Genomic DNA, 129,414 nt, shown 5'->3' with positions numbered 1-129,414 from the left:
CCAGTATATCGAGAAAAAGAACTGTGCCTACCCCCTTCCTCAGAAATACTTAAACCTCGTGGTACACTCTTGCATAATTCCTTATTCATCATTTCATGTTTTTTTATGGAAAGGGGTCTGCTCATAAGTCCGACGCTTCACAGGTCCGACGCCTCCATGATAAGTCCGACATTTCGGACTTATGAGGCGTCGGACTTAAGGGGGATACATTCCGCCTCATTATGTGCGACGCCGCATAAGTCCGATGCCTCATAGCTCCGACGCCTCATAAGTCCGAAACAGCCGTTTACCCATTGTCGGACTATTAGGCGTCGTACCTATGAGGCAGAATTTATGCCCGTAAGTCCGACGCCACATAAGTCCGAGATGTCGGACTTATGAGGCGTCGGCCGGACCTATCAGGCGTCGGACTTCTGATACGACCCCCTTGGAAACCACTCCCGGGGTTGTGAACAACCAACTAAATATCGCGAGCTGGGGAACGGGATCAAGTGTCCCACAGTACAGACAATTCAGCATTTTGGCGGTCCACCGATCGAGTGGTTTCTGCAAAACTACCGTCATCCTCACTCAACCTCAGTGAACGCGGTTTGAGGGGATTTTCTGGCCGGTAAGGTTTTTTTGCAGCCACTCTCATTATATACGTTTGCTTCGGCGTAAACCTCACCAAATATCATGCCATATCGGTGTCTCTGTACCGCTACCGGGCCGACTCGAATGTTGGGCCAACGTGAAACATTCGGAAACTTGCAAAAGGAATCATTTGTAAACCTTCAAATACTGCAAAAGACACGAGACTAAATTGGAACAAATTGGAACAGTGTGAACCTCGTAAATGGCGGTTTCTGTGCCAGTCACGCGCTGCATCGTTATGTATTATTTGCCCTCCAGAAAAATCAGTATTCAGGCGGTCTTTGGTAGTACGGCACACGGTGGTGTGTGTCTCGGTGTGTCCCGTTGGAAATGAACCGTCGACGACTCCACATGCACCGCAAGATCAGCCCCTCAGTGAACACGGTTTGAGGAGATTTTGTAGGCCATGCGGTGCTGTCCCCTCACATTAGAAAACTACACGGCTGCCTCGGAGTGCGCCTCACCAAATGTCAGGTCATATCGGCGTTTCGCTGTTCCGCGCTAATAGTCCTTTCAGTGTGCAGTGCACAAGACATGCGCCTACCGACTATGACAGAAACCGCGTATTGAGCAAATTGCCAAATAGCCTAGCGTACATCAAACACATACATCTTGAACGTTGTAAAAAGACGTTTTTGTAGTCGAGATCAAAATGATCAGGCATGCAATTATTTTATCATGTAATTAAATTTTACGCTGGAGACACTTTCTCCGAAAATGATAAAGTTAAATGGAAACTCTGGTATTGTTAAATCTGTATAATTCGATACAATTTTAAAAGCTATATCTAGAGGAATTTCCTCGTTTTTTCCCTGCTGTTTGTAACGCTTGTTTTCAGTAGGGTGAGGGGTTCTAGGTTCGTTGCAGTGGCACTGATTCTAATTTAATCCGACATGTCCCAGAGCAGTATGTTTTACTTTAACATTATTCCTTTTTACAGGATAACGTAGACCTATACGTTAGATTGATGACATGATTTGGGGTTTTGTTTTTGTTGTAGCCGTTTGTTTTTTAATGTTATGGTTTTACGAAACTGCCTTTGATTGTCTTAGATCTAGTCTCAAGATCAGACATCGCATTTCTTCTAGTTACCTTCTTAGTAATCTGGTTTGGGAACTTTCCTTTTTCGAGTGCTCGCCGGCTCAATGTCATAGTGACCACTTGGTGTGAATACTAATGATTAGGGAAAATAGGACAAACTTTAGCTCGGTGTTCCGATCGTGTTGTCATTAACCGGAGGTACCTATTTGACATTCGAGGAGCCTGCTACAGACGGGAGTTTCGAAGCAGTCCCCGTCGTGTCAATAGACAGCTCGGAGGGGTGAACACGGATGCTACGAGACGTAGACAGCGACGTTCCTCTCGTGGACGCCCCGGTACCCTCGCGGGTCACCTCGATGTCACCCACGAAGCGCACCGCGTACAGCTTGGGCAGGAAAGCCATGAAGATGGTACCGTAAGCGTTGAGCAGGACCACCACGCAGAGGGTGACGACCCGCTGGCTGGTCGTGGTAGCCGTGGCGTAGACGGGCAGGGCTGCCACACTGAAGACCAGGGTGGAGTAGACGTTGGCCGCGATGAACTTGGACTCGTTGTAGTTGCTGGGGACCTTGCGGGCACGAAGAGCGTAGAAGCAGCAGACAAGCACCAGGACCAGGTTGTAGAGGAGGCTAGCTATGGCTTCGTAGCCGAAGAGGCAGTACAGTTCGATGTGGTTTTGGGCGGGGACCTGGAACAGCAGCTCGGGCTTGGTGGAGTTGAGGGCGATGGAAATGATGGAAATCAGAACCTGATTTGGAAGATCAAAACCAAATAATCATTGAATTTTCGAGTCCTCACGATGGAGCTTTTAAGTTTTCCCGCAGTGTTACACTTTACATAGGAGATATAATCAATTACGCAAACACACGCAAAGAGATAACATTCAGCGCTGTGCAGTAAATTCAATTGTGGCCTTCACACTCTTCAATAAAACTGTTGTCATACTTGACTAGATCACAGTCAAACTAGACCTGGCTTTTGGCATTAGCTGGTTGCCAGTTAAAACAAAATCTTGGCTGGATGTATGGTGAGTGTGATAGTCGAGCGCCAAAACGGTAAAGGTGTGCTTCTAGTCCCCGTGGTCAGATTCCTGGTATTTCTCAAGAACCAGACAACATAGTCAGTAATAATTTGCAATAATTTTGAAAGGATTATATGTAAATGCATATTGAGCATGTTCTACAACAACGGATAATATCCAAAACTTTCCATTGAGAGATTGTGATTTAAAGATAATGTTACACAAACAGCAAAGGACCATTATTTTGATCGGCAATGGCGAAATTGACGAAAACACATGTAGAATGCCTACCTGTATGAAGATCAGAATGGATGCGATAGTGACTTGAGTACGAGGACTGGTCCAAGATGGCCGCTTGGTGGACTTCTTACTGGCCTTGAAGATGCGGAAGATGCGATTCACTTTGAGTAAAGTCGCTGAGAACATGACGGTGTAGCAGAGGGAGATCATGGTTACCATGCAGTGGCAGGCTACCTCCGAGGGCCGGGCCAGAGTCACCACGGTCGTTGCAAAGGCCAGGAACAGACCCCCGATTTGGATGGCGCTTAGCTCCCGGCTGGTGGCCTTGATTAGCGGATGGCTCCGGTAGTAGTACATACCGGCGGCGACCAGCGATGACAGGGCCACACCGGTGCCCGACAGCACCAAGACAGCGACTGCCGGGGGACTGCCCCAAGAGATGGCCTTTGGGGTGATAGGGTCACATTGGGTGCGGTCCTGATTGGGCCAGTGCGTCCTCTCGCACGTGACACAATCGCCATTCTCAGTGATGGCATTGATGGGACACTGCCGACAACCCCAGCAGCACTTTTGCTCTAAAGGAACCTCGATGTACCCCGGTTGACAGAGCTCCCTGCAAGTAGAACGTGGTGGGACCTTTGTATGTCCCGCCCAGATCACAGCATCGTCATCGACCGAGAGACGCCCCTCAGATTTCAGCGAGTCCCAAACACCAACCTGGACTGTGTGTATCACTCCTCCCGTTGTCATCTGTACGTTCTTCAGAGTGTAACGGCCGGCCGGTTCGCCGTTGTTCTCGAACCGAAACGGGCCGTCAGCCCCCAGGAATTCCACATGGAGCAAGTAGGGTAGAAATCGTTCGCCAGCAGAGACGATTTCCGAGGTGCAGGTCAAATTCCCATGGCAGACGCTTGTCAGTACCTCGTGCAACGCGTGAGCGAAGATGTTTACCGCGTTCATCACGAAGATCTCGTCGTTGTTAGTCGCAGGCGGGCAAGCGCTGAGACGGGAGCAGTTGCGTCCCGCCAACCACTCCATCTGAAACTCCTGAAACCATCTACTCACAGGCTGGTCGGATTCATCATCACCGATTGACAAGAAATACTGTTCGAATCCGTCTATGTCGCGATAGTGGAGCGGCACAAAAATCCCTCCCAGCGTGTTCTCCGAGAGGCTGATCTTTTTCAGTCTGTAAACCGACTCGAAGGCGGCACTGCCGATGAACGTCAGATTGGACCCGGGAACCTGGTTGTGGAATTCGTCCAGGATTGTGTAGGGTGCGCCCGAAGCTGCAAAGACGACCACCACGGTGGCGGACCTGTAGGTCTTCAGTTTCTGAACCACCTCTTCGATCTCCGCGTCTGACGGTGCGTGACTGATCGGCGACGAAAATGCCAGACAGATGCCGGCTTTCTCGGCGAGCTTCTGCACCTCCTGCGCCCCGCGGATCCCGTAGCTGTCAAGCGAATAGATCAGGGCGACGTAGTCCCAGCCGAATCGCAACAGGATGTCGATGACAGCTAGTGCGTTCAGCATGTCCGGGGGAGTGGAACGCAGAAAGTATGGGAACCTGTTCTTGTCTGAAAGCTCGTCGCTCGTGGCCAGGTAGGAGATAACGGGCATCTGGAACAGACTGCCAGTCATACCGGCCAAGATGCTGTTGGAGCTCGACACCGGCCCGATGGCACCCAGGAAAGTGCTGTTCTCGTATCTGATGCCTGGCCTGAAATCTCCGGGGACGTCCAGGTCCATGAGCCTACCGTTACTGCCCAACAGTGACAGGATCGTGTAGAGCGTCATGGACTCTGAGTAGCAATCATCTCGGATCTCGAATCCTAGGGTGACGTTGGGCAGCAAGTCCGGTCGCCTGTTGATGCTCTCCACCGCAAAGACCATGGTTTGGGACAGCTCCACAGCCCAGGCAGACAGCGCCGAGTCGCACGGGGCATGGCCTGAGTAGTGAAACGGGAACAGGCCAGCGATGAAGAAATCTCCGGGCCGGGCAAAACTGAGGCGCACGTCAGGCGGAATAGCGCCGAGCACTAGACCGGTGGTAAAGACCAGCGTGAAGACCCCGAGTCTCCAATCAAAAATCATTTTCACTGATGAAACTCTGCCCAAAATGCAGACACTCGTTGTCGTGCACCTTAGGCACTCAATCAGGTAAGTCTCACGTGCGCAATGTACGTGCAACCTAGGGTTAAGTGGTGAATAACTGCGTGCGATTTCTTTTATACAAGTCGTGAGCGTCGTGAAGACGTTACCCGTAGTTCAACAGAAGTGGCACCGGCACGTGCTCTGGTGTATAACAGAGTATCTTTCACCTGCCTTTCCGCTCGTACCTTTCACCTTTCCCAGAGGCAATAATGACGGCTACCGAACTCTTGCACAAAGTAGTGAGCAGGAAACGCATGGCATTGTGGCTGGCTTAATGTCACGATCTGCTCACGTGACTTTCCGTGCGCCTGCTGGAGAGTGTCCTTTGTGAAACACAGAAGATATCCAATGAGAGCTCGGGAAAAATTACTTGCCACCACATGTAAACTTGGTAGAGCAGTGTGTACGAGAGAATCCTCGGTTGTCTTATGATGGTAAAATACCACGCGAGAAAAAGATGTAATTCACTTTAACATGTTATCGAGGTTCACATCATCAAATGCCAAGGTTTCACTTTCTTCTTCAACAACACAGACCTTCTAAGGTGCTTATTTCCAACAAGAACTGGAATCTCATCATTTTCGTGTGCAGTCAATCTTCCGACGAAGCATGGCCGCGTACTTTACCCCGATTCTTATACAAGAGTGTTTTTTTTCGGCATGTTTGTGTTATGTAGTGCTTTTTGTTTTACTTTATTCTGTTTTGTCAAAAATCACTTTCTAATAAAGAAATGAACAGGTGAACGCAACAGCATAGAACTGAGGCCAGAAATTTACCCTGAAGTTACGTATAGGTTTTTAAATACTATTTTTAATGTAAGATATCATTCTCTTATGGGGTTTTAATTCTTCAAGACGAAGATATTGTTTTATCAAAAAAAACCACGCTTCGCAAATTAATCTGTTACATGCCAAACATGTCAATATAAAGATCGCTATTTTGTTTCATCAAACACAGCAATGAAACATGCAAAGGTAGGTCTTAACAATATTCAAACAATAAATAATAAATCATAATAAATAAAGGCCTGTAGAATGCCCCATTTCAGATTAAGTTACTGTGAGAGCTTCCCATTTAGAGACGTTTAGAGACCTTCCAAATAAGCATGAACTGGATAATTCTAGAGCGGTGCAATAAATTCCAACTTTGATACGGAAAACATTCAGTAAAATATTAATGTGTAACATGTTGAAGGCAACACCCCAGTCAAGTAAAAACTTAACAGAGAAAAAATCTTGTCTATAAATAGGGGCATAATTGGGGTTCAATTTTTGAGGGGCACTTAGGAGCCCTCATTTTCTGGAGGGGCACTCAATGTGTTTTAAACAAAAACACTAGCTTATGTTTTCTTTCCTGAAATTCTGAACGGATGGAGTGGGGGGGGGGGGGGGCATGGTGTTGTGGGCGTGCTCCATGTTCCATTGGTTGCATATCCATGCCAATTATCGTTACTGGTATTTACGTTAAGGAGACTGTGCACGGGATACACATACTGAACACAATTTATACAAATATATTGGGCTTGCAATTCTCTTGCAACGGCATACCATAAATCGCTTTAAAAATAAATTGCAAATTATTCATGAGATAAATTTTGCGTCAGGGTCATGTAAATTCAATAATCGGTCTTGCCCTTCACCGACGTATAATACTCAGTGTGTTACCCCGGAGTGAAAATGAGAAAAAAAAATCACTCGGGTGGGATTCGAAGCCACGACCTCCTGCTTTCTAATGCAGACGTCTTCCCACTCGACCACTAGGCTTGCCGGGATCCGCTGGCTGGTTCGAAACTGTTGTAGCAGCGGGTACCGCAATGAAACTATTCATAAGATGGAATTTTGCGTCCGGGTGATGTAAATTCAATATTACTCTCTAAATTCCAAGGAGTGAAAATTCACTCCATTCGAGTGAAGATTCACTCCCACAGTCGGAAACTGGGGACTAGACGTTTTAGAGTGAAATTTCTTCAATCGTAAAGATCGAGTTTTCACTCGAGCTTCGACTGAAGTGGTTCTTTTTTTCAGACTAGTTTAATCGAAAATGAGAGTGATTTTCACTCTAAAACGTCTAGTCCCTAATTTCACTCTTTGGAATTTACAGAGTATAGGTCTTGCCCTTCACCGACGTATAGGCCTAAACACTGTTTACTCGGTGTGTTACCCCCGAATGAAAGTGAGAAAAACATCACTCAGGTGGTACTCGAACCCACGACCTCCTGCTTTCTAGTGCTGACGTCCTGCATGCACCCGACCACCGAGCCTGCCGGGGTCGGCTGGCTCGATCAGTGTGTTGCTAGAGGTCAACACACTGAGTGTACAGTGTATACGTCGGGGAAGGGTAGTACCTAATTTTGAAATTGCAAACTACTGACAGGCATGTCATAATTCCCTATCACCATATCAAGGCTGGACTTTTGAACAACAGGGACTGCTAAGGAAAATGTCCACGTTGTTGGGAACTGACAGTGCTCACAACCATTATGCAGATGAATATTTGTATATTGGTAATAAAAGGTAAGATAATATCCAAACTTTCAACCAGCATCCAGGATCAAGAATAACACATTTCTTACTGGAACATAACATGAGCTTAGGTACGTTCAGAACAATCTGAAAGTTGAGTGAATTCGGTAAGAAATAACAGCGGAGGATGCTGACGCCTAGAGATTACATGTAGACGAGTAGTTAGCCTTGACCGAATATTGGTAATCGTCAGTAATGGTAATCTTTGGCGAGAGAAAATCATTCAAGTGAGGGAAGAGGAAGTCGACTGGGCTTGTTTTTGGTATAAAAGGTAGAAAAGAGATGTGCTTGCCATAAAAATTATTTTGATCATGACCATTTTTGTGCAAAAATATAAGACGGGCGCAATTCATCACAAATGGATCAGTGTTTTTATGGAGCCTGAAAGAACGTGAGTTCTTTCTTTCGTTCTCTGCATTTGGTCTTTGAACCAATTAACCAAAGCAAAGACATTAAACGGTAAAGGTTCCGGTCATAAGAGAGACATGACTATATCAAGAAAGTCACGACGAGTTCTTTGCAACGTCAAGTGCAATGCTCAAAAGTCTATTATGTAGTTATAGTACCCCGACCCTCTACCCGAATCGCCAATGAGAAAAAAAAAAATCGGCATCTTTTATTTTTTTCAAAGGAGGTTGCTGGGTTGTTGAATTCTAACATTTTTGTTTGGGGGAGGGGGAGGCTTTGCAGTAAACGCACAAAAAGATCAAAGACCTGAAGGAATTAAGCAAGATTTGCAACAATTATCGGGAAGGGAACTTTAAGGAACTTATTATTTTTTCCCATTATGTAAATAATTAACTGATTAGTCTGGCGGCCGGGCAATATCAGGATTCGACCTTAACTTTTTTTTTACTAGCCAGCCGGGCTACTGAAACAGAGTCTTAACTAGCCTTTAGTCAAGTCCCATGCGGGTATACCCGGACCATCCAGACACGTAACGCACCCCGGATGCTGGCACGTAAAAAGACTAGCAAGAGCGGCGAAGCCGCGAGGGCCTTTACTATCTCGTGGAACTAATCACTTATTCATTTATTCACGTAATATAAATCAAGCAATATAAACCAATCATCTAACGGTGGTTTGCGGTTACCATCAACAGCATGGCGCGCGTGCTGTCTGGCGCCAGACGACGGCTGATTTACGTTAGTAATTCTGCATTTTCATTGGTCAATTCACAACGGGTAATGCATTATGCATGTCTACCAAATCGGTAGACAAATGTAAAGAAAAACATAAGCGTTCTCCACGAGAAGGTAAAGGCCCTCGCGGCTTCGCCGCTCGTGCTAGTCTTTTCACGTGTCAGCATCCGGGGTGCGTCACGTGTCCGGGTAAGCGCGTGGGACTTGACTATAAAGGCTAAGTCTTAACTAGCCCGCGGGCATTTTCACCAGCCCGCATGTTGTTCTTTAATTTATGGAGTGTCTCTTATTAAACAACAATGTGCACACAAGTCATGTAAAACGTGTATCCTGAGGCAATCTTGTCAGTGTTTTTAATAAACAGATCTAATAATTTAACCCTAAACAGTTAATAAAATTAGACACAAATTGATACAGGTTTGCTTTCTGAATTTAATGATTTATTTCTTCCTGTACTTTCATCTTTGCTGTAGCCCAATATTTTTTTTGACTCGCCAGCCGGGCTACTTAAGAAATAGTTTGACTAGCCGGCCGCTGTTTTGACGGGCTACCGCTCAAGTCGAACCCTGCGGGTATCTATCCCATCCACCCCGCCCCTCCCCATTAGATCCGCCTTATCAATTATCAAGTGGGAAGATCTGAGAGCAAACTTATTTGAAACTGTTGGGAAACCAGGCCAATTTATTCATGGTCGAGGGATGTTGCATCGGAAGCATGATATGTCAAGTATGAAAAGGCCAAGTCTTTGTTGATGCTGTTCAATGTTACTCATGCATGATCGCGAAATGGCAGTCTGGGGGATTTGCGTACAATTCACTTAAGTGTTTCGAGGGATACGGCATCATCAACTCATTTTATCTTTAGTAAAGGAAGGGGATTATTGTAAGAAGGTGATTTAGTTTTCTAAGCTGACTTTAGGCACTCAAAATGGCTTTTCTCCTTTTTTTCAGAGTCTAAAATTAGTTTCTGAAAAGGTCGGAGATGACATTTTCTCTTGTAAAACAAAAAGGCCACACAAAACAGAGAAAATGAAAACGTTTGTTTCAAACACCCGAATTCTAGTGAGGTAAAACGTAGTACATTGGTTGCCAACAATATTGATGCCGGATATTAAATTATTTGTGCATCAACAACACTGTATTTTCCCAAGCCCAGATACTCTACAAAGCGTCTCCAATCATGTCAAGAATATTCCCCGGAAAATTGCCAGGATAGACAAACAATCGTATCCTTGCTCGCCACCTATTTGTTTTCTTTCCGGAATAACAAAATAGAATGCTCTCATCCGAATTAAATCAGGTAGTTGCCGAGTACATCTCTGCCGGAACCAATGTGAGATTTTTTTTTTTTTATCAGATTTGAGCCTGTGATTGCGGAGGAAACATGCGGTGTTTTTAAACGAACATCCTTGGGAATGAACATCCGTTTTGTACCTAATACTGTATTCACTTTCTTGAATTCTATAATGTGATGGTAGTTTGTATGTACGCGTTTTTGCATGCGCTCTCCCCGTTTCAACAAATTCAATATTTTCCTGATGACCTTTCAGTTTATATTTTATTTTGACGAAGAGATCTACGTATTTTTTTTCATTTTGAGCGTTTGACAGGGAGGGTCTGTTATCTCAGGCTGCGTTTGCGCCTCTTAAAACGGACAAAAAAAAACCTGAATTATTATTGAATCGCAAATAATTCAAAGTCTGTTATAGAATGACAGACTGACCTTCCGTAGATTGAATGTCTCCCACTGTGAACAACTTTTGAATATAATAAAATCGGGGTGAAAAATATCACGGGAAGAGTGGCTTAATGGATGACATCGGTATTTTGTTCCTTGTTTGTTTGTTCGCTTGGGGGGGGGGGGGCAGTTGAGGTGCGGTGGGGAAGTTTTAAATGAATTTTTTAAATAACAAGAGGAAGTATGCTAGTACGCAGGCATACATGTCCTTCATGTTAGCATCTTATATTTTGTAATAAAGAAAATCGTTGAATTATAATAATTGACCTCATATAGACATCAGTTACCACCACAACGGAGCAGATATTCACTTATACTGTCATCCAGTCACGGCACCTATCATCCACAACATGAACTTAGTTCACCTCCCCTCAAATCTATTAAGAGTCGGCGTGCAAAAATAGCCTAGCGGCCATTGCCCCTGTATGGTACAACCTATCCGGTGTCAATTCTTGTTTGAAATTACACGTTTTTGTGTTGATGATAATCTACTTACATTTTCTACATGAGAACCACTTTAACCACCATACAAATAGACAAAAACAAAAACACAAATCTCCCAGGAGAACGAGATTCCTGGAAGGCTTCACCTTTTCTCTCTTGTATTGTTTGACGCGTAGGTGACTGACATTGAACTCTGCTACTTTAAGGATTATACTTTCAAGGTCACAATGTCCAGTTGTTTTGACCAGTTTAAATGCAAATTGGTAACTCTGCGGAACTACATGTCAGTATAGTAGCCTATCGATGGTTCTATCTTAATAACTTGGATTGAAACAGCGGGCATCAAAGAGATAATCTTTTTTTGATGGAGATTAAAAAAAACCTCGTGTCGTTTGTAAGACCCCATAATGCTGAAGGCGAACCGTCAAAAGAAGCTGAAGTAGTTTTGATTGATGTCCAAACAAAACACATAAAAAGTGAGGGCGACCTCAAGAGTTTAATTGCCCCTCGCACTGTTTGCTTGCGTGCGTTTCAGTCACAACTTTTGTATAATAGACAATAGTATTTTAAACAATTATTCCTGGATACTCCACATGATTATTTGTAGGTTTCTCGGACGAAGAAAATATTTGATTAGACAGGAATTGAACAAACAGTGGGGCTGTATTCAAAAGATTATAATCCAAGCGTCGTGACTTTCCTATTTTTTTGTAATAAAAGCACCTTATTGGTGCCACTGGGTCATAGTGGACGCGTAGTGCAGGTGAAGAGGCCAATCTGGAGGTGGACCGTGCATTTGGGATCCTCACCAAATGTGGGAGGCGGCTGGTTTTTGGATTTCTTGTCTTCGGTACTCTGTGAGTCAAATTCAGACGGCTGTCACCCCTCACCCTATTCCTTTTTTTTTTTTATCAATTAATAACTTATCAAATTCGCTGAAGACATCTTGTAAATACAACTTTTCACAAGAGCCATTAAAATCTACAAAAACATGTAAAGGGTCTTTTGTCGAGGTCACGAAATTCGTTACTGGCAGTGACATAATGATAATGTAAATGAATGTAGAAATATGTAGAAGACTGCTTTCGCCAGTATCTAAAATTCAATTGTTCTTTACAACCCCTCGAATAGTGGTGGTCCATTTGTCGATAAACACCATACATAAGCTGTCTCTGGCACATTTTTTCAGGGCCACAGACTGACTACTGCTCTACAAGTTTCGAAAATACGTCAACAAAATGAAGATATACTACGCGCACCTTAATACACTCTTCCGTGATTAACCCTCCGGGCTAGGTATTTGTATACGCCCCAGACTATATAGCATTGTCCTAACTGTACGACAACAGACTGTGACTAATAACAAAGATAATTTGATTTGATTTGATTTGATTTGGTTTGATTTGGTTTGGTTTGGTTTGGTTTGGTTTGGTTTGGTTTGGTTTGGTTTGGTTTGGTTTGGTTTGGTTTGGTTTAATTTGGTTTGGTTTGGTTTGCTTTGCATGGTTTGGTTTGGTTTGGTTTGGTTTGGTTTGGTTTGGTTTGGTTTGGTTTGGTTTGGTTTGGTTTGGTTTGGTTTGGTTTGGTTTGGTTTGCATAGTTTGGTTTGGTTTGTTTTGGTTTGGTTTGCATGGTTTGGTTTGGTTTGGTTTGGTTTGGTTTGGTTTGGTTTGGTTTGGTTTGGTTTGGTTTGGTTTGGTTTGGTTTGCATAGTTTGGTTTGGTTTGTTTTGGTTTGGTTTGCATGGTTTGGTTTGGTTTGGTTTGGTTTGGTTTGGTTTGGTTTGGTTTGGTTTGGTTTGGTTTGGGTTGGGTTGGGTTGGGTTGGGTTGGGATGGGTTGGGTTGGGTTGGGTTGGGATGGGTTGGGTTGGGTTGGGACTGGCCCATAACTATAGTTGGGACTATCCATACTTCAGTTGGTATTACCCCTCCTTTAGTTGGGCCATTGAGTTTTATGGTTACACCATCAACCCTTCAAACGTAACTCTTAAACTGGCTCCTTTCTTCCTTTATTTTGTTTCAGTTTGGTACACACAGAAATGAATTGTTATGAATATGGCTACGGAGATTAGAATCATCCGGTATTACTTTTTTTTTTCTTAGAAGATGATTCCATTTGAATGTTACCTTTAATTTTACAAACCCGCCTATAGAAATGAAAAATATAAACCAAAAGCCATTCACAATGGCGTACACTCTAAAAACCAATGTAAAATCTACTGGGAACAGCCGTAAGATTTCGTTAGTAATGCTTCCTGTTTGAGACGCAGGCTCTCCATCTCCACCGCGCCAAGGATAGCTTTCCCGTCAAGAATAATTGAACTCCGCTGTATGATCCGCTTATCTACCAGAGGACAGTCACTGTGACTGGCGGCCTCACGCCGAGGCGCTTCGTTCCAGCTCCCAGGGGTACATCCGCCGCAATTTTAACCCGCACGAAGGTGGTCGTCAGGAAGATTGACTTCTCAAGAGCGACCCGAATTGTTTTCAGTTTTGATTGGAAACGCCAGCAGCAAATTATCGCCGCTTCGTTTCGTAAGACGTTGTTTTGTTTCGGTCGAGGCATATCTCTGGTTGGACACATCTTTGTTGTTTCTCGTGCACACCGTTATTGTCGGCAATATCGGAACGAGGGAAATTCGCCCAGGGCCGAATCACCAAATTGCAAAACATAACAAGAAAATTGTTTTAAAAATGGGGGAAAACTTTGAGAGGTCGGCATGATAAAGAATCGTAATTTTTTTTCGGGTCGACAGTTTTTTTTTAAGTTAAAACGCAAAACAATTAAGTGGCCTGATAATATTTCAGCCTTAGTAAGGCCTTCTTGAGAGGCAAATGACAGAGGAACAAGAAACAAACATGTAGGGGACAAACAAGCATGCAGGGTTGGAAGGAGAAACACAAAGGAGTGTGGGGGGGGGTATACCGGTGTATGGTTTAGTGCGACATGGAAACGCTGAAACGCAAAGATAAAACAGCACGCACAAGTCGGGAAGGAGGTACAAGCATTACATTCACTGTGTGGACTTCCGAACAAAAATGTCCACATAAACCAGTTTTCAGATACGTTGTGTGGACTTGCCCACGTCCACACAAGGTTCCCCCCTCTCTAGAAAACAGAGGCATTTTGGAGTTAGGTTTATCCGTCTCAAAATTATCAGCGCGCATTCCCCTTATACGGTCTTAAAATGTACTTGCGGTATTTCCATTCACACGTACTTTTGAGTCAAAAAGTCGACACAAGTCAAAAATTATACATTTCCATAAGGGAGGTACGGGGGGGGGGGGGGTAAGGGGGTATTGACCCCCCCCCCCAAAATATTTTTTAAGACTGCCCTTTTCCATTCAAATGCCCCTTTTCCCCAGCGTTTACCCCCCCCCCCCAATATTTTGCAAAGAGTACCCCTTGTTTAAGAAGTGCCCTTTTTTTGTTTGAACAAGGCGTTTGTTTGAGGCGTACGTTACACTGAGGGACCGGGACTAAACCTCTGCAGCGGAAATTACCACAAAGGGCCCTCAGTAATTTGAAAAGCTAAGGAACACACCCCCTAAAAAATAGGATTTGGATTCTTATGCTTTTAAGAAGATATCGAGGGAATATGCACTTCGGTTTCACGGCCGCGCACACCGGTTGTTTTGTTTTGTTTTTCCTCATACACCCGGGGGTTTGCATTAATTACCTTTAATAATGCCTCAGCAGCATGGATTTCTCGACCTTTTTTTTCTAAAGCTTCCTTAGATTTTAATTCAGGGGCAGGGCTGAGTAGAGGGCTCTTTGCCAGATAATAAAGATGAAGATATCATTTCTCAAGTCAAATTAAGTGTGTGTTTTATGAGCAATTAAAAACAATTCAATTTTAAAAAATGTGGAAAGCTAAACAAAAAATAAATAATAAAAACAGAACTAGCATGACAACGTTAAATAATATAAACAAGTTCAAAATAATATAAACAATCTAAAATTACTTGCGTCACCAACGATAGACACAACACATGAACAATTTCAAAGACCCTTATAATTTAAAATATCAGTAACAAAACGGAAAGGGCGTTTAAGAAAATATGTTTGTCCTAGCTGGGGGTATCGATTTTGCTTGCTAGATCGTAGACGGTGATACTAAAGTGCTAAATAACGTCTTCATACTCATATTATCTACAAAGAGTCGGAAATACACTTTATTCGAGTAGTGAAAATACACTCCCATCCATTGAAACTATTGGGACCAGATGCTTAAAGATATAGTCCATCATTTGTAATTCGTGCATTTTGTTCGTTTGAAGCAATAAAAGAGTTCAAAATCTAATGAAGGATACTGAACAACTAACCTGATGAAGTTTCAGCTCAGTTTCAGCTGTATATTCCGAGAAAAACAGCATTCTATGATCTCAATTTCAAATCAAAAGTTGCTGAATCATGTTTTGAATTGTTTTGAATTGCAGCTATACGCGATGTCGCGCACTGATCCGACGAATTATAGCAACCGCGCGCGCCTGTGCATCGTGCCAATGCTTGCGCGCGCTTCGCCGAATAACAAAACGAACTACTAATTTAAATTTTCCTACGGTGCGTCTTAAGACGCACCGTTGGAAAGGCCTTCTTTCGTTGATTACTTCAAAATGACAGCTTGCCAGAAAGATTAATTTCACAGGGAGTTTAGTCCACTTACTATCTTTCAACCAAGTATGTTTTTCAACAATAATACGCCAGTTACTCTTTCGGATGGCTGCAAATGATGGACTATAGCTCTAAGAATGAAATTCGTTCCGTTGACTATAGATTGAGAATTTAGTTTTAACTGGATTGAATTTTTTTTTTATTTTTTTTTAGAGTATTTCAATATACCAAGTATATAGAGTGATTTTCACTCTATAGGTCGTCTAGCCCCTACACAGTTTCACTCTTTGTAATTTAGTGAGCTCTCGTGCAGGATAAGGGTTCATCTGACCCCCTCTAGTGACGCCCTATTTTGGAAGGATCCAATACGAGGTGATTATTAATCGACCAATGCATTAACCTATCTAAGGCATGGTGATACAGGAAAGAGGAAACCTTACAATTCATTTTACGATTTTCAGAGAAAAAAAAGGTCAAAAGGATACGGCACTAATCAAGGATTCATTGCAGCAAGGACATATTGCACGAAGGATACGGCACTTTTATACTGTATATCCTTGGGGCGCCGTAAGTTGCCTCAAATTTCGAGGCGTACCGTTTTTTTGAGTGATGCGTGTGTTAGAAACTAGTTTAGAAATTGATTAAAAAAATGCTTTTCAGATGATTGCAGTCAGGGACTAATTACATTATTGGGATGTTAGTGGGTACACTGCCCTTCACAAAGTTCTTTCATTTTCCCCCCTTCTGATCGTAAACATCTTCGTTCGCGTCATTGAACTTACCGTGGACCTGATTAACAGATGAGGAATCAACTGAGCTATCACGAACCTTTCCGACTTGCAACGAACACGTGTTCGCAAATCTTCGGATGAAGTTTCGGTTGCCTGTCATTCAATTTAAAATGCTGTACAATAAACCATTTCAACTGTGGCTAAAGTTGCCAATTAAAACGGATCTGTGAAATAAATGTCAGGGCTGTTTATAATTTCATGTTGATTATAATACGCTGTAGAAGTGGTTACGTCATACACCGCCTAGGTCACGCCTTGTCCGGTGTGATATGGCCAAACACACACATCATAACGTTGCGATAGGCAAGGTGCCCACTTTTTCAACAGTTTTCGGGGTCCACTCATAAGTCCGACGCCTCATAAGTTCGAAATTTCGGACTTAATATGAGGCGTCGGACTTATGATTATAAATTCCGCCTCGTAGGTCCGACGCTGCATAAGTCCGACGCCGCATAAGTCCGACGCCTAATAGCTCCAACGCCTCGTAAGTCCGAAACAGCATTTGTCCATTGTCGAACTTATGAGGCGTCGGACCTATGAGGCGGAATTTATGCCTCATAAGTCCGACGCCTCATAAGTCCGAAATTTAGGACTCACGAGGCGTCGGACCTAAGGCGTCAAACTTACGATACGGCCCCAGCTTTTCATCGGTTAAAAAAAAAATGCACCCGTAACGTTCTGAGTGATAACTACAGTCAGCCACAAAGCACTTTCCCATTTCCCAGTATATTTTGCCTGAGACATTTAAACCAGAAAATGTTCAGATCTCCGTACAAATCCTACGGGTCAAAATGGCGGACGCGACATTGTTTGGATCGATCACTATATTAGTTAAATATTCATTGTTTTCATCAATCAGACAAATTTCGTTTATATTCCTGACTGAAATAGAAAAATGACTCTCTTGGAGCATGATGTAATAGGTCACCAACAGTGTGTTTATTTTACATGTACTGTATTACTGGAGATGCAAAGACCAAACAAAATATACCCCAATATCTGCATAACTTTACAAGATCTGAGTACACGTATAATAATATATAATATAGTTGATAAATGGAACGGTTATTTAAACAGAGAGGTTAACCAATTTCCAAATGAAGCAGTTGTGTTTCTAATTGTCAGGTAAACTCATGTACTTTTTGTCAAAGGTCTTTTGGTAAACTAATTGGAATCGGCTAATTATTACTGTGACATGAACTACAAGTTCACAGTGCCAATTGGCGTCAGTCCACTGCCTGCCATAATACAGGTTAACATTTCTGAGTGTCAGGTACAGTTTACATTATAATTTTATGATTAAATAATAAAATCGTGATTCAGGAACCGATCTTAATAAACTGCTACATATGCTATGTGCTTGTCGATCAATACTTCAATATCTAGCTTAACGTTGAGTGATTTTTGGTATCAGAAAATAGTAGTAAATGCATATCAGTTTGACTCTCGTGGTATTTGGCAGGCAGTATACCAATACAGCTTAGTTTGAGGGGAAGTAGTGGGAATTACTGGTCCCGAGGTGTAGGTCAGCTTGACTACCCCCCCCCCGCCCCCCGCCCCCCCCCCACCATCACACCTGAACATGGATAATTTTTCTGAGAAAGCGGTCCAATTTTTTTCCTTCGTTCGTTACATTTGCCTGAGCAAAATTTGCTCAGGCAAATGTAACGAACGAAGGAAAAAAATTGGACCGCTTTCTCAATTCACGTCATTTAATGACGTGAATTGAAAATTTACAAAACCGATAATTTTTGCAGATTTTCCTACATTACGCATTTCAACGAAAAAGCATTTATGAATGGGAATAAAAGAGTGATGACTCTAGCTTAACGTCCGTTTAAACCTTGCAGAGTCGTGGCCGTGATGACTTGCAGGTCACAGGTCACGCAAAATCCATCCAATCAGAGCGTACATTCATCAGCCCATCCCAGCGTCCTGTTTGCATGGCGGGGGTACGAGCGAACGATAACGTTTGAAAAAGGACCGGTGTGTTTGCTGCCACCAACGTTTCAAAAGTCTCCCATTGGGAGTCTTTCAAATCTAGGCAGCTGGAGTAGTACCAAAAGTATCATTATTTTCTGTATAGACAGATATGCCTACAACTGTCCTCTCAAAAGGAGGGTCGACCTGTAGGCTACATAGACAATAAAGAATCTTACAAAGGGTATTGAAGTGACGACAATGACTGTCGATGCCGTCCGTTTTTCCTTGTAGATTTCAAGCCCGAAGATATGGTTCGCGTATGCAGGTATAACTATACTAGCCATAATTCCAAAACCCTTTGACCTTAAGTCATGAAATTTCCTGGGTATGTTTAGGAAGAGTTGCTCTATGCATGTACTGAGTTTCAAAATTTTTCATCACTCGATGGCCGAGATCTTAGGGGGGGGGGCAGAATCTGCCCCCCCCCCCCCCGGCTGAGAGATGGTAAAAATAACCCGGCCCCTTTAGGGTTAATATATGCTTCGTTGGTGTTTCAAATTTAATTGCTTTCTAAGGGAATAAATCACCAATCCGGGTCACTTTCTTTTTGACTCACCCAGTACTGATGTCCAACTATATTGTTAGCCATGCTAAATGTCACTGAACCAATACGCCCTTTTTGCTGCCTGGTCGTCAATAGTTGGCTGGATAGAGGATCACTCGTGCGTACCCGTGACCATGCAAGCGATCAATTTTGGTTAGGCCTAACTATTAGTGTACGCCGTGTTTAGTTGTCAGTGATGCGTTCTGATTATGAAGTAGAAGGGTACCACTCAAACACAACGAGATCCAAAGTGGTCTTGTCGGATAAGATACCATCGCCATGTTTCGAAATACACCGCCGTGGATAGTGGTAAGACAACATTTTTCTTTCATGCACTGTTAATGTTCGAGATAAAGGTGGTTATGGTCGTACTCAAACGGGAAAAGTCCCGATCGTGTGGAAAAGGTGACGCTATTGAAAAGTTCGAGCACAACTGGTGATATGCGCGATCTGATATTTAAGATCAATGACAGCAATTTGAATTAATTTGAGACGGAATATTTGTAACAGAATTTAATTTAATTAATAAGTAGTTTCCAACTCAACTTGTCATAGCAGCCTGTTTTGAATCGGCATTGATCGGTTTTGCGCGGAATCAAATGCTAGTAACGAGCATCTAGTGAAGTGGCGGGGGATAGTTGAAAGTTGAAAAGGGGACTGTGGAATTTTCCCCTTTAAGGCTAATATAGTTTTCATACATTGGGTCGGTGAGGGAATTTGTGGGTTACAAATTAAGGAGAAACGGTAAATTGCGGTCGATATTTAGCCAAGCCTTACCAGACCAATGATCTGTACGCAGCAGTATCATTGGGAGCCAGCAGTAACTTGGGAGTAACCTGCGATTTCCCAAGACGGGGGAAAAGAAATGTTCTCATCGTTTAATGCCGCGGAAACCAGAGTCATACGCCAGCCTGATGAGTTTTATTGGCTCCAAACAAATTTTTAATTTATTTACTCATCTGTTAGGTCAAGTGGCGTATATTTTTCAAAGCTAGAGTGGCATGAACCATTTTTAAATATTTAGTATGGGCAATACATTCTATACAGCAGGCACTAATTTTATATTGCCCTCAATATAAAACTATCATGATTGTATCTCGCCGTTGACTGATTTATCAAAAGTACTGTTGTACTTTGTTCATAATCACAAAAACCATACTGACGGTAACTCCTACATCAACGGCATTTTGAATTAATTTTTGTGCAAAACAGAATACTTAAAAATATATCTTTATGTGCAAAGACATGCCAACATTTGTATAAAATAGCGGCCGTTTTAAAACAAAAGGGCCACTGTAGAAATGTTGCCTTAATTTATCAAATGTATACCGTTGTACTTTGTTCATGTACATGAACACCAAAAACTATACCGAAACATCAAAATGGCCACCATATTCGAATATTCGGTTTGAAAAAAAGGCATTTAGTCTATAGTTTTGTTGAGTACCGTCCCCGGATGACAAACACATTGGTTCTAATGACGAGGCTAATTATTATTATCTTCGTTGTGATTACACAGCGCAACCCAGGTGCGGATATCGTCTACGAGTTCAATGGCCCCAAAGGCCTGCCAGGAACCCGCAGGTTCCATCACTGGCCTCGTTTTGGAGTGGAGGAAGATGTCATCGACATGCCATTGCATGATTGGGGTCACATAGGGCCGCCGAGAAGAGACGCCATGCACTACAAGAGGCGTGGCTTATCGCCGGAGGAGAGAGTCAAGCGCGTCATCTTGTGTTTCATACTTGCTGTCGTCGTGGTGGTGCTATTGGTTGGAGGGGTGTTATTTCCGGTCATTTTCTTGAGTTGTAAGTGCATGGGTATTAAGTAAATATACGTATATAAAATTATATTTAAAATACTGCCTGAAATTGACCGAATTTTCAATCGGTTACATAATCCGTGAATGAAAACTTGGGATCATTCCATAACAAGAGCGTTCAAGTCAAAATGTACTGTACTCTCGAAACATGTTTTAACATTTTGTTAGTAAAACAACAGTTTATCAAAATTTTAACCAACAATGTGAACATTTCTCCAGTTTGACCAAAGTTGGGTACATTTTACCCAACGTTGGGTTAAAAATCGGTTATTTTTTTTACCAAATTGTTTAACCAACTGTTGTGTGGTTTACCTGGTAACCAACGGTTGGTAAAACTTAGTCATTTTACCCAACGTTGATTAAATATAACCAAATTTAACCAACGTTGGGTAATGTGTACAACTTACTTGTTTAAAAAGTTTAACCAAAAATTAACCAACCAAATTTGTATACATGTCTTGAGAGCGTAAATGAACCGGTTTTGAAGATTTCAACGGAAATAATGGAGATGTATTTTCATAGTTTTCTCAAATATCTAGCACTGAGCTAAAATTTCAACGGGATGGTTTCTTTAATAACCAGCCTCAGATTCATGGTATTTTTGTTCCTTGAATCGAAAAAAAAAATACATCTTCACCTTTGAACTGTGCATTGTTGTGCTGGTGGCATGCTGCAGCACCAAAACTTGGTGTTCTCTGCGTAATGTATGCATGATAGACTTTCATCCGCTAGATATCTCAGGATGACTTATTTTAAACATAAAGGTAACTCATTTGTTTAAATAAACTTGAAGGAATTTGTTAATGGTTGAGACTGAAGAGACTGTAAGATCGTATTGTATCAGAAGCACGTTTTGAAAATTCGAATTATTACGCTGAACACTCTTTTTTTCCTTTTTCTTATTTACATTTTTCCATCCGTCTCACAGCTCAGCCGACTGCACGTGAAAGAGCAGGTAAGCATTTCTATGTTTGAAAGTGTACGCAAGATATTACCATTTTCCCTTTCACTGAATACAATATGTTCATGTATTGGTTTTCAAATTGGCGTATTTTACCTCGGGGCCTGCTCTGCAGCTGACACACAGAGCAGATACATATACATATATGATGAAAATAAGTTCAAGCAGTGCTCACCGGGAATTTTGTAGCTGAATTTTCGGCCTTACTATAGACCTTTATCAGAGCTGGACTGGCGGTTTGACTCCATCGGACTCCTGCTCCGATGAAGGCCTAGTAGGGCCGAAAATTCAGCTACAAAATTCCCGATGGGCACTGCTTGAACTTATTTTCATCATATATACTTATCTACAGTGCTACGCACTTCTGCTTCATGTTGTACGATACATACATAAACAAAGCGCAAAACAACTTCCAATTTGTCTTGTCTGAAGTGAACTCACAGAAACAAAACAAAAACTTTTAATATGTTTATCTTCTTTTTCTCCCCTCAGCAATGACGCCCGAAATCGGTAAGTAATTTCAAGTTTCACATATAGGCAGGGGTGTCAATCGCTTCTCAAAAGTGGGGGAGGGGGGGGGGGGGACATACCTTGATCAGAAATAATGCGAGCGCGAAGTGCTAAGCCCTTACAGCGTGGGGTTAAAAAATTCGGATTCTAGATGCTCATGTGGTGTGGTCTGAGGCAATTTCTGACCACTTTAAGCAATATTTTGTATGCGAAAGATAATGTTTAAACGTCTTTTTCGAGGTTGAAGTCATTGAATAAGCTATTATATTTTCAGCTAAAGGCGTGGGGTTCGGGGCCCGCTTAAGGCCCCCCAAAAAATGATTCTAGATGCTCTGTGGTGCGCTCTGAGGCAATTTCTGACCACTTTAACCAATATTTTCCCAGCAAAAGATAATAATTAAAAAAAATCATTTTCGAGGTTGAAGTCATTGAATAAGCTATTATATTCTAAGCTAAAGGCGTGGGGTTCGGGGCCTAAGGGCTCCAAAAAATTTTGGATCCTAAATGCTCTGTGGTGCGATCTGAGGCAATTTCTGACCACTTTAAACATAATTTTCTTAGCAAAAGATACATTGTAGTACAAAATAGGGCCCTGTAAATGAGGCACGATTTCAAAAATCCGGGGGGGGGGGGGACATTTGATATTGTGTCCCCCACCCTTCAAAAAGTGTGTGTGTGTGGGGGGGGGGGGATTGACGCCCATGCATATAGGCCCTAAATATTGTTCAATATGGAGTTGAATTGTGTGCAAGCTGCCCTTTACGCCTACTCAACTGTTGTCATAACTTGTAGGCCGACCCTTTGATAAAAGTTCGTGCTGGCGTTCCAGCTCTCACTATTATTCCAAATCCTTTCAATTTTTCCCCCGGAAGACTGAGCCCGGTGGCACAAAAGTCAAGTTGACCCGGCCAACACGGCCTCTGCATCTATCTTTTTCGACATACCTGTGGCCGTTACGCCTTTATTCAAAAATAAAAAACGAAACTGTTTGAGCCTGAATCAGTCCTTTGCATGAGCGCTTCTGGAATTTCGAAAAGGTATAGGCCTTGAGGAAGCAGTGAAGCGGCATGCTGGGTCAGTGTCAGGAACCGCACAGATCTACGTTGTAGTATTTAGTCTACTTCACCAAACGTAGGCATGTACAATGGGCGTAAATCCCCGCGTTAGCGTGACACGTAACGCAATAAAAAATTCTAATTCTGGTCGTCGGATTTCAACTATATATCCCTCACACATTTTGACAAGAGGATGGGCACGCAGCTTGTGAAATATTGTCCAATTACATGATGTACAAAGGAACGCGGAACGCGCAAAATCTGAGACAAACAAAACTGAACGTACAAAATTCCACAGGGTTGTCTAAGGGGCGTGGCTATCTCGCAAACGGCGACAGGTCAAGTGAATCAATTCCCCCCCGTACATTTTTGTAGTGAAACACAAAGAAATGCCGATTTATGGTTATGTTGAAGTGTCCGATAATCTAAATGTATTACAAAATTAAGAAAATCTGAGAACAAGCACCCTCCCCAGCTTTTCGAATGTCCACGGCCGAGTAATTTTAAGATTTTTGGTCATCCCCCAATTCGCCACTCGCTGACACGGAGTTACGCCACTTTGCGTGTACGGTATGTAGGAAATTCCGGAAGAGAAGTCGAGCATGATGTGGCCAATTTCTGCACAAAAACGGTGGTTAACGTATTGGAAGCGGACAACGACTGTATTATAGGGATAGTAATTAAAGTGTCTGTTTTTTTCCATAGAGCTATATTAAAGAGGTTGTGGAATGCTCGAGGACATTTCCGTCATTCTTCTTGTAAATGTAGCCTAAGGTGTGATGAAATAAAAAGACTATTGTTTCTGTAATTAAATGAGTACAAAAGGTACTTTTGAGAGCTGTTTTTCAAGTCCTGTCATGCCTGTTTCGACCCGAACGTGCAATTTGTGTAAAAGTCGTCGTTGCGGGCAGCAAACAAAACACAGTAAATCGTGACGTAATAAACAGGACTCCCGATGCAGAGAAGCATAAAACGAGTCCTGTTTATTACGTCACGATTTACTGTGTTTTGTTTGCTGCCCGCAACGACGACTTTTACACAAATTGCACGTTCGGGTCGAAACAGGACCTGAAAAATAGCTCTCAAAAGTACCCTTTGTACTCATTTCATGACGGAAACAATAGTCGTTTTTATTTCGTCACACCTTAGGCTACATATACCCAAAAAATGACGGAAATGTTTTTGAGCATTCCACAACCTCTTTAAATTACACATTTCATCATCGTTTTATCAAGAGCAATCAGAGTATTATAAGATCATGAGATCCAGAATATGATCGTAGCTTTTTTGTTATCACAGAGTTTGTCGGCGGGATCGTGACCTTTGACCTCGACTACAATCCCGCTTACAATGACCCAACTTCGGTGGAGTACCAGGACTTGGTTCAAAATTTCATCGCGGAGGTAGGCCTACCCAGTGGCGTATAGCAAGGTCAATTTTATTTGGTGGGGGTTGAGAGAGGGGCAGTTTTGCCATTAACCGGTCACCCGGCCTCCGTAAAATCAAAAAGCGGGAAGGGTGGGGGGGGGGGGGGGGTACTGGACACGATCTTCATATGGGGCACTCTTCAAAATTTGCAAAAAAAGGGGACTCGTCAAAAAAGGGGCTCACATTACAATTTTTTTTTTTGGGGGGGGGGGGGTTTAAAACACCTTAAACACCCCCCCCCCTTTCTGGCTACGCCACTGATACCCCCTGATGACTCATCTTTGTATACATACAAGGCATTTGATTATATGCAAAAGTGTAGGCTTACGTACGTTTCCTGTCGGGTTAATGAAAAAGAAAATGATCGTTTCAGATGCCAACTGTCGGAAACGATTTTTTTTCTCAGACGAGTTGATACAATTATATCAACTTATAGCGCCTTAAATCAAGAGAGGGCGCCGTAACTTTTGTACTGGTAACCTAAAGCGGGATCGAATGTTTTCCACTAATTTTTTTTAAATTAGGATGAATTTGTGAATGGAAAGTAATGGATAACAAAGACATAGTTTATCTTGGATAAACAAGGAGCAACCTTGTTTATAAGTGGAATTGACGTTATTTGTCTTCCCCGGTTTGTTTTTCGCAAGATGGATAACCTTCTCAGGAATGATGCGGCTTATCAGGAAACCGTCGTACACGAAGTAACGTAAGTTGCAACTCAGATCATTCAGGATTCAGTCTAGCTATGTCTTTAAAACACCAATTTCACATACAATAAGTCTCAACGTCCTTGAGGCCATTTTTAAGCTGAGCAAGATGATCCAGAAGAGCCTATTTTATGAGACAACATTTTGCGCAAAACTGCCATGTCTTGATCTTCTCTTCAATACTGATAAATAGTTTCCATTCTCTATTGTCTCGGAAGCCCACTCTTGTAAAAGATAGTTCCTCGAAAACGTACAATATACATAATGTGAAGGGGAAAGATCTTTGTTCCTAGACAAGACACTTAATCACAAGATGCTTCTCTCCAACGTGGATTACCTGTGATGGCAAAGAGGATGATAGAAAAATCAGTATCTTGTTGTTTACCCCCCCCCCAAAAAAAAAAAATCCAAGAAGGATGGGGTGATCTTAAAAAACGTTACATGAAAACATTACTAATGTAATTTTTAAAGGGAGGGCAGTGTCGGGATCCGTTTTGAATGTATATACACGCAAGGAACGAACGCCGACATACCCTTCAAAGAGACCTTCCGAGAAAAGCTGGAGGAACAGGCGCAGACCGGCAACCTCGGCCAATTTGTGTTTGTGCCGGCCACGCTCGTCATCTTTGATGGTAAGTCTTGCAACGGCAAACCTTTCTCCTTGATCGGAGTGAGGATTGTTTTGTTCTTCCAGCAGGGGCGTAAATCCCGGGAGGATGGGGGGGGGGGGTTATATCCCCCACACTTTTGACCAGGGGGATGTGCTATTGAATCGTCCCCCCACCCACAGTTTTGTAAAAAAAAAAAAACGGATTATAATGTATTTTTCTAACGTCCAAACAACTAAACAGTATTCAGTAGCACTGGAAAGTGGAGAAACAAAGTACAAAAGCTTTAAAAAGGTAAGCGTGAGTATATATGATATAAATCTTACCCTGAAGAGCGCCCATTGTGTAATGTGGTGTCCAGCCATTTTAGTATTTTGGTCATCCCCCGTCCCCCGCTCGCCGGCACAGATTTACGCCTCTGCCTTCCAGTCGATAAGTCAAGCCTCCGAGTCTTTGCAAACAGCGTTGCAGGTTAGATAAAAACTCCTTTAGATAGAAGTGTGCTCCTCCTTTGAGGGCTTACCCAGAAATGGAAGTAGAAACGAGACAAAGGCAAGCTTGGAAACTGAGCTGGTCGACGAGGAGCGCTCAACATTCTTTTCAGTTATTTCAGACACAGACGGGGCATCCAATAGGTGTATCCAATGTAATGTTATGTTTTTGTTCTGTTCCTTTAATACTGGCATGTCCATCTGGAATAAATATGCGCCTTTTTGTGGTTTAAATTATGTCCCTGTTTCAGTGTGTAATCTGTACTGTTTCAACGGAGGAACGGTGAACAGAGCGATCGACGTGTGTGCTTGCACCTGTCCCGTCGGCTTCCTACCACCATCATGCCAAGGTAGGTAATTCCAGGATTCGACGAGCATGTTTTAGCCACGAGGGCAAATCACGATGCGCTGTTGATCTAGCAATTTCTGTAACGAAGAAAAACAACCATCTCAGTATTTTAAGTACTATTGGGTTGCCCCTGGTAACGGTATACCTTGCTAATTTTCTTTTCTATTTAAGCCCCAACCACCATTGCGATACCGACACAGTCCGTCACTACCACAGGTATGGCGTTGACAAGTGCAATGTCTGCGGGAATTATTACCACAACCAGTTCGGTGAATCCCACGGTAGCTGCTCTGCCAGGTACCACCTCAAAGCAAATGACGTCCGTGTTGCCAGTAACCACGGTAACACCGACGACCGAGTTGCCAACAACCACAGTGACACCGACGACCGAGTTACCAACAACCACGGTAAAACCCACGACCGAGTTGCCGACAACCACGCCGGTAAAACCCACGACCGAGTTGCCGACAACCACGGTAAAACCCACGACTGAGGTGCCAACTACTACGGAATCATCGACAACCACGGAAATTCCAACGACTACGGAATCACAGACAACTACGGAATTTCCCACGACGACTGAGTTGTCAACAACGACGGAAATTCCAACGACTACGGAATTACCGACAACAACGGAAATTCCCACGACGACTGAGCTGTCAACAACCACGGAAATTCTGACTACGGAATTACCGACAACGGAAATTCCCACGACGACTGAGTTGTCAACAACGACGGAAATTCCAACGACTACGGAATCACCTGCTCCGGCTCCACCTCTGCCTCCGCCTCCGCCTGCCTCTTAAGGAAAACATCATGACCCGCCGGATTAAAGCGCCAAATTTGGTACACTTTACTGTAAGGTCCCAAGAAGTCATTCTAGAGGGGGGTGCCCGATTTTGGCGGCTTGGGTCAAGGTCAGACCAAGGTCAAAGCTAGGTCACATGGTGTATAATACGGTATGTAGTTGTAGTAAATTTCGACAAAAGTCTGAAATTTTTAATTCTGAATAGCATAAAAGGATGCCTGACAATTATAAGACCTCACATTTTAGAAAAAGTTCCATCAAAAACCTTTGCCTAACAAAATAGGGGAGCTTATTCCATTTCCAAAAATGATGACTCAGCACTTTTTAGAAAGTTTGCTTTCTTTTATGTTAAAGTTATAGAAAAGGGAACTTTGTTCTTTTTTCGCATCACTACTCCGGCACATGGATGCTAGCAAGCATAATTATACGTGGTTTATTAATTATCTTAATTACAACGTTAGTTTGATTTCAATTATGATTTTATAGCTGATTATGTCTGTATAAGTATGTATTGTATATATATATAACACTTTTTAATTCACAAGGCATGAAAGTGAATGGTCAGTTTCTGGTAGTCCATTATGTTTTCTCTTCTGAAAATCTATTGGTCGTTCCAGTTACCATGTTTATTCCTTGGGTGTCATTGTTTCACGGTGGCACGGTAGGCCTATACGTAAATCTACATTTATATACAGTGTACATGTATATGGAGGATGCGAATATACCTGTCATGACATATGTCAAAGTTTTTTCATTTGCATAATTATTAGCACCCTATTGTGCTCATTGATTGATTTTGCCTATGCTGAAATGTTGTCCTACACCTTGTGTGTGATTAATTCACAATTCACAAAGCAAAAGATTTACAAGAACGTTTTTCATTCAATGAAAGCTCAAGTGTACTTTGGACCAAACTTGAAAATCGCGAGTCGCTAAAACCTAAATGCCTATAAATGTGCATACCTTATCATGCCAAATAGTATGTTTCTCAATGATGAAAACGATAAAATAGAGCTAGTTTGAAAATTTGGTCAAGAGGTATTCAAACGTGTGTACCAAATTTGGTGCTTTAATCCGGCGGGTCACGATCTTGCCGAAAATTAGCTCTAAGCCACCGGACTCTGACCTCCCATAGACAATGATATAGATCCTGATCCCGCCATGGATTAAATACATGTAATTTGATGACCTTAAACAGAGTGGTTCAAAACAGTGTACACTTTTCCAGAGGCAGATTTCTCAAACTTGGAGAGACATTTTGCAATTGTTATAACAAGATATTCCTATTATAACACACTGAGTATACAGTGTTTAAAACGTCGGTGAAGGGCAAAACCTAATTTGAAGATATTCCTAATCTACAAGATTTTGGTTGTATCGTGAAAACGGCGTTGAAAATAAAGCCGAATAAGGCCAGATCCAGGGGGGGATACCCCCAAGAAAAAAACACGATTTAGGCTGGATTTTCAGTGCCGTTACACCATGCACTATGAAAATGCGCCCGTTTTAGTCCCGTGACGTGTATGTTTGTATTATTAGAGGTTTTTTTCTAACCTCAGATTCATCAGAAATAGTCAAAATCTTTTGGTCTGGGAACCTGACTACGCAAACCTATGGGCCAAGTACAAGTTGCAACTTATTTCATTTAACTCCTCTTCTTTTTATATCAGGAATTTAGTGCATTCACACATTTCACACATTGTTGCACTGGTAATTTAATATTATCGTTTTCTTTTTTTTTAAAATTCTTTAAAGCCTATACAATGAGGAAAGTTTGGGGGAAATCCCTTTTAAAGACCAGTTTTGTAACTCATGAATATTAATATCACGATATTGACCAATCACAATCAAGATGTCGAGGTCACGCCTCCAAACACTGACCAATCACAACTGTTTCACCGTGCCTGATGACTGGAATCCTGACATAAATTCAAAGATTATTCCCTATTTCGATGAAAAGTTTAAAAAAGTGAATTTTATTTACAAATTATAGTTCTTAAATTCTATGCATTTATAGGTGAATCGGTGATCATTTAATCTTGGAAAAATAAGGAAGAAAAAAAAAACATTTTAGAGCTTGACTGGTTCCATACCACCATAGGTTTGTGCCATAGGTTTATATAGGACCTCCCTGCTTAGCAACGGCCACCCCCCCCCCTAAAAATTTGGTTCTAGATCCGCTCTTACTTTAACTTTATACACACATATTTTTATTATAAATATTGAAGTAATACCTACCTTAAAGCGGAAATGTATCAAATTAAAAGGGTTTAACGGTTTCGTTAGGCAATACGGTGTTGGTTACTTTTGGTATTTATATGCGCCTATCAATTGCTTCCCCCACCCCCGGGCTGCCCCACCCAAGATGTGGGGATTGTCACTTTTGAAGTAGCAAAATCCCCACCCCTCGGGCAAAGTTTAAGTGGCAATCTCTGTCATTCATGTGGCGCACTAGTGATTGACTTTCCATGTAGTACGCCAATGGTAACAATGTTTTGAGAGAGTTTTGAGTGACCAAAATCCCCACCCTGGAGCATGAAAAACCCCGACATCGGACCTGGGGCGGGGGGGGGGGGACATTTGATATGCGTATCATTCAATTACTATAGACTGTAGGCCTATTTTAACACCTGTATCGTTCCATTTAAATCTGAAATATAATCACAAATTTTAATTTTTGAATTGAATAATTCTAAGAAAATATATCTTTTGGTATATTTTCGTATACATGCGTTTAATGAGTTAATTTTGTGTTTAAAGAGGAGAAAAGCTCTTACCTGCTAAATGGCATAATAACACAATATCGAAAAGTGTGTAGGCCTACCCAACCTTGTCCCCAGGACAAGAATGCTGTATTTTCAACCTTGTTTCCAATTGTAATCCCTGGATAGGAAACTTTCCTCCTGTATTCTGATTCGATACCGCAATTTGCAAATAATAGATTTATATCGTGTACCTGGTGTTGTTATTTCCCAACTTTGAAAAAAAAGAAGTGTTTACGTAACTCACGCCACAACAAAATGATTGTGTTTTTACCCCAGACGCCGCATACAAAAAACCCCGCTAATGTAAAAAAACAGGCAGTCACGAGACTATCCCTAATTTGCATACGTTTCCAAGAAGAGCTGGGCGCGTACTGCTCGACACGCTGGGGACGAGGTTGATTCCTACCTGCTTGCTAGACAAGAACTTAGTGTATCACCCTGTAATAGAATTACTGTTGAAAGTACGTTTCTTTGTCTTAAGCACAATCCAGTTTACCAAAAGGACCTTCGACAATAAATTTACCTGACAATTAATTACGAGAAACACAAATAAAATGATCATTTGGAAAATAGTCACGGTTTACTCAAGTTCTTTGCCGTGCAATTAAAAATATATTGTGTGTACTCAGATTCTGAAGTTCTGCAAGGTGGTTTTATTTGAATTTAGAATGTATATTTTAGGTGATGGAACATTTAGCATGTAATAAATAATAAATATTGGTGGTCAGTTACATCGTAGTCCAAGAGAGTCATATTTCTATTTGTGTCAGGAATATTTGTCTGACTAATGAGATCTTTTAATATTTAAAGGTGGAGTACATCATTTTTGCAGCTACCCAAAAAGTTACTGACGAAATGATTGTAGAAAAGCATAATAGATGCTGCGTCTTCTCCGTACATGTATGCATATTACGGAGCCCAAAGTGTACGTGTCAAATGCAATGCAATCACTCTATGTATAATGACTGTGTAACACCGAGTCACCCACACTTTGCATGCAGGCGAATCCTGATCGCTGATTGGTCAGTTGAACCTAGGCATTATTGTATGGCGGAGTGAATTTGTATTTGGGCTGGGCTACCGGGTGAACCCAGGGGTATAAAATAACAGCGTTGCTGTTGAAACCCCTCAGCCAGAGTCAAGTTGTGATCCGGAAACCATTAACCTTTAATTGAACATGGTGACCTTGACCCTTGACCTCAGAACCAATCCCATCATGCCTATACTTTTTTGGCAAACCCCTACCGAATTTAGACACCAAAATTTCATTTCTAACTCAAGTTATCATCAGGAAACCATTTACTTTTAACTCACCACGGTGACCTTGACCTTTGACCTTTTGACCCCAAAACCAATCCCAACTTGCCTGTACCCAAGGGCAACCCCCGACCTAAGTAAGACACCAAAATCTCATTTCCAACTCGAATTATCATCCGGAAACTATTTACCTTTAACTCACCACAGTGACCTTGACCTTTTGACCCCAAAACCAATCCAACTTGCCTACTCCCAAGGGCAACCCCCTACCAAAGTTAGACACCAAAATCTCATTTCCAACTCAAGTTATCATCCGGAAACCATTTACCTTTAACTCACCACAGTCATGGGCGTCGCCAGGATTTTTTCTAGATGGGGGCAAAAAATTTTTTTGCCAAAAAATGCTTGTATTTCTCAACACATTCTCGATTTATCAGTTTTAGAGGGGGGCAGGGACATTTTGCCCCCCCCCCAACTCATTAAATTTACACCACTTTGTCTTCGCGCCTCTTTTTCTTTTTTTTTCTTTTCTTTTTGCTCTCCTTTTTTTGCTTTTCCAGGGGGGGGGCAAGTGCCCTCCTTGCCCCCCCCCTCGCGACGCCCATGACCACAGTGACCTTGCCCTTTGACCTTTTGACCCCCAAACCAATCCCACTTGCCTACTCCCAAGGGCAACCCCGTACCAAAGTTAGACACCAAAATCTCATTTCCAACTCAAGTTATCATCCGGAAACCATTTACCCTTAACTCACCACGGTGACCTTGACCTTTGACCTTTTGACCCCAAAGCCAATCCCAACTTGCCTACTCCTAAGGGCAACCCCCTTCCGAAGTTACAATCCCAAACAACATTTCTAACTCAAGTTTTCATCCGGAAACAAAGCTGCCCGGACGTCCGTATGTCCGTCGGTCCGTTCTGACCATACCCAAGGGCGGATCCGGGGGGGGGGGCCAAAGGGGGCCATGGCCCCCCCAAAACGAGACCATTTTTTTTTTTTTTATGTGACATCGCAATAAAGGCAGGCAATGAGTACACCACCACCTTTTCCTCAAAAAATCATTGGTTAAAGTGGTCAGAAATTGCCTCAGATCGCATCACAGAGCATCTAGAATCCAAAAAAAATTCGGGGCCCTTAAGCGGGCCCCGAACCCCACGCCGTAATTTTTTTGACCCACTTTTTTGGGGGTCCAAAATTGTTTTTGCCCCCCCCCCCAAAATTGTGTTCTGGATCCGCCCTTGACCATACCCCCCGTGTGGGGTGATGTTCCTTTCAGGACACATCACCCCACTATTTTCACAATAGAAAAACATCACCCCAGAAGAGAATCTTTAGAAAAAGGGATAATGGGAACACAATGCTATCACCCCACAATTCCGTCTGGCTAGACCCGGCCGTCCGTCCGGACATACGTCCGGACGGACGGACGGACGCCGTAGGCGATGACAATACCCCTCGAGCCTCTCGGCTGAGGGGTAAAAAGCAGCTGCACGACAGGATTGTAAGCAGATGATTCAAGCATCTAGCTCCATGATTCAAGTGACAAGTTGGTGATTGGAACAAGTAATTGGGGATTAAATAATACTAGACAAACAAGGATGATGAAGAGGAGTGATTGAAGGTTGACCATTGTTTGTGATTTCTGAATTACACTCATTCCACTGGCTCGAATTATTGCTATTGGACTTATGATCACCGAAAGTCAGGGCCAATTAAAGTCGCACGGAAGAGATAAAAAGGGCCTGAAGGAATTACAAATCTCAGGGATTACCCCTCCCTACTCCCCTTCCGCAATCCCATTCCACAAACCCCTTCTACATTCCACCGGCAGTTCCATCCACCGAGGTCATTTAACTGATGGTAACCGTATTCCACTGAGGATAACTGGTGTTGTGGCCCACCTCTGCAGGGCCTGGACGCCCATCACGCCATCGAGGTGGCACGCTGCCAATCAAACCAGCCTGACGCAGGAGAGCTGGCACGACACGTCACAGTATGTTGGCTCATTAAACTCAATAAAACACGGGAAAATTCATTCCATGCACATTACAAAGCTCCGGCGTATATTAACTTAAAGGGAATATACATCATTTGCTTTTGCTGTAATTTTCAGAAATTGATGGAATTGGGGGGTTTGAAATATAAAGCAAATATAGTTACACTAACTTTTTGGAGGTTTTGGGTTCGAAAATGCTATAAAAACCAAGAAAAACGATCATTTTCCTGTAGTCTGGTTCCCTGACTCCATATAAGAAGAAACAGAGCAGTTTACATACATTTGGGAATTGTAAGGTCAGGGAACCAGTCTAGCTGGCTCGTACCCGTTCATAGGTTTGTAATCGATTGCAAACAAGTGCAATGGTCAATTGGGGCCAGTATTTGAAAAAAAAGCCAGTTGTTTCCAACGCTGATTGGCCGATCAGCGTTGGAAATTGATACAAAAATACCACTTTTCTTGAAAATGACAGTATACCAGGTGCCATAATTTTACAGGATGCTTTAGACTGTCATTTACCAACATCCTATTAAGGTATTTCGCAAAAACTTGGTAGTTTTATTTTTCGATGTTTGCAAATGTTGTATATTCCCTTTAATTGACAGCCTCACTACAGTGAGCCCGCAGGAACGGGGGGTGCTGTGGGTGCTGCAGCACCCCCAACTTTTTGGACTGGGGTGCTGGAATATGCTTCAGCAGTACGAAAGCCCATTAGCGCCACTGCAAGTATATATGTTACAGATTGTGTAATTCGTTATTACGGATTATTAATTCGTTATTACGGATTACTAATTCGTTATAACGGATTATTTAATTCGTTATTACGGATTATTAATTCGTTATTACGGATTATTAATTCGTTATTACGGATTATTAATTCGTTATAACGGATTATTTAATTCGTTATTACGGATTACTAATTCGTTATAACGGATTATTTAATTCGTTATTACGGATTATTAATTCGTTATTACGGATTATTAATTCGTTATTACGGATTATTTAATTCGTTATTACGGATTATTAATTCGTTATTACGAATTAGGTCTGATGTTCTCACACGTGGAGAGCACGTGACCAGGGGCCTGTGTATATAGCGCCGCTAGGCGGCGCTATCTTTGCATACAACGTTTGCACTCCTGTGCCATACTTGCCGAGTATAACTCAGACCGTATGAGTAATTCGTAATAACTCCCGGGCAAAAATGTGTTTCAGCCAGCAGTGTTCTACGACGATGAAATTGCGCCGCTACGCTATACATTATGCTTGCTCTATATCTCTGTCGTTTTTGTTCGTTTCTAGTTTCTAGGTATTTTCTAAATCTTCAGGGAGTGCAGAATCGATATTTTTCTCAAGGTATCTAAAACCATGACATGTCTATGATATTTCCGATATTAGATCCTAGTATGGACCATGGTACATCCACCAGAGGGGGTGTCAGTCTTGTGATCCTACTGGAAGGGTTCATTGGCGGGGAAACCTAGTGTGCTTGAGAACAAATGCACTGTTCACATAGGGATTGCCTCGATCACCCCTGTGACCAAAATGGAACTGTCAAATGGCATTGACAGGTAAGTCTGTGCTTTTAATGGCTGTTTGGGGTCTGAAGAATACCAGCGGTAAATCAGGGGTGAATGGTCTGGCTCCGCGGCCCGACCGAGGGGAGGCACCGCCGCCCTAGACCCGAACTCCGCCGACCCGACGCCCGCTCGCCCGGCCCGCGCCGGGGCGCCTCGACCCGCTTCCAGCCCCGTCCCGACCGACCCAGCCCTGAGAGCCATCGAATCATTCCCACCAGGCACCTGATATTGTGCATTAAAGTGCACGCTTCATTGACGTTGCTAGCATTCACGGTACTCAACATTAACAAATAGCAAGGTTCACTAAGGTAAAAAGGAGTGGGACGGGCTTTAATTGAAACTAGTCATGCGTTAAGCAAATTCCAGTGTAGTTTCGTTTTAATTAAAAAAAATCTATTCATGTTTTAACCTCTGCAAGTTTTTCCTTATAAAAACTCAGTAGACCGATAAATCCTTGCCTAGCCCCAAACTTGCCATCTACCGATCATAAACATAAAGATACATTTGGTATTTTAGTCTTTTATATTTACCATTCCCTGTAACAAACAAATAACATTGCAAATATATCGAGAGCTACATCGTTTGGTGAGCTAGAACTATGTTAATATTTTTATGAACAGAAATTCATCCGCTTCCCGTGGAACCATTTGTTTTAACTTGAACCAAAACAAAAATCCTTTCGGGTTTTATAAGTTTCAGTATACTTCAGTATAATTCATCACAGTGCATCCAGAATCCAACATTTTCCGGGCCCTTAAAGCGGGCCCCTGGCCCTGTGGCCCCACGCCGTAAGGGCTCGGAAAATAAAACAGAACATACACGACGGAATTTACAAAAGGTAAGAAAGCAGCCTTGCAACAATAATATTTACATGCGATGTCATGCATAATTAAATGTGAATTAAATGGAACCAAAGATGGAGATAAAAATACAGGGTTCTCCACTTTTCAGTACAGTTCAACGTTTTAAGAGCAACAGTATATTCTAAACAAAATAATGAAATAAATGGTCTTTTTTATCTCAAAAAACTTTGTGTCACACGTTGAAGTCCACAAAGAAACTGTCTTTACGATCGCAAGGCAAAATCCAGCTTCAAATTAGTCTAGGGGCTAGACGCTGTTCTTGTTTGCTACGCGATAACCCGCCACCGCGATAACCGGCCACCGCGAGAGGGCGCTCTGACGACCAACCAATATCACCCACAAAACTGTCAGAACAACGTCTAGGGTACTTGCTTAAATTCCCCCCCCCCCCCGAAAAATTTGGGAAACTAGTGCGCGTGCGCCAATTCACCCATGCGCACACACGAAACAGATCTGCCATAAAATTGCACAATAGTCTGGTAGCTCGCTATTCTACTGGCTGGAAGTTTCGGACATACAGTGGATAATGGACCGATCCAGTAAGCACCGCCCCATGGTATTCTGACCAATCACAGCCGTGATTTATGTCCGACATGCGTGCACAAAAGTCCGACGTGCGTACACGCGCGTATGATGCGCGCGGCAGGAAAATGCAGTGTGGCATTGGAGAGGAGCACGTGTTAATTTGTCCACGTGCGCAGTGGGAGGGGCTTACTGGATCGGTCCAGTCTGCTGAAATGGCGCCGTACACGTACACACACACGCGTACACCATGAATTATGCATGTTTTTGGGTAATTATGCAATATATATACTGTGCGCTACATACATTAGGCAAAGCAGATGCGCGCGCATTACACAACCAATAGCAAGTGCCCTAGGGTTGCAGACCAGTAAATCGGTCCAAAATTGCCTACGCCGGCCAAATCACGATTTGCATGCCCTCAAAATCTTCAGTATTTGAGCATGCTGTGGGCCATGAACTTGAGGGTTTGTAAAAAATATGGGTGGAAGCCGTGCACAGGACTGTGAGCTTGTAGTTCCGTTCAATTTGGATGAAATTGGGGCCCTTAAAGCGCTCTATTTTGCAATGGAGTGTAGGCATCTTTTTTCAAAATGGCGATGGGCTTCAGGACTATTTTCAGGGGAGATCATCTTGGGACGGACATTTCTCCTAAAAGTCATCAGTTGACCCCCCAAAAATTGAAAAGAAAATGAAAGATGATGAAATAAGCTTTGATTTGATGTGTGTCTCGAACACCTTGGAGAGTTGTGAGTATTTTCCCCGAATTTCTGAAGTGGGAGCATTTAGTACCATTGGGGTCTATGGAAGTTTATTTACTGGTCTGCAACCCTTGACAGGTTCGTGGGTAATATTGGTTGGTCTAGCTAGACTAGCTTCAAATCTCTCCTCGACAACATTCATACAATTAGCCATGCATGCTAAGTGTCACTGAACCATTCCCCTTTTTTGGTGTTGTCGTCTGGTCGTCAACAATTGTCTGGATAGAGCATTCCATGCAATGACGTACGAGCGTACTCGTGACCATGCAAGCGATAAATTTTGGTTTTATATAGTTGTCAGTTATGCGTTCTGCTGAGTAAAAGTGGAAGGGAACCACTCAAACACAACGAGATTTAGCAGAACTTGGGAGATTGGATCCAAAGTGGTCTTGTCGGATAAGATATACCATCGCCATGTTCCGAAATACACCACCGTGGCTAGTGGTAAGACGTTTAACTTTTTTTTCTTCCATGCACTGTTTGAGATACAGGTGGATAGTCGTACTCAAACGGGGAAAATGTCCTGATCTCGTGGAAAACGGTGACGCTATTGAAAAGATCGAGCACTACTGGCGAGCTTCTATACGTGATCTGATATTTAAGATTAATGACAGCAATTTGAATTAACTTCAGACGGAATATTTGTAACCCAATTTAATAAATAGTTTTTAACTCAACTTGTCACAGCAGCTTGTTTTATAGCGGCATTGATCGGTTTTGCGCGAAATCGAATACTACTAACGAGCATTTAGTGAAGTGGCGGGATATAAATGAAAAGGGGGCAGTGAAATTTCCCCTTAAAGACTAATATAGTTTTCGAACATTCCAGGTCTAGAGAGACAAAGACTCAATGGGTCGGTGAGGGAATCTGTGGGTTGTAAACTCAGGGAAATGGTAAATTCCGGTCGATATATAGCCAAGCCTTACCAAACCAATGATCTGTACGCAGCAGTATCATTGGAAACCAGCAGTAACTTGGGAGTAACCTGCGATGGACTGATTTCCCATGAAGGGGAAAAGAAATGTTCTCATCGTTTAATGCCGCGGAAACCAGAGTCATACGCCAACCTGATGAGCCTTATTGGCTCCGAACAAACTTTTAATTTATTTACTCATCTGTTAGGTCAAGTGGCGTATATTTTTCAAAGCTAGAGTGGCATGAAGCCATTTTTTTAATATTTAGTATGGGCAATACATTCTATATAGCAGGCACTAATTTTATATTGCCCTCAATATAAAACTATCATGATTGTATCTCGCCGTTGACTGATTTATCAAAAGTACTGTTGTACTTTGTTCATAATCACAAAAACCATACTGACGGTGGCTCCTACATCAACGACATTTTGAATTAATTTTTGTGCAAAACAGAAGGCACTGAGAAATATATCTTTATGTGCAAAGACAACATTTGTATAAAATAGCGGCCGTTTTAAAACAAAAGGGCCACTGTAGAAATGTTGCCTTAATTTATCAAATGTATACCGTTGTACTTTGTTCATGTACATGAACACCAAAAACTATACCGAAACATCAAAATGGCCACCATATTCGAATATTCGGTTTGAAAAAAAGGCATTTAGTCTATAGTTTTGTTGAGTACCGTCCCCGGATGACAAACACATTGGTTCTAATGACGAGGCTAATTATTATTATCTTCGTTGTGATTACACAGCGCAACCCAGGCGCGGATATCGTCTACGAGTTCAATGGCCCCAAAGGCCTGCCAGGAACCCGCAGGTTTCATCATTGGCCTCGTTTTGGAGTGGAGGAAGATGTCATCGACATGCCATTGCATGATTGGGGTCACATGGGGCCGCCGAGAAGAGACGCCATGCACTACAAGAGGCGTGGCTTATCGCCGGAGGAGAGAGTCAAGCGCGTCATCTTGTGTTTCATACTTGCTGTCGTCGTGGTGGTGCTATTGGTTGGAGGGGTGTTATTTCCGGTCATTTTCTTGAGCTGTAAGTGCATGGGTATTAAGTAAATATACGTATATAAAATTATATTTAAAATACTGCCTGAAATTGACCGAATTTTCAATCGGTTACATAATCCGTGAATGAGAACTTGGGATCATTCCACAACAAGAGCGTTCAAGTCAAAACGTACTGCATTCTCAAAACATGTATTAAAATTTTGTTACTCAAAAAACAGTTTTTCAAAATTTAAACCAACAATGTGTACATTTCTCCAGCTTGACCAAAGTTGGGTACATTTTACCCAACGTTGGGTTAAAATTTGGTTATTTTTTTTACCAAATTGTGTAACCAACTGTTGTGTGGTTCACCTGGTAACCAACGGTTGGTAAAAATGTGTCATTTTACCCAACGTTGATTAAATTTAACCAGATTTAACCAACGTTGGGTAATGTGTACAAAATACATAACGTTGGTTAAAAGTTTAACCAAAAATTAACCAACCAAATTTGTATACATGTCTTGAGAGCGTAAATGAACCGGTTTGGAAGATTTCAACGGAAATAATGGAGATGTATTTTCATAGTTTTCTCAAATATCTAGCACTGAACTAAAATTTCAACGGGATGGTTTCTTTAATAACCAGCCTCAGATTCATGGTATTGTTGTTCCTTGAATCGAAAAAAAAAAAAAATCTTCACCTTTGAACTGTGCATTGTTGTGCTGGTGGCATGCTGCAGCACCAAAACTTGGTGTTCTCTGCGTAATGTATGCATGATAGACTTTCATCCGCTAGATAGCTCAGGACGACTTATTTTAAACATAAAGGTAAACCTTATGGAACTCATTTGTTTAAATAAACTTGAATGAATTTGTTAATGGTTGAGACTGGAGAGACTGTAAGATCGTATTGTATTAGAGAAGCACGTTTTGAAAATTCGAATTATTACGCTGAACACTCTTTTTTTCCTTTTTCTTATTTACATTTTCCATCCGTCTCACAGCTCAGCCGACTGCACGTGAAAGAGCAGGTAGGCATTTCTATGTTTGAAAGTGTACGCTAGATATTACAATTTTCCACTTCACTGAATACAATATGTTCATGTATTGGTTTTCAAATTGGCATATACATAATATGATGAAAATAAGTTCAAGCAGTGCTCCCCGGGAATTTTGTAGCTGAATTTTCGGGCCCTATATACTAGGACTTCATCGGAGCTGGACTAGCGGTTTGACTCCATCGGACTCCTGCTCCGATGAAGGCCTAGTAGGGCCGAACATTCAGCAACAAAATTCCCGATGGGCACTGCTCGAACTTATTTTCATCATTATCTACAGTGCTACGCAGTTCTGCTTCATGTTGTACGATACATACATTATACATATACACAAACAAAGCGCAACACAACTCCCAATTTGACTTGTCTGAAAGTGAACTCACAGAAACAAAACAAAAACTTTTAATGTGTTTATCTTCTTTTTTCCCCAGCAATGACGCCCGAAATCGGTAAGTAATTTCAAATTTCACATGTAGGCCCTAAATATTGCTTCAATATGGAGTTGAATTGTGTGCAAGCTTCCCTTTACGCCTACTCAACTGTTGTCATAACTTGTCGGCCGACCCTTTGATAAGTTCGTGCTGGCGCGCGTACCAGCTCTCACTATTATTCCAAATTCTTTCAATTTCCCCCCCGGAAGACTGAACCCGGTGGCACAAAAGTCAAGTTGACCCCAACACGGCCTCTGCATCAATCTTTTTCGACATACCTGTGGTACGCCTTATTCAAAAAAAGAGAATGAAAATGTTTTGAGCCTGAGATCAGTCCTTTGCATGAGAGCTTCTGGAATTTTGAAAAGGTATAGGCCTTGAGGAACCAGTGAAGCGGCACGCTGGGCCACTGTCAGGAACCGCATAGATCGTAGGCATGTACAATGGGCGTAAATCCCTGTGTAAGGTTATGGGGAGGATATAGACAAAATCGAGTGGCAGCCATTTTCTGTGGTGCCGTGCGAGTCACGCTCAGTACAACCTCGTACCCAGGGTGTCGAGCAGTACGCGCCCATCACTACCTGCTCTCTCACCCTGGTATTGGATCATTTGCATGTGCAAGATTTTTGAATACGTATGCAAATGAGGAATAGTCTGGTGCCTACATGAGCGTTACATTAGCGTTTGTTTTTGTATGCGGTGTCTGGGGTAAAAACAGAGTTAATTCGTAGCAGCGCGAGCATGGCGTGAGTTACGAAAACACGATTTTTATTCAATTAAACTGTTACGATCTTAACGAAACAATATGCAGTATCAAAGTTTCCTATCCAGGGTTTACTATTGGAAACCGTGTTGGAAATAAAGTAAGCACTGGGGACGAGGTTGCACTCAGTAGTATATATGCATCCGGGCTCCTTCAACCACTGTCTGTGTATATGGAGATCAATGAGAAAAACCAATGAACGTGCGCGCGCCTTATCTTTAAGAATGCGTGCATCGTGCGCGTGAGCGTGACACGTAACGCAATAAAAGATTGTAATTCTGGTCGTCGGATTCCAGGATGGGCACGCAGCTTGTGAAATTTTGTCCAATTACATGATGTGCAAATGAACGCGGAACGCGCAAAATCTGAGACAAACAAAACTGAACGTACACAAATTCCACAGGGTTGTCTAAGGGGCGTGGCTAACTCGCAAACGGCGATAGGTCAAGTGGATCAATCCCCCCGTATAGTACATTTTTGTAGTGAAACACAAATAAATGCCGATTTATGGTTATGTTTAAGTGTTTACAAGGAATTCCGGAAGAGAAGTCGAGCATGAGGTGGCCAATTTCTGCACAGAAACGTTGGTTTACGTATTGGAAGCGGACAACGACTGTATTATAGGGATAGTAATTAAAATGTCTGTTCTTTATATTTCATCATCGTTTTATCAAGAGCAATCAGAGTATCATAAAGATGCATGAGATCCAGAATATGATCGTAGCTTTTTTTTATCACAGAGTTTGTCGGCGGGATCGTGACCTTTGACCTCGACTACAATCCCGCTTACAATGACCCAACTTCGGTGGAGTACCAGGACTTGGTTCAAAATTTCATCGCGGAGGTAGGCCTACCCAGTGACATATATAGCAAGGTCATTTTTATTTGGTGGGGGTTGGGGGAGGGGCAGTTTTTTCACCCGTCACCCAGCCTCTGTAAAATCAAAAAGTGGAAAGGGGGTAGTGGGGGGGGGGGGGGGGGTACTGGACACGATCTTCATATGGGGGCTCTCTTCAAAATTTGAAAAAAGGGGACTCGTCAAAAAAGGGGCTCACATTACATTTTTTTTGGGGGGGGGGGGTAAAAAACACCTTAAACACCCCCCCCCCCCTTTCTGGCTACGCCACTGATACCCCCTGATGACTCATCTTTGTATACATACGAGGCATTTGATTATGTGCACAAGTGTAGGCTTACGTACGTTTCCTGTCGGGTTAATGAAAAAGAAAATGATCGTTTCAGATGCCAACTGGCAGAAACGATTTTTTTTTTTTCAGACGAGTTGATACAATTATTTCAACTTATAACGCCTTAAATCAAGAGAGGGCGCCGTAACTTTTGTACTGATCACCTAAAGCGGGATTGAATGTTTTCCACTATTTTAAAAAAAAAATTGGTCAGTTTGTGAATGGAAAGTAATGGATAACAAATACATACTTTATCTTGGATAAACAAGGAGCAACCTTGTTTATACGTGGAATTGACCTTATTTTTCTTCCCCGGTTTGTTTTTCGCAAGATGGATAACCTTCTCAGGAATGATGCGGCTTATCAGGAAACCGTCGTACACGAAGTAACGTAAGTTGCAACTCAGATCATTCAGGATTCAGTCTAGCTATGTCTTTAAAACACCAATTTCGCATACAGTAAGTCTCAACGTCCTTGAGGCCATTTTTAAGCTGAGCAAGATGATCCAGAAGAGCCTATTTTATGAGACAAAATTTTGCGTAAAACTGCCATGTCTTGATCTTCTCATCAATACTGATAAATAGTTTCCATTCTCTATTGTCTCGGAAGCCCGCTCTTGTAAAAGATAGTTCCTCGAAAACGTACAATAAACATAATGTGAAGAGGAAAAGATCTTTGTTCCTAGGCAAGACACTTCATCACAAGTTGCTTCTCTCCAACGTGGATTACCTGTGAGGGCAAAGAGGATGATAGAAAAATCAGTATCTTGTTGTTTACTCCCCCCCCCCCCCAAAAAAAAACCAAGAAGGATGGGATGATCTTAAAAAACGTTACATGAAAACATTACTAATGTAATTTTTAAAGGGAGGGCAGTGTCGGGATCCGTTTTGAATGTATATACACGCAAGGAACGAACGCCGACATACCCTTCAAAGAGACCTTCCGAGAAAAGCTGGAGGAACAGGTGAAGACCGGCAACCTCGGCCAATTTGTGTTTGTACCGGCCACGCTCGTCATCTTTGATGGTAAGTCTTGCAACGGCAAACCTTTCTCCTTGATCGGAGTGAGGATTGTTTTGTCCTTCTAGCAGGGGCGTAAATCCCGGGAGGATGGGGGGGGGGGTTTATATCCCCCCACACTTTTGACCTGGGGGATGTGCTATTGAATCGTCCCCCCCCCCTCTTTTTGTGATAAAAAATGCGGATTTTAAGGTATTTTCCTAACGTCCCAACAACTAAACAGTATTCAGTAGCACTGGAAAGTGGAGAAACAAAGTACAAAAGCTTTAAAAAGGTAAGCGTGAGTATACATAAACGATATAAATCTTACCCTGAAGAGCGCTCATTGTGTAATATTATGGTGTCCAGCCATTTTAGGATTTTGGTCATCCCCCGTCCCCCACTCGCCGGCACAGATTTACGCCACTGCCTTCCAGTCGATAAGTCAAGCCTCCGAGTCTTTGCAAACGGTGTTGCAGGTTAGATAAACACTCCCGATAAAAGTGTGCTCCTCCTTTGAGGGCTTACACAGAAATGGAAGTAGAAACGAGACAACGGCAAGCTTGGAAACTGAGCTGGTCGACGAGGATCAGGAGCCCTCAACATTCTTTTCAGTTATTTCAAACACAGACGGGGCATCCAATAAGTGTATCCAATTTAATGTTATGGTGTTTTTTTTTCTGTTCCTTTAATTCTGGCATGTCCATCTGGAATAAATATGCGCCTTTTTTTGTGGTTTAAATACTGTCCCTGTTTCAGTGTGTAATCTTTACTGTTTCAACGGAGGAACGGTGAACAGAGCGATCAACGTGTGTGCTTGCACCTGTCCCGCCGGCTTCCTACCACCATCATGCCAAGGTAGGTAATTCCAGGATTCGACGAGCATGTTTTAGCCACGAGGGCAAATCACGATGCGCTCTTGCTTCTGTAACGAAGAAAAACAACCATCTATTTGAAGTACTATTGGGTTGCCCCTGGTAACGGTATACCTTGCTTATTTTCTTTTCTATTTAAGCTCCAACCACCATTGCGATACCGACTACCACAGGTATGGCGTTGACAAGTGGAATGTCCACGGGAATTCTTACCACAACCAGTTCGGTGAATCCCACGGTAGCTGCTCTGCCAGGTACCACCTCAAAGCAAATGACGTTCGTGTTGCCAGCAACCACGGTAACACCGACGACCGAGTTACCAACAACCACAGTGACACCGACGACCGAGTTACCAACAACCACGGTAAAACCCACGACCGAGTTGCCGACAACCACGGTAAAACCCACGACCGAGTTGCCGACAACCACAGTGACACCGACGACCGAGTTACCAACAACCACGGTAAAACCCACGACCGAGTTGCCGACAACCACGGTAAAACCCACGACCGAGTTGCCGACAACCACAGTGACACCGACGACCGAGTTACCAACAACCACGGTAAAACCCACGACCGAGTTGCCGACAACTACGGTAAAACCCACGACCGAGTTGCCGACAACCACGGTTAAACCCACGACTGAGGTGCCGAGTACTACGGAATCATCGACAACCACGGAAATTCCAACGACTACGGAATCACAGACAACTACGGAATTTCCCACGACGACTGAGTTGTCAACAACGACGGAAATTCTGACTACGGAATTACCGACAACAACGGAAATCCCCACGACGACTGAGCTGTCAACAACCACGGAAATTCCAACGACAACGGGAACGCCTGCTCCGGCTCCGTCTCCGTCTCCGGCTCCGGCTCCGGCTACGATTCCGCCTGATGAGATCCCGCCATAGATTAAATACATGTAATTTGACCTTAAACAGAGTGGTTCAAAACAGTGTACACTTTTCCAGAGGCAGATTTCTCAAAATTGGAGAGACATTTTGCAATTGTTATAACAAGATATTCATATTATAACACACTGAGTATACAGTGTTTAAAACGTCGGTGAAGGGCAAAACCTAATTTGAAGATATTCCTAATCTACAAGATTTTGGTTGTATCTTGAAAACGGCGTTGAAAATAAAGCCGAATAAGGCCAGATCCAGGGGGGGGGATACCCCCAAGAAAAAAAACACGATTTAGGCTGGATTTTCAGTGCCGTTACACCATGCACTATGAAAATGCACCCGTTTTAGTCCCGTGACGTGTATGTTTGTATTATTAGAGGTTTTCTTCTAACCTCAGATTCATCAGAAATAGTCGAAATCTTTTGGTCTGGGAACCTGACTACGCAAACCTATGGGCCAAGTACCAGTTGCAACTAATTTCATTTAACTCCTCTTCTTTTTATATCAGGAATTTAGTGAATATCTTTTCACACATTGTTGCACTGGTAATTTGACATAATCGTTTTTTGTGGTTTTTTTAAATTCTTTAAAGCCTATACAATGAGGAAAGTTTGGGGGAAATCCCTTCTAAAGACCAGTTTTGTAACTCATGAATATTAATATCACGATATTGGCCAATCACAATCAAGATGTCGAGGTCACGCCTCCAAACACTGACCAATCACAACTGTTTCACCGTGCCTGATGACTGGAATCCCGACATAAATTCAAAGATTATTTCCTATTTCTATGAAAAGTTTAAAAAAGTGAATTTTATTTACAAATTATAGTTCTTAAATTCTATGCATTAATAGGTGAATCGGTGATCATTTAATCTTGGAAAAGAAAAAAACCGTTTTAGAGCTTGACTGGTTCCATACCACCATAGGTTTGTGCCATAGGTTTATGAAGGTCCTCCCTGCTTAGCAACGGCCATTCCCTCCGCGTAAATTTGGTTCTAGATCCGCCCTTACTTAACTTTATACACACATATTTTCATTATAAAATTGATGTTTGAAGTAATACCTACCTTAAAGCGAAAAATGTATCAAATTAAAAGGGTTTAAAGGTTTCGTTAGGCAATACGGTGTTGGTTACTTTTGGTATTTATAAGCGCCTATCAATTGCTTCCCCCCGGGCTGCCCCACCCAAGATGTGGGGATTGTCACTTTTGAAGTAGCAAAATCCCCACCCCTCGGGCAAAGTTTAAGTGGCCATCTCTGTCATTCATGTGGCGCACTAGTGATTGGCTTTCCATGTAGTACGCCAATGGTAACAATGATTTGAGAGAGTCCCCACCCTGGGGCATGATAAACCCGACATCGGACCTTGGGCAGTGGGGGGGGGGGACATTTGATGCGCGTATCATTCAATTACTATATACACTGTGTATTTTAACACCTGTATCGTTCCATTTAAATCTGAAATATAATCACAAATTTTAATTTTTGAATTGAATAATTCTAAGAAAATATATCTTTTGGTATATTTTCGTATACATGCGTTTAATGAGTTAATTTTGTGTGTAAAGAGGAGAAAAGCTCTATTACCTGAAAATGGCATAACACAATATCGAATAGTGTGTGGGCCTACCCAACCTTGTCCCCAGGACAAAAATGCTGTATTTTCAACCTTGTTTCCAATTGTAATCCCTGGATAGGAAACTTTAATTCCTCCTGTATCCTGATTCGATACCGCAATTGGCAAATAATGGATTTATAATCGTGTACTTGGTGTTGGTATGAAACTTTGAAGAAAAAAAACTGTGTTTACGTAACTCACGCCACAACAAAATGATTGTGTTTTTACCCCCCGACACCGCATACAAAAAAACGCTTATGTAAAGAACAGGCAGTCACGAGACTATTCCTAATTTGCATACGTTTCCAAGTAGTGGTGGGCGCGTACTGCTCGACACGCTGGGGATGAGGTTGATTCCTACCTGCTTGCTAGACAAGAACTTAGTGTATCACACTGTAATAGAATTACTGTTGAAAGTACGTTTCTTTGTCTTAAGCACAATCCTTATTATATCTTTTTGGTGTATATAAATCTGTGTTAATGGGCACCTTATAGCCACAGTTGAACTGTTTTATTATAAAGCGTTTTCAGTTTTACCACACGAAGTCATGGCCTAGCGGTTAAGAACACCGGACTCATGTTCTGGTGTTTCAGAGGCAACAGTGACGTGGGTTCGAGCCCGGGCGCGGACACTTGTGCCCTTAAGCAAGGCACTTAACCATTATTGCTTCGTCCTTCGGATGGGACGTGAAGCCGTAGGTCCCGTGTGTTGTATAATGTCTAATGCACGTTAAAGAACCCAGTACACTTATCGCTAAGAGAAGGGGTTCGCCCCGGTGTTTCTGGCAGTGCGATTATCTTCAGCCATGAAGTCTGCACTTGTAAGGAAGAAGAAGAAGAAACACATGATCATTTGGAAAATAGTCACGGTTTACTCTAGCCCCATAAATGTGGCCAATTTACTGGACTACCTCCGTAAACATAGGCCACACATCCACCATGTACAAAAACATGGCGCACTTTGTCAAATTTTGATTTTCACATTTAGGCTTAATTTGTAGGTTTTGTTGCTTAAGAAGCATACTTACCCTCTTTATTGGCTAATTAGAAAGTGCTGCCTTTTCCGGATGTCTAATTTTCATGACATTTCATGTTGAAATTTTGATACGCAAACGTGTGCAAACGAATCTGGAAATTTCACAAAAAATAGACATCTGAAAAAGGCAGCACTTTCTGATTGGCCTATAAAGAGGGTGAGTATGCTTCTTAAGCAAAAAAAACCTACAAATTAAGCCTAAATGTGAAAATCAAAATTTGACAAAGTGCGACATGTTTTTGTACATGGTGGATGTGTGGCCTATGTTTACGGCGGTAGTCCAGTAAAATTGACCACATTTATGGGGCTAGGTTTACTCAAGTTATTTGCTTAAATACAGTTAAAACAAAATACATGTACTCAGATTTTTGAAGTTATGCAAGGTGGTTTTATTTGAATTTAGAATTTATATCTCAGGTGATGGTACATGTTAAATAATAAATATTGGTGGCTAATTACATCGTAGCCCAAGAGAGTCATTTTTCTATTTGAGTCAGGAATATCAACGTAGTTTGTCTGACTAATGGAATCAATTAATATTTAAAGGTGAAGTACATCATTTTTTGCAGCTATCCAAAAAGTAACCGACAAAATGATTGTTGAAAAGCATACAAAAGATGCGTCTGAAGATGCTTTTTTGGAAATTTCTTTTAGTGTAATTCGGGCAAAGCCGTGAATGGGTGCGCGCAAGCATTGGCACACCGCACATGCGGTTGCTCTAATTCGTTCGGCGTGACATCGTGTAGGTAGCTGCAATCGGCTGTATATGCGAACGTGCCTCGGATGCTGATTTTGGGTGAAATTCAAAACATGACTCGGCAACTTTTGAATCGAAATTGAGATCCTAATGTTGTTTTCTCGGAACAAGGGGCACAACAGCCAAACAAATTTAAGAGTCAGCATTGCCTCATATAGACTCCATGCACAAACAGTGTTGCGACCGCCTTTCGACCAACCCTTGGGGAGGGACACACCGCACGCGCATACTGGTCCTCGCGCGTGTAGCGCAAATTTAAGCATGCTCAACTAATTCTATTTCCTCCGCAAAGGAGGTTATGTTTTCACTGCCGTTGGTTTGTGAGCTGGTTGGTTAGTGTGTTTGTCTGTGAACAGGATAACTGAAAAAGTTCTGTACGGATTTTCAAGAATTTTTTTAGAGGTGGTCCTTGGTACAGATTTGGAATTGATCAGGATCTGCATGTGGATGCAGGATTTTTTCCAAGAATTTTCACCAATATGCGTGTACATTTTTTCACTAGATTGCTCTATGCACAGGTTTGTGTGAGTGGCACTGACCCGGTGACCCAGTATGTCTTGTGTAACACACCTATTCTAACCACACAATGGACTATACCATTTTATACAATGGGGAGTGGAAAAGTAGACCAACACAGGCATATACATACAAACATGTTTGAGTTTACGGAAGTCCAATGGATTTGCAAGGCTGTGGGTGCACTAACAAATATGGCAAGGAAATTGTTCAGCCTTGGCGGAGGTGAGCGCTCTCTGAGTGCTTTCTAGTTCTGAATGCGCACAGTCACTTTGCATCAGCAATTCGCTCAAGTGTCCCTCCCTCCCGGTGGTCTGCCCCACCGCTCCAAGCAAAGGCCAAAGGAAGATATGAGGTCAAGTTTGGTCTTCCGTTTCCTTCCTTGGATGGTTTCCATAGAAACACCACTGGTAAAGTTCTCTCAGTTTGCTGGTGTCAGTCACTGTAGGCGGGGGGGAAAGAAAACAGAACGAAACTTCAAGGAAACAAAGACCTCCATACATGACTCTGAAAGACCTGGCAATGGTTGTACTTCGAGCTTGTGAGGAATTGCAGTCAGTTGCCGTGTCTCGCGTAGCTGGTCGAATCTCTCTTCAACACAAACTGACTGCAACGCGAGGCTAGCGAACAAAGGCCATAATAAGGCTTCAGAAACTTCGCAATTTTCATGCCAAACGACAACAGATCCATACAAACAAAACTATTTTCGGTAGTCACCTATCACATACATCCATCAAGGTATTTTTTTCTAAAACAAACAAGGGATTTCGATCCATTTTGAATATATATTTTTTTTTCACAGACAAATCAACTAAAAAATATGTGATGAAATTTCCTTTTTTGTCGACAACGACGAAGGTCTTCCAAATTTGGAGGTAATCAAAGGAAAGAATGAACCTTCATTTACCAAAAATCTTGTGAATATGATGTCGTGAAAATCAAAATGTACACCTGAAGCAGCGTTTATCAACAGCTTGTACACTTTATGTGATTTTGAAAAGTTTAATTGACATTTGTCAAATTAAATCAGAGGATTTCATGTGCTGCAAAAACTACTGTGTTATGTGTAAGAGGAGTAAATGATGCTTCAAGACAGTGTACTTGAGTCACTTGATTCCAGTCCGAGTCTCGAGTCACTCAGGTCCGAGTCCGAGTCCGAGTCACGAGTTCATGGACATGGACACACATAAATGTGATACACTGTATTTGTCTCAGAGAAATTGTGAGGTGGCATTTAAAGGGTCCATGCAATGTATTTCTTTTTAATATAATTCCTTGAAAAAACACATTTGTATCCCATAAAACCCTTTTTAAACTTTCGTTTTGTCATTTTTAAAGGGAATATACATCATTTGCTTTTGCTGTAATTTTCAGAAATGGATGGAATTGGGGGGTTGGAAATATATAGCAAATATAGTTACACTGACTTTTTTGAGGTTTTGGGTTCGAAAATGCTATAAAAACCAAGAAAAACAATCATTTTCCTGTAGTCTGGTTCCCTGACTCCATATAAGAAGAAACAGAGCAGTTTACATACATTGGGGAATTGTAAGGTCAGGGAACCAGTCTAGCTGTCTCGTACCCGTTCATAGGTTTGTAATCGATTGCAAACAAGTGCGATGGTCAATTGGGGCCAGTATTTGAAAAAAAGCCAGTTTTTTCCAACGCTGATCGGCCGATCAGCGTTGGAAATTGATACAAAAATGCCACTTTTCTTGAAAATGACAGTATACCAGGTGCCATGATTTTACAGGATGCTTTACACTGTCATTCACTAACAGTCCAGCAAGGTATTTCAAAATGATTTGGTAGTTTTATTTTTTGATGTTTGCAAATGTTGTATTTTCCCTTTAAGGGTGTTTTGGTACTTTTTTTTGTTTTTATGCTGATGCAAATTCCAGGCACAAAACCTCAAAAATTACAGGTTTATCAGCGCCAAAAATTGCCAGAAGTTTGGATATTTCGCTGTTGTAAATTTTACTTTCTTTGGTGATCCGTTGTTGTGTCAGTACATGGGCAAACTTTCCTCACAAATGTTTTTAATGTGCAAACTTTGGGTTCATAATTTGAGCAGAAAACCCTAAACTGAACGGTGTCTTCCTGGAATGACATCACAGCAACAGTGCCCTCAGTTAACTGTCCTGAAAAGCTAGGACAATTTTAAATGTTTTATAAAAGTGCACTTTTCAATAAAATTAGCCAAATGTACTGCAAGTTAAACTTGCACGATCCCCCTGGCATGCTGGCAGGATTTATACAGTCAGTAAGCACACTTTTCAGTGTACCTGACCAAAAACAACAATGACCTCATTTTGACCCCTAGATATGACCTTTGACCTCAAATGTCTTCAGTTATCTTAAGTCCCCCTTACCCAGAGTTACTGTCACCAAGTTTGGTTGAGATTGATGTCTGACTTCTCATAAGTTGACTCTTTAGTGCTGTCATATTATGACAGTCTTCTCTCTGGACTACTACCTTATCGTGGTGGAGGAGTTTGTGCACCTCAGTGACCCTGAGAGCTATGCTGGCAGGAGTTCTTTTACTCCTAGCAGGGCCACCCAAGCCAGACAGGTCAAAGGGTAGAGGTCAGACGAAAGGTAGTCCACATCTGTCAGCTCGGCAGCAGGGGCTGGCAGCTACAATCATGGCATATTCAATTGTTTGCTACTGGCATGTTGTAGCCGACTGGCAAGCGGATGAGCTCATCTTGGGTCAACGGCTGTTGGTCAACAGGCATAGTTAGTTTGCTACTGCGGGGCAGCCTCCATTCATCCCTGCTGTCACGCTTTGTTGCGTTCCGCTGGATTCGATGAATGTCAGGCCCAGAGGAGAGCGTCTGTCCTGGGCAAGCATTCGCTCTCTTTTCCCCTCTGCCTCGGCGCTCGGCGTCTACTAATCATGATGGTTTCCAATAATATTCAGCTACCGGCAATGCGGGAGCCACCCTCTTCGGGGGCTTTCGTTGCTCGGCAAGGTTCGTGTTCCAGGCAGGCGCGACCTGGTCGTCATCCTGCTACTGCCTATATAGCCTTCGCTTGTTGGAATGTTCGTTCTCTCGGTGTTCATACAGACAGCCACTCCTCCTCGCCAAGAAAATCTGCAGTGGTTGACCTCGAGCTTACTCGTCTTGGTATAAGTGTTGCAGCTCTCAGCGAAACCTGGCTAACTGGCTGTGGTTCTATTCGAGAGGAAAATTTCACCTTCTTTTGGAGCGGTTACGCAGATGATGCGAGGCCTATGCATGGTACAGGCTTCGCAATTCGGAATTCCCTACTCCCTTGCACTCAGCAACCTGCCGCCATCTCTCCTCGCCTCATGTCCTTGCGCATGTGTCTGAGCACTGGTTACGTCACTTTAATCTCTGCTTATGCACCTACCCTGACGTCTACCCCAGAGTCTAAAGACGACTTCTATCTTCAGCTTAGTGAGTTGTTGCACAATATCCCGGCTGGTGATGGCATCATTCTCCTTGGGGACTTCAATGCCCGCATTGGTTCTGACTGCAGTGCGTGGAAGAATGTAATTGGCCCGCATGGTGTTGGGAGAATGAACGACAATGGTCAACGTCTCCTCGAGCTCTGCGCTTCGTACAACCTATGCATTGCCAACACCTTCTTCGCAGGCTCTGTTCGCTCCAAGGTCACCTGGAAACACCCTCGCTCACAGCACTGGCACCAACTGGACCACATCATTGTCAGACAGAGACAACTGCGCGATACCACCCACTGCCGCAGCTTGCATTCTGCTGATTGCAATACAGACCATGCCCTTGTTCGCTGTAAGCTTCGTTTACTACCCAAGAAGTTCCATCGTGCAACGCATAGACCATTGCCTGCTATTGACACTGTCTCAACTCACGACATCAGTCATGTTACTCAGTTTCAAGAGCTCCTTTCTGGTAACTTCAGCTCAGCACCAATCTCTGCCAACCCTGAAGGTGCTTGGTCTAGGTTCCGTTCAGTAGTCTACAACAGTGCTGTGTCTGCCTTTGGTCGCTGCTCACGAAAGCAACCTGACTGGTTCCGGGACAGCGCGGACATACTGCTCCCTGCACTAGAGAACAAACGGTCAGCCAGAAACAAATGCCGCTTGATCAACACACGCTCCTCAAAAGCTGCCCTTCGGGCTGCCAAGAGCACTGTCCAGCGTCTTACTCGAGCAGCTTTGCAACGCTACTGGTCTCACCTAAGTGATCGCATCCAACTTTGTGCCGACTCTGGTGATCTACGCGGCTTGTACCAAGGCATTAAGGAGGCAATTGGTCCTACCCCAAAGAAATCTGCTCCTTTACTGTCGTCCACTGGTGCCATCCTCACAGACCAAACAGCACAGCTTGACCGGTGGGTAGAGCACTATAGCTCACTTTACAACAGCGATGCTGCAGTCAGTACTTCTGCAATATCTACCTTACCTCAGCTTCCCATCCTGAAAGAGCTGGACAATTCCATCACCTTGGAAGAAGTGAAACATGCCATCAACGGCTTAAAGAACAACAAGGCTCCTGGCACTGATAGCATCCCTCCAGAGGTACTTAAGAAGGGTGGTAATATCTTGGCTGCAGAGCTCCACGCTGTTCTCCTGACCTGCTGGAAATCCCAGTTAATACCACAGGATCTAAAGGATGCAAACATCATAACCCTCTACAAAAACAAAGGTAACCGACAAGACTGCAATAACTACAGAGGCATCTCACTGCTGTGCTTAGCTGGGAAGGTTTTTGCTCGAGTGCTGTTACCTCGGCTACAGGTCATTGCCAACAGAATCCTTCCCGAAAGCCAGTGTGGCTTCCGCCCATCCCGCTCCACTGTTGACATGGTGTTTTCCTTGAGACAACTCCAGGAGAAGTGTGTTGAACAGCGGCGACCTCTGTACATGGTCTTCATCGACTTGACTAGGGCCTTTGATAACGTGAGTCGTTCAGGCCTGTTTTCCATCCTAAAGCGCTTGGGCTGCCCAGATAGGCTTTTGTCTATTCTGATGTGTTTTCATGACGACATGCACGCCACAGTCCAGTTCAATGGCTCAAGATCTGCTAAGTTTGAAGTTCGTCGGGGCGTCAAGCAGGGGTGTGTACTTGCTCCTACCCTGTTTGGGATCTTTTTCTCAGCCCTGCTACACCGTGCATTTCCCGAACCATCTGGTATCCTACTTCACACACGCAGCTCCGGGAATTTCTTCGACCTGTCCCGTCTCCGTGCCAGGACGAAGATTCGGCATGTTCTCATCCGGGAACTCCTGTATGCTGACGATGCTGCCATTGTTGCCCACTCAGCAGATGAGCTTCAACATCTCTGCAACTCATTTGCCAGTGCTTGCTCGGAGTTTGGCATGATCATCAGCCTTGGCAAGACAATGGTGTTATCGCAAGGCCCAGGTCCCCCTCCCATGATCACCATCAATGGCACACCTCTGAGCGTGGTCAACAAATTTCAGTATCTGGGTTCTACAGTTACCAGCACCAACTCCCTGGATACCGAACTTGACTCCCGAATAGGTAGGGCTGCAACCACCTTTGGCCGACTCCGTGCTCGTGTTTGGGACAACCGAGCACAAAACAGTTAACTTAACCAAAACAGAACACATGGACACCTAGAAGGAATGCACAATCGCAAGATTCCCCCTTCTTGGCTTAAAAGCCAGAGGGATACAAAAGGGATGTCAAATAGTTTTCATACCTTTAAAGAGGTTGTGGAATGCTCGAAGACATTTCCGTCATTTTTCGGGTATATGTAGCCTAAGGTGTGGTGAAATAAAAACGACTATTGTGTCTGTCATGAAATGGGTACAAAAGGTACTTTTGAGAGCTGTTTTTCAGGTCCTGTTTCGACCCGAACGTGCAATTTGTGTAAAAGTCGTCGTTGGGGGCAGCAAACAAAACACAGTAAATCGTGACGTAATAAACAGGACTCGTTTATACTACGCTGCATCGGGAGTCCTGTTTATTACGTCACGATTTACTGTGTTTTGTTTGCTGCCCCCAACGACGACTTTTACACAAATTGCACGTTCGGGTCGAAACAGGACCTGAAAAACAGCTCTCAAAAGTACCTTTTGTACTCATTTCATGACAGACACAATAGTCGTTTTTATTTCTTCACACCTTAGGCTACATATACCCGAAAAATGACGGAAATGTCTTCGAGCATTCCACAACCTCTTTAAGAGGAGTAGAAAGTTGCACAAAATATATTCCTAAGAAAGCTTCACTTCATGGAACCTTTAATAACAAACATTATTATTTGCTGCACCACCTGAAGAGTGTGCAGTATGGTTCGTTTGCTTCATGGTCTTTCGCGTTGTTTTAACATTATTTTTAGCAAATAAACATGGGAATTGATATTAAATTCATTTTTTTAACCTTTCTTTTTTTTTGTTAAAAAAAAGTGAGAGTCGTGAGTCGGGAGTCATTAGCGTAAAGCCCGAGTCATGATGGACGAGTCTGAGTCCGAGTCTTTTGCCAATGCGACTCAAGTCAAGTCCAAGTCACCAAAAATGCGGCTCGCAAAAGCAAAAATCCATGCAAGTTCACCACATAAGTCGTAAAAAAAGTTTTTTGCCCAGCGAAGCACAAACTCACCGTCAATATTTAACTCTTTCAGTTTTTTCTGAACCTTCTCGTTCCTGGAGAGCGCCAGCTGTAGATCGGCCGATGGAATCCTGGGTATCTGCACGTTCCAGTAAAGGTAGATGCGCTTGTTGAATGTTGCGTACACTAGGCAGGGCTTGTTGGCGCCTGTGGTGCTGTACTGGCCTGTGCAGACAAGTACAATTGATTATGTTACGCCCCAACTATGGTATTGGTCCCAACTATAGTTGGGACGGTCCCAACTGTAGTTCCATAGTTGGGCTGGCCCAACTATAGTTGGGAGTCATCAAGGGGGCCCAACTATAGTTGGGAGTCATCAAGGGGGCCCATCTATAGTTGGGCCACTCCAATCTTTTTATTTTGCGGTGTCCCAACTGTAGTTTACATTGATGTACAACTATAAAATGTTCCCTACAGCTCTGATACACGTCTGACTGTACTGGGGACCACTGAAATTAGCTATTGACGGGGCTAATCTATAGTTGGGCCACCCCAGTCTTTTTATTTTGCGGTCCCAACTATAGTGTACGTTGTTGTACGATTATAAAACATTCCCTACAACTCTTATACACGTCTGACTTGACTTGGGACCAGTGAAATTATCTATGCGTGGGGCCCATCTATAGTTTGGCCACTGCAATATTTTTATTTTGCGGTCCCAACTATAGTTTACATTGATGTACGACTATAAAACATTCCCTACAGCTCTGTTACATGTCAGGCTTTACTTGGGACCTTTGACATTAGCTATGGGTGGGGCCCGGCCGGCCACGCCAATCTTTGCATTTTGCAAAATGTTGCTGGACTAAAAAAAACCAGCTGGACCACTCATCCGATTCAGCATGCACCATGGAACTCCAGTCCTAACTATAGTTGGGCCGACCCAACTGCCGCACTATAGTTGGGACAGGCCCAACTATAGTTGGGACCGATACCATAGTTGGGGCGTAACAATTACACTGTGAAACACAAGGATGAGATATTCAAAACGAAAAAAGTGGTGGCAGACTTTTGAAAAATCATCCTGACTTTCTTTAATTAAACTACTGAACAACATTTTGGTATTTCCTTTCTTGAGATTTTGATCTGGCTTATCTCAGTTCTTTCTTTTGTGATTATCCAATCAAGCCCGCGGGAACGGGGGGTGCTGTGGGTGCTGCAGCACCCCCAACTTTTTGGACTGGGGTGCTGAAATATGCTTCAGCACCCCTACTCCCGGGCAAAAATGTGTTCCAGCCAGCAGTGTTTAACGACGATGAAATTGCGCCGCTGCGCTACACATTATGCTTGCTCTAAAAATATCTCCTTCGTTTTGTTCGTTTCTAGTTTTGCCGTGGCTAAGCGCGGCGCTTCGAACGTCGTGCACGAACACTGTAAAATATCAAGAGGTATTTTCCAAACCTTCAGGCAGTGCAGAATCGATATTTCTCTAAAGGTATCTAAAATCATGACATGTACATGTATATGATATTTCTGCCATTATAGAAATTTGACCCGAAAGCCATGACCTCGGCCATGACAATGGTGGCAAAGTTGATCATGCTTGCCAGGATTTTTTTCATTCGATCTTTCAATAGAGGCAAATGTTTTGAATACCTTTCCCCTGATGGTTTTTTTTTTGCATTTAAAAGTTTCATTGACGTTGCTAGCATTCTGTACTCAACATTAACAAATAGCAAGGTCCCCAACCTAGGAGTGGGATGGGCTTTCATTGAAACTAGTCATGCATTACGCCAATTCCAGTGTAGTTTCGTTTTAATAAAAAAAACCTATTCATGTTTTAACCTCTGCAAGTTTTTCATCATAAAAAGTCAGTAGACCGATAAATCCTTGCCTATAGCCCCAAACTTGCCATCTACCGATCATAAACGTAAAGATGCATTTGGTCTTTTAGTCTTTTATATTTGCCATTCCCTACAAATATATCGAGAGCTACATCGTTTGGTCAGTTAGAACTGTATGAATACATTTATGAACAGAAATTCATCCGCTTCCAGTGGAACCATTTGTTTTAACTTGAACCAAAAAACGTCCTTTCGGGTTTTATAAGTTTCAGCATACTTCAGTATATTTCATCACAGTGCATCCAGAATCCAACATTTTCCGGGGCCTTCAAGCAGGCCCCTGGCCCAGTTGCCTCACGCCAGAAGGGCTCAGAAAATAAAACAAAACATGAAGGTACTTACTAAATGTAAGAGCAACAGTATATTCTAAACAAAATAATGAAATAAATTGTCTTTATAATCTCAAAACACTTTTGCTTAAAAAGTCAAATGACAGTGGCCAGGAAGCGCCTCAGATTGTACCACATAGGCCTAACATCCATATTCCAAATTAAGCCACGACGTAAGGGCTTTGCGCTCCGCTTTTGCATTAATTTTGTCCGTCCTTTAGAAATTCCAGCACCCCCTGACAAAAGTTTGTTCCAGCGGCAGTGTATCCAATAGCCGGTTTTGACGGAACGTTTATTGAAGGATGTCATATAATTTTAGATGACGTCATGAAGGCAACATTTTTCAGCAGTCGTCTTCAGATGATTGTTATATGGATACGGTAATTGTAAAGTTGATCGTATTGATTAAAGTTCCCAAAGTGGCTTGTGGAATGAAAAGGAGTACAAAACAGAAGGGCAAATTGGGGAAAAATGGAAGAAGAAAAAAAAAGGAAAAAAAAAAAAAAGGAAAAAAAAAAAAAAAAAAAAAAAAAAAGGAAAAAAAAAAAAAGGAAAAAAAAAAAAAAAAAAAAAAAAAAAGAAAACAAAAAAAAAGACAAAAAAAAGGACAAAAAAAAAGGCTGTTTCCCATTGAAATAAGGAACAGTTCGAAGAACACAGGCTAGATGTACGATACAGTGGATGGTGAAGTTAAAAGCAGTTTCTCCGCAGAAATATCACTAGTCTTCATTCAAGAAAACACAACATCCTGAACCAAGACTAACAACTCACCAGCACAGAACGCGCAGACATTCTCCTGGAAGTGAAACCTGACGGATTCTTGAGAGTGGTTGACAATGTACGTCTGGCCGTCCCAGGCACACACAACCACTTCGTCCTGCCCATCGCACTAAGACCAGGACACAGGAAAGCTTTAGAACAACTGGCTGTCACTTATTGGAACCAGAAGTAGAAAACAGTGTTGCCACAGAAATCTTAAAGGCAGTGTAGATCATTTGCAGCTATCCAAAAAGTAACTGACAATAATAATAATAATAATAATAATAATTTGGGAGGCTAATCATCCTTACTGGCAGCTGGTGTGCTGAATTGCGAAGGACGCGGCTACAACGTGGTCGGGCCGCTGGCACGTAAAGGCGCCTATGGCTGCCGGCCACATCAACCCATATATGACCACAGAGCACAGCCTGAGATCGAAAGAGTTTGATTTTTCCGGAGGGAGGAAAACCGGAGGGCCCGGAGAAAAACCCTTGTGGCACAAGGTGGCATTTAAAGGATTCGAACCGTGGTCACCTTGGTGAGAGGCGAGCGCTTTACGCACAAGCCACCCATGCCACCCAAAATTATTGTTGAAAGGCCTTCTTGGTTTGAAGATAGTAATGGCAATACACTCACTCCCTGTGAAATTATTCTTGCCGTCATTTTGAAGGAAACAATAAAAGAACGCAATTTCCAAAGCTGCGTCAAGAGATTTCCGTTAGTAGTTGGTTTGCAGTTAATAGTAGTTGGTTTGCAAATCCGTGACGCGTGCTCACACAGTTGATATTATTTGTCGGTTCAATGCGCAACATCGCATACAGTGCAGCTCCAATCAACTTGTCCCGAATACTGACTTTTGAATTGAAATCAAGATCCTAGATTATTGTTTTCTCGGGATATACAGCGTTCACTCAGCTAGCACTTCCTTGGGCTAGTTGTAAAGCACCTTTGTTTATATTTTGAGCACTTCTGTTGCTTCAAACGAAATAAATGCACCAGTGATAAATGATCTATCCTACCTTTTATTTGAAATTCTTAGACTTTTCCAGGACAAAATTGGGGCTTTCCACGACCAATTTCTACGCTGTTTTGGCATCGTAGGAGCCTATTTACAATACACTGGCCGGTCATCACACTGAGGCAAGGGACGCCACTCCCTTTCAGCCATCCAGTTTGACACAAGACCTCTGAGCACCATAAAGGCATCACAATGGTGCACTGAACATGCAACAAGTTTATTCATAAGATTGAATTTTGCGTCGGGGTGAAATAAATTCACGATTGGGCTTTGCCTTTCACCGACTTATAAACACTACACACTCAGTGTGTTACCCACGAGTGAAAGTTGGAAAAAATCACATGGGTGGGTCTCGGAACCCACGACCTCCGGCTTTCTGGTGCAGACGTCTTACCACTCGACCACCGAGCTTGCGAGATCAGCTGGCTGGTTCGAATCTGATGTAGCTGCGGGTACCGCAGTGAAACTATTCAAAAGATGGTCACGTAACAAGTTGTTAAAGATACAGTCCATCATTTGTAATTTGTGCATTTTGTCCATTTGAAGCAACAAAAGTGTCCAAAATCTAATGAAGGATACTAACAACTAACCTGATGAAGTTTCAGCTCAGCTTCAGCTGTATGTTCCGAGAAAAACAGCATTCTAGGATCTCAATTTCAAATCAAATGTTGCTGAATCATGTTTTGAATTGGACCTGAATTTAGCGCCGCGACGATTGCAGCTATACGTGATGTCGCGCACTCATCCGACAAATTATAGCAACTGCGCGCGCGTGTGCGTCGTGCCAATGCTTGCGCACGCTTCACCGAATAACAAAAAGAACTACTAATTTAAATTTTCCTACTGCCTCTTAACGCACCGTTGAAAAAGCCTTTTTTCGTTGATTACTTCAAAATGACAGCTTGCCAGAAAGAAAAATTTCACAGGGAGTTTAGTCCCCTTACTATCTTTCAACCAAGTATGTTTTTCAACAATAATTACGCCAGTTACTTTTCGGATGGCTGCAAATGGTGGACTATAGCTTTAAGGATGTGTATAAACACCACTTGACCTAGGTCAGAGGTCACACGTAATAGGATCAAGGTCATGATGACCTCTTACAGTCCATCATCTAAGCCTAACTTTGATCCTCCTAAAGTGGAGATGATTAAGCCTGATGTGTACTCACATTGATATCAAATTTTGTCAGAGCGAAGAGTTGATGGTCAACTAGCAGTGACCACAGGATTTTATCCTCCTCAATCATCATTAAGGTGCCTGGATTATGTGGAAGTAGGATTTCAGAAAAAAAACCAATATGAACATAAAAAATGTATTGCTCCTTAAAAAGTTAGATTTTTAGCTGCGGGATAGCAGCTTAACAAATCATGTCTCTCCGTTAATTAGTCCGTTAGTTAGTTAGTTAGTAACAAACGTTGACATTGTCTATTGCTCCTACATATTGTGACCGATTTCAACCAAACTTTGTCAAAAGTATCAGTGGCCCAGCCCCAACATGTCACATGACCAAACTGGGGTCAAAGGTCATCATGGGGTAACTGTGGTCAAAAATTGTAACTCAAAACACTACCATATGACTACTCCTTGCAGAAATTACACGGCACAATCAAGTGACTCATGCATGAACACCAATTCGTTGGCTCGCAGCTTCCGAGATATTTCCAATCGAGCCATTTCTGACAATGACAGCAAAAGCAAAAGTTGTCCTCCCATATCAAGAACTTACCATCTAGAGTGCACATGGCCATTCTACTGGGCACGGGGTCCTTCCCTCCATGTGCGTTAGTCCGATCTTCGCAGTCGGCTACCATCAAACAAAAGAATCGATTAAACCTACAGCTTGACAATAGGCCAAAAAAAAAATAAGTCGGTCTCTGGTCAGCGCGCGCGTCGATTTTAATCATGCGCGTCGATCTTTTTTTTTTCCAAAATGTTCCGCGGTAGCTCCAACAGCGTCCTCTATTTCCGCACCTCCTCAATTTTTTTTACCAAAGAGCACCAAGGAATGGGAAATTGCACCAAGGCAAATGATCGAAAGCACCAAGGCAAATTATGGAGGACACCAAAAAAGCAAAATAGTACCCCACCTTGTCTGTACAATCCAAGCTTGAAGAAAAAAAAAGCAAAAAAAGCAAAAAAAAAAGCCGCGTCGCCGCGTCAATTCCGGAACTTTGGTCTGACCAGAGATTGAATATATTTTTTTTTGGGCCTTAAGGTGTTTATCTTCAAGAATATCCGAGACTTTAACGGCATTCTGTTTAATTATACCTGTTTATTTGTTAACCAATAACATGCATAGGGAGGATCTTTTTTTTTAAGCACTTTATTTTAAAGTTGGTTTATGCATGTTTTTTCAAACTTTTGATTTCCTTTTCCGAACGAACTTTAACGGAATATCATATCCTGTAACAAAAAAAAAAAGCTTGTTTGTTTTTGCAGGCCTTTATACGGTTTTAAAAATTGGTTTTAAATTGTCTCATTGGAAAGCTCATAGCTAATGTAATGCCAGAAAATTATCAATTCAATTTGAAAATCTATTTTTCAAGGTGCCACACCCAAAGAGTATGTATATACCAACTTTTTGGCCAAACGTGGCAAAAAGAGGAATCGCGGGATGAAATAAACATAAGGAGGCTGTTGAGAAGAAACTAAATGAACGAGTGGAAACTCACCTGAGCGACAGATTCTGCCGACCAATTCCGTGGAGACGTTGGCGTTGCGAGCCCGCTTGTTGGTGATGGGATGCCACTTCACATAGGTCTCGCTTTTACTGCTGTGTAGGTATGAAAAGGACGATGATCTGGGGTCAAATTTACAGAGCTTTTAAGCATAGAACAACACAGCACAGGGAAGAAATTATTTTCCCTGAAAAAAAAAACCAAACTGCGTAATAAGCCAGTTTAAATATTACCTTTAAAGGGAATGTACATTTGCTTTTGCTGTAATTTTTACAAATAAATGGATTTGGAGGATTAGTATGTTATAGAAAATATTATTAAACTGACTTGTTTCACGTTTTGGGCTTGTAGACGCTGGAAAAACCAAGAAAACCTATCATGTTCTTGTAGTCTGGTTCCCTGACCCCACTTAAGATGAAACGAAGCAATTAATACACTTGGGGAATTGTAGGCTCAGAGAATCAGTCTAGCAGGCTTGTACCCCTTCACAGGTGTGTAATCAATTGCAAAGAAAAGTCAGAATAACTAAATATGAAAACTTAGGCAAAAAAAAAAAAGTCTCCGGTTTCTGGTATGCGCGCGCGTCGCCGTAGCCATGCGCGTCGGCAAAATGAAAAAGTTTTTTTTTCAATGAAAGATGATGTCTCAAAACCGCCAAACTCACTGGTTTGACTGGAATCCTGCTGCTGCACAATTTTAACGTGTTTTTAGATTGGGTTATGGTCGAGAATAAGCTTTATGTGGCCTCTCTGGACTCCCATATATTTGCACTAAGTTTAGTCGGGCACCATTTGCAGTCATCAGCCGACATTTGAAGCAAAAAAATCAGGTAAAAAAAAAAAAAAAAGCCGCGTCGCCGGACCACTTTTGGGCAAGCTCCATACCAGAAACCGGAGACTTTTTTTTTTGGCCTAAAGCGCCGCAACGTTTCAATTAAAATAACATCACAGTCGTGTGTGCACGTGCATAGGTCCCCCCCCCCCCCCCCCCCCGAATATTCAAACCGGCAAAAAGCTATTTGAATATTCAGTTGATGGTCGAATATTCGGTATACTGGGGACAGCCTTACCGAGAGGATAGAAACGTCATGCCTTCCAAACTTGAAATTATAACATAATTGTATTTCTGAATATAGACTCATCCATCTCCATATTTATCATGGAGGCCCCCTTCCATGGCGACAGCATTGTGCTAGCTATTGTTCAGATAATCCATCAAGCAGCAGTTGCCTTGTACAATAGCATGCACAATGGTTTCTCCATTGCAGGGGCCTCGTGAGTGTGCAGTGATAACATGCCCCGATTTGTCTATAGTTTTTGACATGTAAATGATCGGTGCATTTTATTCCAAAAAGGTTCTTATACCTATTGGGACCGGTGACCTCCTCCACGTGACCTTTGACCCAGCTACAGAGGAGCTCTGCATAGTTGCATCCAGGCTGGGAGACAATCAGCTTGGGCTGTCCGTCTGGGTGTCTGCTGAGGGACAGGGAACCAATCTAACAAAATATAAATAAAAAAAACCCTTAAAATCAAAGTGCACTACATTCACGTTGTGCAAACCCGACCCGACCCGAAACTTACTTCGGGTCCTGTCCATCATTTCAGTCGGGTTGGGTTGGTTTTGGTGTTGTGTTTGAGATTTTTGGGTCGGGTCGGGTCGGTTAAGCCATCTTGTGAAAAAGATGAAGAAAAAAAAAGATACAAAAAAAGAAAAGGCAAAACAGTTCGCAAATTCATGCGGTGCAATATAATTGCAGAGTTACTGTGCCTGTTACGACCAACGTCAACACACTGCGCGAATGTGCATGTGGTTTGCGGTCTATCACGTATAAAACGATTAAACTAATGAGTCTTCACCGTACCGTACGGTATGATTCTTTACTGAGAGACGACAATTTTTACGCGACGCGGGTAAGTTCAGGCACAAAAAGTATACACAGTTGCCCAAGCCAGATATATTCGTTTTTTTTGGGTCGGTTCGGTTTCGGGTAGGTTTTTGCCTGATTTTTGTCACGTCGGTCAGGTCGGTTTTGGGGAGTTCAGATCGGTTTCGGTTCGGATTCTGTTTACATCTGAGATGTTTCAGGTCGGTTTGGCCTAGCCAACCCGAACCAATGCACAACATTATACTAAAGCCTTTCATCAGTAGCATATTGAACTGGAGTCCCATTTGCAGGTGGGCACTTGGGGGAAAGTTTTCTGGAGGGAGACGCACTTGGTCAAACATGTGGAATCAAGCATTTGACCTATCGCTGTTTGTGAGTTAGCCACGCCCCTTAGACAACCCTATGGAATTTTTGTATACTAAGTTTTGATTGTCTCAGATTTTGCACGTATATAAGGTGATTGGGCAATATTTCACAAGCTGCGTTGACGCGATTCTAATGCGGTTCTACAGCGGTAGGTCAATACAAAGCCATCTTTTGCCCTCTCCAACTTCTGAGAGGGGCCACACTGCTGGACAAGTTACGCCACTGGCCCACTACGCATTCATGCTGAGTACTTGAGAAGTGTCTCTAATACCTGTCCATTCAGGTGCCACTTCTGAAGCAAAAGAAACTTGCCGGGTACGAAGGGACATGATTCCTGTAAAAAAGCAAACAAAGTACGAAAGAGTTTTAAAACCATTCCCCCCCCCCCCAACAAACTGCAAGGGCATCATTTTTTCACTTTAATTTAAAGCCAGAGTCCATCATTTGCAGCTATCCGAAAAGTAGCTGGCGTAATTATTGTTGAAAAACATACTTGGTTGAAAGATAGTAAGGGAACTAAACTCCCTGTGAAATTATTCTTTCTGGCAAGCTGTCATTTTGAAGTAATCAACAAAGAAGGCCTTTCCAACGGTGCTTCTTAAGACGCACCGTAGGAAAATTTAAATTACTAGTTCGTTTTGTTATTCGGTGAAGCGCGCGCAAGCATTGGCACGACGCACACCCACCCCCGGTTGCTATAATTCGTCGGATCGGTGCGCGACATCACGTAGCTGCAATCGGCTCAGCGAGAACGTGTCTCGGACGCTGAATTCAGGTGCAATTCAAAACATGATTCAGCAACTTTTGATTTGAAATTGAGATCCTAGAATGCTGTTTTTCTCGGAATATACAGCTGAAGCTGAGCTGAAACTTCATCAGGTTAGTTGTTCAGTACCCTTCTTTAGATTTTGAGCACTTTTGTTGCTTCAAACGAACAAAATGCACAAATTTCAAATGATGGACTATATCTTTAATCTTCGGTGAAACAGTGAAAAAAATTGTTCTCTGGGCTCCGTGCACAAGTACCCCCTCAATGACAAGAAAGGGAGAGTTATTTGGGGAGACAACTAAGAGAGATGTCCAACAGTATTACTGATGATGCCGGACAAAAATGCGCAAAGATGCTATGGCTCCCCGCACATCCAGAATCAAATTTGTCGCGCATGTTTTGCAATTTGCAAATGATGGATGCTACTTTTAATTCAATTTTTTGTAGGTCTCTCATGTTTTACTGTTTAAATATATATTTCTATGGATACTGTAACGAAATATTGCTTCGCGCACTGGGCTTCCGTAGCTGCTGAGCGCTGGTGCGCGGGCTGCGTTCCGTGCGGCAGTGCTGGTGCTCTGCGTGCAGTGTATATAAGCGCGCTGCACGTGCGTCGCGGGCGTCTTTCCGCTGCTTGCTCTTGCTCCGTGCGGACGAAAGCAAGTAAGCTCTGCCATTGCTCGCTGGCTGTTGGATTGGTGGGATTAGGCTGTACCGCGTGAACCCTAGTTGCGGGGTAAGTAGCTGCGTCTTAGGCTTATCGGTCCCGATGTCTATTGTAATTACCCGATTGGTGATTGTTTGTGATTCTTAATTATAAAGTCCCCAAGAGATATAACATTATTGGTGTACGAATCAACCCTGTAATCAGCGCCTATATAGGAACCTGTGAATTACTTCGAATAAATCAACCAGTTCAAGTATATAAGCCAGGTGTGGTGCATAATCTTTGACGTGTCTGTGTGGTGAGCGTGTGTGCGTGGCGTGCAGACCTAGGTGCCTGGAGGTAGACTTCCCCCAAAACGAGTCCGCCCCTCAGGCCTCTCTGCGGTTACCGCTCGTCGTGGAGGCCGAAGCCCATTATTTAGTCAGCGGCAGACGCTGCCTGGTAAAGTCCGCTACAATACTATATGTAACTTTTTACTGATTGCACATAGGAGATCATATCTCATGTAATTTTTTACGTGACTAATAAAACGAATCTTGATCTAGATCTTGCAAACTGAATGGCATGGTAAAAAGCGCCCTCTCGTGTTCATGAACTAAGCCCATTATTTGGATTACAGAAGCAACCTAAGTGGTCCATGGCTGCAACGTTCATTTCCCTGTTCTAGCTCGCAATAGCATCATAACTTTGAACGTGATCACTAGCTACAATATAATATATGTACAGGTTTTATAAATCCTCCACCCATTGCCTCAGTATCCAAGTTATGACAAACATCAATTTGGTTTTATTTTTAGTTTTTTTGTCATTGATTTTGGCCCAAATACAATACCAAGGCCACCCAAAAGCATGGGCTACAAACTAGAAGAACAAAAATGCCAAGAAAATAAAGGCACAGTAACAGAAAGTACTGTTCAAATTTCACTTGAATTGTGAAAGATTATTGATACATATGAAGCTAGCCAGAGTCATGGTTCCAAAGAGAGGCAGTAAGTGGGTAAAACAAAACATGGAGGAATATTTCACAGTGCTACTCATGGATGTGATGAGGCAGAGATTTGAGTAGATCGAAAAAAAACCCACAAATGTTTACCAACTCACATTAGACGATGGCAGTTGTTTGTCTACCCAGCGATAGGCACTCACTACTCGGTCCGTGTGACCAACAACAAATTCCATCTTACCATCTCCGTCTGCAAATGGAAACAAAACAATAATGCAACTAGGAACACGTTCGAGGGAGGACTACATCGACGGTGTTTTCACGAAGTGACAAAAACCTCAATATCATGCAAAAAGGTCATTCCGAGATAATCGCCTTGGAAGTTAATCATTTTTTTTTCAAAACACCTTTTCGACAGGTTTTTAGTTATGGATTTAGGAAATTCTTGCATTGTCAAGTAACGTATGCTGTGTTCTTTGCTGATTCAAAGTTATTTATCAGAAATCTCTCTTGATTAAACTGTAATTCATTAATAAAGATCAATTGAAGTTTTTATCAGTTCGTGAAAACAGCAAAACACAGAGGCCTCACTTTTTTGTCCCATGAAGTTGTACACACTCTTCGTCACTTCGTGAAAACATAAAACGTTCTAAGAAATTGTTACATTTGCGCGTCTGACGTCACTGCAGCGCGCGCCCGTCTGTTCTTTATCGACATCGTTCACGGCGTGCGCGTCCACTCCCACCCTAACGCGTGTGTGGAGAAATGCATTATTCCTCTGGCCCTGCTAACGAGGTAAGTTTTTGTCACTTCGTGAAATCAGAAAAACACGGATTTCAGGTATTTTGTCGAATGTTTGTTTACGATAATCACAAAAATATTTCGCTTTGAAACTCGGCCACATTCTTCTTTTTGTCAAGTGCAATAAATTGGCCAGCAAAACCCAAAATCGTGAAAACATTGTCGACATGGTTAACCTTAGGTCGGCCTCAGGTCGACCAGCGATTTGCTTGGCCTCGACGGAACCGTCAGCATCAAGCAGAAACATAATGCTCAGGTCACAAAATTGAGAAATCATGTGATTATCGTGGAACAAGCGGCATCTCGACACAAAATAATTGCAATCGTGCTCACGTCACCCGTGAAGCGATGACTATACCTCGGCATAGACGTGATCATGTGACGTCTTCAAAATGGCGGAGTGCGTGTTGATATCACCATCAATTGTAACGTCGTTGTTATACAAATAACGAATGTTTGTGAGTGCAATGGTAAGAATAATTTCATGAGGTGACAGATTGAATGTTCTATTCCACGAGGCGAAGCCGAGTGGAAAAGAACATTCAATCTGTCACCAAATGAAATTATTCTTTCCATCGCACGAACGTAAAACATTCGTTATTTGTTTTATACAACACCTGAATACATTCTCCAATCGTCGGACAGCATACTGAATCTGTCTTTTCGTACTGGGAGCGTCTGAGTTAGTTACAAGATCTGTTATTTCTTCATCTGTAAGGAGCATAAACCCTCTACTACAATCGCCTGCCATTTTGTTTGTTTACGCAAAGTAGCTATGTGTATAGCGCCGCCAGTCGAAGGCATTCGTCCTTACTGCGCATGCGCAAAGTGAAACGGTATAACGCATGGTCGCACCGTGCATTATACCGAATAATAATATGTCACGTGATCTACAATTCACCAATCAGATGACGGGGATTTATTCAGGTGTTAAAACTTCATAAAGGCTGCAATTGATTCCTGCCTGCTGACCGTCTTGACCCTAACCTTCCCAAATCCATCAAAATCCATTCCCCCATTTTGGGGATTTTGGTGGGCAAACCACGAGTACCAAGTCCAACACAATCCACCTACATATAGCAGTGGTGGTCTTGTGGTGAATTTCAGCGGATTTGGTTCTAAAGCATAACGTGAAGCAGGGTCAGTGATGGATTTTGGCGGACTTGGTCCAGTACTTAGTGAAGGACACTAGGGAGTTAGGGTTAATATCGTCGCAGTTACACTCAGGTCGCAAAAAAAATTGGCGACTGATATGTTGCCCGGCTTCATCTATAATTGGATACTTTTTTTTCCAGTTCATCATCTCAGTCTAATGCAAGACGACGACCCACCTATGTCATCAATGAGAACCACCTTGATGTTGGCTGTGAGATGCTGGGTGTGGCAGGGTGTTAAGATGGTGTCATCACTGACGATGTCTGCCTCAGCTAGCTCCTGACAGAAAGCAATGATCAAAAACAAGAACTAATTTACACAAAATATGTCTGCTTTAGTGAAGAGAAGTTCCTCTTTACAGCCAAAATAATTGCCATCAAAAATGTGTACCCCTTGGAATTATTTTCAACTCCATGGAGTAATCTAATGGCTGAAGATGGCTGTTACTCGGCAAAAGAAAAGTCTAAAATATTGTGCCTTATTAGCAGTTCCATGTAATTGGACCATTTCAGGCAGTATTTTTTTCCCAAAATTCTAAAAGCCCTGTTATCTCTTTGATAGAAGACAACACCATGTAGCACACCCCCATTTACCTAATCACATCTTTAACTTCACTGCCAAAATTGAGCCTTAGCGCCACACACTAATGTGTTGTGATTCACAGAAAAGCCACACATACAGGGATCAGGACCTGATCATCTACTCTGTCCAGAGATGAAACTGGCCTTGGCAAAGAAAATCTGAAATTGGACCTTGGATCGGAGCTGCCACAGCATCGCGCAGTGCAGTTCAGCGCAGCGCATCAACGTGAGACCCAGTGAATTTTTCCATGTCATAGGTCAGTATTTAACCTTTTCTCTAGCCGGAAAAGGATCTGATCAGCGTTAGCCTAGGTGTGTTTCTACCATAGAATTACTCCGGTCACGACTGGTGTGTTCACTGACACGTTTTTTTTTTAAATTATAATAAAAAAAAATTGTGGAAAAATCGTTAAATAACTTTTTTTTGTGGGATTGTTAAAAGATCTGAAATTTCTGTGGAAAAGTAAAAAAATCTGATTTCAGATTAAAATCTGAAAAGTTTCATCTCTGTCTATCCTTGCCTTCCACCACTGTGACCCTGATTCCCATCTGGGCCTACACATGGATTGGGTTTTCAGTCCCTTTTCCTTGGCATGAAACGACTGAGAATATTTCTATTCCCCTTGGATGAGATGCCGGTCCATCGCAGGTTACTCCCCAGCTAATGCCGGCACCCATTTATACTCCTGGGTGAAGAGAGGCAAGTTTGGGTGAAGCGGCTTGCCCAAGGACACAACATATGGCCAGCGGCTGGATTTGAACCCCTGACCCTCTGATCATGAGTCACAAACCCTAACTACTAGGCCACACACCCGAATAACAAGAAAATTGCCAAATAACAAGAAAATTGCCAAATAACAAGTAGATAAATTTTTAAATACATACATGTACCTCTGTTTTAGCTGCTGGTACTCTGTAAAATATACTGCAAAGGCCCTCCCCGCTTATGGTTACCAAGCAGTTCTGAAGAAAAAACATTGTATGTAAATTGTACTGAAACTTCTTTGTCTTATTGGTACAGCATGTCCCAAAATACCTGCAGCATTTTTTGGTCATGTTTGTGAGGCTCTATCATCGCCGTGGAAACACGTACCGCCATTATTTTTGTATCAGTTTAAAGCTTGGAATCTTAACTTTATCCCTAGTAAGTATCGGTTCGATTTTTTAAAGGGTTTTGAAATGATTTGTGTTCAAAGAAAGGCATGTCAAAAATAAACTCAACCGATTACGAAAAAAATCAATCATGCATATTTTTTCTAATGTGGAAATGGTTCGTCATGTTCATGATGTGACAATCTCGTTACCTTTTACTTTCTGTGTTTCCTATTCTTTTCGATCCACATAGACTATACCTTAAATAAATTCACAATATTGTTCTTCATTCAAGTTCAATTTTGAAATTCACGTGCAAGTATACCTATTCAAAAAGCGCGCTCACACTGTGACTCGAGTTGGCACCTGATGTACCGCATCATAAATTTTCCTTGAAATCGGTTGAGTTCGTTTTCGGCATGCGTTTGTATGAACACAAATAATTTTAAAACTCTTTTAAATATCAAACCAATACTCGCCAGGGATAAAGTTCAGATTCCAAGTTTTAAAATGGAATAAAAACAACGGCGGTACGTGTTTCTGCGCCGATGCTACAGCCTCGCAAAACCAGTTGCGTGTATTTTGCTACGTATTGTACAGTCATGAATACCGATGATTTTTAAATACAGGGATAACACAGCCTTTTAGTAAAAAAGAAATTCTGAGATTTAAAAATTTGGAATAGAATTTGCAATGTCTCAATAAAATGTGTTAATTGTACTTGAGATGTGAATATTTCTGTACCTTTCCAGAGTTGCAGATATCACCAACACCAAGGCACGTTATCTGTAATCACAGATTGAAATAAACGTAAAACTTGAGAAAACTTTCAATGAAAATACATCAGCTTTCAATGAATGCAGTATTTCACACAAAAATAAGGGGAAAGTTTAAAAATCTGACATTTGTTGTGCATGGGAAATTGTGATACACAAGAAGAATGTCGTATCCTGTACAAAGTCTACATATGGAGAGTTGAATGCATTTTCAATAAAATTTTCTAATAGCAAAATTGGAAATGTTTCTCAGTCCAAGTATCATGTCTTTTCAATATTTTTGCAGTGACTTCCCTCCACTGAGATGATACAAATGTATACAATAAGAAAGTGGCGTCAGGATGCAACATTCTTTTCTTAAAAGGGTATTTATTTATTTTACTCATTATGGTTTTTTTTTTGGGGGGGGGGGGAAGGGGGGAGGTGGGGGGGGGGGAGGGAGGATGCTAGTCTGAGTATCACCCGTTGTCCACGGAGCCGTATCTCTGGTCCAACTGATTTATCTAGTCATGCAAATGTATGTGACCCCGCGCGCCAGCCAATTGAAGCCGGCTTTAAATCGTGACGTCATTTTATTCCGAAATGTGGACTAAGTTTTTGATTGGTCAATACGGATGCAGTGTTTTTGTATCACAACAATGGGCAGGCATAAATCTACAAAACTTAAAGGGAATATACAACATTTGCAAACATCGAAAAATAAAACTACCAAGTTTTTACGAAATACCTTACTAGGATGTTGGTAAATGACAGTCTCAAGCATCTTGTAAAATTATGGCACCTGGTGTGAAGTCATTTTCAAGAAAATCGTATTTTTGTAAACATTTCCAACGGTGGTCGGCCGACCAGCGTTGGAAAAACCTAACTATTTTTCAACTACTGCTCCAAATTTACCATTTTTTCAGTCCAAATTTTGTTTGCTATTGGTTACATGTTCATGAACGGGTGCAGGCCAGCTAGACTGGTTCCCTTGCCTTACAATTTTCCATCATCTATAAATTGATCCATTTTATATTTAGTGGAGTCAGGGAACCAGACTATTTGAACATTTTTTTTTTTTGTTGGTTTTTCCAACCTTTTCGAAACAAAACTTCAAAAATGTCAGTGTAACAATATTTGTCTATTATACTAAAACCTCTCAAATACATGTAGTTCATTTCTGAAAATTACAGCAAAAGCCAATGATGCACATTCCCTTTAAACCAACATTGGCTCTATCATAAGCTTGGTGCATCGCATAACATCATCGATATACAGAGCGCCTGACTAGGCTGTGTGTAGGTTTATAGATGTCCATGACGCGACAACAGGTACATACAAAACTACATAACCTGAAGACCCGTAGAAAACACCCGCTGAATGGTTTCAGGTTTCAGGTTTATTTCCATACTATAAGGTAATTAAGTTAAATAATAAACATCAGGTAAACATTTTAACGGAACTTGAAATAATAGCATGGGGAGGCCAGACAAGAAGCCGAAGCTTGCACTAGGTCTGCCCCCTTCACAAAGAATACATGTAGTTCTACAATTCATGAATAATCATAGGATATATCAATAATATGTGATTACATTAAATTCACGAGCTCATGCAAAACTTTACAAAAAAAAAGAATAAGTTACTTGAAGTAAATTTACCATCCTTGGCTTTACATGTGTTGTTAATCATTTTACTTGGCAATAAAGTAATAATTTTGCTCTTAATCACCATTGATATTAGCCGTAGTGAGAAGTAGTTTTTTATAATACAATTTACATGCTCTAATTGAGGTCATTGGGCAGAGAGATCAAATTTTATTGCAATGGTCAGAATGTCAAGATCAAGATGCAGTTTTTTTTGCATAATCAATCGCCGAATCTGCCCACATATCACAGACCCAAGCCTAGGTAACAACTCCTGGTCAACTATCCAATTTATATTTTTTCGTTTTTCAGCACTTACACAAATACACACCATAATACAGATGAAAAACCAACCAGCAAATTTCAGACAACATACCATGCCCAAGTTGGAGCAGGTTGCCCATGGTTGCGTGTTGTTCCCCTTGAAGACGCTAAGTTCTCCCTCAGCATTTCCCACCAGCAGCTCATTTTCCTGAAGATTAAAAAAGTAAACTCGTAGCAACTCCTTCATACAAAAACCTTGCTAAGCAAAAACCTTGGGTCTGACTAGCTGCTAAGCACCGTCAATATCAGATTTTCAATAATCGATGTATCGGAAATCCAATATCGAGAATATTCGATACGTCGATTATCCCGTGTAAAAGTTAAAGACAAAAGATGACACTTTGATTAAATTTTTTTTGTTAAGTCCTAATTTTCCACGGCCTTCTCTGGAGCATGTTGCTCAAACTTTTTAAAACGAATCTCAGCGCTGAGAGTTTGTCCAGAATGGGTGGTTTCTTTTGAGGTTTTACATTGGGGGAGACTGCGAATTCCAACGAACGCAGAGCACAAAGCGATGCCGCTTAGCATCTAAGCTTACAATGTTTTTATTTTGAGTCACAAGCACAAGTTGTCCCCGAGTTATATTACACAGCAAACGTTAAACACAAACATGGGAGATATATTTTGACGATAATCCGACACATTTTCAATATTTTCTATATGATTCCTCAATATCGAAAATGTCGATATTTTAATATGATCACTTTATTATAACATGTCTAGGCCTAGACCATGTAGTCCCTATTTATGGAATAAAGTTCAATTGTTATTTAATATTAAAAAATAATATATTTGCACAGTAGGCCTAGGCCTAGTAACTTTTCCATGCAGTGACCTGTCTGCCATCAGAAAGTGATTAACCACTGACATGGGCGTCGCCAAGATTTTTTCTAGAGGGGGGCAAAATTTGTTTTGCCAAAAAATGCTTGTATTTCTCAACACATTCTCGATTTATCAGTTTTAGAGGGGGGCAGGGACATTTTGCCCCCCCCCTAACTCATTAAATTTATACCACTTTGTCTTCGCGCCTCTTTTTCTTTTCTTTTTTTTCCTTTTTTTTTTTCTTTTCCGGGGGGGGGGGGGGGGGGAAAGAATGTTGTGTTGCATCCCGACACCACTTTTTCTTCATATGTTTTGTACGCCTATCATCTCAATAAAGCCAAAGGCCAGTTATTGCAAAAATGTTGAAAAAAACATGAATCAGGGACTTAGACATGTTAGAATTGTTTTGTTAGGAAATACTCAGAACATTTTTTGGACTCTCCTGAGACTTTGTACACAGCCGCTGAAGTGGCATCAGGCAATGTCAGGATGTTTTTTTACTACACTCTTTCCGTCAAATTTAGCAGGGAAAATATTGAACTTGAAGCATTTACTGAGAAAACACTTGGAATTTGGAAAGAATTCCATATACAGACGTTACTCGATATGCTTGACACCCGTGTACAAGTATGACTGAGACTAAATTGTTCAGACTAGGCGGTAGTAGGCCTATAGTCTATAGGCCTAGTCTGAAAAATTTAAAGTGTTTTCTCACTCATCATGCTCATGTGCCACTAAATGCTTCAAAAAGTTTAATATTTTCCCTGCTAAATTTGACTGTTTAGGACATGGCTGATTGGTCATTGCAGGGAAAAATTAGTGACGTCCGTATATGGAATTCTTTCCTTAGGCTCCAGAAGTATCTCAGTCATACATAGGGTTTGTGCACAGCACATACATGTAGCACTGTGTAGTGTCAAGTGATGTCCATACAGAGTATGGAACTCTTTCCAACTTCCAAGTTCATGAACTTCTTAACTTAAGCTTACATTGTCGTTATCAACGTCCCCCAAAACTACAGCATTTGGAAACACGTTCCCGGAAAACTCGAATTCCAAGCGCTCTACAAATACTACTGATCGCATCTTTTTGTTTCACCTATCAATCTGCTCATGTCGAGTGAGAAACAAGTCGAAAATGTTGTTACATTTGGGAGGCAGACGACATTTTTCTCTCTGCATCCAGTATGCAATAAATACAGTCGTATACCCCGACTCGTCAACCAGTTTGCTAGTCTGGTTCAGCTGACCTGATAATTTCCCCCGACGCCCTAGCCTTTAGTCAAGTCCCACGCGCTTACCTGGACACGTGACGCACCCCGGATGCTGACACGTAAAAAGACTAGGACGAGCGGCGTAGCGCTTTGCCGCTCGTGCTAGTCTTTTTACGTGCCAGCATCCAGGGTGCGTTACGCGTCCGGATGGTCCGGGTATAGGCGCGTGGGACTTGACTAAAGGCTAGGATGAACCGTGAGGTGAAGCAGAAGCGGTAAGGTGAAGGAGATTTAAGTTATCCTCTCGAGTTTGGACATAAAAGGTCGCCTGGGTTTTTTTTTGCCCCGCCCACCCTCCTCAGCAAGGTTGCTTGTTCGGACTCTGGTTTCTACTCTCGAATCTTTCTTCCCCATAGGCAGGGTGTGCATGGACTTATAAAAAGCCTATATAGGGTCATTTGCTTTTCATGCATATTGGTTGTTTCCAATAATAAAACGGGTAACACCACTCAAATTCTGTCAAAGTTTCAGCTCAGTGGATAGTACACTTTTCGAGAAAACAATACACATGATCGCGACACACGATTTCGTCAATAGCACTTTTTTTTCTTCAAAAGTCAGTTAATATTAACTGATCGTTGGGATTCACCTACAATAAATTTCACGGGGTGTACGGTACTAGTCTATAATCCAAGACTTAGTAAGCTTGTCGATAATGAGTCGGTATTTACTTTTCGGATAAATGCAAATGATATGCCTATTTAACAAACGATATTGGTAATATACGAGACATTTCGATGTACGGTACTTTATCACGGATAATTATGAGGAAAAAAAAGAAGACATTTGGAGAGGACCAAGTGTAGGTAAAATAAACGGAAATAAGTTTTGATGTGTTTGATGTTTCCCCTTAAATTCTGTTTGTGTCATTACTGACCTCTTTGCGGCTGGCTTTGTATGAGAAAACAAAACTGTAGAAAGGACCAAGGGTGGGTTAAATAAACGGAAATAAGTTTTGATGTGTTTGATGTTTCCCCTTAAATTCTGTTTGTGTCATTACTGACCTCTTTGCGGCTGGCTTTGTATGAGAAAACAAAACTGTAGAAAGGGCCCAGTGCATGGGTAAAATAAACGGAAATAAATTTGGATGTGTTTGATGTTTCCTCTTAAATTCCGTTCCTGTCATGTGACTAATTCCGTAATTCATGTAGCTCCCATCTTTGCTGCTTTTTTTCTTTCTTTAAAGTAGTATCGATACATGTCACATGCCTCCCCTCAACCTTGAAGTGGCATCATCATCATTGAATTATGTCAACACATACGAGGAAAGCAAGTGAAAACAAAATACCTGTATGTGCCAACTTGCACAGATGGGGTTGGACCAACTTCATTATGTGCAGTGGCGTAGCCGGGGGGGGGGGGGGGGGGGGGGGGGGGGGGGGGGAGGGCGGATCCAGGGGGGGGGGCCAAAGGGGGCCATGGCCCCCCCCAAAAAAAACGAAACCAATTTTTTTTTTTTTTATGTGACATCGCAATAAAGGCAGGCAATGAGTACACCACCATCTTTTCCTCAAAAAACATTGGTTAAGGTGGTCAGAAATTGCCTCAGATCGCACCACAGAGCATCTAGAATCCAAAAAAAAATTCGGGGCCCTTAAGCGGGCCCCGAACCCCACGCCGTAATTTTTTGACCCACTTTTTTGGGGGAGCAAAAATTTTTTTTTGGCCCCCCCCCAAAAAAATTGTGTTCTGGATCCGCCCTTGGGGGGGGGGGGCGTGGGGGGCGAAACCTTGTCGCCCCCCCCCCCCCCCACTGAGATTTTGAGTTCGTAAAAAAATATCATTGATCTACATGACGCCCCCCCCCATGATATGTTCCAGCCCCCCCCCCCCCCCCATGAAAAATTCCTGGCTACGCCACTGATTTCGTATTACACATTAGGGATTAACGATTTGTGCAAATTAGGCACCCTTCCCAAAAGAATTTCAGGTGTCACCCCTTTAAAATATCTTCTCTAAGGCTATAACAACATATTTGCTAAGTTTGGTGCTTTGGACCAGTTGGTCACGATCTTGTCAAATATTGGGTCTAAGCCACCTGACTATTATAAGTTATAGGCCTACGCACGCACCGCGGTACTCCAGTAATTTTCCTAATTTCTGGTAGTATTTAACGGCATACATTCCGCCCAATCAAGCAGTTTATATTTGGTATAATAGCGATTGTATTTTATGACGTACATGTTTTGACAAAAAGAAAGTTGTCTTGTCACTTTTATAGGGGTTTGATATGAGCATGGCCCATCAGTTTGAGATTAATAACTTCATTCAAATTAACGAATCGGTTAATTGGCAATCCAAAAAAAACCTGTCGGTTGACCGAAAGGCATAATATATTATGTTCAACAGAGAAAACACTGGAGGAAAAACACACATGGAGATCAATAAGAGATTACTCTACATTTATATCTAAAGATAGTTATTTATTACCGATTCAGCCTATAAAACACACGTCTTAACCCGTTAGGTAACAAATTTGACAACCCCGTGCTACGTGAAGATCAAAAGAATCGAGTGAACACAATCGTTAAAGGATACTGTTTTTGCTGATACACAAAAGAAACTTACAAATACTGTTGAAAGACTCTGACATAAAAACTTAACCGGAAAATTTACAAAATCAATGTGCTCCATTTGATACTTCGCTCCCAAACAATGTCGGAAATAACTTACTAGTTAAGCAAATTGTTCAAATTAAAGTAACTTATTCGGTGTCCAAACAAAGGGTTGAGGTAAACGTTTTTCCTTTTCTTGCATTTGGCACTTCTGTAAAAACAAAACGCCAAATATTTTGTACTGCTCCTTTTGTTTTTATATACATGTACAATACACGGCTATTAAATTCTGATTTAGCTGTACCATAGAGCAATGGCTGTACCAAAGAAAACTGAAGGTTAGATCTGAGATAAATGACTGTAGCATGCAGAGAAATGCAAAATTTGCATTTGTTTTTGTATTTTTGGGGGGGGGGGTGGGGGTGGGGTTGGGGGTGGGGTTGGGGTGGGGGTGGGTCGGGCTCATGCCCTTTCAAAAACCATTTGTTTTTCACGACTTCGGAGGTCATCACATGACCTTTTTCAAAAAGTGAACTTTCATTGGCCACATAACCCAGAAAATACAGCAAACCAGTCTGCAAGCATATGAAAAAAATCCATACATTTATTTGTGTACCTTTTTGTACATGATACATGTACTTTTAAGTTTTTCGCTCTGGAATTAAAATTGCTTATGGCTATAGCAGACTTCCTAGTTTTTTTTTTAATTTCAAGAAACAACTTTTGCTCTACAGGCAACAGATTAAATAAAACTAATTCCAAAGGTGAATTGTTTGCTACTGTTTCCCCACATTCTTGTAATATTTTTGTAATTAAGGTTAATTATTTTTTTTTTCAACTATACAAACAATAAATGTTGCTCACAATTTCAGAAACAACTTTCCGTATAACTGTTGGGTCAAACCCACAGCAAGATTTGGCACAAATTAATTGTCCAAGTTGTAAGTGTCCTAAGTTTCGGTGTCTGTGGTAAACAAAATGCTAGGCATCACCGTACAAAACAATAATTAAATCATGACAAGTAAAATGATCTTGCATAAAATGCGTAGTAGAAAAAGCGAAGAAAGGACAAAATTATAAAGAATTTTTAGGTAAGTAAGACATGTCACTAAGACACTTGTTACGTTTTCCTCAGCAGTGCAAGTTAAACTTGTGAAAATACTTCTTCAAAAATAAAACAAACTAAAGAAAATCAACAGCAATGATAATCATTCACTAGTAAAATTATAATCTCACACTCCACGTATAAGAAAAAAACTTCTCAACCTACAAAAAAACAACAATTAAAAATCAGTAAATACCACAACGAGATCTACCTCACAATTTTATGAACACTTAATTGTGCTTCAATATAAAAAAGTCCAACATTTCATCACTACAACACCATATTATAATTATATATAATCAATGAGCCACCATTTTACTAAAAACAACCTCTATTTACCCAAAGAAGGCACTGGTAGGTCAGATGGCAAGTAAATATTTCATACAAAGTTATGAACGGTTTAAAGGGAATATACAACACTTGCAAACATCAAAAAACAAAACTACCAAACTATTTTGAAATACTTTACTCGACTGTCACTCAGTGAATGACAGCCTATAAGCATCCAGTAAAATCATGGCATCTGGTGTGCTGTCATTTTCAGGAAAAGTGGTATTTTTGTATCAATGCTGACCAGTATTGGAGAAAAAAAACAATTTTGTATTAATACTGCCTCCAATTTACCATATTTTGTTGGTCCGCATTTTGTTTGCTATCGATTACACACCTATGAATAGGTACAAAGCCAGCTAGACTAGTTCCCTGACCTTACAATTCCCGACGTCTATAGATTGCTTTGTTTCTCTTACGTTGGGTCAGGGAACCAGACTACCAGCACAAGATTGTTTCTCTTGGTTTTTCCAGCATCTTCGAACACAAAACTTCAAACAAGTCAGTGTTACAGTATTTGCTATAAAATACAACCCCCCCCCAATCCATTCATTTCTGAAAATTACAGCAAAAGCAAATGTTGTATATTACCATTAATATCCCGATTATGTTTTCCCCTTTCTGTATTTAATACAACCACATGATCATCAAACCTTAACATTATTTACTATCCACACAACCAAATTAGTTTTCAAAACATGTACCTCTAAAATATACAACATATTTTTATTTAAAATGTATGCCCATTATTCGACTGACGTATTTTGAATGGATCCTTAAACGCTGAGAGTCTGGCCACAAAACAAATTTGGCAAATAATTTGGGCCAAGAAATGTTTACTGTTTGGATCAGCAGGAATTTGTTCTCCACAAATCTACAATTTCCTCAAAAAATGGATACAAATATCCACCAAAATAGCATCAAATGCTCAAACAACTCATTCTTTCTTCTCAAGATTTTTTAAAATTTCAATTGGTATATCCACCGATCAAGTTTTAGAAACTTTAATCCCAACCCCCAAGTGAAATGTTTAATTGGATATAACTGAAGTGAGATCTTCAGCAAGTTAGTATTTAATACTACACGAATCTGACACACTTAATTGCTGAAATCTGTGCTTAAAATATATGTCTTATTAGAAACTTGTCTCATTTCTTTTGTCTTTTTAGCTTACAGAACTTTGTCAACTGCCATGCATTTCGGCAGAGACGGTTATTATATTGCTTTCCTAAAATACCAGGACAAAAATAAAAACAGTAGTAGTTATGAAATACAACGTAGTATTTACAAACAAAGTAAAACCGACATTCCTCATTATACAAAGAAGTTTAAAAATACAAAGAATTACAACATCATGCTTATTTTAGAAAATGTTTATTAAGAATATTTTTACTGAATGTCACCATTTGAAGTTGTTTGTGAATTTTTTTTTTTTAGGTGGGAAATTTCAAAAGAATGTCCTGATATCTCACCCTAAAAATATTGTAATGTTCAGAATACTGTTTTTCGCTTAAAGGTACAGTCCATCAGTTGTAATGTGTGCAGTTTGTTTGTTTGAAGCAACAAAAGTGCTCAATATCTGAAGAAGGATGCTGAACAACTAACCTGATGAAGTTTCAGCTTAGCTTGAGCTGCATTTTTTGAGAAAAACAACATTCTAGGATCTCGAGTTCGAATCAAAAGTTGCTGAATCATGTTTTGAATTGGGCCCTGAATTCAGCGTCCGAGACACGTTCTCACTAGCCGATTGCAGCTACGCGATGTCGCGCACTGATACAACGAATTAAAGCAACCGCATGCGCGTGTGTGTCGTGCCAATGCTTGCGCGGGCTTCAAAAATCAAAGGTCTTAAGAAGCACCATTGGAAAGGCCTTCTTTCGTTGATTTCTTCAAAATGACAGCTTGCCAGAAAGAATAATTTCACAGGGAGTTTAGTACCCTTACTATCTTTCAACCAAGTATGTTTTTCAATGATAATTACGCCAGTTACTCTTTGGATAGCTGCAAATGATGGACTCTGGCTTTAACGCGAAGAATGGCAAAAGGATCGCATTTGTGACCAGACCAGTGAACCGACTTGTGATGGTTGTCAAGTTGGTGTTGGCACAACAGCAAAGATTCAAAGCAAAACAGACATAACAACTTTCACAAACTCACACTGACAAAAATAGATCCTATTTCCTAAAGACTACTGTGAATTTTCTGTGTGCAGTGAACGTTAATAAATACCTGAAAATACATAAATATTTGACTTCACATTCAAATGTCCAAAAATCATCGTCAAATTTAAAAACAAAGTTAATATTTCAGAAACAATGAGTTAGACCATATAGTCGGTCTCTGGTCAGCGCGTGCCAATTTTGATCGTGCGAGTCGATTTTGTTTTTTCCACCCACAATTTTCCATGCTAGCTACAACAGCGCCCTCTACTGTTGCACCGCCTCAAATGTTCGTGGGCCGCTCATACCCAGTGATAGATCTGGTATGAGGTTGATGTTGAACAAATGATAGAAGCCCATGGGTACGAAGTCGCTGCCAGTTGATCAACAACAATGGCGACTAGTCAACTAGACACGAATTGACACGATGACATGTGATGTGAGCAATGGTGATTGTGAATTAAAGCGCGTCTAAATACATCAAATATGCCACTTACTTCCATGTCCGTTGTTTGTGGAGTGAAAACTCTTAGGCCCCCCAAAAAAGTCTACGGTTTCTGGTATGCGTGCGCGTCGCCGTAGCCATGCGCGTCAGCAAAATGAAAAAGTTTTTTTTTTCAATGAAAGATGATGTCTCAAACCGCCAAACTCACTGGTTTGACTGGAATCCTGCTGCTGCACAATTTTAACGTGTTTTTAGATGGGGTTATGATCGAGAATAAGCTTTATGTGGCCTCTCTGGACTCCCATATATTTGCACGAAGTTTAGTCGGGCACCATTTGCAATCATCAGCCGACATATGAAGCAAAAAAAAAAACAGGTAAAAAAAAAAAAAGCCACGTTGGCGCACCACTTTTTGGGCAAGCTCCATACCAGAAACCGGAGACTTATTTTTTTGGCCTTAGATTGGTATTGTGTAATGTGACGGGTGTACAATCTAAGCATGACGACCCCCCCCCCCCAAAAAAAAAGCATCGCCGCATCAATGCTGGAACTTTTGTCTGATCAGAGACCAACTATTTTTTTATTTTGCATTAAAGCTTAACTGCCAAATTAAAGGCAAAGAATGAGATTTTCCAACACCAATTTTTTCCAACTCCCACCTAAAAATTTAAACAGCCAATGCTGTTAACCCTAGATCATCATGCCTCGAAACGATGACGTAAATTGGAATACTTGAATGAGCAGATAGCGGTACGTATTAATAAATTATTCTGTTTTTTTTTTTTAAGATCTTACCATAAGTGACCTTCAGTGTATACCATGTACAAAATATATTTCATAGAAATTGCACGTCTTCATGTGATTTGCCACATTAAGTTTGTGCTGCAGAATGCATTTTTCACGACAAATGTCACTCTTTCGAAGTGGGCCTTCTTTTCAAGATGAATGTTCTCGTTCTCCAGATGTAAACTAGAGATTCAACATGAATTTGTTGGGGATTCGACAAGGAACAGCTTAGCATAGTCACTATTCCCTTAGCCAAAACAAGAGTACCAGCCACAACGTCGGATATACTACATGTTAAAAAAACCCAAAACATGTCCTTCTTTTGATCATAAACAACTCTGTTGTTTAGCAATGGAATTAAACTAAAATTTCAGATCATGTTAACAAGGAATGACAAATTTTACGGAGCGACTTTCATCAGCTTTGTGCAACAGGGTGAGATTTAATGACATGCGAAAAGAATCCTCACTTTCGGAATGTTGTTACAGCGCTGGAGACGGTGGGGGGAAGGCACATGCTGTGGCCGAAAGCTTCTGAAGGAATGCAGGATCACCCCTGATGTCATTGCACACCTCCTCGATCGTGTGTTGCACCAAACAATTGAGGAGGTATGCAATGACATCAGGGGTGATCCTGCATTCCTTCAGAAATTTTTTGGCTGCAGCACGCGCCTTCGGCCGCCGTCTCCAGCGCTGTACCGACATTGGAGAACGCAAAGTCGAAAGTGGCAGATTCTGAAAGTGAGTGTTTTTCGTATGACGTTTAAATCTCACCCTATAGCACAAAGCCGATAAACCTTGCTTCTTAAAATTTGCCGTGACTTGATCTAAAATTGTGGTTTAATTCCATTGGTGAACAACAAAGTTATTTAGGATCAAAATTAGACATGGGCTCCGTGCACAAGTACCCCCTCAACGTTGAGAAAGGGAGAGTTAGGGGAGACCACTTGGAGAGACATTGAACGCACTGCCAACGATGCCTGCTGCTCACGTGAAGACGGCCAGGGCTCTGTGCACATTTAGAATAAACTTAGTCGTGCGTATCATACTCCACGCAATACACGCTCGCAAACACCAGTACGCACATGCAGTGTGTGCCATCCACGGGGCTATCGAAAGTGGTAAGAAAAGCGCCCTCTCTTGTTGGCGTACGGAGCCCACGGTGCTGGTGACTGGTTTCCTGCTAACCACATTAAGTTATTAAGCGAATTCCTGATTACCAGCTCCTTGAACATGAATACTGACATTTCCTAAACTGACCAGGATATTGATACAATATAAATTATTCACAATCTTGATTGAAAAAGTCAGTCACCATAAAACATCGCAAGGTTTCCCCGTTCAGGTAGATGTTAAGGGGTGATGCCTCTGCTAGAGCTTGTACACCTTTTGAAGTTTCTGTAGAATGAAAGAAAAAAAATTGGAAAAATCCAAACATCATACAATAAAGTTCTAAACACCGCCAAAAAAACTCATTGGAGGGGTCGTAATTTTGAATCTGATCATCTTATGATAACTTCATTTAGCCTTTGGGGAATGTTGTTAGCTACATTTTGATAGCCCGTTTGCTACCAAAGACTGTAAATCGTTCAATATTGACAACAGTTTATGAAAAATGATGCAGCTTTGAAAAGGTTCAAATTTAAAGAGCACGCGAGTGGAAATTGCTGCACGACAATGAGTCCAAACATTGACAACAGTTTATGAAAAAATGATGCAGTTTTGAAAAGCTTCATATTTAAAGAGCACGCAAGTGGAAATTGCTGCGTGAAAATGAGTCCAAACTTCTGACCTTCCTTGCAAATTCTGGGACAGCAAATGAGGCACGATGAACAGCGGAATTGTAGTATTTCAGATCCAAACCGTCTAGACTCCTCAATGGCTCTCTGAAGTTGGTATTCTGGAGTACCCAAAAGAAAAAGTAAAAAAATTGACCTCAGGTTCCTGGAAATATATACAGCTACAAAAATAATAGATAGATTTAACACCCTCTCCTTTTCGTCTAAATTTGAATGCACGTCTTTAATCACATTTCAATTCAACGAAAGTTCAATCGTTTTCATTGTCCGTGCATTCGGTTTTGAGAAACAGACGGCCTATTATGTTACTTGTGCATTCATTTACACAAGCATACCTTTTCTAAATTGATTTCAGATACAGTTAATTTGATTGACGGTTAATGGAAAAAAAACCCCTAATTGTATCTGGTGCCGATTGCATTAACCTAAAAGTGAAAAAGAGTGGTGAATGTTTAAAATCGCCGTCTAAAAACGAAAAAGAAGTCTTGTAAACGAATCTGAAAAGACATAAACGAATGGTGTTGCTCAATCACTCAAATGATTGAACTGAAATGGTATCGAATGCTCTGGTAGCAAAAATGAAACGCGTGTTCAGAGCGATTCTTAAATTCAGACGAAAAAGAATGACCGATTTTCAGAAGTGAATTAACATTTTAGGAAATTGGCAGGGAAAACCTATATTATGCCTAACTCCCTAGGCGGTGTGCAAAATCATATTAAAATTGGAGGATTCAGGACTGTTAGGGTTAAAATGATATCAACCCATTAACAAATGTACTACATTGTATTACAATGTACTACAAATGTATTACATTGTGTTTATTCAATACAACCATAGAGTGCTCGGTGGCCGTTTCCATGGGCGTTGCCAAAATTTTTTCTAGAGGGGGGCAAAATTTTTTTTTGCCAAAAAATGCTTGTATTTCTCAACACATTCTCGATTTATCAGTTTTAGAGGGGGGAAGGGACATTTTGCCCCCCCCCCAACTCATTAAATTTACACCACTTTGTTTTCGTGCCTCTTTTTTTTTTTTTTTTTTTTCCTTCCTTTTTTTTTTTTTTTTTTTTTGCTTTTCTGGGGGGGGGGGGGCAAGTACCCCCCCTTGCCCCCCCTCGTGACGCCCATGGCCGTTTCGGGCGCGCGTTGCAGTGAGTATACTAATAGGCAGTCGGATAGTCGCTCAAGCTGAGTTTCGATTCCGTACGTTGAGTCACAAGTGATACTCACCTGGTTGAGGCTACACATAACAAAACCCTGCATGTCGGGAAAGGATGGGATCATACACATGTTGTAGTCCACCACACTGAAGTAGTCACCGGACATCTCCATGACAGACCGAGCGCACTCCAGGTTGCCCCACACTGAAGGCTCTGGTGAACAAACAAACAACAATAGGACAATTTTAATTAAATTCAATTCAAATAGACATTTATTTCCATATACAGCTATTACACGGTAGATAATGATTGTTATTTAACCGACATACAGATACTTGTCATTAGGTGGAACTCACATCATGTGACATTCGTTATTGCTCCCATTCACGCCGCGGCTCAAAAAGTACTATCCGCCCATGGGGAATGGGAAATACTATTGAACAGTTACAATGTAGGATCATTCTTGTTCCATGACGCGGTATCTGTGTGCAAATGCATGCTGGTGTGCACGTTCAGCGTTGCGCGTAGCGCGTATTGTTCCAAAGAGCCAGCCCTACAGAGTGGGGTTCAAACATTTTTGTGAAGGGGTGGTTTGGAAGCAATTACAGTTCTAGAGGTGGGAGGAAAAGCCCAGAAGAATATTCTGGGGTAAACCCACGGAATCAGGCAGGGACTGAAAACCAAATCCACATGTTGGCCCAGGCGGGATTCGAACCTGGGTCACAGCGGTGGAAAAGTACAGCTACGAAGTGTCTGGCTCCGACAACAAGTCAAAAACAGGGAAATACCCGGTACCCACGTTGCGACATGAATATTCCGTTGGGTTTCAGGGCCGCCTTGACCAGTTCATAGTAATCCTTCGAGTAGATGCTGTCCGTCAGGTCGTTACAGGGCGTCCTGTCTGGAATGTCGTTTATGATGATGTCGAAGGCTTGCCTGCGCTCCTTGACGAACTCAAAGCCGTCGCCGATGTGCAGCTTTAGCCTCTTGCAGCTGAAGCCCACCGCCATGGAGGGCATAAACTCCTTGCACGCACTGATCACCTCCTGAACAAATCATGAGAACTATAAACTTAAAGCCAGAGTCCATCATTTGCAGCTATCCAAAAAGTAACTGGAGTAATTATTGTTGAGAAACGTACTTGGTTGAAATATAGTAAGGGGACTAAACTCCCTGTGAAATTGTTCATTCTTGCAAGCTGTCATTTTGAAGCAATCAACGAAAGAAGGCCTTTCCAATGGTGCGTCTTAAGAAGCACTGTAGGAAATTCAAATTAGTAGTTGTGCGCGCAAGCATTGGCACGATGCACACTTGCGCACGGTTGCCATAATTCGTCGGATCAGTGAGTGACATCGCGTAGCTGCAATCGGCTCTGTGAGAACATGTCTCGGATGCTGGATTCAGGCCCAATTCAAAACATGATTCACCAACTTTTGATTTGAAATTGAGATCCTAGAATGTTGTTTTTCTCGAAAAAATGCAGCTGAAGCCAAGCTGAAACTTCACAAGATTGGTTGTTCAGCATCCTTCTTCAGATATTGAGCACTTTTGTTGCTTCAAACGAACAAAATGCACCAATTACAAATGATGGACTATACCTTTAATAACAAATTAGCACTACTGGTACAAAAGACAGATCCATTACGCCCCCACCCACTACTTGACAAAGTCCATTTCCCAGTGAACCTCAGCACCTAGACCAGCCAACCTGTCCCATTATGCAAGGGTTCGTTTAAAAGAATTGAAGCTTTATTAAACAAATGTACACTTTTTTATTCAAATTTGCTGTTTCTCTGTGAAATAACCATTTTTGCAGAATTCTGCCAGAAATCTGCCAAAAAAATCCATCCTGTCAAATTTTCTGTCAAACTCGTTTTTTTTTACAAATATTCTGTCAAAGTTAGCCGAAAATCGGCTAAAACAATCATCCTGTCTGCACCCCACATGCCACTGGGACTTCGGCCTCGTAGCACGTGGCACAGACATATTATTACGAGTTCCATGAGTGCAAGCCGCATACTTACCCCCGGTACCGATACAATGAAAATGTTCAAATTCGTTACCTCATCTATTTCACATAGAGTGATTGTCTCTATGTCGGAATGCTTGTCCAGCTCACGTATGACGCCCCCATCGCCCCCGCCAACTATGAGCACCTGCAAGCATTTCAAGAAACAATTTCATTATTCAATTTATTGCCTTTTCATCAGGGTTCGACCTTTTTTCACTAGCCAGCCAGGCTACTGAAACAGACTCTTAGCTAGCCCGGGGGCATTTTCACTGGCCTGCATGTTTTTTCTTATATACATGTAGAATGTCTCATGAACAACAAGGTGCACACATGTAAAACGTGTCTCCTGAGACAATCTTGTCAGTGTTTTTAATAAACACATAAACATTTAATAAAACTAGCCACAAAGTGATACAGGTTGGCTTTCTGGTATTTAATGATCTATTTCTTCCTGCCCTTTTATCTTTGCCGTAGCCCAGTAATTGTTGACTCGCCAGCCGGGCTACTTAAGGAATAGTTTGACTAGCCCGCTGCAGTTTTGACTAGCATTTGGCTAGCGGGCTACCGCTAAAGTCGAACCCTGCTTTTCATTAAATGTTCTAACGTGTACACTGTATGAGTTTGTACAGTATTCAAATTTCTGTATTGTAGGTACCGGTATTTAAATTTGTATGTGCAAACCGAGAAGTAGAATTTCATGCTGAATTGAATTGAACTGAATTAAATTGAAGCAGAAGAAAGGCACGCAGCAAAGTTTCTCACGTAAATGTTAACTCAATCTGTCAACCCTTGCATTATGTACTGTAAATACGCATAACAAGTACACATTAAATTGACAGATACTACTACAATCACAGCAACAAATAATTCCATCATACCAGAACTTGATAATAGATTTGAACTTGTCAGCAAACTGGATTTAAGTTGGTGCTCGTCTGCAGGCTTTCAAGCAGACCCGGGTGGGAAAGTAGGAGAACAGTAGGATGAAAATAAAAATAAAAAAGAAACAGGACAAAAACAGGACTTTGGAGGACAAAAACAGGATAAAAATAGGACTTTTGTTGGCTTTCAGGAGTACATGTAGTTTTTGTTGATATCTCACTCGTGTCCACAGCATAAGCCACATTTGGCATGTTCTGTACTCACAACACTTGTGCTCCATCCTCAACTAAGCTCTTGGACGTACAGTTGCAGTACTCCTGCGCCCAAGCCCTTCATTGTGTGATTTCCATATACGACAGTGTGTAGCACTGTTAAAAAGTTTCCGTGAGAATTCATTTTTTTGGAGTTGTGGGACCAAAAAAGAAGGAAAAAGTAGGAATTTCAAGAAAAAAATAAGAAAAGTAGGAGTGAGGTCAAACAAAAATTAGGAAGAAGTAGGAAAACAGGAACACTTGAAAGCCTGCGTTTGGTTAATGTTGATGAGATTGAGTGGATCTGAAATCTTGTTAATTTGCTGGTTAGGTATTCCAACTGCGCATGTGTACATCAAGATTTGCCAAATTTTCTTTCCGGCTAAAAATGCCATCGTATGCGTGCAAAAGCATAGCGGGGTACCAGCAAAATTGAAGAGATCATCGTGTGCTGAAGTGAGCAAAATTGAAGAGATCATTGTGTTCTGAAGTATAACATTTTGCAAAAAAAACCTTTGGACAGCAAAGTGTTTATAGGTGTCTTGTGTGTCAAAACTTGGGTGCGAACGAAACGTCCACCTCTTTTCGCTTGCATGAAAAATTACACAGAATGCAGATTTATGTTACCACGTACGTCCCCCATAGCCTTGTGTGCATTTATCTCCCGCGGTAATTCGAAGAAAAAAAAAGAGAAAAATATCCTCGGCACCAAACTATTTTGGAATACCAAACTTGCTTATTGCCACGAAAGCAACCTTCTGATTTTTTTTCTCACACTGAACTTACTGACAGCACTGAATACCGTACACACGCTCACAAAATATTACAGCACATTTATGGGCTCTGTCTGGAATGTCAGTCCGAGACAGGCAACACGTACATTCTTAGGATTGGGGTGGCAGGCTACAGGTACGTGAGCAATCATCTCCTGATAGCCAAACTCATCCTTCTCCGCACACTGCACGTCTCCGTCCAACACCAGAAGCTTCCCGCTGCTTTTACTGAAAGACAAAAAGAAAGAAAGAAAAAACCTCTCACCATTTGCAGAGACTCACAAGATCAGACAGCGTCGTCTTAATCTTGCTGGCCACTGCGTCTGCCACCCTGAGCTTGCTGCCCACCCAACCATACTGTGGGAGCCCACCCAGGGCACTGCCTTAAGAGGGAGAAGAAGTCTGACCTTTGTGGACCAGCTCAAGAGGGACACTGATCTCACATCTGCAGAGGAGCTGTGCACCTGCATGGTAGATCGAGACAGCTGGAGGAAGAGGACTCAGGGACTGGCTCGTGAGTTCGTCACAACCCAGGCGATCCCGACATGATGATGATGTTGATTTGTTTCATAGGTACATGTAACAGCATTCGTCCCAGTATTTTCTACAACTTTCCCTTAAGGTCTGCCAAATCCTACGTCAGGGTTGTGCAAAACAGGCTAAAGGGGTGTTTTCAAAAGAAGAATAACAGGGCAGTTCTCAAACTGCGCGTCGATCTCGCCTGCTTTCGCAAAGGCTTTAAAGAGTGACCTTTGCCCTTGGTGTGTGACCTTGCTTTGACATCATTATTGTATGAAGGTTGCCATGTTGCATCTACCGGCATGACCCAAGTTTGGTTCCAATTGGACTTCAACTTATCAAATGAGACCAGTTTCAAATGTTCAGCCTATTTTACAACTTGACCTCAGATGACCTTTGACCTTAAGACATCACACTTTTGCTCGCAAATATTGAAATTCCGTTTGGCATTATAACCAAAAAGGCACCAAAAAGACCTTGAAAATGGCAAAATGAAAATTTAAAAATAAGGGTCAATAATTAATACAAAGGTGCATTTTCAAGGATTGCATTAAAAACAATTACATTTCACGGGCCCTTTGATATAAAGTTGTGCTTACATAGGGCTTAAATTCCCCCCCCCCACAGTAGTGTGGTTGGGGTCTACGAGCGAATACTTACCTGTAGAGCGAATACTACATATGCATTGTTCCCTATGCCGGCAGGCAATTCGCTAAGAGTTTTACATACAATAGCGCCCTCACGTGTCCTACCCACGACGCCCTGTGACATGCGCACTACGTTAGCGTCCTCTTTTTCTCAAGCGTTACTTGCGTAAGCACTAAAGGAATCGAGTATAGTGGGGAAGGAGGGAGGGGTGCTCTACAGGTAAGTATTCGCTCGTAGACCCCAACCACACTACTGTGGGGGGGGAGTCTACATCACTCTACTTACCTGTAGAGCGAATACTACATATGCATAGACTCGCACCGAGTAAGGCGGTGGGTATACGCAAATTACCGTATGTCTACAGGGGTGTAAGACATGAGGCGTGTCCAAAGGCAAACAACACCAAACCAAAAAACCTACACCCCAGACGCTCCAGGTTTCACCTCGTAAGGGGAACCCAAAGAGCTCGTGCGCAAAAAGTCAGGGGGGTGTAACCATTATGGGGATGAACCCATGATAGGTACACCTAATTAAACTTAATGCCCATACAAATATATATGTATATTTATATGCTCACCCGTTAGTGCTTCCGTGAGGCTCGACTGGCCGCCAGCAGCACTTCTCTTCCAGCCTTGCCATCTACCTGGAGGACATCCTTCAGGTAGCATTCGGAGAACGTGTTAGGGTTCTTCCAGCAGGCTGCCTTGACGATGTCACCTAGGGGGACACCTTTAAAAAAGGCCCACGAGGTGGACACTCCCCTGACCTCATGCGCTCGAATGGGTCCCTGGGTCGCTGGCCAGCCGCCCGGTACGGAACGGATAGCTGTCACGATCCAGCGAGTGATTGTATCGCGGGACGCCGGCCCATGGGGCGGGGTCGTCGTGATGAACAATTTGTTGTGTCCCGTACGAAGTGACTTCGTACAGTTGACATACCACTTAAGTGCTCGAACTGGCACCAAAGTTTGTCGTTTGTCTCGTTCGAAAAAGACTTGATGTCCGGGACAAAGATGTCCGGGGGCGTAAAGGTCTGCGACTGGTTCTTTGCGAGAAAACCGGCCGTAGGGATCAGGCGGACACCCCCTGGTTCCCACCGGATGTGTCCTGTCTGCATCGATAACGAGTGTAGTTCACTACGTCGTCGGGACGTAGCGACAGCCAATAGAAAAGCTACTTTGATGGAGAGTTGTAACAAAGTTGAGCAATTCATTGGTTCAAAGGGAGCCTTCGCCAGTGTAGATAATACACTGAAGAGGTCCCAAGATGGGATTAATGTGCGTACTGGGGGACGAGTATTAAACATCCCCTTGATCAGTTGGGTAATTGCAGGGTTGCCGGAAACGGAGGAACCGTCCGAAAATCCCTGATGGATCACGGCAACGGCCGATCGATAATTTTTGACCGTGGCCGTCGTGAGCCCACTGTTAAAAAGGTATAGGAGGAAATCCCCCACTTCCTCTACAGAAGTATTGGGGGATGAATGGATTGCTGTCTACACCATTTAAAGAAATGGCGTAGTCGGCTATCGTACACCTTTCTGGTTGAGGCTCTACGGGACTGAGCTGCAATTGTTGCAGCTCGTCGCGAAAAGGCCTGCTGAGCAGAGGGATCGCGTGACAATACCCAGCACGTCAGGTGAAGATCCCCCGGAGCCTGGTGACTGATTCCCGAGCTGGGCTGATAAAGGAGATCGGCCCTCCTCGGTAGAATTACCAGGCGGTGAACCAAGAGTCGGCCGAGCCGGGGAAACCACGGCTGGCGGGGCCAGAACAGGCTATGAGGAGAATTCGGCAATCCTCCTGCTCGATCTTGGTCAGCACTCGAGAAACATGGGAGATGGGTGGGAAGGCGTAGGCCAATAGGCCGTCCCACCGCACCGACAGTGCATCGGTCTGCCACGCGTTGGGATCTGGGTCCCTCGCGCAGTAGATCGGTAGCTGATTTTCATTCGCGACGCGAATAGGTCCACATGCGGCCGGTCAATTAGTCGGAAGATCGACTGAGCCACCTGTGGGAGCAGTGACCACTCTGTCGGGGCGATCCAGCCTCCGGAGAAAGCGTCGGCTGTGACGTTCTCTTCCCCCGGGATGTGTACTGCCGACAGTGCTATCCCGTGATGTATGCACCAGAGGGTGAGATCCCACGTTAGTGCACACAGATGGCCTGACCGAGTGCCACCCTGGTGATTGATGTATGCCACCACTGTGGCGTTGTCGCATCGTACCAGGACTGCTTGCCCTCTGACGTCCGACTGGAAATGGTTTAGTGCGTTGGTGACTGCCAGCATTTCCAGGACGTTGATGTGGGATGATTGATGTGCGGGGCCCCACACGCCCGCGACCTGTCGCGGGTGGAGGGTAGCCCCCCAGCCGTACCCTGACGCGTTGGTTGTGATAAGTACCGACGGGCGGGGCGGGCGGAAAGCGCGGCCCTGCGTTATATTGGCCTCGACTAGCCACCAACGAAGGTGGGGGACTAGCCAAGACGTAGTGGGCACCGGATGGTCGATCGGGTGCCAGCGGGGTCTGTAGAAAGACAGCAGGTGAAGGTGAATTGGCCTCATCCTCAGCCTGCAAAAATCCACTAAGTCCACCAGACTGGCCATAAGGCCCAACAGCCTGAGCCAGGCTCGGGCCGGAGCCACTACCGTCGGGAGGAAGAGGGACACGCACTGCCGAAGGTTCAGCAGGCAGTCCTCCGATGGACGGGCCAGTCCCCTGCGAAGATCGAGGGATGCACCTAGAAAGGTGGGAACCTAAGAGGGGACTGGGTGGGATTTCTTGGTGTTGATGAGAAATCCCAGGTCGGAAGCAAGGTGCCACGTTAGTTGGAGCGCCGCTTCCGTCTCCCCTCGAGAACGACCCACTACTAGCCAATCGTCGAGGTACATGAATATCATGATCCCTCGTCACCGCAGTGCCGCCCCGATCGTCTTCACGATCCGGGTGAACACCCGCGGAGAAGTGGATAGCCCGAACGGGAGCACCACAAATTCGTACAGTATATCTTTGTATTGGAAACGTAGGAATTTGCGGTGCTCCGGCCTGATCGGTACGTGAAAATACGCATCTTTCAAGACTATACTGGCTGCCCACGCGGGCGTGATGATCGATTCGAGAATGGTCCGTAACGTTTCCATGCGGAAACGTTTCGGACGTATGAACTTGTTGAGGGGTTTTAAGTTCAATATTGGACGCCACACGCCGGTCTCCTTCTTGGGGGCCAAGAAGAAGGTTGACATGAAACCTGCCTTGGGGGACAACACGAACTGCTCTCTTTAGAAGGAGGGCGTCGATCTCCTCCTCGAGGGAGCGGCGTTTTGCTGTGTCGGGCGGTATGGGCGTTGTCCGAATAAGCATGTCCGATGGGGGGGGGTTCCTCGTAAACTCGAGCGCGTAACTGCTGCTCATCGTTTCGAGGACCCACCGGTCGGAAGTCACCTGCACCCAGGACCCCACGAACTCCACGAACGGGAGGCCGTTCGGAGACGCATAAGTCACTTGCGCCACGCCCCGGTGTACCGGGGAGTGGGCGCACGGAAACCGCGTCCCGACTGGGGACGCTGTTGTCCGGTATGTGGTTGTGAATAACGCGGGCCCACCGTCTTATCGGCGCGCCCACTAAATCCACCACGGGCCGCCCTGACCGGGCGGCGTCAGGGAATGACAAAAGAAGGTTGTTTCTTTGTCTTGTCCGTAGTTTTCAACTCGGCCAGTTTCTTGAGATTAATTCTCTCAGTGGCCTTGAGGCGCTTTGCTTCGGCCTCCATGGCCTCCTGGAACTTACCAGAAAATAAGTCCGGGCCTGAAAGCGGAAGTTCGTCGAGACGCTTACGTGCTCCCGGTGACGGGAGGAAAAGCGCATCTAGCACATTGGCGCGGCGTGACGATGTTGCTAAGGTCGACACTCTAGCAAACTGGTCGAGAGTGGAGCACAGGCCGCGATCGAGGCAATGGAGAGCAGCCACCATCATGTCGGCTGGTATCACCGAATCTTCTTCATATCCCAGTGCCAGGTACTCTGATAGGAGAAGAAGAAAGGACGTCGCACGCATACCCATGCGTGCCGCCGAGTCCATTCTACGGGTGACATCCTCCAGTTTTCCACGGGTCTTGTCCGTAAAAGGAACTTTGGATGAAGCTGTCCCTCGGTCAGCGGCGAGTTTGTCAATGGCCGAGTCCGGCAGGACTGGAGTTGAGAAATATTTCTCAAAATCCCCTGGGGGAAAATGATAATACGAGTCTATGCGCTTAGCGTAGGCACTCCATGTCTTTGCGTGCATTATCCCATCGATGTGGTCAACGCACACGCGGTCCAGGGGCATTGTGGGAAACGCCCGGACCGGTTCTGTCGTCGGTCCCGATCTCTTCTTGAATGACTGACGTTCAGGAAGAGGAGGAGGTTCGGTCCCAGCAGGAAGATTCAGAACTCTGATCATATCCCGTTGGACCAAGCTAAAATTTTTTTTTTTTTTTTTTTTTTTTTAAATTTTTTTTAATTTTTTTTTTTTTTTTTTTTTTGCGGGTCAGCTCGCTCTCGTCCGCCGAGTTGTCAGAGTACGGGGCGAGTTGTCACCGGGGAATGGGAACCAGGCCCCGGGGGCGAAGCAGCGCCGTCACGGTATCGAGCCCCGCTCGGACTCTAGTGACACCGATGGGTGTAAACTAATACCGGGCGGTGACGCCGGTGCACGGCTCTCCGTGCACGGCATTGTCCGCTGGTCTGTAGTCACCCCACCACGGCCGTGATGACTGGCGGGTGGGGGCTGTAATTCTGGAGGGGACTCTGGCGCACGGCTAACCGTGTGCGGTATGTCCCTTTGGCCCGGAGTCATCCAGCTGTGAACGTAGTCTCCCTGTCGGCCCGACAATGAGGCCGCGAGGGAGTGAAAAGCCTCCAAAAAATCATCGCGTGAAATCGTGTGATCGATCGGATGACTCACTAGAAGAACTCGTCGAAGAACGGCGGTTCTTTTTCGATTTTTTTCTTTTTTGAAGAACGACTCCGAGTAGTTGCCGAGGATTGCGGGGACACGGGGATGCCCGAACAACGAATAAAATCCGATGTATAGGCATGGCCCTCCGAGCGTTGCGTTAACGCTCTGGGGGAATCCCAGGGATTCGGCTCTACGCTATCAATAGCCCGGGCGGCCGACAGCGCCCCCACGCCGGTAACATAGGCGGGTGCTGTACGGTCGATTAACCGGCCATATAACAGCCCATCCCCAGGCATCGTGGTAATCACGGGGCTGGGTGGGCCTGGGTGCACTGAGCCATGGAGGAGTACTTCCTCCGGCTGCGTGTGCCCCGTAGACGGGCCAGGGACAGGCACGGTGCGCCCCGTAGTGGGGCCACCTTTTGCCGTACGTCCCTTTTTGGGTGCTGCCCCGGCGTCAGACAATTTCCTTGTCTTGCCGGTGCGTTTCCCCTTCAGTTGGGCGGACCCGTGAATATTGACCGAAGACGGTGGGGTTGTACGGCCCCCCGCTTGGTCAACGGGTCCGTCAGCTCCGACAGCCGGCAGTGGCTGAAGGGGCCGACTAGGGGACTGCTGCCGCGGTGACGTACCATCACCGGTGCAGTCCCCCGAGAACTCGGGCTTGTCTGGTGGGATGTACGTCCCTCCATTATCGACACACCCAGTCCTCCCCAACTTCCTAGATTTACTCATTTCTTACTTCACTTTCACTCAAATACTTCACTAGAACAACTCTACAATAAACACTTTCTCTTTATTTCTTCGAAATAGCTTTCTCCAAGCAAAAGAGGTACCAATAAAATAGTGAAATTCAGGTCGATTGAAATTCCACGTTATACCTCGCCTGCGGCTAAGAGAAAAAGAGGACGCTAACGTAGTGCGCATGTCACAGGGCGTCGTGGGTAGGACACGTGAGGGCGCTATTGTATGTAAAACTCTTAGCGAATTGCCTGCCGGCATAGGGAACAATGCATATGTAGTATTCGCTCTACAGGTAAGTAGAGTGATGTAGACACCAAAGGTTTCATAGCGCTTGACAATTGTTACCGCTGTTCATCAGGCCACAGTTCCAGTTTTTTTCTGCTGGAGCTCCAGATCAGCGCATTCTGGACTCTACCTTCACAGATATCGTACCCATTTATACTCCTGGGTGGAAAGAGGCAATTGTAGTAAGGTGTCATGCCCAAGAACACAAGCACCATGTTCCCGTCAGGGTTCGAACCCACGTACCACGGCACATGAGTCGAACACCGTAACCATAAGACCAAGAAATTTTTTTACGCGTAAATCTGCCATACACGCGCAAATCAATGGTCTTGCGTGCGCGCAAGGAGCTTTCGTGAGCCGTCAAAAAGCACCATCCTCTGGTTCTGCACTGAGCCCAAAACCCAACGGAAGTTTAAACTATTAAGTCGAAGAAAACCGAGAACAACTGCGCACCAAAACCATATCATCTATAAGATAAAATACCTTTCGAAAATCAGCACCTCTTGATACTTGGTGGTTTTTCTGAACAGGACATTTTCAATTTGGTGGCAGTACGCCTGTCCATCCCAGACGTCGTAGAACCATCCCTCCTTCATGAAGGACGTCCCAGGCTCCATCTTGCCGATGTTGAATGTCCCCTGCATACGAATAATGGGTACGGACGGTTGGAGAAGGTGTGTACTGTTTGTGACTTCTTTTAACTTTGTGCGAGTGTTTTTTTGACAAAACAGAAAATACTGAATATCACATCCAACACTGGGAGTGGGAGGGGGGAGGGGGAGGATATCACCTGAAAAACAGCTCTCAAAAGTACCCTTTGTACTCATTTCATGACAGAAACAATAGTCGTTTTTTAATATTTAATCACACCTTAGGCTACATATACCCGAAAAGTGACGGAAATGTCTTCGAGCATTCCACAACCTCTTTAACGCTAGTTTACAGCTGGACACCAAAGTTGCATTAGTTACAATGTGCACTTTGTATAATACGATAGTTAATATCTACAAGGAACAACTTCCCAGTGGAATATTGCTGTTTTTTAGTTAAAATGGGTCCCTTTGGTAGTATGGAGAACAACAATTTAATATCAGTTTTGGGCTCAATAATAATATAAAGTTATGTAAATGAAGGCCTCTGTGGTGTCCACATGTAACTTACGTAACATTTTGATACAGAGATTGTCAAAAGAGGTCCATATAAGATCGTCACAGGAATATAATTTTTAATGGGTGAATTTCCCTCTGAGGTACTTACTGTGAGACACTGTGGTCATATAATTTTCAATTGATCTGCTATTAAAATGGTTTAACAGCTAAATCTCTCATTTTATTTGACGTTAGTTACGGTGTCCACTTGTTAAATTTGCGACAAAATATTAATATAAAAAAAAATCGTCTAAATTTTAGATTTTCAGCAATGAATAGCTTATATTGCAATAAAGAAACTATAATAATCTCCATTTCTGACAATTATGGTCTGGTAACTGGTAACAAGCAGGAAGTGGACACCATGTAACTAACGTTAACTTTCTCTTTATCACCAGCATAAAGCTGCTAATAAAGGAAAGATGCTTTAAAACTTATCTTCTCATTATTATTTTCTATTGAGGGAAGGCCGGTCGAACATTATAAAGGGAAACAAAATTAATACAACCAATTTTATTTTTGATCCCCATGTCCCTATTTTATTCTCCAGTATTGTGTTCTTACACATTTATGAGCTTTTTGCATGTACATGCACATGTGTAATTCTATAAATCAGGGGTCCAACGTGGGACATTGCATTAAAAGGGCCCTAAAACTTTTAAGTTATTTTAATCATGGTCAATCTGGCTTTTCATGTTTTGAGATGTATTGACTTCCATCAGGATGGTAAAATATCAAGCCTTTTCAACAGAAAGGAGATCCTTAACATTTTCATGTCATCTGGAATATTAAAAACACTAAGCTTTAAACATAACTGGGACACTACAGGACACCATGTTACATGTGAAATATTACAACTGGTCATGTAGTTCTTGTTTCTTGAGCATTGCAGCCTTGTTGTTTTCTTATCCTTTTATTTGATGGACAGAATTTGTAAAATACCAAGGATAAGTATACAAAGTGACCATGAAAGACACTTTACACACAGCAGAATTGGTTCACAGGTAACAGGGACACGGGGACACCAAATGTTATGTGAAACCATCATATTGGGGAGCACCATATCACATCTTCACAAATTCAGTTTAAAAAATTGTAACTCATGTTGAAATTGAGTTAGTACAGCCATCATTTTGACCTTAAATATGGCATAGTTTACCTTTTAAGGAGGCAAAAATGAGACTGTTTTTTGTCCCACTTTTGAGCCCAAAAATGAGAATTTTCGGCTTATTTTTAACCAAAAACAGGAACTACCGGTAAATGGGATTAAGATGTTAAACACATTCCTAGGTTTTATCAAATTGATGCAACTTATGGGAGTTTGTTGCACATAAAGTTTCATTATCTTAAATACATTTTCTACTTAGTTCAATTGAACCAAAAAAAGACAATATTTCCTAGTGGTCCCCTACATGTAGTTTATAGAAAGTCCCACTTGTACGGTACTACAACGCCAAAAAAATGTCCATGTGTTCAATAGTTGCTCAAGCAAACTATGGGCCTACTGAAGCTGACGGTTGATCACTCGGGAAGTGCAATCACCTGCAAAGAAGGCAACAGGTGGTACAGCAGGTGACACAAAGCCTTGTTTGACTTTCAACCAATTTTGTAGGTGGGTGGGGGATTTGGGATTGCCTTTTTGTTACTATATTTAAAGGGACACTTGATTTTTTTCATTCGATCTTTCAATAAGGGCAAATGTTTTGAATACCTTTCCCCTGATGGTTTTTATTTAAAAGTTTCATTGACGTTGCTAGCATTCTATACTAAACATATTTACAAATAGCAAGGTTCACACACATCCCTAGGCTAATAGGAATGGGACGGGCTTTCATTGAAACTAGTCATGCTTGACGCCAATTCCAGTGTAGTTTCCTTTTAATAAAAAAGCTATTCATGTTTTACCCTCTGCAAGTTTTTTTCTCACAAAACCTCAGTAGACCGATAAATCCTTGCCTAGCCCCAATAGTACAGGCAATTTAGGTTTGACCTCAAACAAATTGCAACAGAATTTTTTTCACCACAGTGCATTTCTATAAGGTCCCTAAAATGACATTTAGGTGGTGGAAATACACACGTATGCCTAATTTGCATAAATCCAAAAAGGACTTTCGCATTGATTCGGTCATATTTCTCATACTAGGTAGATTTTGGAGGTGCTTTAAATGACAGTTTTAGTCCTTTTACATTGATTTACTCATTATTCTAGTACTAGGTAAATTTCAAGATCCCTATGTTTCTGAAATTTCCCAAATGCTGTATAATTTGCATAAATGCCGTATATCAATTTGCCTAAATTAAAGTTAAAATAATGGATGCCATGTGTGGACATGTACCAATTGAATTTTCCCTGATAATCCAAATCAAATTTCACAACACAGTGCGTTGCTATAAGTTTCCTAAAAAAGTTGTTAAAAATCCAAGTGATGGAAATATGCCTAATTTGTGTAAATTCAAAAGGCCGCTAATTACATGATTTTCATATGATTTGGCCATATAGTATAGGCCGTTATGTACTTTTGCATTTTTTTTGTTTAAGAAGGAATTTTTGCCATATTTGGAAAGAGTTTACCTCCCATAGTTGATCGGATATGCATTGGAGACATTTTTTCCGAGCTACCGGTACCATGTGGCGGCCATCTTGGATTTATAAATGGCCGCCATTTCCAGCCTAATTTGTATCATGTAACTTTGGACTTGATTGTCACATAAAGTTCATTTTGATGGCACACCCCATGTTTTTGATACAAAGGAACCCGAGTACATTATTGTTTACGATATACTCCAAATGGATGGCAGCCATCTTGGATTTTTCAAAATAGCCGCCATCTTGGATTTCATTTATAATAACATTGCACCTGAATGTCCTATGAAGTCCATGTTTTTGAATGAACTCAAGTAAATCACTGTGGACGGGTTACTCATAATTGATGGCAGCCATCTTGGATATTTCATAATTGCCGCCATTTTGAACTAATTTGCATATTAATTTTGGACTTGAATGTCGTATGAAGTCACTATTGGTGGCAAACCCCATAAATTTGATACCAAGGAATCCAATTAACACATTTAGGCATCCCAAATGGATGGCAGCCATATTGGATATTCAAAAAAAGCAGCCATCTTGGATTTCATTTAAATAATAAGGTGGCACCTGAATGTCGTATGAAGTCCATTTTGGTGGCAAACTGCATGTTCTTGATACCAAGATACCCATATTTCCTAGTGGACCCCTAGTTTATAGAAAGTCCAAAATGTATGGTACATGTACTACAACGCCCAAAAAATGTCCATGTGTTCAATAGTTGCTCAAGCAAACTATGGGCCTACTGAAGCTGACGGTTGATCACTCGGGAAGTGCACTCACCTGTAAAGAAGGCAACAGGTGGTACAGCAAGTGACACAAAGCCTTGTTTGACTTTCAACAAATTTTGTTGGTGGTGGGGGGGGGGAGATTTGGGATTGCTTTTTTGTTTCTAAACTAAGTCCTGGAATAAGCCCAATTGGGCTATAAAAACGCACTTTAAATGAAATGATGTTAATTGGAAAGAACTTTTAAAAGTAGGATATAAACATCCACACAACTATCCTTTCAAAACTTGGCGTTTTTGTATTATGCGTGCGAGAACGACTTTCGGGGTCCACTTTTGCAACCCAAAAAGTCGACTGAGCTGTTTGGGTGCTACCGGTAGTTCTGAGTTCATCCGTAAAGTGTTCGCCTTTTGCGGACGTGTATAAGAAACCACATTTTGTGCATTGGTGATTGGTCACTGCTGTTCGCGAGCACAGTACTGTATACGTTATGATAGACACACACAATGTGTATCGTATACTGAAGACGACAGGAAAAACGTATTCATACTCCGTCATGTCCGATGTAAACAACCTTTTTTCTGGGGAACGGTAAGACATTAGGCTGGTTTTCTTTCAACCAGATGTTTGAAACAGGATAAGTAAACAATCCAAAACATGAAATATTGGGGGATTTCAGGACACAGTGCCCCTTTAACTACAACTGTTTGTCATGTTTGTATACATGCAACTAATCATAGATCGGCCTCCCAATTCTCCCCCTTCCCAAACTTTTGGGAAAAACAACAGAACATGTACATTCCCGATGAGCCATTTCATTCTCAAAATGCTCAGATGGGGATTTTAAGAAAGAGTAAGGCTGCACACTGTTTGATTTTGATACACTTCAACAGCTTCCTACCAGCTGTGAAAGTCGTTCGAACACCCAGGCAAGACAGAATCAATACTAACACATCCTTGTTTTTGCCAGGGGAAAACGATCAATATCAAAACACCAGATGTCAATATCACAGTGCACATTTTTTTTTTTGTAGTATTGACCTTCATTCACTTGAATTTTTTTTTAAGCACTAAACTGCCTTTCAAGAGTGTTGTTGACTTCGCTGTCATATCACTTTACTAAAATTGAATTTTTTTTCCTTTCTTTTTTTGAGCACCAAACTGTCTTTCGAGAGTTTCGTTATAAACACGGTCATCCTTAAACCCTAACTTCCATGCCATAGACTTTGTACACATTTTTCATTTTTTTTCTCGTGGGCATTTTGGGCACAAAACATTGAAACTTTTTGTATGACATTGTAACTTAACATATAAACAAAGGTCTTTCGCGAAGATCAATGTAGTAATGAAGTCATCATGGGACAGGTGACGTCATCGTAAACTTGCATGGATCATGGATTGAGCAATTTCAGTAATTTTTTCACCTAAAAGTAGCTTAATATGAAATTGGCTTTCTAGTCATTATTATTTTTGGTGCTACGTATTTTTTTAAATATGAAATACAATTTTGGGGGGTTTGGGTTCCGCTTTTTTTGACTCACCCTGTACGAGATCATGCTACTGGGCACATTTAATTCTGGTACTTAGGCTTCAGCCAAACACTAATTAGTGCCTAATTAGCCTGTTAAAGTTACCCTATTTTTACTGCACTATTAGAATGAATTCTTTTCAACTGTGTATAATACTACCCCTTTTAATAAAACAAAGTGTACCGCACATGTTGTCAAAAATTCACAATTTTATTTCATAATATACGAGATCATGTAACTGGGCACATTTAATTTTGGTACTTAGGCTTCAGCCGAACACTAATTAGTGCCTAATTGGCCTGTTAAAGTGACCCCGTTTTCACTGCACTATTAGAATAAGTTAATTTCAACTGCGTATATAATGCTAGCCAAACGGGGCTATTGTATCAAATAAGAAACTACATGTACGTAGTTTCTTATTGGAGATTTCTTGTATTGCTATTTAAACTTAAGGTTTTTTTTTTTTAAATTTAGTCTTTTAAACCAAACTGCCCATTTACATTACTCCCCACACTTTCAGTCCCAACACAAATACAACCTACCTGATCATGATTGGGTTAAAAATGTTGATAATATGTGACCTGTTCTGTCAAAATCAGACTTTTCTGGGCATAAGGTCGAAAATGATATTTTTACATATTGTTAACATATATGTTCTTTTTCCTTTTAATAGATGGTGTAATTTTTGAAACCGGTCATTCCTGGGCAGAGTTATGCTATTTTGAAGTTCATTGTGTCGAAAAGTAGAGAGCGGAGAAAATGGCCACGAACGTCACAAAACAGTTATTTCTTTAACTGATATACCTTATCAAAATCACCAAAAATAGTATATGTAGAGTTCAAATTAGGGTTTCAAACTTTTATAATATATATTATAGACATGTTCAGGATTACAAATATGCAAAAATTTGAAAATCGATAAAAATCACCCCCACAGCGTTTTTTGGCCCTATCTCAATTTCAGCCTCTGCCTAGAAGCGTCTGCTTTTGACAGAACAGGTCACATATACTCAACATTATATATCTTACAAGCATGGACAAACTCATAATTGAAGAAAACTTACCTGGAACTATTCAGACTTCCTTTCAGCGAACAATGGAGTACATATAGTGACGTGGGCCCAATTTCATAGCGCTGTTTAACAGCTGACTTTGTGCTTATCAAGCGTCCTACTTCATAGGGACCATTAAGCAGTAAGCACAGCAAAAGCACGCTTAACCCCAGAAGAAAACTTTGCTTAAATCAGTGACGTAACAACAGAAATCTCCATGCACGCGCAACCGTTAGCATGAAATAGTGCAAAAGCAGCAGCATGATTTTCTGCTATAGTACATGTAAGCACAACTTTTCTGCTTACTGTTAAGCAGTGCTATGAAATTGGGCCCTGTGCTTAGTGTGTACTCTCAAACATGTCTGGTGATGAGGTTTGCAGGTTTTACATACCACTCATTGCCTAATGTGGGTAGGCGTGTCATCCACATGAATGCAAAGATTTGGGACATCTGTTTGCGTATAAATAGTCAATTGTTCTAAAATGTTAACTACCGGTATTCCGCTTGTAATTGACTGCGTCCTACACGCACCACTAATTAACATCATCAGCCACATTGGCTAAAACCGCCACTTATTACCGGTATATTGTATGACTTCCGGCTGCTGATGGTTTAAACCATCAGCAGAACCATCAGCAGTGGGTATGATTTAAGTTGAAATGGCGCCACACTGACGAACGGGATTGGCACTGTCAGCTGGCAGGTATTGTCCACGATGTGAAATGTAATTATGTCAATGACGCTCATTTGCATTAATTAATTAGCTGTTTCGGAAAACACATCGAAACAGCTCTTGTTTTGTAATTTTTTTCTCTCTTTTTCCCCCCCCTCTGGTTTCAATAGGATAACACCTGTTTTCATTTAACGTATGCAGGAGTTTGGAACTTTTTTGCACATCCGATCGATTACAAACCTAGCACACACTGAGACCACCACCTGAAGATTCAGGCCAAATCATGGACGTCATTATGACATCATCACGTGTCACGTGACATCATCCAAAAAGTGAATATTTTAAGGCCCTGTATCTACACAAGTCCGATCGGGTTCAAACTCAGCATGCAGGTATTCTGGGACGAATTATTCAATTTTTGGACCTTTAAGTCCTATATCTCATCAACGGAATGTGCTAACTTCAAAAGTCTTTTTGTAATGGTTTGTTAGGTCGTAGATAGATATGATCAGCCTTCGCCTGTTTTATGACTCTCAAGTTGTGTACATGTAATTTATTGAATAAAGATTTCATATTGTTGTTTACTACATACATTGTACATACATTAAGGCATTTTGTTGGTGTTAAATCAGTGTTGTAGTCGAGATCTCCATGTCCGAGAACAAGACGAGACCGAGACTGAGGCATTCAAGACCGAAACCAAGACCGAGACCAGCTCTTTCGAGACCGAGACCAGCTCTTTCGAGACCGAGACCAGCTCTTTCGAGACCGAGACCGGACTTCCGAGACCGAGACTTTTGAAGACCGAGACCAAGACCAAGACCAAGACTTCCGAGACCAAACCAAGACCAAGCATAAAGAAAAAAACAAACAAAATCTCACATTTCTTAATATAGTATTGACAGGTTGAAAAAATTCAAAAAAATTTGGGATGACTTTCCTACAGGTACCCTGTTGATTGATTTTTAATGTAAATGTAACTAACAAACTACAAAAATGTACCTATGCAAGACCTTGCCCCAAAAAACAGTGTCTAAAATGTTGTCAGTCAGACAAATTCCGATTTCAAAATTAGGCCCTTTAAATTACTGCCTAAATTGCCAACAAAGTTTGGTGCAGTCGGTGTACAACTTGCTGCAAACAAAGGTCAAACTTCACTTGCAGAAGGCTTATTGTTGTACGTAAGGTCTAGCCAATACTCCCTAAATGTCAGAAATGAAGCACAAATACATGTGATATTTGCACATGCAAGAGCTGGCTGGTGGTCACGTCTAGGACAGTATGTACAATATGTGTTCCATTGAAATACGTGGGCAACGTACATGATATGTAACTGTGCATCTATGAATTTCAACACCGTGAAAATATAGTTTACAATGAAGTCGCCGTGAAACTGTTTTACACTGCCAAGTAAGCTCATTTTCACGGTGCCAAACTGGGCCCCTCAGCAGGGGATAAGCTCACTGCAGTTTCACTGTGTTTTTACATGGGTCTTCTGGAGTCCAAGGGTCTATTGTTATTCATAACTGTACAGCAGGTCCAGCTTCCCTTCACTGAAGGTGTGAAAACCACAGATAAACTGTCTGAGTGATTACAGGATTAGTGTGATTGACAGCTACACTTACTACCCAATGCCCACTGCCCAAGTACACAAAAGCTACAAAGTGTCCTCCTACAAGTATCCAACACCCTGTTTATTGTGATCACCTAATTAAGATTGACAGGCAATGTGCCTTTTTATGAGGGGATTAGGCCCCAAAGTTGACAAACTGCTCAACGGATTAATGCAACCACAAAGTTAATGAGCTGGGCTCCACAGAAGGCATCACTGCATTTTCACCGTGTTTTTACTTGATCTTAACATGTCCAGGTTACGTGATGATTATCAGGGCGATTTCACCAGATACTTCGCAATGACATCGCCGTGAAAAAAAATTCACAGTGAATTCATGTCAAATTTTATATTCACTCCAAATTCACGGTGTTGAAATTCATAGTGGCGCACGGGTACCGAACTGACAAGCTGAATTGACTGGTCTTTACTCCAGCTTCAATCTCATTTTTCAGCATGAAAACTTACACTTAACAAATTCTTTTATGTTTGGAATAAAGACTTGAGACTCGTACGTAATTCAGCTTGCAAATGAATAAAGCCATACGTAAATGGTGCATTTTGTTGTGGTCTCGACAGGTCTCCTGGGTAAAACCTGAGACTTTGGCATCCGAGACAGAGACGGAGACCGAGACCAGAGCTTTCGAGACCGAGACCAGGCCTCCGGAGACCGAGACTTTGATAGGACGAGACCGAGACCGAGACCGAGACCGAGACCGAGACCGAGATCACAAAAAAGGTCTTGAGACCGTGCCAGACCAGGTCTCGAGACACACTGTGTTGAATTAACAAAAAAAATCATAAGTTGGTTGCATGTTGTGTGTGACATTATTAAAGTGTTTTCAGAAAGTAATGCAGTGTGTACATGTACATACTTTTTTTTTTTTTTACAAAACGTTCACATCATACCGGTACATGTACCTACCCTACAGAAACTTAACAGACCAGTTTATACAGTCAGGTCTCAAAGTATGGGTGATAAATAACAACGCACATTGAAGAGACAGGGTACCATGCAAAAGCTAAAATATGGCCCCTGAACATGAACACAAAAGTCTGGAAATATCAACGAAAAAAAAAGACACAACATTGGGAGCATTTCAACTGGGATATTTTCTTCAGCTCAGTCCATTATAAGCGGCCATCCTCCAACCCGGTCATTATACCACGCAGTTATAAGACCAGGTCCTCGCACTGTTATTCCCTAATTCAAGTATTTAATTTCAAAATGCCCACCTAAACTGGTCACCGATCGGGATTTTCTTGCACCTGCACTTGTCGACCATTGATAAAGCGCTTATTAAAACAATGTAAAGAACAGCGGTGGCTGACATTTAATAGATTTTAAGACGAAATGTGAGCTAATTAACATTCCTCATGGAATTTACATGTAACTCTCAAATCATCATGTGCGAAATGGCTTTTCCAAAAATATGTGGCATTTTGACAGACCATGAAACCACTAAGCCACACAACCTTTACTTTTTTCCCTCGACATATCCAGTGGACGATTGAATAGGTCTATTCAAGCATGTTGAGTATTTGGTATTTCAGCACAGAGCACTGTACTATGGGCTCCGTGCGCCAACAAAAGAGGGCGCTTTTTACATCTTTTGAGAGCTCCATGGATCGACGGGATACACTGCGTGCGCGTACTGTATTAATTAATTGGTTCGCACGCGAAGTACGCACTACTTCCTGAATGTGCAAAAGCTATTAGCCACCACGTCTTCGCGTGAGCGTCAGGCGTCTTCGGCGCGCAAATATACGTTCGATTTCAACTTGAGATGATCTCCGAGACTAATTCCCCGCTTCCAATAACTCTGGATACATTCGAAATACGCAGTGGATGGATCGGGAACCAGTCTAGGTCCGCCCCAACCCTCCTTTTCTGGTCGTTGATGGGGTACTTGTGCACGGAGCCCATAGGATTGAGGTGCATACACATCAGGGGTGTGAGTGACCACTGATAAAAAAAGATGAAAACAGCTGAAAAAAGTGTAAAAAAGCTGAAATCTCCTATACTTTTGTACACAGCAAGTGAGGGAAAAAAGCTGAAATCCAAAACAAAAAAGCTGAAATCAGCTTTAAAGCTGAGATTTCACACCCCTGACACATGCACAGTTGTATGCATGACTGGAAGGTTTCAATGGAGAGCCAACATTACTGACAAAAATCCATTATTATGTTTTATGGTTTTTTCAAGACACTTGGTAGGAAAAAGTACCAGTACATGTGCAGATGAAATACAAATGAAAGCTAGAGGACGATGCCAACAGGTACCTGCACATAAGCCACTCAGCCATGAGAATTGTCAACAGCAAGCGAACTGGTGCATTAAAGGGAGTGTACACAACATTTGCAAACATCAAAAAACAAAACTACAAAATTATTATGAAATAGGCCTACCGTACTGGACTGATAGTGAATGAAGTCTAAAGCATTCTGTAAAATCATGGCACCTGGTGTGCTGACATTTTCAAGAAAAATGGTATTTTTGTATAAATTTCTAACGCATGGTCGGCCGACCAGCGTTGGAAAAAAGCTGGTGTTTTTCACTGCCCCAATACTGTTTTTCCAATACTGCGAATGGGACTTTTTGAGCCCCGGCGTGAATATAGGAGCAATAACGAATTTGCCCGGCAAGACAACGCGCGTGTGGGATTTTTAATTTTCATGAAGAGACAAATTTAGCGCGCAATGGATATGGGCAAATTGCCTGGCAAAACAAGAGTTTATGATAAAGTAAATGGTCCAGACAGGTCAAGTCGTCACAAAATGTACTCTCACAGTGCAAGAGATTATTTGGAAAAAGGCTAGTTAGAATCTAAGGTTAACTGGCTAGATGTCATATCACAGAAGCATACTGTACACTACTCCTCACAAAACAAGTGAAGTTTTTCCTTGCAATTCTGAAATATTAAACCAATTAACATGAAGTGTAAATAATACTTCAACACACCTGGGAATCCGCTGTACCCATCTCGCTAGTCATGGTGTCTTCGCCTTTGGCCACAATTCAAAGATTGCAAACAAGCTCTCTCGCAACACTGAATGTGAAACAGCTCCGGTTTTTTTTGGTTTTTATCTTAGGCACATACCACCAAACTACATACGCAATGTACATGTACCTGTTGCCTGGTGACTGATGCTGATGTCAATGCACAACGTACATTGTGTACATCAATGAAGTCAAAACCATTTTTATATACTTAAGTCAATTGCACCAACAAACAACAGCTTTTATGATCCATCACAATGATTACCCATGCATGGCTGACCGATCGGCCAGGCCTAATTGTTCAATCTATCCTCAGTCGTAAACAAATATAAGGATAATTCAGTGCCATTTCTATCAGTATTGAATTCCATGCTGTCAGTGCCAAAGGTGTGTTCATCTCGGTTACTATGGGTGTACTTTGGGGGTATTTTTTAGAATTGCATCTAGCAGGGATGCTAGGAATTTCCAAAAGGTGTGGTATGATGCTTGTACAGTGCCAGTACTCGGTATCCACACAATGTTAAAAATATGTACAATGCAGTACAATGTACTGTATAGGGGGGGGGGGCCAAAAGCATGTTATGAGGGCGGACCAGACAACATTAACCCCACATTTCCAGGCCACCGACTGGCCGGGCAATTCCTGTTAAAGATGCGTTAAAAACAGAGAACTTTCCTTTGCAAGCAGCAAATCTCCTAAAATAACCTACCAGTATTCGTCAAAATCTATCAGGCGACAGGTTTGAACAGTTCTGTAATTTGGTCTCATATTGGTACAATTGACAGGCTGTGGTAGTTTTGTTAAAGGCCCTGTCAGACTGTCTGCAATCATGCATGCATCGTACTGCGTCCTTAATAAATGACTGGGGTGCAACAACAACATAGGCCGCAGCGAGAACTACATAGGTCGTAAGATGGGTGCCAGAGGGTCTTAATGGTCTCTGATGAGCACCAACGTTATGAACGCCGTTATGACGCAACTCGGTGCTCTGCGAGCGTGAATCGGGCGACATTGACGTGGCATTGAGGCAGCCTAGGCACAAGGCAGTTGATGTTCATGTACATTATAGTCTCCATGAGAAAGTAACTCGACTGCGATGAAATTCTAGAAAACATTTTAAACTGGACTGTGGATTGACCATTTTGTGGTGGTATTTACATGTATACAGCGCAAGTGACGTCACATGAGCGCATTTTGGTCAGATAGAGAGAGCGCGACACCTGCTACTAGGACGTATCAACAGCGCAGTGACAGCGCAGCGGCAGCGACTACATCAAGTAATTGGGCTTGACAGGGGCGCAAAGAGAGCGAGTTGAGCGCATCGAAAGCGCGGGATGAGCGCAGTACATACATGTACATACAAGCGTACATTTTGTAGCTTGAGCTACTTTCTGGCCACGTAAGACACACACTGCAATATTCAATCTATTAAATATTTTTCGTCGCCATAAGGTCTTCTATGAAAGCACACATAATTTGACAGGCCCTAAACTGGGGGTACAATATACCATGCCTTGAGACAAGCTTGCCGACAAGCAAGCTTGCAAATTAGCTTGCCCAAATTTACATTTTTGGGACCTTGCAAGCTGGTTGCAAGCTGGTTGCAAGCTGGTTGCAAGCTGGTTGCAAGCTGGTTGCAAGCTGGTTGCAAGCTGGTTGCAAGCTGGTTGCAAGCTGGTTGCAAGCTGGTTGCAAGCTGGTTGCAAGATGGTTGCAAGATGGTTGCAAGCTGGTTGCAAGCTGGTTGCAAGCTGGTTGCAAGCTGGTTGCAAGCTTGTTGCAAACTCTCTGCAAACTTGTCTGCAAACTTGTCTGCAAGCTTGTCTGCAAGCTTGTCTGCAAGCTTAATTGCCATGAAAGAGCTTGCATGCAAGCTTGCCAGAATTTCTGTAAGGGACAGGAAACTTTTGTGTTGATATACCGGTAGATTTTTGTTTTTACAGTTTTTGACAATTCTATCAATAGGATGTGCTTTTAAATCTGCGTATGGCATTTCCCACCAGTGGGATATTCATATTATTTGTCATGTAAGTTAAAAACAGAAATGAAATTCTTGTATTGGTGTATATTCATAGAGTGTATAAAAGCAATAAAAACAGGAATCTACCGGTACATTTAAGATGACAATAACTTAAATATAAACTGTATAAATTACAATAAGAATTTAACTTTTTATATCTGCGTATGGCATTTCCTTGCAGAGGGATATTCATATTATTTGTCAGTAAGTTTAAAACAGAAATGAAATTCTTGTATTGGTGTACACACAGCGATCTACATTTAAGATGACAATAACTTAAAATATTAACTGTATAAATTACAATAAGAATATACTTTTTAATCTGCGTATGGCATATCCCGCAGTGGGATATTCATACCGGTATTATTTGTCATGTAAGTTAAAAACACAAATGAAATTCTTGTATTGGTGTATAATCATAGAGTACTTGATAAAAGCAATAAAAAAATCTACATTTCAGAAGACAATAACTTGAAATATAAACTGTATAAATTACAATAACATCATACTGGTCAAAAAGCAAAAGAAATTTCTGAATAAAAACAAAAAGACTGACAGCAAAAAGACCAGTGCACGATGCGTACACCCCCCCCCCCCAAATTCCTTAGCTAACTCAGCACGAATATGACAGTACAACCAAAAAAAACAAAAACCAAAAATTGGTAACCCCCCCCCCCCCCCCCCCCCCCCCCCCCCCCCCCCCCCCCCCCGCGCCACTGTGGCTGAAGCCATATAGAAATGTCAAGGTAGGTATTCAGGCATAATAATGTTTATGTATAATTTGTGTGCATACAAACTGGTAATGGCCTTGACCCCATGGACAAGGGATATACTGGTAATACACAATTACTGTCTCTGATCTCTGTGTAGGGCCTATATTGCATAAAACCTGCAAATATATGTATTCTGTTACACAACAAACCGTGGACTGTATACTTGTGTATGGTGCAATACCGTACGCGTACACAGAACATGCAAGTACCTGTAATTAAAATACTGTAATACCGGTGCAGTCATCCAGCAATTAAATTTGGCATAATTTTTTTAATACCAGTTACCGGTATTTCTGCAGGCAATTTTTTTTTTAACCAAGTTTAACATTTTATTTTAGATACCGGTAATACAGCCAAGAATGTGAATTAATAAATACCTTGGAGAGTTGATGGTTTCTGATCGGTCGAAACTCGATCACTTGGCAAATGCATGGCCGGGCATTAACGGTGATAATGACTGGCTTCAAAGAACAAGCGAAAAAATGGCCCCTGAACCAGCATTGATCCAGCCCCATGGAAGGCAATGATTGGCCAAATTTACAACAGTCATACGGCAGCTTGTAACAATACAGCACTGCACATGCGCTCAACCACCTTCGCGTGACACTGACGCGCGTGTATGCAACACAGTTGCTATGGGTGTGCGCAAGCGTAGGGAAGTTTTAAAACGACTGGACATCGTACATGTACATACAGCAGTGCAGTATCTGATATACTGAGGATGTTTACGACAACAGCGTAGATCTACGATTCATTTTCTTTAAACACTTCGCCCAACGAGATATTTAACTTTCCTAAACCAAGAATCTTTGTAATTCTGGACACGAGGAGTGTGTAAACGAAATTTCAGCTTCCTCCATCAGGTAAAAATATGAAAACATTGTTGTAAATATTTTGTTTCGCTACGGCAGCAGAAGTCCAAACCCTGGACATGCTGGACGTCATATGCGTACGCAATGAAGACATTGTCCAGCAATGTCCAGCACAGCCTGGGCCCGGCTGTTGGTGTAATAACAACGCTTATCGAAGAGACAGCCGTACCATAAGTTAAAATATGGCCCATGAACATGAACACAAAAAAATCTGGAAATATCGCCGCCAGTCACAAAATTGGAGCATTTTAACTGTTTATTTCGTTAAAAGAGGTATTTATTAATGGGAATAACAGTGTGAGGATCCGGTCTTCACTGCGTGATAATGACCAGGTTTGGGGGTGACCGCTGTTAATGGACCTCGACTGCGTCTCAGTCCATTAACAGCGGTCACCCCCCACACCCGGTCATTATGTGAAGACCGGCTCCTCACACTGTTATTCCCTTATTAACAAATTCTGTGATGGACGATTGTATATAGGCCTACCGTACAAGAATTTGATGAGTGAGGTTGATGGACACGGCTGAGAAAAATAAATTGATATTTTAACCCAGTACGTTTCACATTTTTATTACAGATTATACATCCAAGAATGTGAAATTAAATGTAACATCATTAATTTCAAGTCATCCAGCAATTAAACTTGGCATAATCCATTCTGAAATATCAAAAAGAAGCCTTTTGTACCGATACCATTTTTTTGGTCAATGTAACAAGAGTAACCGAAAAAGAGTACTTTCTCACTAACATTTGCAATGAATTAAATTTTGGCATTTAGGATTTTTCTTCCTTCTCATGAACATTACATAATATAAATACTTGTGTTTTGTTGATAAAAACACATATTTTAGAATAAAAGGCAACTAAATCTGTTAAACGTGAGTAACTGTTTGTAACGTGAGTACTGGTTAATTCCGGATAAGAGCTGCGAACTCATGAATTTTCAAAGTACATTTTCTACATATATGTGAATAATTTTTTCTTGGAAAGTAGACAAACCAAACTTTCAGAAACAGTTTTTGCTTTTCTTCTGTGTACTGCGCTTGGAATTATTTTTATCAAGGTTTGAGGTTTCGAGAAACAGAAGTAGCGTTTTCCTCTACTTTGTGATGGAAATTTGAGTTCCCCTCTATTGCAGTTCTTATGCTTCAACGATGTTGTGGCTTGACCCGGCGCAGGCAAATGAGACAATGGGAGAACAGTTTAGAGGGTACATTAAAGGGAATGTACATGTACATCATTGGCGTTTGCTGTAATTTTCAGAAATGAACTATTTGAGGGGTTACTATAATAGATCAAATATTGTTGCGCTGACATGTTTGACGTTTTGTGTTCGAAAATGCTGGAAAACCCAAGAAAAACACAAATGGTGGAGTAGTCTGGTTCCCTGACTCCACTAAAGATATAATGGATCAATTTATAGATGCCGAAAAATTGTAAGGTAAGGGAACCAGTCTAGCTGGCCTGCACATAAACATGAACAAGTAACCAACAGCAAACAAAATTTGGACTGAAAAAAATGGTGAATTTGGACCAGTAGTTGAAAGTTTTTCCAACGGTGGTCGGCCGACCACTGTTGGAAATTTATACAAAAATACCATTTGCTTGAAAATGACTTCACACCAGGTGCCATAATTTTACTGGATGCTTAAGACTGTCATTTACCAACATCCTAGTAATGTATTTCGTACAAACTTGGTAGTTTTATTTTTCGATGTTTGCAAATGTTGTATATTCCCTTTAAACTTCAGTGAGGCTCTTTATTCAATGTATTTCTAGCAACAACACAGGGATCAACAGAGGGCGCCCTAATCATTTCTTGGTTACATTCTGTCTGTTAAGCCAATATATTCAACATTTTTATTTTATTTTTGGTTGACTATGAAGTCTGATGCCGTCACTATCCACCACTAGGCACTATAGAATTTTAAACCAAAAGATGAAACATGACAGTCTTGCACCATTTTGAAAAAAAAAAGAAAGAATGTATTTCAAATTCCGAAATTCACACTACACCCGCCCAGCTGCGTTTTGCGCGACATCTCACAGAAATTATAACAAAACGTGAAAATAATTATGAATTGGATGCGTCTTCCCTGGCCTCCAGTCAGAATTTGAATGACCTGGGGACCGATACCTGTTGGCTGCAGCGTTTGTAATTGGCAGATGTAACGAATATTAATGAACTGAATTAGCATGGATCAGTTAGCTAAGCTTCTGGTCAGGGTAAAAATGACCATGTGGTAGAAACGCCCACTTGACTTGAATAATAAAAAGAATTAAATTCATTAACATACTTGAAGGGTACGTACATGTAGGTCCTATTGAAAAAAAAATGTGGGGAAAAAGTTTTTAAAATGACTGTCGAAGGTTTAGCCTATATCGCTTAAAATTATTTTATAAAAAAAAGTATTTTACTTTTTTATTATTCTTTAGTTGATAGGCCTACCAGTACTACATGTCATTCTTAAAAATAATAAATGCCTGTGCATACCATACATTTATTTAGCATTGTCCCGTCGTCTGTCATGTCCCATCTGTCACAACATTAATGAGCCTGGTGTTTTACTTAATAGTGGGCTCATTAATGAGCCCGGTACTAAGTAAAGTGTTCACTGATTATTGGCATAACAGTGATTAACTTTTAAAGAAAAAAAAATGTTAAATTTCCCAGGGCAACAGATACCCGGTAGCTTTCTCCGATGAAAGTCGTTTTTAAAATATGGAGTGTAATTTCCGTCCCGTCAGTCACGCTGAAATTACGTTTTTCACTATACAGCCACTGAATAGTTTCGTGGATTGTTTTTGAATTTGAAATAGAGTGTTTACTTTGACTTAGTACATCACCTAGATGGTTACACCTTACACATTGGTCGTGGCAGGCCTGTCCCGTCTGTCATGCCGGTGTAGCATGAATTTAGGTTTTATGAAATACGGACTCATTGGTGGTATTGCGCATGCTCATGCATAGATAATTAGGAGAGGGACCGGTCACATGAGAGGGTTTAACCAATAAAAGGGCCAAAGAGTCCAATTTTCATACGAGTCCGATTTTCATATGACACCGGAATTGACCTACTGCAGATTTCAACTGAGTAAAAAGAAACATCTGGTACCAAGTCTCAATTTCTACACATAATTTCCATAGTTGTGTCACCAGACTACTGGTCATTATCTTCTCAAAAACTTGGACACGTACAACGGAGTACCGACATGAACACGTCACGCACACAAAATGTGTGTGAAAGACATTTAAGCGCGTGATTCAGCCCGTGAACCAACACACGCGCTTACTCCATTCGTTTGCACTACACTTTCTGGTTCTTAAAGATGTCACACTTAATAGGTACTCCATGCATGTACTGTATGCATGTGCCAGTCTAGTCTTAAACTTCAAATTGAAATCACTTGGCTTCACGCTCAGGTGCAAAATGTTAAAGAAAAATCTCCTATAAAAATTAAAATTGAGACCTCAAGCTTGGCTGGTGAAATACTGAGGACCTTGTCTTTGCCTCACAAAAATTTTGGAGAGTTTTGTTGGTTAAAAGAGTGAGTAAAGATGGCCTGATTTTGTTCAGCATGTTTGTCTGCTCTCAAGGTCCCAGTCTGGCCACAGTCTAATCATCCAGGAAAGTCCCATTTACCGGTAGCCTTGAATGCAAGGCTGTGTGGTGTGCTGGGTGCAATACTGGCAATAGCTTTACCAGGCTTACCATACCTTGTGCTGTGATGCATGTGTATAGGGCACAGTTTGTTATTGGTGTAAATCCAGGACACCATTGGTGAATCAAGGACGACCTCGATTAGAAAACATGTACAAAACCAATGAGAGCTGTTGCCAAAAAGTACATTTACACACAATGGAAAAGGGAAGAGGAACAAAAGAAAATCCTCGCTATATTACAAAATCTATGGGAGTTTTCCTAAAAAGTTAGAGTACAAACAAAAGAGGGACAATAGGACATCCATGATCGACGGTGAACACACGTTTGTGTGTGTGTGTGTGTGTGTTGGGAGGGGGGGGAACACATTTACCTAGGTGGATCTGTCCCCCTCCAGGTGAATAAGTTCCCCGCCCAACGTTGAATGTGTAGAAAATCACTATTTTCCTGCGCGGTTTGTGCCTTGCGATTCAGCACGCCATGCGTGCTCACAGTACATCGCGCGGTGATCGCCATTTTTATTTTCGGGTCGCGTGTTGTCGCCATGCTGTCATCGTCATTTTACCCCAAATTTCCCTCAAAAAACCAAAACCCTGCCCTCTATCTATGACATACCTATTTATTGAGAATGTCACAAACTAGTTTGGTAGGTCCAATAATTTCAAAGTGGATTTTGTTCCCTTATAGGAACCGGGCCCTACACTACACGATCACCGATTGAAGTTGCGCTATCCGTTGAGTGTATGTTGCAGCTAGCCATCTTAATCAGGTCACGTAAGAATCAACACTCGCATCATTGGTGGCGCTCAAAAAGACATTTACAGCGGTGACAACACCAAATACATGTACATGATGTATAGCGAATCTGTCAGTGTCAATCATTTTGGGTTTAAAGGTCATCAGGTCAATGAATGAATTGGCTGACAACTTTAAGTGGGCAGGGCTGAGAGTTGATCCAATTCTGACCAACAGAGGATGCGCTGCTGTGGCAATTTTCGACCACCGTGCTTGGTGTATATTCGTCATATCAAATCCTTTGTGGTCAAAAGGACCCCATGTAAACTTGCCAAAGCGCACAGCCAGATGACCTTGGACACACAGAGATAAGAGCTCCCGGGCTCTGTGTATATACAGTAGCACTGCCTAGCACGTGTAAAATAAACAGACCCTACGCGCTGAGCCATTGAGCAACGGCAAATTTTATTGGAGTTTAGATGTACAATTCTTTAGTAAATGAATACACGCGAGCCTAAACCTTAACCAATCACAATAAGGGTTATATTGTTGGAAAGCTGACGAGACAAAGAAAAATGACTCGAGAGATCTAAGCTCCCAGGTGGCGCTATTTAACATTATGATGATGTTAATGGACCAGTTCTTGGCAAAACGCGTGGTTTACACACAAAACAGAGAGATTTTTGACTAAAAATGCAATGTTTAACATCAATACGCGAGTGAAACTCAGTGTTTTATTCAGTTTTTCTTTCATTTTCTGAAAGAGTATATTGTTAGGGTCACACTGTAGTGAGATCTAAGGTATACCCTGTAGAATAATGAAGTGGTGGCGACAGATGTCAAAAAAGGCCTGTTTTTAATGATTTTTCGCCGTGTTCTCTCATAGAGGTTGCACATAAAAACCGGCCCGGTGGGTTAGTTCCCCAAAGGAATTCATATGTTAGCACTGGTGCTTGCACGTACGTTGAGTGAATTCCTCCTGCACAATAGCGACAACTAATTAAAATGGTCAGAGGTCATACATCGTGACCATAAATACTGCATGGCCTGGTAAGGAAAGAATTCCATATACGCCACGCCACTTGACACTCTGTGTACAAACCAAGACTGGCCTGAAAAGTTTTAAGTGTTTTTAAACTACATTGTAATGCTTCCCTGCTAATTTTCACTTTTTAGGACATGTTATCCCTTTCTGGTGGTACCCCTAGAACTATGGGTATTACATACATGTGTAATTCCCATTCTAGTGTAGGCCTACTCTGGTGGTTGATGTCAATGATATTATGAGTCGTCATTGGCATATGCATTGCCCATGTTGCCTGCACTTTGCAGGGAAACCTAGCCCAGGTTGGACGAAGTCTGCATTGCATTACATATTAACGTCCAGGGTGAGAATTCTCTACATAAGACCACCCAAAATTTGGACCAGATTTTTGTTACGTTTTACCTCATTACAGAAGCTTATTTCACGCCTACATTTTCTATGTGTCCTTACCTATCCGGTTCGTTAGTGAAAACGTCATACACACGCGCGCAGCACTCATGATTACTGGCGCCCATTGGCTACAAGCGCTCGAGCTGCGTTAACTTCCGGTTGCAATCATGCAGAAAGTGCTGGAGGTGACGTCACACTAACGAACCGGATTGGGCCGCTGGGTTCAGGAATTCCATATGTGATGCTGACCGACATTAATCAGGAAAATAAACTCTATTGCAGCGTTAAACTTGAACGTGTTTGTAGTCTCTTTTCATCAGTTTATTCCCAGAGTCGTACGTCATGTACAATGTACATGCAAACGAAAGCGCGCACGCACGCTAGCGCCCTCATTTGTTTAGTTTTGGTTGGAACCGTGACGTCACTCCAGCCAACTGATGTCACGAAAACGCTCAACCAATGACCAAAGCCGAAACGTGTTTCTGGTAAAACACGCTCGGTCATTGGATTAGCGACCGCGCCTTCAAGTAAGTGCGCGTGCGTATGAGGATGGTTACTAAGCAAATCGCGCGTGCGCACTGCATATTCATGCTGCATAGTCTGGCCCCTGGACCAGACGTGATATGAGCGTCGAGAATGATTGTCCGGTCTAGGGAACCAGACTACACGCTGCACAGACGTACATCATGTACGACTAGAATAGACTCGGCGGTGAGAAACTGATAAAGAGTCTACAAACACGTACAAGTTTAACGATGCTTTCGAGTGTATTTGCCAGATTAAGGTCGGTCAGCATCGCAAATGGAATTTCTGAACCCAGCGGCCCAATAGATAAGGACACATAGAATACTACGACGTACAAATTTGCTTCTCCAACAAGGTAAAAATATAAACAATATTCGTCAGAAATTTTTTCGCCAGGTTTTGAGCACTTCATACCCTGGACTCCCTCCGTTACGTAGGGAGGAAAGGGAGTCCACCTGGGCTACAGGGAAACCGTACGTGGTCATTGGGGTGTATTGAATTCTTTCCACATTCTTTCCAACTTCAAAACATAACCAACAAATGAGACTAACCTGGTTGCCATCATGCTCTTTTTTGTTTTCTTGGGACGGACGCCCCTCGTCCAGAACGTCTATGTTGCCCATTGCCAGTGACTGCAGCGCAGCAGAAGTGGATTGAACAGGGGGCCTACCCTCGACGTGAAGTCGTCGTACCGGTACCGCTACCGGCAGGCGATACGTAAAAAGCAGGCTACAAATTCTCAGGTCGTAGTGACACTGTCAAAATGTCATTGTTGAATCCGATCCTTGCTCTATGGTTGAATGAATGAATACAGAAATCAGAACTGAGCGATGAGCTTTACCAAAAACCCTCCATTGATGCTTATCCAGGTCGCGTCGAGGGCATTGACAACAGCTACGAGGTCAAGTCGGGTCTGTATATCGTATGTGTGCTCAACGTACTGTGTAATTAATACAGCACCGCTAGCGCGCGCTAAAGGTATTGTCAAGAGAGGGCGCTATAATGCACTGCTAGTCGGCGACTCGACTCGAAAAGACACCGAACCCGTATTCGTATTCCGGAATGACAATTGACATGATTAATGATAACTACCGGTACATGTACATGTCATGCATGTAAAGGACTGTTACTGTTAGTGGGTACAAAAACCGTAACAATTTGAGAGGCAGATAATCAGGTAGAGGCTTCAGGTATGTGTCGTGTTATCGTCAGACCCCCAAAAGCTACGCGGTCCTTTTTCTACGCAAGGCTTCATTCCCTTCAATTTGTGTGTGACAACGCGCGCGCGTATGCAAGCGTTACCTGCGCAGATAATGGAGGGTTGAGGATTAAACTAGTCAGCCATTATCAGAAAGTGATATTAGCCCAACCTCGTCCCCAGGGTGTCGCGCAGTACGCGCCCACCACTACCTGCTCTCTCACCCTGGTATTGGATCATTTGCATGTGCAAGATTTTTGCACACGTATGCAAATGAGGAACAGTCTGGTGCCTGGATATGCGTTACACATTAGCGTTTGTTTTTGTATGCGGTGTCTGGGGTAAAAACAGAGTCAATTTGTCGCAGCGCGAGCACGGCGTGAGTTACGAATACACGATTTTTGAAATCAAACTGTTACGATCTTATCGAGACAACATGCAGTATCATATTTCATATTAATATGAGCAAATTGGAAAGGAAATTAGTATTTTCGAGAAGGCGTGGACGAATGATCGCGAAAACACGTACTGCACGTTGTGAATATATAGCACCAAGTACACGATAAAAATCCATTACTAGCCAATTGCGGTATCCAATCAGGATACAGGAAGAAAGTTTCCTATCCAGGGTTTACTATTGGAAACACGGTTGGAAATTAAGTAAGCACTGGGGACGAGGTTGATATTAGCCCTATAAAAGTGGCGATCGTGAAGTGTAGGGCCCGGTTCCTATACATGCTATAACTTAGTATAAGGTAGCTGGAGTTACCCAGCCCTGAGTTTTATCATTGGGTTGTCATCTAAACTCAGGGCTGGGTAACTCCAGCTAAGTATACTATAAGGGAACAAAATCCACTTTAAAATTATAGGACCTAGCCTAGGGCCTACAACATGGCTAGGCTACCAAACTGTACTAGTTACTAGTTAGTAGTTGGCGACATTCTCAATAAACAGGTATGTCATGACATAGCCTAGATAGAGGGCAGGGTTTTGATTTTTGAGGGAAATTTGGGGGTAAAATGACGATGACAGCGCGGTGACAACACGCTACCCGAAAATCATGAAAATAAAGATAGCGATCACCGCGCGATGTACCGTGAGCACGCACGGCGCGCTGAATCACAATCGTGTTGCCAAAATGTGGACACGCTGGGGTAAGTGAACCTGCAAGAGCTTGCCGAGTTCGAGGCTGATTGATTTCCATGAAAAACAAAAATGTTCAGTTACTTCTCGCTGTGAAGGAAGTATGGCCGCTAGCGCATGAGTCTACTCTAGTGCGTGCGTGGCCATAGTTTGGGTAGTACTAGTACTAGGTTAAGTCTAGTCGTGCTACATGTAGTTACTCGGACGTGCGTGGACTAGATGCTCTAGGCCTTGACTGATGACTATATTTGTTGGAATGATTGTGTATTTTGCTGTCACAGTCGCAGACAGTGTCAGTGCTGAACATGACAGCAATGGTCACATGGTGTAGTCCACTAGGCACTAACAAAGAGCAACATTATGACTCGCGTTACGTCGACAATACTCGCAAACGGGTACAAGTCCAGGTTAGCATCTTTGTACTAGACGGCGGTGTTCTGTATTTGAACTTTTGAAGTTCTCAATAAAGGTCCCGGTACATACCATGGGAAGTTTACTGAATTTTAGGCATTGGGTCTGTGTTGCATATCGTACGGTAGTATGCAGGGATTCACATGCTTTAGTACAAAACATATTCCAAAAGCACAATGTTGACCAAATGAATTTGATCTCATTACAGACGGACATCTCTAGAATTGGACATGGCGACTGCCCCAAGTTCCGGCACCAGTTCAAGCGCAGGCACCTCAGGGTCCTCCACCCCTACCCCTAAAGACGTCCTCACCAATGGCGATGTCAAGACGGCAGGCGATTCCTTGGAAGATCTCTTAAATCAGATTGAGGACTACGCCCCAACAGTAAGTCTCCATCACCAGGTCAATGTTCAGTTTTGCCTTCTTCCACTTATTTCCCTAGTCTGTGGAATATCCCCTGGCCTTGCACAGCAAGGGTCTATGTCTATGCGAGCAGATTCGGCGATAAATTGTGCAAATTAAGACTGTGTCTCATATGAGTAACCGTCAGGCTCCGTTGGATTTAGCAGGGTAGTCCTTGGGAACTAGGACATTTATGACCATCCTTTCAAGTTTGACGGATGTCGTGCTTAAAACCCCTGTGACCTGTAGAGCCTATATGAGCCAGAGCTGTTAAGCAACAAAAATTTACTAACCCCAAAAGTTTTGATTCCAAGCCTGATGAGCGATATTGGGTGATTTTGTTTGCTAAATTCTGTAGTAAAATTGTTTTGAGAGAAAGCTTTTTCATTGATTTTCATTGACATCCACTTCAAGACAGGCATGTTGAAAGCGGGAAACAGAATTTTTGTTTTGTGAACACGTTTGTACGGTTGGAACAGAATTTCTGATTTCCTGAAATGGAAATAAAAATGGGGGGGGGGGGGGAAGGAATGGAAAGTCAGTTGCATCTCCACCAGTGTTTGTATAAGTTGATGAATATTTTTTATGCATGTTATCCACAGATCCCAGATGCTGTGACAAGTTTCTACCTGAACAGGGCCGGCTTTGAAGCCTCTGACCCTAGAGTGTATGTAGAAACCCACCTCATATAGTAGTCTTGGTATAAGCACGGATCCTCTACACAAGGATAAATGACTTCCCCAAATTTCTGGTTAGAGGCTTGATATGTCACTTGCGCCTCGTGCGTGCGTAGGTGCGAGACTCAGCGCGCGACTGCAGTCTTTCAGTGGTCAAATTTCTGTCAGGACGCCAGCTGTCGGCGATCGTGGCGCACATGCATTGTTTATCATGTTCTATGCGCGGACGCAGCATATCACGCATGTAGACAAACCGTCCCGTACATTTTGTACACAAGCCCAGATGAGTCATTTATCCTTGTGTAGAGGATCCGTGGTCTAAAACTGAATTCGACTAACATGCTGACAAGCCCACGCTGCAGGCTAGTAGCGGGACATTATCAACAAGATGAATCAGATCCAACCTGGGGAATTTTAACACTCGAGCTCAGCAGATTGTGAGTGTACAACAGGCCTGATATTTTCAAGCTGAGGCGCTTGCATGACGTATCCTCAGAATTTCATGAGACCAAGTGCCATATTTCCTAAGAGTTGATTTGATTCGTCCAGAGCCTGGATTCAGCATAGCTTGACTGCACTAGGGAACGAATGCATTTACCCTAACCCCCATTGGGTATTCGTCAAGTACCCTACTAAAATGCAACAGTATCCAACACAACTGAAATGAGAACCCTGCTAAATGCAACAAACTGCAACATTGGACTCCGTTGCATTGTGCAGTGAACCCAGTAAACACCAGCTTTGACATCAAGCAGTTACCCTGCTAAATGCAACAAGATGCGACAAAGCACGGGGACTTGAGTTGCCTGCTAAATGCAACAGTATGCAACAACTTTTTACCTTTGTTGCTTTCTGTTGCATTTAGTAGGGTTAGAGGAATCCTGTCTTGGACCAAGACTTAGGGCTTTAACCCTAACCCTTAGTGCAACAGAAAGCAACAAAGGTTAAAAGTTGTTGCATACTGTATTACTGTTGCATTTAGCAGCCAACTTAAGTCCCTGTGCTTGTTGCATCTTGTTGCATTTAGCAGGGTAACTGCTCATAGTGCCAAGGCTGGTATGCACTGGGTTCACTGCACAATGCAACAGAATCCACTGTTGCAATTTTGTTGCATTTAGCAGAGTAACTGCTTGGTGCCAAGGCTGGTATGCACTTGGTTCACTGCACAACGCAACAGAATGCACTGTTGCAATTTTGTTGCATTTAGCAGGGTCCTTATTTCAGCCAAGTTGCATTTTGTTGCATTTGGCAGGGTACCTAGAGAAAACCTGTTGGAGGTTAGGGACAATGCAACCAGTGTTATAGTCGAGCCCATCGCAAGTTGGGTTACGAGCAAATCACAAGTCAATTCACAAGTCCAGTCACAAGTGACAGCGGATGGACACTAACAAAAGGACTGCGTTTGTCACAGTTGATTTGACCGACTTGTGACTTGACTTAGATCTGGATGACTTGTGATGGACTCACCAGTCAATGCACGCAACATTCAGTGTTCTGTTTTCCTCTGTCTGGCCCTGCAGGACCCGTGTCATATCTCTGGCAGCCCAGAAGTTCATCTCGGACATTGCCAACGATGCCCTCCAGCACTGCAAGATGAGAGGATCGGGCCAGAGCTCCAAGAAGGTCGGCAAGGTAGGTTCACCCCACTAACTCCGTAAATTCTTAAACCCTGACCCTGCTGGACGCAGCACATACAGTGCAAGGGATGTGGAAGTTTGTGGGACCTTCATCATGGCTAGGGCTGTGAACGGGTAGTCGAGTCCCCGACCGCTGATGTCAGGAACCGGTTCCAGATTTATGGATCAGGTACCCATAAGCAACTTTACTAATTCCTCAGTAAGGCCAAAAAAAAAAAAAATAGTCGGTCTCTGGTCAGACCAAAGTCCCGGAATTGATGCGGTGACGCGTTTTTTGGGGGGGTTTTTTTGGCTTTTTTTTTTCAAGCTTGGATTGTATAGACAAGGTGAATACTATTTTTTTTGCTTTTTTATGTCCTCATATACATTGGTGTCCTCCATAATTTGCCTTTGTGCCCTCCATCATTTGCCTTGGTGCAATTTGCCCATTCCTTGGTACAAAAATTTGAGGAGGTGCGGCAATAGAGGGCGCTGTTGTAGCTAACGCGGACAATTTGAGGAAAAAAAGAGGTTGACGCGCATGATTAAAATCGACGCGCGCGCTGACCAGAGACCGACTATTTTATTTTTTTGGCCTAACAGACTTCTCAGAGACAATGAAAAAGAAAAGTTCAGAGACATCATTTGTGGGGAATTTTCGAAGTGAAACACAGGCTACGTGGAAAAACATAGCAGATGGCACGTTTAAGACACTCACGAAAGTTGCAGTTTTCAACATAAAGTTTTAAAGGTGGAGTCCATCATTTGTAATTTGTGCATTTTGTTGTGTTCGCAACAAAAGTGCTCAAAATCTAAAGAAGGTTGCCTAACAACTAACCTGATGAAATTGTAGCTCAGTGAATGCTGTATACTCCGCCCAGTACACGATCTGCCCAGTTTTAGTGACTCGAAACTTCTCCAGTGGTTCGAAACTTTCTGAATCTTCCAAAATGTAACTCTTGTTTACTGCTTGCAAGCCAATCATAATGTTAATTGGGTTTGTCACTGACAGGACAAGAGATACACCTTGACCATGGAGGACCTTACACCCGCCCTCACTGAGCACGGAATTAACGTCAAGAAGCCCTACTACTTCACGTAGCGTCAGACAGTTCAGACACTCCATGGTTTGTTTTATTTATTTATTTAGTTTTTAAAAGTTGAACACAGAAATTGTCTGGAGTGGGGTTTGAATTTGCAATCCCCGGATTGCCGTTCCGGTGCTCTACCAACTGAGCTATCCAGCCCTAAATTGGCAGTTCCCCAATTTGTCACTGTCTGTGTTCAGTAAAAAAAAAAAGAACTTTCAAAATGTAAGCACTGTGTCACTCTTTTTTTTAAATAATGACGTATATTATTCATGCCGACTTCCTATTTATATGTGTCAAGTTTGAAAGCATTTGAAATTAAAACAGAATTTTATGCAAAAATACTATTTTCGACCAAAAATGGGCAAAATAATGAAAAAAGGTTGTCATAAGGTTAATGTGCAATCTGGACCAATGTGAACAACCAGATTCAGATTCAGCACTATCGAATTAGTAAAGTTGACCTTATTGCAAGTTGACACCAGAAAGTTAAGACGAACCTCAACTTCTAGACCTGATACAGATTTTGGCCCATTGCCGATGGGTAATGGTCGGTAAATGACCAATGTCTTACTGTAAATTCACTCTAGGTAAATCCGTAGTACTTGCTTGCCACTTGCTGCATTTGAAAGGTTGAGACATTTATTTTTCACACGTTCAGGCTTCGGTAAGCTGTACAAGATCTCACCATGTGGTGAATTCAATGGAATGTCTAGTAATTGGTCAATCTGAGGAATAAGACTTAATTCCTGTTTCTTCTTGAAAGAGGGGGAAGTCAGTAAATTCCATTTCCGCGATTTTATTAATTATTCATTCAGAAGAAGACAGACAGAGGGTCACAAATAGGAAAACAACACATTTTTTATTGGTAGTTAAAATATTTACCGTTTACTGTATTTTTTCCCTAACTAGTATTACTTGTAAAGCTAAATTTGTGTGTCGTGTATCTCCTGTTCGTTTAAAAACAATTTTGTTTGTGTTGATTTGATATTCATGTAGCTTGGGATTCTCAGTGAAAATAAAACCACAATAAGAAGGAAGGCACAAATATTGGTCTGTTTAGTTTTTTTTATAGTTTTTTATTTTTTTTTATTTTAACTCCTGCAAAACAGTGACAGGAATAATGCACGAAGTAAAAGTAATGTGTTTTCTGTGAAATGTATATACTTTATCAGGTCAATTTACAATCATGTACATACCAGCAAAGTGCAAACAATATTTACAAATTAGTACTAATTCATTGAAACCCTTAAAAACCAAAACCACAGAACTTCAATTGCATATTTTCCTCCTAGAATCAAAATTTCAGCTCTGAAAATACAAATTTCAGCCAAAATAGTTTGAATATTTAAAAGGCACATTCTCTCATAAAATTTCCAGTTTCCTTCCAAGGCATCACCATTGCTACCGTTATGCAATATTGTAGCAATATTATACAACACATAAACAAATCCTTGCCATCTGATTGGTGAGTCGTTGATCACATGTCATAGAATTATGCGGCCAAACCCTCGGCCTGGCCGCAAATTTTTTTCTTCCAAACGACATCCGCATGCATGGTTGTTTAGTGCCCTCTATGATACTTTTATGATACGCATGCAGGTATATAATTATTTGTTTCCCCATGTTTTGTCGAGCAGTGCGACAGCTCAGTCGATAGGAGGTAGGATTTTGCACTGCGAGGTTACGGGTTCGATTCTCGGTTTTGCACCCAAATTTTTTTCCTTTTCTAATCTGAGGCTTTGGAGGATTTTTTTTAAAAGGGAAATAAAGTCCGAATTTTCTCGGTTTTGCACCCAAATTTTTTTCCTTTTCTAATCTGAGGCTTTGGAGGATTTTTTTTAAAAGGGAAATAAAGTCTGAATTTCATAACATTCAAATTCACTCTTTTTTCTAATATTATATTTTTTTCTCATGTTTTTATAAAAGTTAAGTCCAAAACGCCATAGCGTACACCCATATGTGGATGTCGTTTGGGAGAAAAAAATTTGCGGCCTGGCCATACCGCAAAAATAGCAGTTCCATTCCACGGTAAATAGAAGGTTTCATTGCAGAGTCACATGATTGCTTGGTGGCTCTGACCAATCAGATGACGAGGATTTAGTCAGGTGTTGTATTTAAACAAATAGTGAATGTTTCTCATTCGTGCAATGGAAAGAATAAGTTCATTCGGTGGCGGATGGAATGTTTCATTCTATGTATCACCTCATGAAACTATTCTTACCATTGCACTTATAAACCTTCGTTATTTGTGATGCGATCAAGCTAAATGAGTCGTTTGTCGGGAACTTTCATTTGGAGATTCAGGCCAAAATAGGGCCACTTCATCACATCACTTCATCACATCTCTTGGTGTTCTGACTTCCATAATTTTTTTAACTAAACATGGTACCAGCATGCGGTTTTCACAGCAGTAATGCTGAGATTGTGCTCTTTTCAAATCTGTAAAATAATTTTTTACCAAGGTCGACAAACGACTCATTTAGCTTGATCGCATCACATTTGTAAACTATCCTCTTATTTTCTTTCACAAAGACAAACAGTTTTTGGCAACTCGGCAGTGTAATAATTTCCTATTGTTTAAGGTTCCCAAGGAATGTTAAAACATTGCTCTGTTACAAAAAAAGCTGCATTCATGGAAAATGCACTGTGCTTTGTCAGTCACAACTTAAGCTTTCAGGAAAGGTCTCATGATCAAGTACATGTACTAAGGATGTGACTTTGCGTTTAATTTTGTAAACGTTTAGCAAATAATTTAAGAACCGTTTAAACGTTTAGCCATTCACAAAGGCTGATGCCTGCCCATTATGTCTGCAGATGGGCATGATTGACATGATAAATCAACAACTATCCACATAACAAATAGCGGGCAGCCATTGAAAAAGTAAAAACTGAACTACATGTACCACCAATGTAATCAAGTACTGCGCTACTTCTCAGGGTTTTTTTTAAATTATTTTTAAACAGGTTTGAAAACATCATGAATTTTTTGTACTTTGTATGTTTAACTCAAAGCAAGATCGCCGGAGCATACATGTAGATCTCCCATTTTTATAATTCTTGGTTCTTGGTTCTTGGTTGGTTCTTCTCCTAAATACTTCACGTGGGAGTTTATACAGGAGGCCAGAAACACCGGGGCAAACCCCTCCTTAGCGATAAGTGTTTACTGGGTTCTTTTACGTGCATTTATGCAACACACACGGGACCTACGGCTTAACGTCCCATCCGAAGGACGAAGCAATAATGGTTAAGTGCCTTGCTTAAGAGCACAAGTGTCCGCCGGCGGGCTCGAACCCACGTCACTGTTGCCTCTGAAACACCAGAACATGAGTCCGGTGCTCTTAACCGCTAGGCCATGACACTCCAATTCAGGTTTTTTGTTAAAAACATTTGGGAAATTGGTTAAGATTAAGAACCTC

The 129,414-nt window shown here is 42.1% G+C and overlaps 6 protein-coding genes across 13 annotated transcripts; 3 read left to right on the top strand and 3 right to left on the bottom strand.

Annotated features, from left to right (window-relative positions):
* Nucleotides 1-1,720: 1,720 nt before the first annotated feature.
* Nucleotides 1,721-5,119, bottom strand: LOC119718884 (metabotropic glutamate receptor 5-like). Its single transcript, XM_038188311.1, has 2 exons — nucleotides 2,987-5,119; nucleotides 1,721-2,440 (listed from the first exon to the last, which is right to left on the bottom strand). Exons 1-2 carry the CDS (start codon nucleotides 5,030-5,032, stop codon nucleotides 1,877-1,879), a joined length of 2,610 nt encoding a protein of 869 aa, XP_038044239.1. The 5' UTR covers nucleotides 5,033-5,119; the 3' UTR covers nucleotides 1,721-1,876.
* A 13,994-nt stretch (nucleotides 5,120-19,113) lies between these two features.
* Nucleotides 19,114-28,037, top strand: LOC119746233. Its single transcript, XM_038223056.1, has 9 exons — nucleotides 19,114-19,180; nucleotides 20,391-20,679; nucleotides 21,622-21,648; nucleotides 22,147-22,164; nucleotides 24,519-24,622; nucleotides 25,295-25,353; nucleotides 25,826-25,986; nucleotides 26,705-26,803; nucleotides 26,974-28,037. The coding sequence occupies exons 1-9, from the start codon at nucleotides 19,151-19,153 to the stop codon at nucleotides 27,606-27,608; spliced, it is 1,422 nt and encodes a 473-aa protein (XP_038078984.1). The 5' UTR covers nucleotides 19,114-19,150; the 3' UTR covers nucleotides 27,609-28,037.
* Nucleotides 28,038-42,249: 14,212 nt separating this feature from the next.
* On the top strand, nucleotides 42,250-46,612 carry LOC119746232 (hepatitis A virus cellular receptor 1-like). Its single transcript, XM_038223054.1, has 5 exons — nucleotides 42,250-42,368; nucleotides 43,043-43,101; nucleotides 43,576-43,736; nucleotides 44,469-44,567; nucleotides 44,725-46,612. The coding sequence occupies exons 2-5, from the start codon at nucleotides 43,043-43,045 to the stop codon at nucleotides 45,498-45,500; spliced, it is 1,095 nt and encodes a 364-aa protein (XP_038078982.1). The 5' UTR covers nucleotides 42,250-42,368; the 3' UTR covers nucleotides 45,501-46,612.
* A 1,901-nt stretch (nucleotides 46,613-48,513) lies between these two features.
* LOC119745680 (KICSTOR complex protein ITFG2-like) lies at nucleotides 48,514-75,672 on the bottom strand. Of its 3 annotated transcripts, none has more exons than XM_038222213.1 (14): nucleotides 75,437-75,672; nucleotides 73,678-73,773; nucleotides 71,648-71,689; nucleotides 70,697-70,774; nucleotides 69,407-69,509; nucleotides 67,433-67,524; nucleotides 65,167-65,229; nucleotides 64,006-64,139; nucleotides 62,636-62,733; nucleotides 61,690-61,767; nucleotides 61,132-61,220; nucleotides 58,958-59,075; nucleotides 56,005-56,178; nucleotides 48,514-49,868 (listed from the first exon to the last, which is right to left on the bottom strand). In XM_038222213.1, the coding sequence occupies exons 1-14, from the start codon at nucleotides 75,530-75,532 to the stop codon at nucleotides 49,783-49,785; spliced, it is 1,347 nt and encodes a 448-aa protein (XP_038078141.1). In that variant the 5' UTR covers nucleotides 75,533-75,672; the 3' UTR covers nucleotides 48,514-49,782. The 3 variants fall into 3 exon arrangements, with proteins under 3 accessions (XP_038078141.1, XP_038078140.1, XP_038078142.1); XM_038222212.1 differs by having other exon boundaries at nucleotides 62,636-62,736; nucleotides 75,437-75,670; XM_038222214.1 differs by having other exon boundaries at nucleotides 62,636-62,736; nucleotides 70,703-70,774; nucleotides 75,437-75,669.
* A 7,415-nt stretch (nucleotides 75,673-83,087) lies between these two features.
* On the bottom strand, nucleotides 83,088-120,378 carry LOC119744879 (spermidine synthase-like). Of its 2 annotated transcripts, none has more exons than XM_038221063.1 (8): nucleotides 120,010-120,378; nucleotides 97,590-97,744; nucleotides 90,081-90,201; nucleotides 88,120-88,212; nucleotides 86,856-87,102; nucleotides 86,127-86,269; nucleotides 84,892-84,999; nucleotides 83,088-84,497 (listed from the first exon to the last, which is right to left on the bottom strand). In XM_038221063.1, the coding sequence occupies exons 1-8, from the start codon at nucleotides 120,079-120,081 to the stop codon at nucleotides 84,471-84,473; spliced, it is 966 nt and encodes a 321-aa protein (XP_038076991.1). In that variant the 5' UTR covers nucleotides 120,082-120,378; the 3' UTR covers nucleotides 83,088-84,470. The 2 variants fall into 2 exon arrangements, with proteins under 2 accessions (XP_038076991.1, XP_038076992.1); XM_038221064.1 differs by lacking the exon at nucleotides 120,010-120,378 and adding an exon at nucleotides 109,396-109,516.
* LOC119744880 (transcription initiation factor TFIID subunit 10-like) lies at nucleotides 120,348-127,045 on the top strand. 5 transcript variants are annotated; one of them, XM_038221070.1, is made up of 5 exons: nucleotides 120,348-120,369; nucleotides 122,419-122,596; nucleotides 123,217-123,281; nucleotides 124,812-124,923; nucleotides 125,920-127,045. In XM_038221070.1, the coding sequence occupies exons 2-5, from the start codon at nucleotides 122,441-122,443 to the stop codon at nucleotides 126,007-126,009; spliced, it is 423 nt and encodes a 140-aa protein (XP_038076998.1). In that variant the 5' UTR covers nucleotides 120,348-120,369; nucleotides 122,419-122,440; the 3' UTR covers nucleotides 126,010-127,045. The 5 variants fall into 5 exon arrangements, with proteins under 5 accessions (XP_038076998.1, XP_038076997.1, XP_038076996.1 ...); XM_038221069.1 differs by lacking the exon at nucleotides 120,348-120,369 and adding an exon at nucleotides 120,508-120,635; XM_038221068.1 differs by lacking the exon at nucleotides 120,348-120,369 and adding an exon at nucleotides 120,508-120,648.
* Nucleotides 127,046-129,414: the final 2,369 nt, after the last annotated feature.

Source organism: Patiria miniata, unplaced genomic scaffold (genome assembly GCF_015706575.1).
Source record: "Patiria miniata isolate m_02_andy unplaced genomic scaffold, ASM1570657v1 HiC_scaffold_7, whole genome shotgun sequence".
In the NCBI taxonomy this organism is placed as follows: Eukaryota; Metazoa; Echinodermata; class Asteroidea; order Valvatida; family Asterinidae; genus Patiria; species Patiria miniata.
Note: the sequence above shows the minus strand (reverse complement) of the source record. Positions and strands in the feature narration are given on the sequence as shown.

Excerpts from the sequence above, each read along its gene's own strand:
- LOC119718884 (XM_038188311.1), bottom strand. The coding sequence starts at position 5,032 with ATGATTTTTGATTGGAGACTCGGGGTCTTCACGCTGGTCTTTACCACC. Across the intron at positions 2,441-2,986 it reads CCATTCTGATCTTCATACAG|TTTGATCTTCCAAATCAGGT; the intron begins GTAGGCATTCTA and ends TGATTATTTGGT.
- LOC119746233 (XM_038223056.1), top strand. The coding sequence starts at position 19,151 with ATGTTTCGAAATACACCGCCGTGGATAGTG. Across the intron at positions 19,181-20,390 it reads ATACACCGCCGTGGATAGTG|CGCAACCCAGGTGCGGATAT; the intron begins GTAAGACAACAT and ends GTGATTACACAG. Across the intron at positions 20,680-21,621 it reads TCCGGTCATTTTCTTGAGTT|CTCAGCCGACTGCACGTGAA; the intron begins GTAAGTGCATGG and ends TCCGTCTCACAG.
- LOC119746232 (XM_038223054.1), top strand. The coding sequence starts at position 43,043 with ATGGATAACCTTCTCAGGAATGATGCGGCTTATCAGGAAACCGTCGTA. Across the intron at positions 43,737-44,468 it reads CACGCTCGTCATCTTTGATG|TGTGTAATCTTTACTGTTTC; the intron begins GTAAGTCTTGCA and ends TCCCTGTTTCAG. Across the intron at positions 44,568-44,724 it reads CCTACCACCATCATGCCAAG|CTCCAACCACCATTGCGATA; the intron begins GTAGGTAATTCC and ends TTTCTATTTAAG.
- LOC119745680 (XM_038222212.1), bottom strand. The coding sequence starts at position 75,532 with ATGCGATCAGTAGTATTTGTAGAGCGCTTGGAATTCGAGTTTTCCGGG. Across the intron at positions 65,230-67,432 it reads AACAACTGCCATCGTCTAAT|GAATCATGTCCCTTCGTACC; the intron begins GTGAGTTGGTAA and ends GCTTTTTTACAG. Across the intron at positions 62,737-64,005 it reads GAGGTCACCGGTCCCAATAG|CAGTAAAAGCGAGACCTATG; the intron begins GTATAAGAACCT and ends ATACCTACACAG.
- LOC119744879 (XM_038221063.1), bottom strand. The coding sequence starts at position 120,081 with ATGGGCAACATAGACGTTCTGGACGAGGGGCGTCCGTCCCAAGAAAAC. Across the intron at positions 88,213-90,080 it reads GCCACCCCAATCCTAAGAAT|GTGCTCATAGTTGGCGGGGG; the intron begins GTACGTGTTGCC and ends AAATGCTTGCAG. Across the intron at positions 87,103-88,119 it reads CTCTATGTGAAATAGATGAG|GAGGTGATCAGTGCGTGCAA; the intron begins GTAACGAATTTG and ends TGATTTGTTCAG.
- LOC119744880 (XM_038221065.1), top strand. The coding sequence starts at position 121,746 with ATGTACCGTGAGCACGCACGGCGCGCTGAATCACAATCGTGTTGCCAA. Across the intron at positions 123,282-124,811 it reads GAAGCCTCTGACCCTAGAGT|GACCCGTGTCATATCTCTGG; the intron begins GTATGTAGAAAC and ends CTGGCCCTGCAG. Across the intron at positions 124,924-125,919 it reads GCTCCAAGAAGGTCGGCAAG|GACAAGAGATACACCTTGAC; the intron begins GTAGGTTCACCC and ends TGTCACTGACAG.